At 37.5% G+C, this 129,939-nt stretch overlaps 5 protein-coding genes and 1 long non-coding RNA gene across 9 annotated transcripts; 3 read left to right on the plus strand and 3 right to left on the minus strand.

The window, feature by feature from the left end:
- Positions 1-1,108: 1,108 nt before the first annotated feature.
- LOC106137588 (oxysterol-binding protein-related protein 3) lies at positions 1,109-65,738 on the minus strand. 4 transcript variants are annotated; one of them, XM_060951435.1, is made up of 24 exons: positions 65,483-65,738; positions 43,259-43,351; positions 40,872-41,028; positions 39,406-39,535; positions 38,413-38,633; positions 37,085-37,182; positions 31,747-31,836; positions 30,388-30,509; positions 28,939-29,073; positions 28,190-28,271; positions 21,406-21,575; positions 20,333-20,453; positions 18,879-18,967; positions 17,969-18,085; positions 17,032-17,122; positions 16,103-16,311; positions 15,408-15,620; positions 14,602-14,772; positions 13,068-13,181; positions 12,437-12,587; positions 11,504-11,618; positions 10,175-10,297; positions 8,628-8,745; positions 1,109-8,099 (listed from the first exon to the last, which is right to left on the minus strand). In XM_060951435.1, exons 2-23 carry the CDS (start codon positions 43,311-43,313, stop codon positions 8,643-8,645), a joined length of 2,877 nt encoding a protein of 958 aa, XP_060807418.1. In that variant the 5' UTR covers positions 43,314-43,351; positions 65,483-65,738; the 3' UTR covers positions 1,109-8,099; positions 8,628-8,642. The 4 variants fall into 4 exon arrangements, with proteins under 4 accessions (XP_060807418.1, XP_060807416.1, XP_060807415.1 ...); XM_060951433.1 differs by lacking the exon at positions 65,483-65,738 and adding an exon at positions 44,126-44,569 and having other exon boundaries at positions 18,879-18,955; XM_060951432.1 differs by lacking the exon at positions 65,483-65,738 and adding an exon at positions 44,126-44,569.
- LOC132903356 (uncharacterized) lies at positions 32,757-36,474 on the minus strand. The gene has a single exon (XM_060951431.1). The coding sequence runs from the start codon at positions 36,427-36,429 to the stop codon at positions 32,836-32,838; it is 3,594 nt and encodes a 1,197-aa protein (XP_060807414.1). The 5' UTR covers positions 36,430-36,474; the 3' UTR covers positions 32,757-32,835.
- Positions 65,739-66,226: 488 nt separating the features above from the next.
- Positions 66,227-72,215, minus strand: LOC106137570 (lipase member H-B-like). The gene is made up of 4 exons (XM_013338415.2): positions 72,104-72,215; positions 68,731-68,878; positions 67,631-67,771; positions 66,227-66,908 (listed from the first exon to the last, which is right to left on the minus strand). Exons 1-4 carry the CDS (start codon positions 72,213-72,215, stop codon positions 66,227-66,229), a joined length of 1,083 nt encoding a protein of 360 aa, XP_013193869.2.
- Positions 72,216-80,708: 8,493 nt separating this feature from the next.
- Positions 80,709-92,482, plus strand: LOC106137569 (cathepsin L-like proteinase). Its single transcript, XM_060951292.1, has 13 exons — positions 80,709-80,790; positions 81,933-82,038; positions 82,555-82,657; positions 83,240-83,351; positions 84,240-84,366; positions 84,998-85,110; positions 85,672-85,765; positions 86,124-86,201; positions 87,114-87,340; positions 87,787-87,913; positions 89,310-89,415; positions 90,599-90,783; positions 91,689-92,482. Exons 1-13 carry the CDS (start codon positions 80,718-80,720, stop codon positions 91,867-91,869), a joined length of 1,632 nt encoding a protein of 543 aa, XP_060807275.1. The 5' UTR covers positions 80,709-80,717; the 3' UTR covers positions 91,870-92,482.
- Positions 92,483-95,691: 3,209 nt separating this feature from the next.
- LOC132903279 (uncharacterized) lies at positions 95,692-97,319 on the plus strand. Its single transcript, XR_009657364.1, has 3 exons — positions 95,692-95,759; positions 96,573-96,684; positions 97,199-97,319. It is a non-coding gene; the product is annotated as an uncharacterized LOC132903279 (long non-coding RNA).
- A 649-nt stretch (positions 97,320-97,968) lies between these two features.
- On the plus strand, positions 97,969-104,633 carry LOC106137576 (procathepsin L). Its single transcript, XM_060951419.1, has 8 exons — positions 97,969-98,047; positions 98,793-98,886; positions 99,892-99,969; positions 100,338-100,567; positions 101,479-101,605; positions 102,579-102,684; positions 103,723-103,907; positions 104,453-104,633. Exons 1-8 carry the CDS (start codon positions 97,969-97,971, stop codon positions 104,631-104,633), a joined length of 1,080 nt encoding a protein of 359 aa, XP_060807402.1.
- The last annotated feature ends 25,306 nt before the right edge of the window (positions 104,634-129,939 follow it).

Here is a 129,939-nt window from a genome sequence, read left to right on the forward strand (position 1 = left end):
AACTCCTACATCTTTTTAAACGGTTCAACCGATTTTGATCAAACATGTCTGAGAACACTCGCACGAAAATCACCTTAAATAAAAAAAAAAAAAAACTAAATTGAAATCGTTTCATTCGTTTGTGAGCAATGATGACATAAACAGATAAACACATCAAACTTATAACACACCTCTTTTTCCGTCAAGGGTTTAATTTTTTATTTTATAAAGTACAATTATTTTAAGTAGCAAAAGTATTTAATTCTACGTACATAAATTTAGTGCAGTGTGGGTACCAGCACCAATAAAAAAAAGAATAGGATCACTCCCTCTCATTCCCATGGATATCGTAAAAGGTAACTATGGGATAAGCTTATAAACTTGAGATTCTTTTTTTAGGCGATGGGCTAGCAAAATATAGCCTAGCCTGAAAAACAAGCTACCATTGCCACGCGGCGGATGTAGACGTGATTATATTATAATCACGTCTACATCCGCCGCGGGGCAGACAGAGCCAACTGTCTGTAAGACCACGCTTAGCTGTTTGGCTTAATAATAGAAAAATACATTATACAGGGTGACTTTTAATTCAACTGCATAAATTTAACGGTTAAGTGTACTCATCTAATGGAAACTTAAAAACTTTAAAAGAAAATTATCGGTTCATATTTCAGAAAGTACGAAAAAAATAAAAGTATCATCATCAAATCCACGATCCTAAATACGTCATATCACCCCGGCCGGCGGAAAAGCGACACGTAAGATTCCGAGGTCAACGACACAATTCATTCAGCTGAGCGATCTCGACAACTCTGTACTTTATTACTTGATCTTGATACTAGAAAAATAATTTATTTTTCAGACATTTATTTACATGTTTAGTTTTAATTTCTTTTTGTAGTATTGGTATGTATTAAAGCGTGTGACGTAGTTTTTGAGGGTTTTGTTAATGTGAAAATGATGACGTTTTATTTAAATAAAAATAGGCTCAAACGGCTCAGAAGCATGGGTATAGTCTATGTTTAAAAGGATGCAGTTGTTTTAAATGTCACCCTGTATATATACCATTTATCGAGTACTAGTAGACTAAAGACTCAGGGAGTAGCAGGTTCGTGAATAAAACAACGTGTTTAATGTATGTAATATATTTTCATTTAATAATTTCTCATTAATAGCTAATTCATAAAGGACAAAATCAAAATAGGTAACAAAATGTTGACACTAGCACGGTAATTTTGCTTTAGTATTCATTTAAAATTACCAAATAATCATCCAAGCTATAAACAAATACTAGCTTTTACCCGGAGGTTCGCTTGCGTAATTTTAGCGCAAACCTACAAAAGAGTACATGTTTTTCGCAAATTCCAGTATAGTTTGTAACGGGATGAATAGTACTGTATACGTCCTTCTATAGACTCTTAAAAATTATACCCGTTTAAACTTCAAAATTACAAGTTTTTTCAGTAGATAACGCGCGAAGAGACAATAAACAAACATTCGCATTTATAACAAGTATTTAAATATTTTTATTAAAGGCTGAAACACACTAGCTTTTATTGTCTATAGTAAAGTCCTCGTGCATGAAATATGGCTATTTTACACCAGGTAAAAAAAAATATAAAAATGCACGTATCTTATAGATTTTGTAAAAAATAAAAGAAAAACATCGATCATTATTCATAAAAGTGCAATATGGATTTTATAATTCAATTTAAAAAATCCTCTTTTTTAATCTGTTCTTCAAAAGTCGAAAACGCTATCCGCCATGTTGGGTACTGACGTGACGTCATACTTTTAGTAAACAAATATCGAATCGAAAACATATGATGATGTCAGGCTCTGTTTATTTTGAAATTTTAAAATTTCTATCACGTTTTTGGGTTTTTACTCTTTAATAATTTAATAGAATCATGGAAGACGGTTTTGTGAAAGCAGACAATATAAATCTACCGAGGATTAATACGTTGATGGTTTCTCATTTTAATATCACTTGGCAGTGGAATCCACAATTTTTCTGGTGTTTTTATACTTGTATTCTTGCATTCAGGAACAAGACACCAACAATATATATTGTAATTCATTATTACAAAAATCTTTTTACTTTAGTCTTACGTAGAGCCGTATTGTTTACTAAAAGTATGACGTCACGAGTCAAAACAGCATGGCGGATGGCGTTTTCGCGCGAAAATACAAAATCATAAATAATAAATCGTTTTTAGAGCACTTTTCGGCTTCAAAAAATTTTAATAAAAATTCTATAGGTATAACACAGTCTCAGGATTGATTTAAAACAGTTTTCAAAAAAGAGTGTAATAGCCTATTAATCGCATTTAATAATTTGTATTGCATTCATCACATATATCAGTTAATTATTAATATTTTCAACAAATCATTCAATTGTTTTGTTTTAAGGATGTTCGATAAGACTTGATGATAGCAACTATATCCAAGCCAAAATTGATTTTGTGTGATTCAGCCTTTTTTTCGTGTGACATAAAAATTGGCGGGAACTTAGTCACATGCCTTGACATTTTTTTTGCATCAGCAGAAATTAATTTTAATTACCATTACTTTATAATAATGCGTCTATTTAAATGGCTGGATGTAAGTATATCGATAATTGAGACTCCACTAATACTTTCTATACAATTACAATTTATTGTAAATTAAAAAACACGGCAAAAATTTCTTAATATTTTTTTCCAAAATAAAAATTACTATCGGAACAGAAACATATTTTATAATGTTCTTTCAACTATCATCGGAAAAATAACATTAAAGGCACTTATTTTGGAAAATTGTACGCACATATAGAACATGTAAGTAGGTAAATTCTTAGGTAAAATCAAGCAAATAAAATAATACTAACTACATTTGCAATTAATTAGTCGTGATTTCTTTTTGTGACAGAATCGATTTAGGCTTTATTTGCTACAATGAAAAGTATAAGTACATTTGAAATACCGGAGTAGAATTGATTTGGAATCAGGAATTGTACTTACATACTTAAATAAAAATATAGTTATTTACGGCCATCCACTAAATGTCAAATACAATTTATATTGCTTATTTAATTAGTAACAGTTTTTTTAACATCATAAAACAATTTATTGTCAATAATTTTTTCAATGTGACCAGAACATTTACTTGTTAAAAGACATAAACAACCGTTTGACCCGTAATGTACAAATAAAAAATGAGCAAAAAAGATGAACTAAATGATTTATTGAACGTTTTAAATCGAAATGATAAGTATTAGTATTTTTTTTAAAAAACGTAGGTACGTACAGAAAGTACCTAATTAAAAAAAAAAAACTAATACCTCTAAGCGTGTGTAACGTAAAGTTCCGCTGTTAAGGTTTTTCAAATTTATTTTTCCAAAGAAAACAAAAACGTTCAAATTATTTCAACAATTCCCTATATACAAATATCTAAACATATATTTACTATCACGATCTAGCAACAACATCCACGAACATTATACATAAAGATATCTTAAGATAAGCATTAGTTGAAATTGTCTAGAAGCGAGATTTGGGCTTTTTATTTTTAAAACAACTTGAGGCCTCCTAAAATACCGTATTTTATGCAAGTCATAAACTCTGAAGCACTATGTATTAGACAAAAGATATTATAAAATTGAATTTATAAAAATACTGTTAGTTCCATCCCAAGGCCATGCTTGAAATATAGCATTGCCTAAATAAACAAGTTTCAGAGAATTAACTAAAAAAAATACACATACAAAAAATTTACAAAAGTTTGAAGTAACACGACAAAGGGTTCTAAGGTTGTAACACAACAGCACCATTGGGAAGAAAAAACAAATTTAAAATACAAAGTTCGTTTTTTTTTTAAATTCAAATAACGAACACAATTAGTCGCGAACAGAAGGGTCCCATATTTATTTATGGCATATAATTGCTTCGCATAAATTTTCTTACGTAACATATCATTACGTAAAATTATGAGTATGTAAAGTGAAATTATGCGAAACGATAATTATGCCAATTAACTTTACGGGACCCAATATGGACCGCGAACAAAAGCGATCTCATTATTCAATTCTTTACACTACATTTTCTCAACTGGAAATATTCATTCGAATAAAAAACAAAATCTAGCAAAAAATTACCACTTTGACGCTGCTAAATTTGTCAGTAGGACATTTTGGGTGGTCTAGTGGTGGCATTTTTTTTTATTGAGTATTGTTCGCGGATTCCCAAGCAAGTAGAATTCTACGAGAAACATTCTACTTTGTGTAGTTGTTTTAAGATTGAATTTTACATAATAAGGCTTAAATAATTTCGGAAAAGGCGTCCAACTGCCCGCCATCTGGTAACCTTGATGTGAACTATACAGTTGCTCTTCACTAATCGCTTACTCGACAAGCTTACAAACACAGCAATACAAAATCACCATTGTGAACAATTTAACGTTTGAAATAAAACATAAAAATCTTATTAATAAACACCGCCACATCTCATTAACAATATAAATTTAATTATTGTGCTATTATTTAACAATTTGTGTGCCAATTAGTTTGCCAATTCATTCCCTACATGTAATTGACGAGAATGCACTTAAAATAAGTAGATAAGTCGAAAAAACAAAAAGTCAAAATATACATGAAAACGTTTAAAAAATGTTAGTTCATTTTGCCTTTAGCATTACCAATACTGTTATTCCTAAAAATTATTATAAACGTAAGGTCATTTTTAAGAGTTAATAAGGAGGTATTGAGAAAGCCTGTATATTTAAAGAAAACAGAAAACTTTGTAAATATACAATTACATATTGTAATGTGATATAAGCTTCTTACTTCGCCTCTTTCTCAGAAGGGTAGGCAACCCTTCTGAGAAAGAGGCGTGATTTTATGTATGTAAATGAATATATGCGGGACAAACGGAGACAGGAGAAGAAAGTGTGGTTCCATTATATTCTGTCTGAAATCAAGCGAACTAGTATACACGTCTTAATCATTGTTCTACTTATGAACCATATTTGTAATGGGCTAAAATCGAAATTTGCTTGGCAAGAAATACATAATATATATTTTTTTAAATAAACAATACGTCATTTTACATACGAATATGGAAACATTTCACAGCCACAACTCTTTCTTTACAATTTTACACAACATAACTATATATTATCTTACGCTAATAATATATATTTGTAGGTATATTAACCCACAATACCTACAAAAAAAAACTGCTCACCAAATTTAATATTTCTGATATATATTCACTATAGCTTATTATTTTGGGGTGTGAACGCAAGTTAATTTAAAAATAAAGTGTCTCAATCTTTTGTAGCGAATGTAAAACTTACGGGATTTTCAGGATATGTAAATTCATTTCTGAAAATCTCAAAAAAAAAAAATATTATCATTTCTTAAGCCGTGAGGCACTTTATACCTATATGAAAAACTCAAGACACCAAGGCGTGCAGCGTCTATTGACCATGCGTGTACACCATCAAAATGTTATATTCAAACACGTTTTATTACATTCAGTACTTAGAAGATAGCACCCCAAAACAAAAAAAAAGACACTATAGCATACTTACTACTCACTACACGTTTCAGTAAATAAAACTATATTATCAATTGAACAAGATACAATTTCGTTCGACAATACCCGGTTAAGAAGTACAAACCGAATTTACACTCTATGTAGCAAAATGTAAAGTTGAATTTGTAAAATCTGGACATCTATGTCCAGACGCATCCGTGTCTACACGCATCTTCCACTTCGTCTGCGTATTGGAAATTAAACCGTAAAGAATATGACATAAAGATTGCTATTTAAATGTCGAGTCGTTATGTCATCTCGGCCATTTTGTTTTAGATAATTTTGTCTATTCCTTGTACTTACGTCAATAAAGTTGTATAGACAAAATCCCATTATAATTGATTTCATATAAGTGAATCAGGTTTGTACTTAAAAGGTAACTTAAAATCATGTGAAAGTAGAATTTTATTTCATTCTTCTGCGTATTGGAAAATTAACCGTAAAATATATAACATAAGCCTGACATTTCCATGTCGAGTCGTAATTTATTCACCGTTTAACCGTTACCAAATAAATCTTTCCAATTGTCCGCAACATTAAAATATAACAAACCTAGAAATAACCATTTTCTGTACAGAGAAAACAAATTTTCACGCAGCACTCAGTCACGTACACCAATAAGAAAGAGACAGAGCTTATTTTTTCTGCCTATTTGAAAGGGATGGAAAAAAAATACGATCCAATTAAGACCTCCTTTTGAAATCGGTTTTAAATAGTAATTTTTTAATCGTGTTATTTTTTTGCTTTGCTTTTATAGGTTTTCAGGTCAGTTATATTTCCATGGCTATAATTTGTTATCTCTGGATAAAAAGTTACTCACATTTTACTCAGTTCTACTTAATTTACCCAATCTCCTTATTAATTTGTACTGTTAATGGCAAGGAAGATAAATTTCAAAGTAATTCAAAAATAATATCAGGGTAATTGATTTTAAAACTTTCGCGTTGCATTATACTATTTACAAATAATACAGGTATTAAACGCGCACGTAACGTACCTTTATTTAATCTTGGACGTTTAGAATCATTTTACAATGATCCGCGGTCACCGAGCGACTGAAAACTATTAGGGTTTTTAGTAAATAAAGGTACGTTACATGCGCGTTTAATACCTGTATCATTTATAAATAATACTATCAATTTCCCTTGGGCAATTTTCGAAACCTACCCTTCATTAGCTAAGGTGAGAAACTAATTTCTCACCTAAGCTAATCAAAAACTCGTCAGAAACTAAGGTGAGAAATTCTTTTCTCACCTTATTTTTAAACGATTCTTTTTTTACAAGATAACAATACAAGCTTGATTTAAAATAACTTACATCATGAAATAAAATTGTTAATCTTTACAAGTAGCATATGATGTGGAACATCTCAAATATAACAACAAAAAAGACGTCGACCGCCATCTCATCATCTTTCCGTTCATTCCCGCAAAATGGCTCGCTTCAATTAAAATATTACACGCTACGTGAAAAAAAAAAAAACCAACTTCCTATTAGTCTCCAGCTTCCGCAGCAGTTTTATCGCGCGACACAGATAAGCTATGTTTTAAGAGTAACTGAGTAACTGATAAAAAATCTTCGCGCGTACCTTGCTGTTTTAGTTGGCTTCCCTTTCACTACCACTCTTGTACTCGTGCGCACACTTTGAACGTTTAACCTGCGAGAAACTACTAACTATCATTCCCTCAATTCTTAACAAATCAAATACGTTTTCATGCCGTTGTAAAGTTGAATTTGCACGCTTAAAACATTTAACAACATGAGGAATCATGGAGGAAAGCTTTTACTGAAAATTCACTTCTATTACTGCGTTGGTATGTTTACAATCGTATGGTTTACCATCGTTTAGTACAACACTTCATAATACGGTTTAAATTATGAATATAATCATGATTAGTACAAAAATTTCCTACTAACGCCATTTCCGATCACGTCTACAAATTGTCGATTGCATTTTTTTTTACTAGCTGTGCCCGCGACTTCGTCCGCGTGGAATAGTTATTTTGGGCATCATTAAAGCCCGCAAGGATGAATAATTTTCCCCGGTTTTTTTTTCACATTCTCCATTATTTCTTCGCTCCTATATAGTTGCAGCGTGATGTTATATAGCCTAAAGCCTTCCTCGATAAATGTTCTATTCAACGCAAAAAGAATTTTTCACTTCAAACCAAAAGTTCCTGGGATTAGCGCGTTCAAACAAACAAACAAACAAACTCTTCAGCTTTATAATATAAAGTATAAATGAAAAATTTCTTCATAAGTTTTGCTACAATTTATATTGTTGTTCTGTCTTCCACTCAAGGTTACACTATTTTATCGATCATTTGCCTATTACCAGGGGAATTACATTTTTTTTTAAATAAATTAATTACAGTTTCAGTTCCTCGCAGGTTAAACGTTCAAAGTGTGCGCACGAGTATTTCGAGACGACCAGATATAATATTTATTGAATACTATGTTTGTATGTATGTATGTACGAATAAAGCTCTAGAAGCGGGAAGCGGTACACAACCTCTAGCAGAGCACCTCGCACTGCGGTATATGCTGAAAAAGAAAATATAATTAATTAATGAATAAATAATAATTAAGTATGTATTTTTCTAGTGTAGTAGTTTGTTGTAGTGCCGTGTGGTTCCCGGCACCAATACGAAAAAGAATAGGACCACTCCATCTCTATCCCTTGGATGTCGTAAAAGGCGACTAAGGTATAGTCTTACAAACATTGGATTCATCATTTAGGCGATTAGCTAGCAACCTGTCGCTATTCGAATCTCAATTCTATCATTAAACCGAACAGCTGAACGTGACCTATCAGTCTTTTTCCAAACTCTTGGCTCTGTCAACCCCGCAAGGGATACAGACGTGACGTATATGTATTAGTGTACGCAGTTTGTACCTACATTCAACAAACTCATTGGCTCTGTCTACCCCGCAAGGGATACTTGCACATTGAGCGTTGCACATTGAACAATTCATCGAGACTGTTGGCTCTGTCCACCCCGCAAGGGATACTTGCACATTGAACAATTTATCGAGACTGTTGGCTCTGTCTACCCCGCAAGGGATACTCACGATGAGCAGACGCGGTCACCATATCCGCGGCGCGCTCAGCCCGGGGAATCCTGCCTCGCGGGCTTTCCAATATTCCCCCGTGAAAACCCACATCTCCTCGCCGCCTTCGTCCGATTTGCTGAAACAAGTTTTTAAAGTTATAATAACATACTAGCGACCCGCCCCGGCTTCGCACGGGTGCAAAATTATAAATGTTATTATACATAAAAACCTTCCTCTTGAATCACTCTACCTGTTACAAAAAACCGCATCAAAATCCGTTGCGTAATTTTAAAGATTTAAGCATACAGACAAACAGACTAAAATAGCGACTTTGTTTTATACTATGTAGTGATACTCGTAAACATATGAAACAAGTTTTTAAAGTTATTACTATAATTATATACATATATTGAGGGACAATGGCGAATAAGGGATAGGCTTATAAACAAATATGAAGATGTCACATACATATTAAGGGACAAAGGCGATTAAGGGATGGGCTTATGAAAAAATATAAAGATATAACTACAAACATATAAAGGGACAAAGGCGACCAAGGAATAGACTTGGGATTCTTCTTTCAGGTGATCGATTGATTAAAAGAATAATCCCAAGTTTATAAGCCAATCCCTTATTCGCCTTTTACGACATCCGTGGCAAAGAGATTGAGTAGTCCTATTCTTTTTTCTATCGGTGCCGGGAACCACACGGCGCATATACAAGACTAGCTAGGCCCACGACTCCGTCCGCGTTAATAGTTATTTTTGGCATCATTGAAGCCCTCAAGGATAAATAATTTACCCCGTTTTTTTTTTTCACAATTTCCATTATTTCTTCGCTCCCAATAGTTTCAGCGTAATGTAACACAGTCTAAAGCCTTCCTCGATAAATGGACTATTCAACGCAAAAAGATTTTTTTCATTCGAACCAGTAGTTCCTGAGATTAGCGCGTCCAAACAAACAAACTCTTCAGCTTTATAATATTATAGTACAGATAATATATAATTCCATCTATCAGAACCAATAATATTAGTATACATAAGATAATTCTTTATTCCACCAAAAGTACCCGAAACCGCCGAGCTTGCATGAGGAGAGTTATGAATGTGGATGAAGCGAAGGAAGTATGCAGAGATCGCGGCAAGTGGAAAGACGTAGTCTCTGCCTACCCCTCCGGGAAAGAGGCGTGATTTTATGTATGTATGTATGTTCCGTGCCGTATATGTATGCATGTATGTATGTATGTATGTATGCATGTATGTATGCATATATGTATGTATGCATGTATGCATGTATGTATGTATGTATGCATGCATGTATGTATGCATGTATGTATGCATGCATGTATGTATACATGCATGTATGTATGTATGTATGTATGCATGCATGCATGCATGTATGTATGTATGTATGTATGTATGTATGTATGTATGTATGCATGCATGTATGTATGTATGTATGCATGTATGTATGTATGTATGTATGCATGTATGTATGTATGTATGTATGCATGTATGTATGTATTTTTATTATATTTATTATTTATTATGTATGTATGCATCTACCAGAACCAAGCCGGCTGATGGTCGGCCGCGTCCCGCCTCCTGTCCCTCTGCGCCTGCTCCAGCTGGTGCTTCAGCCTCTCCGCGGACTCCACGTCGCCCAGCTCCAGGGCGCGCTGGTCCGGCCTGGGGGGGGGGATTCATTTTATAAGAGTTTTTTTCCTAGTACAGACTCCAGTCTCTCACATAGATCATTATAAATAAATAAATAATAAATATATACGGGACAAATTACACAGATCGAGTTAGCCTCGAAGTAAGTTCGAGACTTGTGTTACGAGATACTAACTCAACGATGCTATATTTTATAATAAATACTTATATAGATAAACATCCAAGACCCAGGCCGATCAGAAAAAGTTCTTTTCTCATCACGCCCTGGCCGGGATTCGAACCCGGGGCCTCCGGTGTCACAGACAAGCGCACTACCGCTGCGCCACATAGATCATTATTTTGTAACTGCATGGTTCATCTTGTGGCGAAATCTATACGCCACAAGTCACAAGAACAAAAAAAATAAAAATTACGCGACGCTATCAATCAGAAACAGCGAAAAACCTGAATCGCGCAAGCAAAGATTTCACGGATTGGAGCTATACATATACAATCTCCGACACAACATCGTCTGTCGCGCGGTTCCCCAGGCATCACACCCAGCCTGGCGGAAGATCTTCCCTTTGGTGGCGGTCGAGCCGAAACATCGCTCCCGCTACAATCTTACTCTTATTTTTCAACTGTGTAATTCCATGTGAGCGAGAGGAAAAATAAAGATTTTTCAAAAGACTTTTATTTTATACTAGCGACCCGCCCCGGCTTCGCACGGGTGCAAAATTATAAATGTTATTATACATAAAAACCTTCCTCTTGAATCACTCTACCTGTTACAAAAAACCGCATCAAAATCCGTTGCGTAATTTTAAAGATTTAAGCAAACAGACTAAAATAGCGACTTTGTTTTATACTATGTAGTGAAGAGACGCGTCGAGTGACACTTTTGTCGAGTAATAAGTACCGAATTTTAATAGGCTCAAGTTTACTCTTGCCGGGAACCGCAAGGCTAAATACCACCTACATTAGTGCCGTGTGGTTCCCGGCACCAAAACAAAAACAATAGGACCACTCCATCTCTTTCTCATGGATGTCGTAAAAAGCGACCAAGGGATAGGCTTATAAAATTGCGATCCTTTTTTTAGGCGATAGGGCTAGCAACCTGTCACTATTTGGATCTCAATTCCATCATCAAGCCGAGCAGCAGCAGTTGGCTCTGTCTACCCCGTAAGGGATATAGACGTGACTGTATGTATGTATGTATTAATGTCTATATATGCATACCGAAGTCTCGTGTCGGTATAGGGCAACACTTCTTTCATTCCCGGCTCCATCTCGTTCAGCTCCATCGCGAACCGAGTGAACCCGTAGTACAATTCGTGTTCCGGTGGCATCGCTCCTGGAAATTATACATGAAAATTATCAATAATAATATATAATTAGTAATATCCTACTACTATTATAAAGGCGAAAGTTTGTATGGATGTATGGATGTTTGTTACTCTTTCACGCAAAAACTACTGAACCGATTACCATGAAATTTGGTATGTAGGTAGCTGAAGACCCAGAATAACACATAGGCTACTTTTTATCCCAGAGTTCCCGCGGGATTGATAGGGTTTCCATGCGGACGAAGTCGCGGGCGGCCTCTAGTATTTAATAATAAATAGTGCAGTACCTAATTAATAAAACACAACTGTTAACAATACAAGTATTACAAGAATCAAAAAACAAGTAAGAGTGTGTATAATCCTTAAGCAACTAAAGTATATCAGTGTGTTTACTAACATAGTGTAAGTACCAACTACTAACTTTTCTATGGATTTTGTTGTCTGAAAATAAGAGATTTTTATTTTATTTATTTAGTGTGTTATAAGATTAGCTTATATGCGGACAATTGACAATTTAACACGTTCAAGTAATTTTTCGGTAAGGTGATAAATAAATAAATATATACGGGACAAATTACACAGATTGAGTTAGCCTCGTAGTAAGTTCGACACTTGTGTTACGAGATACTAACTCAACGATACTATATTTTTATAATAAATACTTAAATAAATAAACATACAAGACCCAGGCCAATCAGAGAAAGTTCGTTTCTCATCATGCCCTGGCCGGGATTCGAACCCGGGACCTCCGGTGTCACAGGCAAGCGCCACAGAGGCCATCTGGTGATCAGGTGATGGTGATGCTGATGTGATATGGAGCACTGACCAGGCCTCCAGAGACACCTGTTGGCGGGCGGGTCGCCGGCCAGCAGCGCCTCGGACCAGCGGCCCTGCAGCCGCAGCCGGCCCCCCGCGCCCCCCGCCGCGCCCCCCACCGCGCCGCGCACCTCGTGCCGGCTGGCCGACCACGAGCTGGCCTGGGGGGGCATACATACACACATATCTATACTAGTATAATAGAGCTGAAAAGTTTGTTTGTTTGTTTGAAGGCGCTAATCTCAGGAGCTACTGGTTCGAATTGAAAAATTATTTTTGTGTCGAATAGACCATTTATCGAGGAAGGCTTTTGGCTATATAACATCACGCTGCAACTATAAGGAGCGAAGTAATAATGGAAAATGTAAAAAAAACGGGGAAAATATATATACTAGTTATCCCCGGCAAACGTTGTTTTACCATATTAATAACTTTTGAGTAATATCTAGTTAAAAATATGTTAAGGGTAGACAACCCTTATCACTGAGGGGTATTAAAAATAGATGTTGGCCGATTTTAAGAATATAATTGAATACAATGATTTATTTTCACAATTGGATACAAGGTATCATATCGATACTTTACTAATTCATAATGAATACACATACAGATAAGAAATAAATAATGTTATACATGCTCACCTTAATAAAGTTGAGTTTGCACGTGATATCTGTGCCGTGGCAGGTGATGTGCATGTCGCCGTACTGGTCCACCCAGCGTTGTCCGCCGAACAGGTTGTGTACGCAGGTTGTCACCTAAAACATTCATCTTCTATATAAATATGTGTCTAATCCCGCGAGAGATATATGTGCAACTATATATATATACTTTGACGGCCTCTTTGGCGCAGCGGTAGTGCGCTTGGCTGTCACACCGGAGGTCCCGGGTTCGAATCCCGGTCAGGGCATGATGAGAAAAGATCTTTTTCTGATTGGCCTGGGTCTTGGATGTTTATTTATATAAGTATTTATTATAAAATATAGTATCGTTGAGTTGGTATCTCGTAACACAAGTCTCGAACTTACTTAGAGGCTAACTCAATCTGTGTAATTTGTCCCGTATATATTTATTTATATTTATACTATATGTACAGTCTTTGAGATTTCGTGATCAGTGTGGTGACTGTGTGAGTGAATGTTTTTCGTTTTTATATATATATTATATATTATATAGTCGCACATATATCCCTCGCGGGGTTAGACAGAGCCAACAGTCTTGAAAAGACTGTTAGGCCACGTTCAGCTGTTTGGCTCAATGATAGAATTAAGATTCAAATAGTGACAGGTTGTTAATCCATCGCCTCAAAAGAGGAACACACGGACAGACAGTGGCTACTTATACACAGACAGACAGACAAACAAACCTTGTTCCAGCTGTAGCGCTCTCCAGTGGAAGCCAGCTATACCTGGACCACGATATACACTCCTATTCTTCTAGCACAAGCCTTGACGCCTTTACGCGACCTGACGCCAGTTTTGGCCACCAACACACAGACAGACAGACAAACAAACCTTGTTCTAGCTGTAGCGGTCTCCAGTGGAAGCCAGCTATACCTGGACCCTGATATACACTCATCTTCTACCAGCACAAGCCTTGACGCCAGTTTTGGCCACTAACACACAGACAGACGGACAAACAAACCTCGTTTCAGCTGTAGCGGTCTCCAGTGGAAGCCAGCTATACCTGGACCCTGATATACACTCATCTTCTACCAACACAAGCCTTGACGCCAGTTTTGGCCACCAACACACAGACAGACAGACAAACAAACCTTGTTCCAGCTGTAGTGGTCTCCAGTGGAAGCCAGCTATATCTGGACCCTGATATACACTCATCTTCTACCAGCACTAGTCTTGACGCCAGTTTTGGTCACTAACACACAGACAGACAAACAAACCTTGTTCCAGCTGTAGCGGTCTCTAGTGGAAGCCAGCTATACCTGGACCCTGATATACACTCAGCTTCTACCAACACAAGCCTTGACGCCAGTTTTGGCCACCAACGCATAGACAGACAGACAAACAAACCTTGTTCCAGCTGTAGCGGTCCCCAGTGGAAGCCAGCTATACCTGGACCCTGATATACACTCAGCTTCTACCAGCACAAGCCTTGATGCCTTTAGGCGACCTGACGCCAGTTTTGGCTACCAACACACAGACAAACAGACAAGCAAACCTTGTTCCAGCTGTAGTGGTCCCCGGTGGAAGCCAGCCGCACGTGGACCCTGCCCGCGGGCTGGAACTCCATGGACTTGCCCCAGAACTTGGTCTTGATGCGCGCCTCCTGCCAGAATTTCCAGCGCGAGGACTCCGCGTGACACGCCGAGATCGGCGGGTGGTGTGACACCTGAATGACAATTATAGTTTTTTTTTTTGATCGACATACATACTCGATATAGTCACGTCTATTACCCTTGCGGGGTAGGCAGAGTTAGACAGGGGTAGAGAGTTGAGTGACGTCACCTAGAAAGGCAAAGGATAGTGTTATGCGGTCCCTTGCGGAGTAGACAGAGCCAATAGTCTTGTAAAGAAAGAAAGGCCACGTTCAACTGTATAGTTTTAAGATGGAATTGAGATTCAAATAGTGACAGGTTGCTAGTTCACCCCCAAAGGAAAGAATCCCAAGTATTTTAAGCCTATCCCTTAGTCGCCTTTTACGACACCTGCCAATGTAGATGGGCGAAAATATATTTTTGTATTAAAAAATCAAATCAAAAATATCTTTATTGTTCTTAACATTTTACAGATTACCTTTGTTTTTATATTGAGGGTACTGACCATATTATAAATAAGTAAGATTGTGAGAGACAGCAAAGTAAAATGAACAGAGCCTGTATCTCAGGATGTATGTTTGTAAAGCAATAACTTTCGAAACGTTGGTCTGATTTTCATAAAATTTAAAACATGTGTAGTTTCTTTACATATAAATTGATAAGTAGTTTTCGAGGTATTCACAATTTTTTAGCATTGAACAACACACACCTGCTCAGCAATGAACCTGAAGCCCTTATCATCCCTGACGCACTCGTAAGTCTCCCCCAACAGCGGGTTGAACGGCTTGGAAGCGGCCCGATGCGCGGACGATGCGTACGCGCTGACCGCAAACGCCGCTATTAACGCCATACGCTCTATGCTGTTGGTGCATTCGGCCGCTGAATCCAGGAGTTCAGAGTATTCCAGCTCTTCGCAGAGGCGCTGGAAAGGAGAGAGATCTATTACATACATATAATCAAGTCTATATCCCTTGCGGGGTAGACAGAGTCAACATTCTTGAAAATGCTGATAGGCCACGTTCAGCTGTTTGGCTTAATGATAGAATTGAGATTAATATAAAGTGACAGGTGCTAGCCCGTCGCCTAAAAGAAGAATCCCAAGTTTATAAGCCTATTCCTTAGTCGACTTTTACCACACCCATGGGAAAGAGATGGAGTGGTCCTATACTTGTACCGAATGTAATAACTAGGGATCTAACATATAACCCTGAGGAACACCAAACTTTTGCCTTACCACTTATTTGAGGACTCTTTATAGAGTCAGATATAAGAGATTTGTCTATTTTATGTTCCCATTTATTTCCATGAAAATCAAATTTATAACTGTAAAGAAAAAAAAATATAACAGCAGACCTAACATAAAACCCTGAGGAACACCAAGCAGTTTTCATACTATTTACTCACCTGCAGCATATTCAAAGGCTCATTAATAGTCACAGGCATGGAGACTTGACTTAGATCTTTGCCAATGTTCTTGTATAGTAGATTCCACAAACTAGGTCCCCCAGGAGTGGGTCTGGTGCAAGGCAGCCTTGTCCGACGCGACCACGCGCCGTTGGACTCTGAAATCCCGTTCTGGTTGAGACGTAGCGTCGGTTGTTCCACGGAGGGCACTGAAATTAAAAGGTAATTACGTAATAGATATATTATTAAATGTGTGAAGATATCACATTATGGAAATACTATTATAATAAAAATTTTGAACAAACATATTTTCAGCCGAATGGTTTTCTGCACCAATAGAAACAAGAATAGGCCAACTCCCATCTCTTTCCCACGGACGTCGTAAAAGGCGACTAAGCGATAGCTTTATAAACTTGATATACTCCTTTTAGGCGATGGGCTAGCAACCTGTCACTATTTGAATCTCAATTCTATCATTATGGTTAACAGCTGCACATGGCCTCTTGGTCTTTCCGAGAGAGCTCTGTTTAACCCGCATAGGATATAGACGTCATTATATGTATGTATGTAAATTTTTCATTTAATCACACATCTTCCATAAACTTTAGGTATTTCTTGTTTTTATATATAGTTCCCAAAGAAAAATATAGAAATAAAAGGTGGTTTATGAGTGTATCGACGCACAGACGATATTGACTGAACCGATTTATCTAATTTCCCAATGACGTTGGCAACGAAGCCTCGAGCAAAATCCAGTCATGTAAATATAGGTAAAATAGTGGCAGTCAATCATCAAAACATACATGCATAAAATCATGCCTTTTAGCCGGAGGGCTAGGCATAGACCACATCTTACCACTTGCCACGATCTCTGCATAATTCTAATAATGAAAATAGTCATCATATACAATGTACAAACTCATGCGCACCATCAGAATTATCGGAGCTCCCGGACCCTTCTTCGCTGCTCAGGGAACCGGCTTCTGACGAGGAGTCGCCGTCCAGTTCAATGACGCCGGCCTGGTTACAATAAAAAAATTAACTAATTAATCTTCTTATATTTCTATCTTTGTCACTCCAAGATCATAATTTTATATTCGTCCTGCTCGCATCGCCGTTTTTATCGCAAGAAAAACCATCGTTGTCCCGTATCAAGTCATAATAAAAAGCGAAAGAAGTATTAATTTAATCTATAAGCATAAACAAATAAGCCATAATATAGCATACGGTATTAGGTATGGCACCATTTTTAAGAATAACGATTTATCGCAAAGCAGTTGACACATTACTATTTGAAGCATAATGTGCCTAATCTAACCTCGCGTAAAAGTTAATTACAACACATATACCCGTATGCCAAAAATGTATTATGCCTCGGACCTATTCACATTCATAACTCTCTTCATGCACGCTCGCCGGTCTCAGGTACTCTTTGGCCTGACCCAAAACGTCGCCAATTCGATCAAGATACGTTATGTTATGCCAAAACTGATATATCAAAGAACAATAGGACGAAATAAATTATGCAATAAAAAGTGGCCAGATCTGGTTCTTTATATGACATAATGTCATATGGTCACGTCTATATCCCTTGCGGGGTAGACAGAGCCAACAGTCTTGAAAAGACTGAATGGCCACGTTCAGCTATTTGGCTTAAAGATAGAATTGAGATTCAAATAGTGACAGGTTGCTAGCACATCGCCTAGAAAAGAATCCCAAGTTTTTAAGCCTATCCCTTAGTCGCCTTTTACGACATCCATGGGAAAGAGATGGAGTGGTCCTATTCTTTTTTGTATTGGTGCCGGGAACCACACGGCACTTTGGTTCTTTATATGACATAATGTCATATGACAATGATTGGCATACCTCATCAGTTGGTATGATGGTCCCCGCCTGCTCCTCATGCTCTTCAGCATCGAAGAACTCCGAAGCTGACACGCACGAGGAGCTGTAGCTGAGCGATTGTTGGAACTGACGTACTACCTGTTGGCAAAATTGAACATATCACAACCCATAATAGTAGAGATTTGACAGTTTAAAAAATATATATATATGTCACTATAATAAATAAACTATTACTATTACTACTACTATATATATGTATACGTATTTATAATACCGACTATTTTGACAGTTTAAAAAAAATATATAATATAAGTCACTATCTATATGTATTCATATTTATAATACCGTCTATATCCCTTGCGTGGTAAACAGAGCCAACAGTCTTGAAAAGACTAAAAGGCCACGTACAGTTGTATGGCTTTATGATGGAATTGAGATTCAAATAGTGACAGGTTGCTAGCCCATCGCTTAAAAAAAGAATCCATAGTTTATCAGAATACCCCTAGTCGCCTTTTAAGCTATCTACGGGAAAGAGATACCAACGCTAATTTTCAACCGTCGCAATTTGAAGGGTAAGGTTTTATGTGGTCTAGAGGTGCAGTTAGGAGAATTTGCCGAAACGCACATGTGAATCAATTTCAATACATATATAAATTTGGATGAAATCATTCGACAATCATCGGAGATCCCAGGTTCGAATCCCGGCCAGGGCATAATGAGAAAAGAACTTTTTCTGATTGGCTATTTCTAAATGGCTATTGATTGATATATTACAAAGTAGTATCGTTGAGTTAGTATCTCGTAACACAAGTCTCGAACTTACTTCGAAGCTAACACAATCAGTGTAATTTGTCCCGTACATAATACTTATTTATTTATTTACCTAAAACGATCTCTTCTGAGAAGTAAAACACAAAATATATATACATACCGAGTCATTCCTCTCCACAGTGGATATCTCGGCCAGATCTGACGCGTCGTGAATACGGGAGAGACGCGACCGTAATTCTGAGGACAAGACTTCACCGGTCATTATTGACGTTCGCTGCCAGTTGTATCGAAGTTATGTACCTACATTAGTTTGTATACTAACCGACGCTGTTTCTGTGAGGTAGAACGACGTAAGGAAACCTGCACGTTCAGGCAACTGGATGTGTAACAATGATCGATTTGACGTTGACGTTGTTAAAGAAAATGCTGCAGTGCAGTTTGTTACCGCTTCTTCTGCACTGACGCCTTGGAAGCGGCGGTAAATTTAGTTTTTAAGTAATTTATTTGACGTCAACCAATGATGTGAAAAAAGTTTTGACAATTATTAAGCGATATGAAGTATCCTATAATAATAAATAAAAATTTTGAATTAGAATTAGAATTTAATACGGTTTAGGTTCCCCTGCAAAGGTTGCGGAGGTCAGACGGAAGTTTAGTTATCAAATCAACCGGCTTCGTCTTCCTGGCTTTAGTCCCAGTTGGATCTTCATCAACCTGGAGAGGAGCCCGGGGTGTGCCTTTGACCATGGACCCTGAATTGGGTGAGTCAGGTTTTTACACGAAGCGACTCCCGTCTGACCTCCGCAACCTTTGCATGGGAACCTTACTCGTATTGGATCGTTCATGATAACACATCCAGTTGCCTGAATGTGCCTTTGAAATATCATCAATAGGCTGCTGAGCAAAATTAAGAAGAGAGTTAGACTAAGTTTGGTCCGATACCTACATACATAAAATCACGCCTCTTTCCCGGAGGGGTAGGCAGAGACTACCTCTTTCCACTTGCAACGATCTCTGCATACTTCCTTCGCTTTATCCACATTCATAGCTCTCTTCATGCAAGCGCGGCGGTTTCGGGTACTTTTGACCTGACCCTTTACCTTTGGTCCGATAACGGCATTCTTTTACAATATGTACCCTTAATGAAAGCAGACGTATTTATAAATAATACAGGTTTTAAACGCGCACGTAATGTACCTGCATTTCATCTCAGACGTTTCGAATCACGTTACAATGATCCGTGATCACCGAGCGACTGAAAACAAGCGGGTTACTGCTCCGTCCGCGCGGCAGAATGTTCTTCTACCGCCAAATTGTTAACACGCCAACTACCCTCACAATACAAAACAACAGATTCTTTATTCTGGAGCGCAATCGGTAATGCAAGAAGTGGTCATAAACACCTAGAGGTCAGCAGACAGCAGGTAGTCTCTGCCTACCCCTCCGGGAAAGAGGCGCGATTTTATTTTATGTATGTAGGTCAGCAGACATGCCTTATGTCAAAGGTACGTTACGTGCGCGTTTAATACCTGTATTATTTATAAATATAAAGTACACCGCAACGCGAAAGTTAAAAATCAGTTAAAAAACAACGTATAAAACAGTACTAGTTACCCGAGTTCTGTTGCAACGCGGACGTGAGGTTAGTTCTGAGCGCCGCCACCACCGCCCCAGGCGGCGCTGCGGGGCTGTCCGCAGCCTCCATGGCGGCACGAAGGCGCCCTCTTTCGCATACCTGACAAAATAAATACCGTGAGAACACTTTGGTTTTTCGAACAGCCTATGTGGCGTGGCAGTAGTGCGTTTGTAACACCGAGACGGGTTCGAATCCCGGCCAGGGTATGATGAGTAACGATCTTTTCTCTGATAAGCCAGGGTCTTGGATGTCTATCTATACAAGTATTTATCAAAAACATATAAATATTTTAGGGAATTTTGAGAGAAAATAAACAGTCGGTAAAATTATCAGTATGAAATTTACAATAGGAAATACAAAAACTAGCGCCATCTATGTATGTTTGAAACAAACACGAAGAATGTCACGGTAGCTATTGGAAATCTTAATTAAATATTACAAATTAAGTGTTGTAGGTCTATAAAAGTAGTTCAGGCAAACAGTTATTAACCATAAACTAACGAAGTGACGTCTTCTCTGTGGGTGGTCAGGGAGGCAATGAGGTCACACATAGAACTTACCAAAGTAAACACAATAATCTTCAAGTTATCTACTAAGTCTTTATCCTGCACTGTAGTTTTCACTCAATTTGTTGGTCAGGGGTCAGGCTGGTCAGAGAAACTGGGACCGTGGTCACAGAGGTAATGAAGTCACAAAGAGAACTTACTAAAATAAATAACTTACCAAAGTAGACACGATAGTCTTCAAGTTGGCTACTAAATCTTTAGCCAGCACTGTGAAGTCTTCCCTCAGTTGGTGGTCAGGGGTCAGGCTGGTCAGAGAAACTGGGACCGTGGTCACAGAGGTAATGAAGTCACAAAGAGAACTTACTAAAATAAATAACTTACCAAAGTAGACACGATAGTCTTCAAGTTGGCTACTAAATCTTTAGCCAGCACTGTGAAGTCTTCCCTCAGTTGGTGGTCAGGGGTCAGGCTGGTCAGAGAAACTGGGACCGTGGTCACAGAGGTAATGAAGTCACAAAGAGAACTTACTAAAATAAATAACTTACCAAAGTAGACACGATAGTCTTCAAGTTAGCTACTAAATCTTTTGCCAGCACTGTGAAGTCTTCCCTCAGTTGGTGGTCAGGGGTCAGGCTGGTCAGGGAAGCAGGACCCGTGGCGCCGGTGGTCAGGGCCTCTGCTCCAGGCAGAGATTGGGGACGAGCGGCGGCGCATGCTGTAAATGTTGCCATATTTAAAAATACAATTTTTAATAAAGAATTTTATTGTCATTAAAAGTTTTAATGATAATAACGATAAGTTTGATTGATAAGTGATAAATAAGTATTTATGACGATTAAATTGCTTATTTTTTTAAATTACACATCTAATGATATGAATACGGCTATTAGAGAATTTCTCTGAACCGTTTTTTTTATTTATTGATATTAGACTAGAACATAATAGAATAGATGAATACTAGAAACATTAAATATATAAACATAAATTTACTCTAAATATATCTACCTAAACATTAATACTACCTATTAAGCTGTTACTTTCAAATTTCAAAAATTTATGTGTATCGTTAGGCCCATAGCACACGGCGTATTTTAAACGCGCAGAAGACGCGCAGGAGACGCGCGTATAAGCACTTCAAACGCGATTCGGACGCAACTTTAGAACCTAAGCACACGGGGCGATCGTGAAACGCGCCTCTACTGCACGTATACGCGCACCCCCTTCCCCCTCTGCCTCACTCCGCTCCTTTTTACGCGCCGCGTTTGAAACGCTTCAAACGCGCGTAAACGCGCTTCATATGCGCGTTTGTATCATCGATGCAAACGCAACAATCGGCGTATACGGTGCCGAAAACACGCGTTCGTAATAAGCGCGTCGCCTGCGCGTTTAAAATACGCCGTGTGCTATGGGCCTTAAAAATTGAACATAATGCTCCATCTTAAAGAGTGGATCTTGCATACAGCCACGGTAAAGTAAACTTTTTATGATACAGAGTTCTTGGTAAAGTTGTGCCGTGTGGTTCCTGGCACCAACATAAAAAAGAATAGGACCACTCCATCTCTTTCCCATGGATGTCGTAAGAGGATACTTAGCAATAGGTTTATTAACTTGCGATTCTTCTTTAAGTCGATGGGCTAGCAACCTGTCACTATTTGAATCTCAATTCTATCACTAAGCCTAACAGCTCAACTATCACTTTCAAGAATGCTCTGTCGACCCCGCAAGGGATATAGACGTGATTATGCGAATGAATGTCCTTGGTAAAACCATAGTTACAAACATACATACATAAAATCACGCCTCTTTCCCGGAGGGGTAGGCAGTGTTTTCATTTTTCCACTTGCCACGATCCCTGCATACTCATTTCGCTTCATCCACATTCATAAGTCTCTTCATGACATCTCGTCGGTTTCGGGTACTCAAAGATCCAGTGCCGTGTAGTTTCCGGCACCATTAGAAAAGAAAGAATAGAACCACTCTATCTCTTTCCCATGGATGTCGTAAAAGGCGACTAAGGGATAGGTTTATGAACTTGGGATTCTTCTTTTAGGCGACAGACTAGCAACCTGTCACTATTTTAATCTCAATTCTATCATTAAGCCAAACGGCTAAACGTGGCCTGTCAGTCTTTTCAAGATTGTTGGCTCTGTCTACCCCGCAAGGGATATGGACGTGATTATATGTATATATAAAAGATCCACTAATAAAATTCGACATATCTAAATGTGTATGGCCGTGTTTTACCAACAATTAACCCTTGTTTTATAAAAATAAAAATTGTGAACAACTGCAAATCATGCTTATGTGGTGAATAACATCAAAGAGTATAGGTATATGATAGTGTTAAAGAAAGCAGTTTTCTGCGTGTATCTGTAAATTAACAAGAATTTTCAAAAGTGCGAGGTAATTTTATACAGTTTTAAGCCCTCATACTGATGCGAGTATTTAAATAAATTAAATAAATTTTTATCAATGTACAATGTGTAATGTGTCTCTTTTGGGCAACAGATTAATTGATTATTGAAAAATTTTATCAAAACGGTGCCGAGTGGTTCCGGGCACCAATATAAAAAATAATAAGATCACTCCATCTCTTTCCCATGGATGACGTTAAAGGCGACTTAGGGTTACAAACTTGGGATTATTTCAAAATGGGCTAGCAACCTGTCACTATTTGAATCACAATTCTATCATTAAGCCTAACAGCTGAACGTGGTCCGTCAGTCTTTCAAGAATGCTTGCTCTGTCTTCACCGCAAGGGATATAGACGTGATTATATGAACGAATATAACAAAATGTTATCAATGTAGGGTGTCATCGTTGTTTTCGGTTTTTGCCTGACTGTGAAGGAACCCTGGGCTCGCCTTAGACCATGATTCAGAGACTACCCGTCTTCATCAGTCAGGTTAGTCGTTGGTTTCGGTTTTTGCCTGTCTGTGAAGGAACCCTGGGCTCGCCTAAGATCCAGATGATCTAGAGACAGGTAAGTCAGGTTAGTCACATGATATTGTAATATCTCACAAAATAAGTTGGTATTTAGATGGATTTAATATAATTGCTCAGCTAAAAATATATAACATTTCTACGTACAAAAAATCTACATGTTAATACAATTCCTCTAGAAATAAGTAGTGCCCTTGTATTAAATTTCTCTTTAGTCAAAGTTCTATTCTTCCTTTTTCCTTGATGTACATAAATATATAAATAAATAAAAAAAATACAACTACATAATTGTTTTCATTACATTGACCAACATCTCATACAAATACTTGTACATCGTACGAATAATATTCGTATTTACCTTTGCACCTTTCAGGAACACAAATACAACATACATATAGTCACGTCTATACTCTTGCGGGGAGGACAGAGTCAACAGTCTTGAAAAGACCAAAAGCCCACGTTCAGCTGTCAGACAGTGATGGAACTGAGATTTTAAATAGTGACAGGTCGCTAGCCCATCGCCAACAAGATAAATCCAAATTTTATAAGCATATCCTTTAGTCGTCTTTTACGACATCCACGGGTAAGATACATAATTATGAAAAATAGAAAGAGACAGACAATAACTCACTTCTTGAATACTCTTCACATTCCCTCAACGTTTTCGATATGTACCGGCACACGATTTTTGCTATCGTCAATAGGAAACCTCCACTATCACTTGACATGTTCACAGATAATCAATTTAACTTTTAATTCAAAAATATATTAACAGAATTCTTAACCTTTTGTATTTTGCTTATCGAAAACAAAAACAAAAATAAAACGAATTCAGATTACACAGATCCATTAACGGACAAAGTATAAAATAACTGCTGAAAATTAAAATTAAAATAGTTTAATTTTTCTTAAGAAACGAATATTTCACTTCACTAAATAACTTTCCATATTAGTAAGACGAATTTAAAAAATCACTTAAATTATACTGAAAATATTAACACTTCTATTTAATGACTAGGTAGCAAGTGACACTGTCAATCTTTTCCGTACAAAACAAATGATACTTTAGCCAAAACTGCATCACCGTTCTACTCGATATGGATATGTTCTAACGAAATAATCAATTCACTGCGCTAACGCAAGTATTGAATATGAATTAATTAGGTAACTCTTTCAAGGTAGAATATATTTTGTGCGAAATAAGACCTTCGCTTGATATTAATAAAGATCATATATTGATATTTAAATTTCTTTTACAGTCATCTATTGAAACAATGGTACAGACAATTGTTTTTTTTAGTGATTAAATTTCAGCCGTATTACTTTATAGATAAATCACATTTTTCTTTGTAGTGCGTTTGGATGAAGTTCAGAGTTATCTTAGATACTCTTATCATAGATAAGATAGATGAAGGTCGTATGATGTCTTATTCGCAATAAAAAGATAATCTACATCATTTACGAAGTTCGCGGGAATTCGCTAAGTTAAGTTTTTGTAACCTTTCTTTTTTTTTAAAGTAAAATTATATTCTTACACTCATCCTTTATAAAAATGTAATGATTTATGTATATTTTCATCTCGTAGTTTTTTAAACTCGTTATTTAGGCAGGTTATCTATGTATCGACTTGCTAATTGGTGTTTGTATCGATCTTTTATACGATAAAAGTTGTAATTAGGCAGTATTAGAAAAAATAAAACAAATTTAACAACAAGAAAATAACCAAGAGCTTAAAACAATTATGTACCTTTTTATAAATGAGTGTAAATCAATGAAAAAAGGTGCCTAGTAAAACAAAAATATTAACATAGCGAATTGCTGTTTCAGTAAATCCATAATTCGCTTCAGAATAATACTCTACACCAAATAAGTGTCTTATGCATACTATATTTCCTTGTCTTGTGTAATAAACATGTTTTGGGTAAATGTTGCAAAAAATGTGTACATTGCCATCATCAAAATGCAAAATAAATCGATTTTCAAATAACTACAAAACGCTGAAATATAAAATAGAAACACAGTCTCAAATGTCATGAAAATGCCAGTCTAAATTTGCGAAATTGTGACCATACCCTACAATGGTTCATGTCTGCAAGCACGTGTAATGACGCACGCACAAACAAGCACGCATATATTTTATATACGCATGTAAAAAAAGTATAGCATACCAAACATTTGGGTAATGAATTCGAGACTTGAAAATACTTTCGAGTTCATAAAAAAATGTCGAAATGGTTTCTACTATTAACAGTAACTAAATTCCAGTGTTGCCATATTTCAAGTATAAAAATATCTAAGCATGTTACAATACTATACTATCGTATTACCGTATAGAGCCAGTCAGTAAAAAAATCATACTGGAAATTACGTGGCAAAGACTAAGAGCGTCTGTGGGACACCAACTTTATTTGGTCTTTCTTGTTTATCCAATAAGAAGCCATTTTGATTGTTTTGTCAGGACGTTTAATAATTATTGTATCCTGCGTTCAGTTGTCTGAACAACGACCGGTGGTTGGGGGTAGTTAAGTTATTAAAGCTGTAATTTCTGAAACTGTGATATGCTTGATAAAATAATATATTTAGGTACTTCACCTTTTACGACATCCACAATTTTTTTTTTCTGTTTCATAAACCACACGGCTTAAGATAATACCGATAGCATATTATTGAACTGTGTGAATACTTATTTACAAGACATGATAGTGTTTGAAAAAGGGGGAAAAAGAGGGGAAAAAACGAAAATAAAATCCGTCTTACGAACTAAAGCAGAGGCCAGAAATGTCGAAAGAAACGCTGGAAGGGAAACGAGAATAGTCATTAGATGTCTTTTCTTTTTTTTTATATGTGAGAGGTGTAGCAAAAGAATTATATCAAAATAATTTTCATAGGACATTGTAATTTTTTACCAATATTTGTATATAAAAAAAAACAAGTATTGAAAAAGATTCTACTACGTTTCAATTAATAAAGAATGAAAATGGGAAATGTTAAAGAAATTACCTCTCGATATTTTATAATGGTTTTGGAGTAGCTTAGTAAATTAGCTTTTTAGCTCTACATTAATCTTTTTACATTTTCAAAAGCATTGAAATGTACGAATCTACCATATTAGCCATCCATGCCTTTGTTTTTTTTTTAAATCGTGCATTTTTAATCTGTGTGACGCGCCACCGCTTCAGTGTTGCCATGCATCCACAACTTACCAATTTCGTAGAATCCTTTGAAAAGACATAATTTTCAAAATTCTTTTATTTACATTTCAACACAAATTAAAAAGGCCGAGTGTACAAAAACATATATGTTTGGAACAATTATTAAATACATGATTAGTGTATAAAGTACCTATGTACGTTAGGCATTTTCTTGATATGGCCGTATTGTCGTATTTTTTCGTGTTACAACACTGGACTGTTACTTGGGACGCGGATTTCAGGAGTGTGTTCTTTATTACTAGAAGAAAATCAAAAAAGTATATAGTCACAATATAAGCACTATTTTCTTTGTCGCCAGTATTTTTTTTATACGGTGATTTAATATCTTCGTGCTAGTAATAAATAAAAATTAAATTGATACAAGTATGGAGCCGCTGGTTTTGAAATTGGAAACTTGCTCAAATTAAAGGTATTTTGCTAAAACTTGGCTAAAAAAACTTGGTATCACATTGGGGTAATAAAAATTCTCGATTTTATAAAGAAAATAATGTACTTTTATCGTGACATTTCTAAATTTTTCTACTTATATAATGCGATAACTACACATCCGCCTTTCACTCGAGAGTTGATCAAGAGATAGCAATTTCACAATCGATAAGATTATAATATTTTGTTCAAAATTAGTAGGTAAATGTAAGGAGTCTTTTTCGGGATCATAATATTTTGGTAATATTATTTAATGTTATTTAATAAATAAATCTGTTCTTTATTAGTACAAAAACGTAATTTAGTGTACAGGGCTGTATACTTAAATATTTAAATACATAAGATAACGCTTCAAAATTTTACCAAAAGTTATTATTTGATAAAATTTTATTGATAAATTGTAATTAGTTTCCAATTTAATTTTTGTTTAAAGTTTCAGTTCTGACTATCATATATATGTTGTTGACTGTACACATACAGGGTGTACTACAATACACCGCCAACCACACAGGACTAATAAGCTTACATCAAAAATAACAACTTCTGTTTTATGTCTTTTGACAAAAAATTAATAATTCAAAAAATTATAAACATTTTACGTTCAATATTTCCCTTTCAAATTTATGTCCAATTGCTATATCTCAATCTTTATATAATTATCTTTAAGCTAACATTTTCACGTCTAAAAACATCACTAAACAATAAATACTAAAATGCGCCTTACAACTACTTCAATAAGGTATCTTACCGATTGGCAATGAGGCTGCTGAATTTGGTACTGAAGAGGCGCCGCCGCCGGGGGACGGAGGGGCGGTTAACGCCGAGAGAGCCTGAAAATAAAATCTTAAGTTAATACAAGCTCGTTTTGGTCTTAGTATTCTTGGAAGTTACTGCGGAATGTAAATTGAACCAAAATGGCGGCGTACCATTTGCGAAGTGGACGGGTCGATGTGTTGCGAGGTGAGTTCCACTCAGGCGCATTTGCTGTTAGATTTCTTGTTACGGAGACAAAAGCTACAAGGTTGGGCGACTGTAAAATATATAACTTGGACCAAAATGGCGGCGTACCATTTGCGAAGTGGACGGGTCGATGTGTTGCGAGGTGAGTTCCACTCAGGCGCATTTGCTGTTAGATTTCTTGTTACGGAGACAAAAGCTACAAGGTTGGGCGACTGTAAAATATATAACTTGGACCAAAATGGCGGCGTACCATTTGCGAAGTGGACGGGTCAATGTGTTGCGAGGTGAGTTCCACTCAGGCGCATTTGCTATGAGATTTCTTCTTGCGGAGACAAAAAGCTAGAAGGTTTGGGCGACTGTGAAATATATAACTTGGACCAAAATGGCGGCGTACCATTTGCGAAGTGGACGGGTCGATGTGTTGCGAGGTGAGTTCCACTCAGGCGCATTTGCTATGAGATTTCTTCTTGCGGAGACAAAAAGCTAGAAGGTTGGGCGACTGTTAAATATATAACTTGGACCAAAATGGCGGCGTACCATTTGCGAAGTGGACGGGTCGATGTGTTGCGAGGAGAGTTCCACTGAGGCGCATTTGCTGTTGGATTTCTTCTTGCGCAGGCCGAACTTACGACGATCTTTCTTCACGTTCGGCGAGGCGCCCTCTAGCGACACCTGGCGAGAAACACGTGTGTTTTTTTACGAACTAATAGTAAAGAAGAAAATTAAAACCGGCCAAGTGCGAGTCGGATTTGCGCACGAAAGTTTCCGCATCATCACCTTTGTTAGACTTAAATGTTTTTTTTTATATTCACGTTTCTACCTGATTATTAAAAAAACGACCAAGAATTGCTAAAAATAATACCATTATTGCATGGGTGCCCCTTTATTGGTTCCTTTTTTGATATTTAATTACTTAATATACAAGTTAATATTCTGTGCAAAATTTTAAGCGTGTACTTTAACATGTTTATCGCCTGGGGGACCCACCTTTTTCAAATTTCCAGATTTACTTAGAATTAGAAATTAACGCTATCCTATTAAAACTAGGGTAAATTTTAACCACCTATTTGACCCCTTAAGAAGTTTAAATTTCAAAAAATCATTTCTTATCTGAGCATTACGTTACGTAATATAAAGCTGATGTCCAAATTGCAAGTTTGCAGCTTCTAGACGTTGATGACTCATCATCACCCTTATATTTTATGAATTATGAATAAATATATTTTTTTAAGGGATATAAGTTACAATTTTACAATTACAAGTTACAAGTACAATTACAATAAAATACATTTTACCAAAAACCACTGCTACAAAATATGTAGAAATAATTAACAGTTCAATTATTATTTACATGATTGAATAAAAACTACGGTAATCTTTCAAGTTCAATACCTTCAGTAATGTCTTGGTCGTAAACTTGATGTTATGAAAATAAACATATATATATTTATATTTTATAAATATTATAGTACATCCACTTCCACTTTACTATAAATCTTAACCTGAAATAAAAATTAAACGCATCTCAGTTTTGGCTACAGTTGAATGTGGCCTATCAGTGTTTTCAATACTGTTGCTGTCTACCCCGCTAGACATGCGCTTCGGAAGCGGTAGTAGTTACAATATAGATTTAAGTGATGTGACATCAATAAGTGATACATTGTATCCAATTTTGAAAATGAATCTATTCTATTGTATATTGTATTGGTGCCGTGTGGTTCCCGGCACCAATACAAAAAAGAATAGGACCACTCCATCTCTTTCCCATGAATGTCGCAAAAGGTGACTACGGGATAGGCTTACAAACTTGAGATCCTTTTTTAAGGCGATGAGCTAGCAACCTGTCACTATTTGAATCTCAATTCTATCAACAAGCCAAACAGCTGAACGTGGCCATTCAGTCTTTTCAAGACAGTTGGCTCTGTCCACCCCGCAAGGGATATAGACGTGACCATATGTACGTGTACGCTATACAATTCCACTCACGTCCGTGTCGTGGTGAACCTGTTGCTGCAACTCCAGTGTGTCGAGCAGCCGCTGCAACTGTTGCACGGACAGTTGCGCCTGGCCGAGTTCGCGCGAGGCGTTCTCCAGTGGACCGCCCGATTCTGAAAGTATAATTGGTGAATATATCTTCTTTCTTTCTTTATATATATATAAAATTCTCGTGTCACAATGTTTGTCTCCGTACTCCTCAGAAACGGCTTTACCGATTTTAACCAAATTTTGCATGCATATTCAGTAGGTCTGAGAATCGGCTAACATCTATTTTCATACCCCTAAGTGTTAAGGGTTGTCCACACTTAACATTTTTTTAACTAGAAATTCCTTTAAAATTATTTATATGGCAAAACAGGGTTTGCCGGGACAGCTAGTATATATATATATATATATATAATAATACTATTCCTGTTTTTTCCTTTAGTCGATTGTTCACAGCTGAGCGTCGTGATGTCTCCATCTAGTTAACGGTCTGTTTTTCCATCCGCAGCGATCTTTTGCTATTTGTAATCTATATTAATATTATAAAGCTGAAGAGTTTGTTTGTTTGAACGTGCTAATCTCAGGAGCTACTGGTTCGAATTGAAAAAATATTTTTGCGTAGACCATTTATCGAGGAAGGCTTTAAGCTATATAACATCACGCTGAAACTATAAGGAGCGCAGAAATAATGGAAAATGTGAAAAAAAAAATCCTTGACCGCTTCAATAATGCCCAAAGTAACCATTCCAAGATGACGAAGTCGCGGGCACAGCTAGTTAAAGATTATTTTCCAAAACACGTCATCATACATTCAAATGTATTTCCATGAAAAACATTTCCATGCAGTAGTAGTATAAACCATGCAAACAAAGTACTTAGTATTTATAAATACTACAGGTATTAAACGCGCACGTAACGTACCATTATTTTATCTCGGACGTTACGGATCATGTTACAATGATCCGCAGTCACCTAGCGTTTGTCGTTTAGTACCTGTATTATTTATAAATAGTATAACGCAACGCGAACGTTTAAAATTAGTCAAAGTACTTACATCAAGTCACAGGAACTTAACAAATACTTCATACGCTGTAGAGTCTAAGCTGAAGGGTAAAAAAACAGTCAAATCACCGTCAGTTTGACTGTTTTTTCAAATTTGTCCTAATTAGTTCATATTTCTTAGTTTGGCCAAAAAAATACATATATTACAAAAAATTAATTTAAAATCATATTTTTCATCCGCCATGTTAGACTATTTATTATCTGTGCTCTGACGTCAAAGTATTAAAAATACAAACATTTAACTTGACATTAATTCATTACGCTCTGTATTGAGTAAAAATAAGCAATCCAATACTATACCTATGATCCATCCGGCCAATCTGCCACCAGGGGTGCCGGTCACGAATCCTGCCTGGGGTCCCCTCAGCGGCGCGGTCGGACTAACAAGGCCTACCAAACAAACAAACCGACTAACTACCACACTAAGTATGGACTCTGCGAAACTATATGGCAACTAAAATGTCTCATGGAATTTTAATGGGATTAGACTTTATTTTTTTATTTGAGTGACGGTAAGCAATGTGTGGTCTATGGTCCTCCTAGAGTAAGTGGTGGAGTACGCAAGCTAAAAAACATTGTTATTTAACTTTATTATTTAAGTTGTTTGTATAAAACAGAGAAATCCATATGTCAACATATTATCACTTTGTCCATTTTGAGGAATTTAAGGATAAAAAAGCAAGTAAGAGAAATAAATTTTTTAAAATTATTTCAACTTGTAGTAAATATAGTACCGTTTATTCAAGAAATATTGCGAATTTTGATAAAATTTTGTCAAAAAGTTGCTTTAATTTTTTTTTAATTAACCTTTGAAATTTCGAAGAGCCCATTATAAAATCGAAATCGTAGTACAGTACACAAACCGAAAGAGTTAGGAGTCGAAGAATATAGAAAAAGAGTAAATACTCGTATTAACCAGTTTCAAGAAAGAAGGTAGTTTTTTTAATGGAAAAAAGTTTTACACACATTAAAAACTCATGCACATATAACAGATAATTATACATTACAAGTTGATTGTAACAATACTACTAATAATCAAAATTCTACTTTACTTAAATTATAGACGCTACATAAGTAACCTACAATAATATTACTAGAAATAAATTAATCTACAAGAGATAATGACTATGAGAGTGTAAGTCTTTACTATCTTATGCCATAAAATGATTCTATCAAAAAACATTTTAATATACTTACTTTTTAAGGGGGTACCTTAAAAAGTAAGTATATTAAAATGTTTTTTACAATAATCTACTATACTAACAAAGATTGTATAGTCTATTAAGAAGTAATCTAGATATAGTGGATATCCTACAAATTATCGATACAAGTTAACGGCCAAAATTAATCATACATTTTTTACTGTTTTTACTAAATAAAATAATAATGCTAACCAGATGTAAGAGACGGTTCACTTCTGCATTTGTACAACAACTTAATTTCACTCCTCCAATGCCTTATCTCTGAAGAATCGCTCATACTATCAATTTCATTCTTATTCGTGTAAACTTGAAACACATGATAATCTGTCTGAAAGTTCTGATCGGTTTGCGAAGGCGTAGTAATTTTGAATGAAGGTGATAGCAAACGTATTTCTTTGATCAAATCGTGTTTAGTAGCTTTTCTTTCCTTTTTAGATTTCTTAGGGACAGAAACTTCTGGATTCGCGAGTTTGTTCGGTTTGCGTAGTTCATAATCATTGTTCAAAATACATTTGATCACTGTACTTATGGCACAGTCTTTAGTGTTTATCTCACTGTACCAATTTTGACGCGAAGTTGCGTGTTCAGCAGTGGCAAACTGCTCTCTACTAGAACCATCATTATAACGGATTGTTTGAGACGAACTATAGGAATGGTAAACGTCTCTTTTAGGAGACGAAGCTTCGTTGAGAGACTGTATTTCAAGTATAAACGCTTCAGTCATTATTTCTTCGTTTTGTTTGTGAACTTTAGTGATATCATTTACTTTTTTATCATCGATAATTTCAACACTATCGGTATTGGTTTCTGTTGTATTCTTCGCGTTGACTATATTACTAGTGTTGGTGCCCATTACAACCGTTTCATCCTTGATTTTGCCAGTGCTCATCGCAGCTATAACATTTTCATTTATCGTATTACTAGTATTGGTTTCTGCTATAACTTTTTCTGTTGAAATATCACTAGTACTCGTAGCTATATGCGTTTTGCTTCTAAAATCTTTTGTAGAAATACAGGTTTCAATATCGTTAGGTTTATTATTATTATTCTCGTTATATATTTTCCCTAATAAGCTTAGTCCTTGAATATTTACACAATTTTTAACAACCTTCTCATGTTTCTTCTTTAGCTTTATGTACAGACTATTAATATCTTTGAATAGTCCTGGTAAATCTTTAGCAAGGAATGTCAAATTCTCTAATAGTAAAAGTATGAATTTCTCGTCAATAATTTTGGGCGCAGGATTTTCGAAAACACCGTACTCGTCGGGGTACTTCGATTTTTGTTTAGTGGACGAATTCGTTCGAGAATTAAGTACAAGTCCGTGACACTCTTTCAGTCTTACTCTTTTCTTCACTTGCGTCAGGTTGGGTGCTATTTTATTCTTTTGGAATGACATGATATAACATGACTGAGGATCTTCATTTTTCTCTTGGTGTGTAGAATGTTGGTAGTACTTGCTACTTTTGAATGATAGATCAAGAGAATGCTCGCTCTCATGGACAATTTTACAATAAGCCTTTGAACCAATTTCGCAGCTACTTAAATAAGGTTTTAAGTCATTTATATTTTGCTCAGCATTAATATCGAGGATATTACGTTTACAATTTCGTTTCTTGGCATCGAAAATCTTACTGGACGAATTACTAGATAGCTTTATCCAAGGTTTCGATTCGATTTGTGTAGTCTTAAGTGCGTCATCAGAAAACTTCAAATTTAAATGTGCTGCCCTTTGAGTTTCTCCGTGGTTCATTGGCTTTTCTTTTAATTTAATAGTTATAGACATAATGCCCTTTAAGTCTGGGTCACTGAACATCGAGATGTGCTCCAAGTCGTATTTAGATAAATCGATAACCACCGAGTTACTAGCGAAATCTTCGCGTACTAAATTCTTTCCAGGATACTCTTTAACAGATCTGCCTAGTTCATCTTTAATTTTATTTTGTGTTTTTGATTTATTAGCACTGTTCTTTTGACCACGATCAATATTTATTTTAGAGAATAATGTTGTTACTTTATCAAGTATATCTTTCAGATACTGTTGCCCTGGGTCAATAACTTTGTTCTTGTCTTTGGCAATATCTAAACTTTTATTTTCAGTTATAATGCTTTTAGACAATTTCTTTTGAACGGCGTCTGTCATAACTTCACATTCTATTTGAACTGGTTTCCCCACAGTATCACCCGAAGGAGAAGTGCTGTTTTCAGTTGCACTTTTACTAGGGTCGTCAAGTACACCTAGATATGCGTTCAAAAATTCTTTGGCAATGGCAGGTGGCATCTTCGTGTCACTAATGAGATTGTCAATAGTTTCTTGTATTTTAGGTATTTCAGCGGACGAACTCGACTCATTGTTATTACCAGTGTTGTATATGTTGGTTGTTTTAGATAAAGTTCCAATATTATTCAATAGCGTTTTGGTAATTTTAACATCTTTTTCTTTGCTATTAACACTACGTATATTGTCGCACACATAAACAGTATTCTTTAACATTCTCTCTAATTCTTGTACTCTGCGTTCTTTTTCAAAGCTCTCTGTATCCCGTCTCGGACTGTGTAAAGGTGGTTTAATTTTTTCTTTCTTTACTTTCGGCGGTTTACCGACAAGTTTGCTAGCATCACTACTTTTTCTATAAGACTGAGGCGGTTTAAAACCGTACGCGTTGAGGTGATACTGCGTTCCTCTTGACTGAAGGCTTACTCGAATACTGGATATGATTTTATCAACTGTATAACTACTGTTGGCCTCAGGGCCAATAGACTTTGTACCTTTAGTTACATTCTGAAAAGCTCCACTTGTATTGTTCTTTAACCAAAATTCTAACAAACATCTGAATAACTTTTTGACCGGATGGACATCAGTATTATGTAATTTGACTTCATAAAGTTCTTCGACGATTTTATTTACATAAGTTTTGACGTAGTCGGGGCTACTTGAAGAATTTGGGTTATGATTTTCGAAAATAGATAGTAATATTCTCTCTGCAATTTTACTATACTCAGAAGCACTCATTATGTCTTGAATACATTTATTTTTAAATTCTTTACTTCCCAAAACGACACCGATGGATACATTTTTACTAACTACCGACTCGTGTGTATGAGAACGTTTATCAGATTTGGAAAAATTGTCATCAATTTTACAAATTTTCTCATCTGCTTTGGAACTTTTAACGGCGGTTACTCTTCCCAGCAACATACATTTACTGAAAGGCTTTTGCAATTTGGGTTCCTCAAAAATATTTTTGTACTTCACCAAATTGGTTGATTTTCTGCTTCTCTTTAAGTATTCGAATTCTCTAAAACCTTTCTTTCGTGCGAAAAAGAAATATGCCGCTGTTGGTTCAACATTATTTCTTCTGAATAAAGACGAGTTTCCTTCGAATGTGTTATCTTTGATTTTGCGCAATAAATCCAAGTTTGTTTTTTGATCACTTGAAAGTTCAGTTATAGTACAAATCGATTTAGAATTTGGGGTACTATTAGCAGTTTCTTCTATATAATTATTAGATATTCTTATATTTTCTTTTGTACTAGTATCATGTATACTAAAGTCTTTATTACAACTTCGGTCTGTTATGACGTCAGAATTATTTGAACTATAATCTGTTAATTTTAAAAATAAACTCTGCTTCATTTCACATTTTATATCTTCATCATTACAATTTTCTGAAACGTTATTCTTTTCTGTTTTCGCGTCAGATGTATTACAACTTATGGCGTTACACTGCTGGATAAAGGACTTAGTATTTTCTATAGTTTTTTGATCGCCAAATATCATTTTATTATTTGCAATAGAATTCTTAGAGTCCACATTATTTATTTGTGCTTCTTGTGGTTCAGTGAATGATTTAAACTTCACAAGTTCTTCATTCGAACTGGATTCCGAAGTCATGCTCATTTCAGAGGAACCTTTGAATGACGAGTGAATGTAAGAAGATGAACTGGTTTCACAAATAAAAAAATGATTTTTGTATTCTAACATGGCACAAGCAAAAATTAAAATTCTATTTGAGGTAACATTTGTCGAGATAGTTTTAATATAAAATGCATCGCATCGTGGCACTAATATCAAGCTAAATCTAACTTTGTTATGTAAGTAGTGGGGTTCCACACACTTTTTTATACTAAATGGGCATAGACAAAGAAACAAAATGGTGGATATTTAGCTGAATGTATGTAAAATACACCTTTTAGGATTGTCAGGCTATTAAGGTCCTAAGTTCAATGCAGTTAAAAGCTTTGAAATTAAAAGTCAAACTAGCGCCTAATATTGGCGGGTGAAATAAAAAAAACCCTTCACGAAGACAAAGATATTAACGTACCTATACAAGTCTGAATACACTAGCGCAACGCGACCGTTGCGCCCGCAATGCATTTTCGTGCAACGTAAAATCGGGTCGCGTCGTGTCTTCATACTTTAAAAATGGACTTACGTGATGAAGTGTCTGTCGCCGGGAGGTCTTCTAGAGGTGCGTGTATCTTAGGAACGGACTCCCGAGCGCCAAAGGTGAGCAGATGTTGGCGGTATAATCTGAAAATTAGGAAACAAAATGGCAATTTCTTTTCGTAACTCAGCGGTAGGCAGGGCTGTCAAATCTGCCACGAGTAATTGTAACATGATTCGAAACGGCTGGCTATCATCTATACTAATATTATAAAGCTGAAGAGTTTGTTTTGTTTGTTTGTTTGTTTGTTTGTTTAAACGCGCTAATCTCAGAAACTACTGAAGCGATTTGAATAATTCTTTCACTGTTAGATAGTCTATTTATCGAGGAAGGCTATAGGCTACATTTTATCCCGGATTTCCTACGGGAAACGTCAACAATGCAGGTCAAAGTTGAATGAGTCGGCCATCTGCGAGCTTTCCACGCGAACGCTGCGCAAACCAATAAAGATATAGTAAAACAATGTACTAAAGATGTGAAGTACTCATTTTTTGCCACAAAAAAGTCCGCGAGAGCATATATCTACCTCTTAAGGTTTACTTACAATTACCACTTTTATGTTCATTTTTTAAGGTTTTTTTTTCATTATAAACATAAGTTATTTTGAAACCAATTTTCTTTAATTCAGTATTAGTCCTTATCCAAATAAATATGTTTATTACTTTCGGCTTTTCATGTAGACTAAAATTGCCATTTACAGTATATAAATCAGACGAACAGGTTTTGAGATATAGTCGTTATAAGCAATTTGCAGCGAAATATTTAATACGGCGAACCAGCGTTCTTTCTAATACGCGTGACCGCATCTTTCGATCGCCCTGCTCTATCCTACTTCCTACATATAGATAGGTATCATTCTACTTATAATACTTCCTTTGTATGTAGCAGTGAAAACTACATTCAAATTGAACCCGTGGTTTTGGAGATACATGCTAACATTCATTTATGTAAACAATTGTATACTGCTGCGCATCCTGGTGATTTGTAACCGTAACATCTATCTAACAACATGCACCAATAAAATCTAAATCCAGTAGTGAAAACCGCATTAAAATCGGACCAGTAGTTTTGGAGATATATGCTAACATTGGTTTACACAAACAAACACACAAACGTACAACCTTTCACCCTAAACGCATATCTCCGTTCGGTCGCGGGTAATGATGTGGGCCAAGTCGTCGCCAAGTCGCATAACAATTAGCAGCTATAATTGATAAAGCCGAGGAGGATGTTTGCAAAAATAAATATGATGCTCAAAATAACTATTCCACGCGGACGAAGTCGCGGGCACAGCTAGTAAAGATTAAAGAGCTCACCGATGCGCCTTGAGAACGTTGAGCCACGTGCGGAACACATCAGGCGTCTTCGCTCTAAGGTGGTATATGAACTCGTCGGCGTCAATGTCGATCCTTCGCCGCCTCGCTTTCGCCGAAATGACCGACAGGCCGACATCCACGGAGCCGTGCAGGCGGCCGCGGGCGACATCTGTCGGCGAACGGGCGTAGACTAGGATACCGCCGTCGACGACGAAGTAACGCTGGAGAAAACATTACATAGTACAGTAAAATTGACATTTATATGTAGGTAATAACCTTCTTTAGGTACGTATACCATAGCAACGGTTGTCATGGTCTGTTTATTTCTCTCCTCTGTTCTCCTTCTTTCTTCTGTAGTGAGATTTATTTTTTTTTCATTTCACGTTTTTACGGGGAGCCGGGAACTGGCCATGATCTCTTATGGGTTAGGTTCCCTTGCAAAAGTTGCGAGGTAAAAACCTTACATACACGAGAACAGACAAAGGCGCAAGGCCACCTCACAGAGGTGAGGATGTGACCTGGACTAAAGCCAGGAGAAAAATACATGTTCATACAGTGGGCCAGGAGATAGCTGTGATTGTTGTATGGAATGTGATGGCCAAGGGTATCTTCAGGAGGTAGGCAGGTATCTTCTGAGCTGTGTGTACAAAAACGACCCTTTTAGGGTTTTCTTTATACATTAATTCTCAAGCAGGTTGACTAAGCAGATATACAAGGAGAGTGTGGAGGGAAAGGTCGGAGTGGGAAGACCTAGACGAACGTATCTTGATCAAATTAAGGGCGTCCTGGTAAAGGGTCAGGTCAAAAGTACCCGAAACCGCCGAGCTTGTATGAAGAGAGTTATGAATGTGGATGAAGCGAAGGAAGTATGCAGAGATCGTGGCAAGTGGAAAGAGGTAGTCTCTGCCTACCCCTCCGGGAAAGAGGCGTGATTTTATGTATGTATGTATAGAATAGATTTATTTTAATATGTATGTATGTATTAATTCTCACCTTGTGCCACCCCTTGAGCGGCCATTTGCGCTTCTTATGCAGGTACCCGTTGAAGACGTCCGGCCGCTTCTCAAACCGCTGGCCATCCTTCAGACCCTCGAGGACCTCCCACTCACTGCCGCGGCGACGGCTGGAAGAAAATATCATGAGATTTGTTTGTTTGTTTGTAAATACCTACTTTAATGTACATTTCAATTTTTTAGTAGTACCTACATAATAAGTCATTAAAAAAATAAAAATGCACAATGGCAGACTTGTCCCTATGTAGGATTTCTTCCAGTCAACCAGGTAATTCAATTATTATTTACACGCTGCAACTTTTAGGAGCGAAGAAATAATGGAAAATGTGAAAAAACGGGGAAAATTATTCACACTTGAGGGCTTCAATGATGCCCAAAATAACTATTCCACCCGGACGAAGTCGCGGGTACAGCTAGTAAATAAATAAAAAATAGACATAGCCGCCTCTAAAAGTCGTGCATACAATAACCACGCCTATTTCCGGAGACCTTACTAATGGTCACAATTCCTGTCTATTTATTTTACTTTTCTACATTCACCAATCTTTTCAAACAAGCTTGTCGATTTTGAGTCAGGTCAGCCTTCTAAGCTCGCGACTTAATCTATACTAATATTATAAAGCTGAAGAGTTTGTTTGTTTGAACGCGCAAATCTCAGGAACCTGGTTCGATGTGAAAAATCTTTTTGTGTTAAATAGATCATTTATCGAGGAAGGTTTTAGGCTATATTACATTACGCTGCAACTATTAGGAGTGAAGAAATAATGGAAAATGTGAAAAAAAAAACGGGCAAAATTATTCACCCTTGAGGGCTTTAATGATACCCAAAATAACTATTCCACGCGGACAGAGTTGCGGGCACAGCTAGTAAATAAATAAAAAATAGCCGCCTCTAAAAGTCGTGCATACAATAACCCCGCCTATCTATTTATTTAACTTTTCTACATTCACCAATGTTTATGCTGAAATGTTTGAACTGGAAAAATGAAACTGGTATTTGTGGTTATGAAATTCAATATAGGTATATTTGCACTGATTATCACAATTATTGGTTAGATAAAATGAACTAAGACAGTATTTAATTCTTAAAAACATGCACTCATTAAACTTGTTTTGTTTAGACGTCAAAAAAAATTCGAATTTTTTTCACTAACATTCCATCAAAACAAAAAATAAAGTATTGTTTTTATAACTGGCCAGCACTTGGCTAGCAACAAACAAATAGTAACACAAAGAGGTTGAATGTTTGAAAATGAAATTCATAGAAGTTTGAACACCAATCTTTTCAAGCAAGCTTGTCGATTTTGAGTCAGGTCAGCCTTCCAACCTTGCGACTTAAGTAATCTTTAATATTTCGGAAGCTGCAGGAGACGACAGACAGCGGCGGTGATGGCGACTCCTGACATGTCCGTTCATCAGAACGCCCCCTCCATCTCAATAACTCACCTCCTAGACTTCCCGGACCTAGTGGGGGGCGGCGGTAGTCTGACCGCGCGGTCGCCGCTGTCGGCGGACAGCGACGCGGTCTCGCCCGAGCAGTCCGAGTCGGATGGAGCCCTGCGGAGGACGGAGGCGCGCCCGGCGGCACCGCGGCGTCTCTCCCCTGAAAACAAATATACGAAAACTTGTAGAGATGTCAAGTTATCGAACCATGGAGGTATTAATTGGTACCAATAAGTACATTATTACTACTACATAATAAGTAGGTACAATAATATTGAAGTAATAAAATGGTAGCTGGTAGCATACAATAGGTACTCGTTATAATATTACTGGCTTTTACCCGAGATTCGCCCGCGCGAATTTAGCGCCATCTACAAAAAAATGCCGTGTGTTTCCCGGCACCAATAGAAAAAAGAATAGGACCACTCCATCTCTTTCCCATAGATGTCGTAAAAGATGACTAAGGGATATGCTTGTAAACTGTCACTATTTTAATCTCAATTCTATCTTTAAGCCAAACAGCTGAATGTGGCCTATCGGTGTTTTCGAGACTGCCGGCTCTGTCTATTCCGGAGGGGTAGGCAGAGACTACCTCCTTCCACTTGCCACGATCTCTGCATACTTCCTTCGCTTCATCGGTTTCGGGTACTTTTGACCCGACCCTTTACCAGGACGTCCATAATTTGATCAAGATACGTTACGTGATTAAACATATGTATGTTTAAAAATCGCAATTAAAGTTAAATTGTCGGAGGAGAATCGTAATTTCGCGCCAGCCCTTAGATACGCCATTTTGAATTTGTATAAAACAACGTCAGCAACAATCCCGTAGTGTGTGTTTTAGTTTTCTGCATTACTTTATTGGCTGATGGCACGATGCCAGTCGCCATAATGCACGAGCCAAAACCTGAAGGAAGTACTTTCTGGGTCATGTGAATACGCAAGACAATTAAATGTTAATAAAAAAATATCTTTATTTAAAATATACAGGGTGACATTTAAAACAGCTGCATCCTTTTAAATATAGACATGGGTATACCATGCTTCTGAGCTGTTTGAGCCTATTTTTATTTAAATTAAACGTCATCATTTTCACATTTAAAAAACCCTCAAAAACTACGTCACACGCTTTATTAAAGACCAATACTACAAAAACAAATTAAAACTAAAGATGTAAATAAATGTCTGAAAAATAAATTATTTTTCTAGTATCAAGATCAAGTAAAGTACAGAGTTGTCGAGATCGCTCATTTAGGATCGTGGATTTTGATACTTTTATTTTTTTTCATACTTTCTGAAATATGAACCGATATTTTTCTTTATGTATATGTTTAATTCCGACACCTCAAGAGGTATATATGTTCACAGAAACTGTATCTAAATAGATTAGACTTAAGACCTAAATTGTGACCATATTCAAGGAATAAATGATTATGATTATTTCGCTTTGATCATTTCCTCAACGAATTTTTTTCTAGAACATTGACACAAACGACTATGAAAGGAAGGAAGAAAAATTTCGTCGATTTCTTGTACATACATACATATAATCACGCCTATATCCCTTGCGGGGTACACAGAGTCAACAGTCTTAAAAAGACTGATAGGCCACGTTCAGCTGTTTGGCTTAATGATAGAATTGAGATTCAAATAGTGACAGGTCGCTAGCCTGTCGCCTAAAAGAAGAATCCCAAGTTTATAAGGCCATCCCTTAGTCGCCTTTTACGACATCCATGGGAAAGGGATGGAGTGGTCCTATTCTTTTTTCTATTGGTGCCGGGAACCACACGGCATTTTTTGTAGATGGCGCTAAATTCGCGCGGGCGAATCTTCGGGTAAAAGCCAGTAATATTATAACGAGTACCTATTATTATGCTACCAGCTACCATTTTATTACACCAATTATTGTACTTATTATGTAGTCACGAACATAGGTCATGTTATTTATTACCAGACTAAACTACTATATATAATTACATTGCAATGCCGTGTGGTTCTCGGCACCGAATACAAAAAAGAATAGGACCACTCCGTCTGTTTGTAGTATATCAGTACGGGATTCTCCATTTCGATGGGCTAGCAACCTGTCACTATTTGAATCTCTATTCTATCATTAAGCCAAATCACTGAAAGTGGCCATTCACAGTCTTGAAGACGGAATGGCCATATAATATATATATATATATATATATATATATATATATATATATATATATATACATGGCCATTCAGTCTTTTCACGCCACGTTCAGCTATACATACATATAATCACGTCTTTATCCCTTGCGGGATAGACAGAGCCAACAGTCTTGAAAAGACTGAATGGCCATATATATACATATATATATACACATATATGTATATGAGATATCTATGCTGATGATACTCACGCTTACTGTCCAGCCGCGTCTCAGTGGCAGCGTGCTTCAGCCCGCCCTGGCTCATGGCGCCGCTACACGCGCTCAGCACCCATCTTATATCAACTGGAATAAAACAAACACGCAATAAGAACAACGCTGGATTGAAGAGCCACTTCGAAGATTTAATACAAAATAGAGTAACAGTGGAAAATTCGAGGGCTTGTACTGAACAGGGCGCCCCGCTGAAAATTGACGGGCTGTGTTAGAATCGAATATTTGTTTATAAATAATTGACTCTCAATTCTTTCATCAAGCCAAAAAGCTGAGTGTGGCCTTTCGGTATTCTCAAGACTGTCGGCTCTGTCCACCCCGCAAGGGATATAGACGTGACTATATGTTAAGTTACGTTATGTTTAAATAATTAAAATGAATAATAATAATCTATTGAACATTTTACACAAAATTATAAAATATTACCTATATAGTCAATTTATAATTATGTAGTTAGAAATAAATGTAAACATAATGTCACAAAATAAAATCACAACAAATAAATAATTTTAAATAACAGCGGTTCGCATGATAAAATATTAGGAGATTACTAAATAAGATATATGTATAAAGTTTTATGTCAACTGGTTAAACTTTTGCTATATTTACCTACTCAAGACAAACAATTTCTATATATTCCTTTGATACATTACTTGGCTGGCAAGTAAGTAAATGAATGCTTTATTGTTCACTAAAGGAGTACATTACAAATATAAAACAGTAGTACGAAGGCTGGCTTATCCCTAAGTGGGATCTCTTCCAGCCAACCTGACAATAAGAGGATCACATACTAAATTGAATCAAGGTATTGTGGTACTTGGTATTGATAATAGTTATTTAACGTACCTATATTAGCCACCCTAAAAGAGTTTTTCATCTTCATAGTAGGAGAGAGATTACGCGTATTTTGCATTTATATAAATAAATTTATAAAAAATCCATAATCAAAATCCCATGACCAATATTGTTATATTTTTAGCTTGACACTGGTCTGCTGCAGAAGTAAATTTTTATTTTCCAGCTCAAAAATAAACTACAGGCAAAAAAAACACGGAATCACTGGATATATGTGCAAAACGATACAGTAATATTTATTATATTACCTATGTATTTTCATACACTTTTCACTTATGTAAATTTAAATTATATTCACAAATAATAAGGTTGATTATTAAAAAATATTACAGATCCGTGGTTTTTTTTGATTGGCACAATTTTTATGTAACACCAAATTGACATAAATATATATATTTTCCACTTCCTTATAGAACTAAAGATCATCGTGCACTGATAATGTGAATCATAATGCGATATATATTTTTTTATCGTATCTCACATACATAGATAATGTTTTACAAGACTGCGCGAAAAAAGTAGTCTAAGTAAATTTTAAATTGACGCATCAATAAAATTCTTCATCTTATGCGACCATGTAGTGTAGGTAGTACTTTTAGAAATAAATCCTAAATTATAAATCAAATTATATGTAAAAAATATTTACTTTGTCAAATGTAAGTAAATTGGGTTAAAATCATTGGCAATGAAGAAATTACGCAACATGCAAGTAGGTATAATAAAAAATAATTCACCGCTTTATTACCAATAAGGATGTCGTAAACGGCGACTAAGGAATAGGCTTATAAACTTGGGATTCTTCTCTTAGGCGATAGGCTAGCAAGCTTGTGATTCAAATAGTGACAGGTTGCTAGCCCGTCGCCTTAAAGAAGAATCCCAAGTTTATAAGCCCATTCCTGAAAAGGAAAGAGATAGAGTGGTCCTATTCTTTTTTTTTCTATTGGTGCCGGGAAACACACGGCACTCATTCACTCATTCAGTAAAACTGCAGCCTTATAGAAAAAAAAACCAAATAATGAGTTAAAAGGTAAAATGACCTTGCCCCGAGTAGGTACCCCAGTTTCGTTCGCCGGCCCCGGCGGCTGATATGATGCAACTTAAAATTATCTCGACGTTGCCAACTTTAACATAAAAAAAAATCACGCCTCTTTCCCGGAGGGGTAGGCAGAGACTACCTCTTTCCACTTGCCACGATCTCTGCATACTTCTTTCGCTTCGTCCACATTCATAACTCTCTTCATACAGGCTCGGCGGTTTCGAGTACTTTTGACCTGACCCTTTACCAGGACGTCCTTAATTTGATCAAGATACGTTCGTCTAGGTCTTCCCACTCCGACCTTTCCCTCCACACTCTCCTTGTATATCTGCTTAGTCAACCTGCTTTCATTCATCCTCTCCACATGACCGAACCATCTTAACATACCCTTTTCTATTCCTGTAACTACATCTTCTTTCACATCACAACATTCCCTTATCACGCTGTTCCTTATCCTGTCACTCAATTTCACACCCATCATACTCCTTAACGCTCTCATTTCCACTGCATTTATTCTGCTTTCATGCTTCTTTTGCCATACCCAACTTTCACTCCCATACATTAATGTCGGGACCAACACGCCCCTGTGCACAGCCAGTCGAGCCTTTTTGGATAGTTTCTGACTGCTCATAAAGGCATGCAAAGCTCCATTCACCATGTTCCCCGCGTTCACTCTCCTTTCAATATCACTATCATACTTGCCATCTGATGTAAACTTTGATCCTAGATATACAAACTCTTTCACTTGCTCCACTTTTTCTCCTCCAATCAAAATATTACATGCTGTCATTTCTTTCTCCATTTCAAAAACCAGTGTTTTAGTTTTACTTACGTTCACTTTCATTCCTTTCTCTTTTAAAGCTTCATGCATACAGTTTACCATCTCCTGTAACTCCTCCGCTGATGACGCCAGTATAACCTGATCGTCGGCATAGAGCAGACATTTGACGAGTAACTCATTCATCCTTAATCCACTTTTAGACTCTTTCAAATCTGTCAAACAGCTATCCATAAATAGGTTGAACAGCCACGGTGACGCAACACATCCTTGCCTAACGCCTTTCTCAATCTTAAACCACTCAGTGTGCGCTCCGTTTATCCTGACACAAGCACTCGAATCCTCATATAAGGATTTCAGTGCTCGTATTAAGAGACTGCTCACCCCATGCATAGAAAGTGCTGACCACAATTCATTCCTCTCAACTCTGTCATAGGCCTTTTCCAGATCTACGAATGTGCAATAGACTTTTTGACTCTTGGCCAAAAACTTTTCGGCTATGCACCGCAAGGAAAAGACCTGATCAGTACATCCCATTCCCTTTCGAAATCCCGCTTGAGCATCCCATATTTTGTCATCAGTTTCATTCCTGACTCTATTAATCAATACCTTAGCATACAATTTGCCGACGACGCTAAGCAGGCTTATACCACGATAATTTTTGCAGTCCAGCTGTGACCCTTTTCCTTTGTAAAGTGGCACGATAACAGCCTTACACCAATCTTTTGGTACTCGGCCGCTTCTCCAACACAAATTGAAAAGGCAGTACAACTGACTAGCTACTACGCCTTTTCCTGCTTTAAGCATCTCGACCGACACTCTATCACACCCAGCAGCCTTTCCCGCTTTCATACTCTTAAGTGCTTCCACAATTTCGAACATTTCAATTTCGCCTTCCATCTCATTCTCTTTTTCTTCGCTATAGCAGAAATCTTTCTTATTTCCTTCCTTTTTTTCAAATAAACTTTCAAAATAGTCCTTCCATATATTTAGTACACATTCTTCTCCTTTCACAACGCTACCATCCTGGCATCTGATCCTAGTCAGCTCTCTGGTTATAGTATTTCCTCGGGCTGACCTTACGGATTTCCAGAATACTTTCAGATTTGACTGAAATTCTTCTGATAGCCTTTTATCAAAATCCTCTTTATACTCTTCTTTCTTTCTAATCACAGCTTTCTTAACCAAATCTTTCATTTTCTTATATTCCTTACGTGCTTCATTCACATCTTCATCTATAACCTCTTGCATTCTTAAGTTAGCTTTTGCTGCTAACAAATCCAGCCATGCTTTCTTCTTTAATCGCACAAGTTCTTGCACATCTTTACTCATCCACGCATTTTTGTGATTTTTTCCTTTCCTTCTTCTACTTACACCACACACTTCAACAGCTACTTTCACAATTCTTTCTTTAAATTTTGAAATTTTTCTTTGGTGAGAGCTTTAGTTAACAAATCAGCATACTGATTATTGCTAGGTACATAATGCAAATCAATAATATTTTCATTAAATTTATCCTTTATGAAATGATATTTTGTTTCTATGTGTTTACACCTTTTATGAAAATTTACATTTTTGATCACACTAATGGCACTTTGGTTATCTATATTAATACAAACTGATTGTTGATCATATTCACCAAGATCACACAGAAGCTGTTTGACCCACATTGCCTCTTTGGTGGCAGCACAGGCTGCCATGAACTCCGCCTCAGTTGTTGACAGTGCAACTGTATGCTGCCGCTGGCTGGACCATGTCACAGCGGCTCCATTTTTAATGAAAACATATCCAGTGGTTGAACGTCTTGTTGTTAAGTCATTAGCATAATCAGCATCACTGTATGCAATCAATTTGGGAGATTCAGATGAACTATAGCATATGCCTAGGTCTCTACTGTTGCTAAGGTATTTAAAAATCTTCTTCACAGCATTCCAATGGGCGTCAGTATAGCAATTAAAGAATCGACTTACCAGGCTCACAGCAAACATTATATCTGGTCTACATATTATAGCAGCATACATCAAGGATCCCACGGCCTCTCTGTATGGTGTATTCCTGTCTGGTTCCTGGTCGCTTTGCTCAAGCTTTGAGTGCGGGTCAACTGGAACACTGTTGGAGTTAGCATTTTCCATGTTAAATCTTTTAAGAAGTTGTGTAATATATTTTGTTTGATGTATAAACACAAAGTCCTTCGATCTTTCTATTTCCATACCAACAAAATTTTTTGGTTTACATACTTTCACATCAAAAATCATTTTTAGATCTTTTACAACAGCTTCAATAACATCTCCTGATTTTGAAAACAGGAGTCCGTCGTCAACATACATACAGAAATAGCATTTTTGACCTTTAATATTAGCTATATACACACATTGATCTGCTGAGCTGTTACTAAAACCAAATTTATTTAGCACTGAATTGAATTTCCTGTTCCAGCACCGTGGTGCCTGTTTAAGGCCATACAGGGATTTTACTAATCTGCACACCATATTAGGTGCACAACTTAGGCCTTCAGGGGGTTTCATATATAATTCTTCTTCTAGTTCCCCATATAGAAATGCTGTTTTTATGTCAAGTTGAAGCATTTCATAATTATTTTTAGCAGCTAAAGACAATAATAAACGTATTGAGTCATACCTTACCGTTGGAGAGAATGTTTCCTTAAAATCTTTACCTTTTACTTGAGCAAACCCTTTTGCACATAATCTGGATTTGAAGCGTGGACCCGTTGGCTCATTCTTTACTCTGAACACCCACTTGCAGCCGATGACTTTGGCGTGTGGTGGTTTGTTAACCAATGTCCATGTTCCATTCTTTTCATGTGCCTCTAGTTCTTCTTTTATAGACATTTTCCAGTTATCAGCATCTGTGGAGTTAATTGCTTCTTCATAGGTAACAGGTATTTCATCTGGCAGTAGGTATTCATCACAGCAGAGGTATGTTCTTTCAGTTGTTTTATCTTTATTTCTAGGTCTTAAACACATTTTCTCCTTAGGAGTTTTATCAGCAGTTGTTTTCTCAGGTAAGTAATCACTGTCAGAATCTGATTTACTTTTTACAGTGTTATATGAATTATCAGAATCACTATTTTCTTCAATACTGTCATTTAATTCATTCTCTTTCTCTTTTTCAGATAGTTCCAGTGCAGCATAATCTCTTTTCACCGAGGATTCAAGAAACACAGCATCACGACTTTTTACAATCTTTTTACAGTTTAAGTTTGTGAACCTATATCCCTTCGTGTTTTCACAATAACCTATAAAAATCATTTTCTGTGCTTTAGGGTCCCACTTTTTTCGTTTTTCTTTTGGTAAGTGGACCATGGCTTCACATCCAAACACTTTTAAATTAGACACATTTGGTTTCTGACCATTCCATACTTCCTCAGGTGTTCGGAAGGCTAATGACTTTATTGGAGAGCGATTTGACAGGTAAGCAGCTGTTTTTATGGCCTCAGCCCAATAGAGTTTAGGTAATTTGGCATTTAAAAGCATACACTTGGCTTTTTCTATTAATGTTCTGTTAAGCCTTTCCGCAGCACCATTCTGCTCAGGTGTGTATGGAGTCGTGGTTTGATGGATAATTCCATTTGATTTCAAATAGTCAGAAAAAGGTTTGTTAACATATTCCAGCCCATTATCAGAACGCAGAACCTTAATCTTACATTCAGACTGTTTCTCAACTTCTAATTGGAATTCTTTAAACTTTTCATACACTTCACTCTTACTATGCAGAGTATAAACAAAAACTTTCTTTGAGTGGTCATCCAGAAATGTTAAAAAATATTTAGCTCCACCTAGTGATGCAGTTTCCATCGGGCCACAGAGATCGGTGTGCACCAGTTCTAAATGTTGTGTAGAATGTGACACTTGACTTTTAAATGGTAGTCTTGACTGCTTACCTTCTTGGCAAGTAATGCATGTTAAATTACTGTTTTTGTTTGATAATTTAATTCCTTCAGTGCACTCAGTCATTTTCTTTAGGCTTTGGAAATTTAAGTGGGCCATTCTTTGATGCCATAAAAAGTTATCATCTTGTTTGACATCAGACATGCATGCATAACTTGTTGTTATGTTAAGTCGGTACATGTTATTAATTTTTCTTGCTGTTGCTACAACATTGTTGTGTTTATTCATAATAATACATCCATCAGAATTAAAGCTTACTTTGCCACCATTTTCAGTAATCTGATATACAGAGATTAAGTTCACTGCCAATTCTGGTACATGCAGGACATTTTGAAACAGAATCCTATTAGACTGACCTTGACCATCTAAAGTTTCAATACTAATTTCACCAGTACTTTTCACAGCTAAAGTCTTGTTGTTAGCCACTTTTATGTTCTGAATTGATGGTGATTTAATATTTTTAAGTAAACGGTGATCTCCTGTCATGTGCATTGTAGCTCCGGAGTCTATGTACCATGCAGAACTATCATTATCAGAAGCAGCGAGGAATGCAGCAGCATATGAACTACTTGAATTTGATGTATTCTTTGATTTCGGATTAGATTTGCATTGCGGACTCTTGTGTCCATATTTATTGCACTGATAGCATCTTGGACCTTTAGTAAACTTCTTTTTCACATTCTGGTAATTTTGAACATTATTCCTTGTGACAAAAGCAGAGTTATTGTTATCAGTTTTCACTTCTTGAAGTAACTTTGACTTAATGGAGTCTGCACTAATCTTCATTCCTGAGCTCTCAATAGCTAGAATCATCGGCTTATAAGTCTCTGGTAGACCGGAGAGCAGCAGTGTCCCAAGCCATTCATCATCTACCTTGAAGCCGATATTTCTTAATTTATGTGCCGTAGACATAATTTTGGTCACATACTCTTCTATATTATGGCTGCCTGAAAGTGTGGTGGTGCAGAGATCACGCAGCAGACCTACTCTGCGTGTAAGCCCCGAATCGTCGAAAGCACGTGTCAGGTTATCCCATACTTCCTTTGCAGTTGTGGCTTCCTGGATATGCACATAATTTACTGGATCGACAAGTAAAATAATTTTCGTTTTCGCTTTTAAGTCTCTCTTTGGATCACCGCAGGTTGATTTCTCAACACAATCCCATAGTTCCTCATGTTGTAGGTACGTCTTTACTGCGAATTGCCATGTGGCATAATTGTCCCGACCAGTCAATTTCTCGATTAGTGCAAGTGGGCTATTTCCAGACATTTTATTTAAGAAAATAAAAACCGGCCACGTTTTCACTTTGTAGGTAGGTTAGGTTGGATTATTTTTACTGACACTACTTTTGCAACTTTGCACAATATTTTATTGTAAGGGCTTAACTGGGCTTATAACCTGTTAGTTTAATTATATGAAACCACTTTAAATGTAATATTGTAATATTATTAAATGATTTAAAATAAGAGCACACTTATGCAGCCACACAGTATAGCGTTTATTTTAGGAGGGAAGAAAAGATACAAATGACATTGACACATAGTCACCATAATGGAAGGCGCCAAAATTTAAATATTCAACAGCTTTCTTAACCAAATCTTTCATTTTCTTATATTCCTTACGTGCTTCATTCACATCTTCATCTATAACCTCTTGCATTCTTAAGTTAGCTTTTGCTGCTAACAAATCCAGCCATGCTTTCTTCTTTAATCGCACAAGTTCTTGCACATCTTTACTCATCCACGCATTTTTGTGATTTTTTCCTTTCCTTCTTCTACTTACACCACACACTTCAACAGCTACTTTCACAATTCTTTCTTTAAATTCCTTCCATCCATCTTCAATATCGCTCATTTCCTCTAAATCTTCAAATTCATCCTTCAGTCTATTAATATACTTCTTACCTACATCCATATCTTGCAAATTTTCTACTTTTACTCTTTCCAAAGCGCTGGTTTGCTCCCTTACCCTGTGCCGCCAGCGATTGAAGATACCCCTTATCCGGGATATCACCAGTAAATGGTCCGAGTCAATGCCAGCACCGCGATATGCACGGGTATCCAGCACTTTGTTCTTCAATCTTTCATCTACAATCACAAAGTCTATCATACTTTTTAAAATACCTTCCACTCTTGTGTAGGTGTGGATCTCTTTATGTTGAAACATTGAGTTCGACACAAAAAGATCCCACTCTAGACAAATTTCTAATACACTTCTTCCATTATCATTCACCTTTTCGTCACCAAACGCACCAAGCACCTTTTCATATCCATCACGCTTTACACCCACCCATCCATTAAAATCACCTAACATAATAATCTTCTCATTTGGCTTGGTAACTTTCAATACTTCTCTTACACTATTCCAGAACTCCTCGTTTTCGCTTTTTGCTGATGTTGTACCCCTCGAACCCACATCCCAAGGTGCATAAACACCTAGAACGAAGATCCGAGTGATTCCAACTTTCAGCCTAATCCATAGAAGACGAGGGCTGACACACTCATACTCATTCACGCACTCAGCCATTCGTGCAGAAAGAATTAGACCGACCCTTTGACAGCCTCGGCTGGTACTGGAAATTCCAGACCAATACGCCGTGTAAGGGCCGTGCTGCGTCGCGTCGCATCCTTTCCGCTTCGTTTCATTCACGCACAACACATCCAAACGTCTTTCATCCATCATCTGGCATACTTCCTCAATCTTATCCTTCATTCCTCCTCTTACATTCATCGTCGCAAAGCGGCTTTCAGCAGACCGCATACCGCTCCCGCCGGGAACGAGACGTGATGGGGTGCGGACACCATCGCCGCCATCTAGGTGCTCTTTCAAAAAATTTGCATCCATGCGATTCCCACGAGACGCTAGGGAAAAATTTTGTCCGCCCCAGCAGAGCCCCGCATGCCAGGGTAAGGCTAGCCATTACCTGGGGGTCGCCCAACCCCATGGCGGAAGTGGCACGCTCGAGACTAGGCTCGCCCCTAGCCATGCATCCATCGGCGCGGCAGACCTTAGATTGGCAGGGATTTACATTAAAGAGGAATCCCAAGTCTATCCCTTAGTCGGCTCTTACGACATCCGTGGGAAAGAGATGGAGTGGTCCTATTCTTTTGTAATGGTGCCGGGAACCACACGGCCAACTTTAACTTATTACATTTTTAACGTTAAACTCAGCGAAGGGTTAAGTGAGTACATTATGTACATAAATAACGTCTTTCACGTTCCATTATAGCTACTATTTATAAATCTATACTAATATTATAAAGCTGAAGAGTTTGTTTGTTTGAACGCGCTAATCTGAGGAACTACTGGTTCGAATTGAAAAATACTTTTTGCGTTGAATAGACCATTTATCGAGGAAGGCTTTAGGCTATATAACATCACGCTGCAATTATAAGGAGCAAAGAAATAATAGAATATGTGAAAAAAACGGGGAAAATTATTCATCCTTAGGCTTCAATGATGCTCAAAATAACTATTCCACGCGGGCAAATCTAGTCTTATATATAAAATTCTCGTGACACAATGTTCGTTCCTGTACTCCTCCGAAACGGCTTGACCCGACTCTCATGAAATTTTGTGAACATATTGAGTCTCTTGAGGTCTTCTTGCCATCATCATCTTGAGGTCTGAGAATCGGTCAACATCTTTTTTTCGTACCCCTTAGTGATAAGGGTTGTCCACACTTAAAAAATATTTATATGGCAAAATAACGTTTGCCGGGACAGCCAGTAATCTTCTATAATATAAAAAATTAATCGCAAAATGTGGTGGTAAGCGTATATAATTCAATAACGCCTGAAACAATTTTGCATATTTTTTTTTAATGTTCGTTAGTATTTAAGGATGGTCTATGTATACGACGAGAAAAATTCGAATAATTGCCGGAAGAACCCTAAAACCAGACCTTTATTTTCCCCATACAAACGTTTTCTAACTAAAACGTAGAGTTAATTTGAGCTGTATTGCTTTTGTATAAAGTCCACGGTTTTGCGCCGATTAAAAACTAGGTAAGTAGTTTTTGACAGAACGAAGTCTGTCGGGTCCGCTGGTACATGTATATTAAACGAGTCACCGAGCGACTGACGGGATCATTGTAACATGATTCGAAACGTCCGAGATAAAATAAAGGTACGTTACGTGCGCGTTTAATACATAGGTACATACATACACAAAATCACGCCTCTTTCCCGGAGGCGTAGGCAGAAACTACATCTTTCCACTTGCCACGATCTCTGCATACATCTTTCGCTTTATCCATATTTATAACTCTCTTCATGCAAGCTCGGCGCGTTTAATTTCTGCATTATTTATTATTAGAATAAATAAGTCTTTTTCCTAGAGGGGTAGGCAGGGGACTACATCAATCTTGCCATGATTCCTGCATAGTTCTTTTGTTTTATACTTTCACCAATCTAATCTGGGTAGAGTATGTACGTATTAAGCATTTTTCTTTATCATACATACATACATAGAATCTATATCCCTTGCAGGGTAGGCATAGCCAACAGTCTTAAAAAGACTGATAGGCCACGTTCAGCTGTTTGTCTTTAAGATAGAATTGAGTATCAAATGGTGACAGGTTGCTAGCCTGCGGCCTAAAAGAAGAAACCCAAGTTTATAAGCATATCCCTTAGACGCCTTTTACGACATCCATGGGTAAGAGATGAAGTGGTCCTATTCTTTTTTTATATTGGTGCTAGGCACCACACGGCATTTTTCTTTATAATTGCGACAAAACACACTGCGCGCCATATAAATGTTTAATTAATGAGATTTATATTGCTCAAATTATGTAAGCATGTACTATAGTAGAACCGCCTAAATGAGTCCTCGCCCGCGGAGTACAGGGGCGCGGGGGTATGACGACGAAGGGGAACGAAAGAGGTGCGGGCGGCGGTCGAGCGTAGCGTGTAATACAAGGGGCGAAATGTTACTGGACATTTCTTGAGATATGTGACGTCATAGTGGTTAGCGGCAAACAGGTGAAGATTTTTATTAAAAAAATAATAATGGCTATACAAAATTTGAATGAAACAACTGTAAACTATACAACGTGTTCCTTTTGTTATCCCATAACTCCATGGTATCAACGAGACCACGTACATGAATTAAATAGCATAAGCATTTTTCGATTATTGTTATTTTCAAATTTTTATTTTTCATACAAAACAATTCGATAAAAATGTGATTTTATGATATATAGGTATGATATGTAGGTAAAAAAAAGGTAATAAAGTTATGTATGTAATATTTATTTATGCAAAATTTATCAAAATTATAAATCAATCACTTATGTCCATAATATCACTATCACTGGAACTTGATTCTTCACTTTCACAACAGCCATCATCAGAATCATCAGAATCGTCTTGCACATTAATAATAAAATCAACAACTTCATCTAGGACTCCATCATGTTTGCAATATTCGTCTTCGATTTTAATCACGTGTTTAACACAATTCTCCCATTTCTCTTTGGGATATTCAGCAAATAATCTCTCTAATATTTCTTTTTTCTGGTCCAAATTAGAGTCGATACTTTTTTGTGCTAATTGTCCTTTGATATCACCCCAGACCAACTCAATTGGGTTCAGGTCTGGGTGATATGGAGGCAAACGCAATACTTCGTGTCCGTTTCTTTTCAATACCTCGTCAATTTTGTAAATATCTTCTGTGAAATTACTTTTAATTAATTTATATAAGTCATCCTTTCTAAGTTTTTCATCAAAAGGCACGTTATGTCGTCGTAGCCATTCTTGCATAGTTGGCTTGGTAGAAGCCATAGTTGGCTTTTTCTCTTCTCGAACCGAATGATAAGCTGCGTTGTCCATTACTATGACAGAATTTTGCGGTATATTAGGCATGAGCTTTTCATTTATCCATTTACTGAAATTTGCGAAATTCATAGAATCGTGATAATCACCTGTTTTACATTTGGATTTGAATATCACAAGGGCTCCGTCTACAAATCCAATTTGACCTCCACAATGTACGATGATCAAACGGTCCCCTTTACCAATATGAGATAGAACGCCAAGTTCATCCTTTGATTGCCAACATTTTGAAACGTTATGAGACGCGTTTACATAAGTTTCGTCAAGGTATAAAATATGTCTTCCTTCTCTACGATATTTTTTAATAGTATTTAGGTATTTCCACCTCCACGATGTGATATTTGGCTGTTCGATAAGGAGTTTCCTTTTAGATCCGCATTTCTTAAATTTAAAACCTAGATCATGTAATAATAGCCTTAAATATTCCCTGCCGCAGTGTAATATATTCTCTTCTCTAAGTACAGCGTTCAAAGTTTTCAGAGTAGGTATTTTTTTGAAAATTGTGTAAAACTGAGTGACTTTTCTTCTTACCACTCCTTTTGTGAAATCGTCTATTTCCACTCTTTTTCTACGAACCTGTTTTGGTTTTCTCGGTGATTTAAATCTCTCGTTGTCATTTAATGCTTTCCCTTGTTGTACAATTCTAGATACAGTCTTTTCTGATAGTCCAGTAACTTCTGCTACAGTTTTATTTAAAGGTATATCTTGTTTATATTCATCAGAATTTGGGTCGAGTTTCTTTTTTCTAAAATATTCATATACGTTAAACGCCATTTGTTTGCACTGACTATTAATTCTATGTCCGAAAATATTTCGACTCATCTTGAGAATGTAATCTCATGTATAATTTTCACAAGGCGTATAGTACCTGTTATGGGTTACAAAATCAACGATACATAATTTTATAATAGACACACAAAGATTAAAAGGTTGAGAATGATTTAGAAGATGGACGATTTACGAATTACCATAATTTCCTTGGATATTATCGCCGTGTCGTGAGGTTTTGAATTGACAGGAGGTGTGGTGTATGTTGAATGTAAAAAATTTAGGATAGTGATTCCTAAAAACAATTTTTATACTATAGCCCAAGACTTCAGAAAGGGACCATTTGAAAATGGGACAGGTTGTGAAAATGGGACAGCTTGTGCTACACATTGATGATAGTTTTTCATTGTTTTTAAAACAAACATAAAACTAATACAGTTAATACGTTTCCGAGTTAACCGGCGAGAGACAGGCATATGACGTCACAGCGGCAAATGATTTTATTGGGTAACCCTAATTGTGATTAATTGGCTGCGTAAAGATTAGACCGCCGCCGTAGTTTTGCGATTCTACACATATGATCACGCCTATATCCCTAGCGGGGTAGACAGAGCCAGCAGTCTTGTAAAGACTGATAGGCCACGCTCAGCTGTTTGGCTTAGTGATAGAATTGAGATTCAAATAGTGACAGGTTGCTAGCCCATCGCCTAAAAGAGGAATTCCAAGTTTATAAGCCTATCCCTTAGTCGCCTTTTACGACATCCGTGGGAAAGAGATGGAGTGGTCCTATTTTTTTTGTAACGGTGCCGGGAACCACACGGCACACTATAGATTATCCTTCACACATGATCCTGCGATAAGTTGGAGTAGCAAACTGTCACTATATGAATTACAATTCCATCATTATGCCATACAGCTGAACGTGGCCTTTCAGTCTCTTCTAGACTGTTGGCTCTGACTTCCAAGAACATGTGGCATAATGTAAATGTTAATTTGAAACTCACGAAACAAGTGAAACTCACTCGACCGAAGTATTCATCCACATGACAGATTACTACGCAAAGATTACTGTCAAGGATTACCAGTTTCCAATCGGGCTGTAATCATGTGACATTAACTGTGTGTCTGTCTGGTATTGTACTGAGGTTTGCTGCAATACGCGATTACGAGTATCTTTAAACAACGCAAATGAATCTGTACTGACGTAGGAAGAATAAGTAGGTAGTTATATTTGCTTAAGGAATAGGCTTAGAAACTTGGGATTTCTTTTATAGGATATAGGCTCGCAACCTCTCACTATTTTAATGACAGTTCTATCATTGTGATCTAGGGTGCACTAAGGGAGGATTTCCCGAAAATTCCCGCGGGAACAGGAATTATGGTGACTTTTCGTTTAACACGGGCGTCTAGGCCTCTAGTCCAATATGCACCCAATAATCTTACCCCGCAAGGGATTTAGACGTAATTATATGAATGTACTCATGTATCAACTAGCTGTGCCCGCAACTTCGTCCGCGTGGAATAGTTATTTTGGGCAACATTGAAGCTCTTAAGAAAGTATAATTTACCCTGTTTTTTAAGAAAATATTCAAAATATTTAGGAAGCGAGTATCATGATTCATAGCACATTTGCCATTATTTCTTCGCTCCCAATAGTTGCAGCGTGATGTTATATAGCTTAAAGCCTTCCTCGGTAAATTTTTCAATTCGAACCAGTAGTTCTGGAGATTAGTGCGTTCAAACAAACAAACTCTTCACCTTTATAATTTTAGTATAGATCCTAAGCTAAGAATTGCAAACTGCAGACCTGAGAAATCGATTGTTCAGATAGTTTTGTACAGTTTTCGCTGACCTAAATTGGGGCGTGCCAAATGAAACTGGCTTCTTGGTATTTTGCGGGAAATTATGTGAATTTTATTATGCTAACAGTATGTTAAGCATAGTTATTTAAATCCGATATAGGCTTATAGAGTTTATAGAATTACAGATTTAAACCATAGAAGTATTCCCTTTACTGTATTATACATACATATAACTATGTCTATATTCCTTGTGAAGACACCCGATTGGCCACGTTCAGGTGTTTGGATTAATGAAGGAATTGAGATTCAAATAGTGATAGGTTGCTAAGCCCATCGCTTAAAAGAATAATCCCAAGTTTATAAGCCTATCCCTTAGTACCTTACCTATACCTTAGTTTACTATTTCTGTCACGTATACTCTTGAACACTACAAGAAGATAGGAATACTTATCTAGTTTTAAAAACACGCGTAATAGTGTACAATAAAATGCTTCATCTATTTCTATAAAATATTGACTGACTAACTGACTAACTGTCTGACAATAAACGAATAGCCAGGTTTCATGTGGTCTAGATATAATACATAAAAAAGATTTACCGGAATAGCGTGGGAAGGAAAATTAACGGGATTTTACCATTCACCCTGAGTAAATGGTAAAATCCCGTTAATTTTCCTTACTCTAGTTTCTAATTCGAAAACGAACAACATAACAAAAAATAAAACATAAATTTAATTAGAAATTGTTACCACGTTATGCAAAATGCATTGATTTGGCACTCAATCTATAAGCAATAGTATAAAAAATACGGCAGCCATTTGTATTATTAAAAATGACGTAAATTAATCTTGGCATGACACCAAAGATCGACTAATAAATGCTAATAATAAAAATAAAAATAAAAATTTGAAGATTTAGAGGAAATGAGCGATATTGAAGATGGATGGAAGGAATTTAAAGAAAGAATTGTGAAAGTAGCTGTTGAAGTGTGTGGTGTAAGTAGAAGAAGGAAAGGAAAAAATCACAAAAATGCGTGGATGAGTAAAGATGTGCAAGAACTTGTGCGATTAAAGAAGAAAGCATGGCTGGATTTGTTAGCAGCAAAAGCTAACTTAAGAATGCAAGAGGTTATAGATGAAGATGTGAATGAAGCACGTAAGGAATATAAGAAAATGAAAGATTTGGTTAAGAAAGCTGTGATTAGAAAGAAAGAAGAGTATAAAGAGGATTTTGATAAAAGGCTATCAGAAGACTTTCAGTCAAATCTGAAAGTATTCTGGAAATCCGTAAGGTCAGCCCGAGGAAATACTATAACCAGAGAGCTGACTAGGATCAGATGCCAGGATGGTAGCGTTGTGAAAGGAGAAGAATGTGTACTAAAGATATGGAAGGACTATTTTGAAAGTTTATTTGAAAAAAAGGAAGGAAATAAGAAAGATTTCTGCTATAGCGAAGAAAAAGAGAATGAGATGGAAGGCGAAATTGAAATGTTCGAAATTGTGGAAGCACTTAAGAGTATGAAAGCGGGAAAGGCTGCTGGGTGTGATAGAGTGTCGGTCGAGATGCTTAAAGCAGGAAAAGGCGTAGTAGCTAGTCAGTTGTACTGCCTTTTCAATTTGTGTTGGAGAAGCGGCCGAGTACCAAAAGATTGGTGTAAGGCTGTTATCGTGCCACTTTACAAAGGAAAAGGGTCACAGCTGGACTGCAAAAATTATCGTGGTATAAGCCTGCTTAGCGTCGTCGGCAAATTGTATGCTAAGGTATTGATTAATAGAGTCAGGAATGAAACTGATGACAAAATATGGGATGCTCAAGCGGGATTTCGAAAGGGAATGGGATGTACTGATCAGGTCTTTTCCTTGCGGTGCATAGCCGAAAAGTTTTTGGCCAAGAGTCAAAAAGTCTATTGCACATTCGTAGATCTGGAAAAGGCCTATGACAGAGTTGAGAGGAATGAATTGTGGTCAGCACTTTCTATGCATGGGGTGAGCAGTCTCTTAATACGAGCACTGAAATCCTTATATGAGGATTCGAGTGCTTGTGTCAGGATAAACGGAGCGCACACTGAGTGGTTTAAGATTGAGAAAGGCGTTAGGCAAGGATGTGTTGCGTCACCGTGGCTGTTCAACCTATTTATGGATAGCTGTTTGACAGATTTGAAAGAGTCTAAAAGTGGATTAAGGATGAATGAGTTACTCGTCAAATGTCTGCTCTATGCCGACGATCAGGTTATACTGGCGTCATCAGCGGAGGAGTTACAGGAGATGGTAAACTGTATGCATGAAGCTTTAAAAGAGAAAGGAATGAAAGTGAACGTAAGTAAAACTAAAACACTGGTTTTTGAAATGGAGAAAGAAATGACAGCATGTAATATTTTGATTGGAGGAGAAAAAGTGGAGCAAGTGAAAGAGTTTGTATATCTAGGATCAAAGTTTACATCAGATGGCAAGTATGATAGTGATATTGAAAGGAGAGTGAACGCGGGGAACATGGTGAATGGAGCTTTGCATGCCTTTATGAGCAGTCAGAAACTATCCAAAAAGGCTCGACTGGCTGTGCACAGGGGCGTGTTGGTCCCGACATTAATGTATGGGAGTGAAAGTTGGGTATGGCAAAAGAAGCATGAAAGCAGAATAAATGCAGTGGAAATGAGAGCGTTAAGGAGTATGATGGGTGTGAAATTGAGTGACAGGATAAGGAACAGCGTGATAAGGGAATGTTGTGATGTGAAAGAAGATGTAGTTACAGGAATAGAAAAGGGTATGTTAAGATGGTTCGGTGATGTGGAGAGGATGAATGAAAGCAGGTTGACTAAGCAGATATACAAGGAGAGTGTGGAGGGAAAGGTCGGAGTGGGAAGACCTAGACGAACGTATCTTGATCAAATTAAGGACGTCCTGGTAAAGGGTCAGGTCAAAAGTACCCGAAACCGCCGAGCTTGTATGAAGAGAGTTATGAATGTGGACGAAGCGAAAGAAGTATGCAGAGATCGTGGCAAGTGGAAAGAGGTAGTCTCTGCCTACCCCTCCGGGAAAGAGGCGTGATTTTATGTATGTATGTATGTATGTAATAATAAAAATTAAGACTAGCTATACCCCGCGGCTTGATTTCCGGTTCTCGTTTTTGGAATGTGCAAGGCGACTTCATAAGCGTAAATATTTTTCCAAATCATCTTAATATATAGAGAGCAATGATTGACAGCTAAACGTGGCCGTTCGGTGTTTTCGAGACTGTTGGCTCCGTCTACCCCGCAAGGGATATTGACGTGATTGTATGTATAAATAGGCAAATTTCAGCCTCTAGGAGTCAGTCTTGTTTACATTCTCTACACTACGGAAAATAGGCCGGGGAATACTTTTATGATCATGATCCCGGACTGGGTGACCTCCGCAACCTTTGCGGCCAGGGGAAGCTAATCCATATTGAATCATGGTATGTCAGTGTAAAATATCTGGTGAACTAGGAACAAATGAGTTATTACGGTCTGATCACCCAACGGATTCACTCTTCAGTATTATTAGTTTTGTCCGATCTTGCCTAGACGAACGTATATTGATCAAATTAACGACGTCCTGACAAAAAGTCTGGTCAAGAGTACCCGAAACCGCCGAGCTTGCATGAAGAGAGTTATGAATGTGGATGAAGCGAAGGAAATAAGTATGCAGAGATCGTGGCGAGTGGAAAGAAGTAGTCTCTGCCTACCCCTCCGGGAAAAAGGCGTGATTTTATGTATGTATGTATGTATTCCGGTCTGATCTACAAAATTTGATACCCGAGTGGATACGTTTTATTTAAATTACTAGCCGTCCCGGTTTCGGGTACTCTTGACCTGAGCCTTTACCACGACGTCCTTTATTTGATCCAGATACGTTCGTCTAGGCCTTTCCACTTAGACCGAAATAACCCGAAAATACCTAATATTGTTCTACTCATCACGTTTGTCATACACGCTAACCTCTCTACTAAGTATTGTGTCTTCATTAGACACATCTTAATTCAAACAATACAACAAATACATACGACTTAGTGATCTAAGCAAGCATGATGTCACCTACAACTTAATTGCTGCCCTCGCCTTGAGAGAAAAATATAATTTGTACAGAAGTCATAACTCATAAAGTGTGCTTTGTCAGGAAAAATCCCGACTAATATTATAAATTCGAGAGTATGTTTGTTTATTTGTTTGTTACCTCTTCCCCCGCTATCTTCTGTATACTGTACTGTATATGTATACATAGCTATATATATATATATATATATTCTGGAGAAGGAAAAAGGGTTTAGGGAGTACCTTTCATCCCGGTTATATCGTTCCCGTGGGATTTGTGATTAACCGGTATTATTTGGTAGGTGGCGCTTTAAAAAATAAACACGTATGACGCCTCTTTCCCCGCACAGGAGAAATACTACTTTTCACCTGCCACAACCCCTGGATTTTGTTTCATTTAAATTCATCAATCTTTAAGTACCTCCCTGATTTGCTCAACATTCTTTCGCGTGAAAATGTCGCGTAAAAAAGACTACATACTTAAAGTCACGTAAATATCCCTTGCCGGGTAGACAGAGCCAATGTTCTTGCAAATACTGATACGCCACGTTCAGCTGTTTAGCTTAATGATAGAATTGAGATTTATATAGTGACAAACAGTTTACTAAGAGATTTAATCGAGGATTGATGCTTCAGATAATCAGATGGCATGTATCTGCTCGAGAGCATATGTTATGTAAGTGATATTACATGCCAAGTTTCATCTGGCAAGTGCAAGAAAGCGAATTTTCTGAAATCCTAGGGGAACAGGAAAAATTGGTTTTGTGTGTGGGATGGCACCACAGAGGCTATAAAATCATATATAGTGTAACTAGACCATCCATTAGCGCGCCAACTAAGAGTACCTAAATAAACCAGTTTTCGATTGAGACCACCAGCAGTTAAGTACTGTTAAAAAGTATGAATTACATAACTGATTATATTTTTTAATTGCAGGTTGACTAAGCAGATATACAAGGAGAGTGTTTAGGGAAAGGTCGGAGTGAGAAGGCCTATACGAACGTATCTTGATCAAACTAAGGACGTCCTGGTAAAGGGTCAGATCAAAAGTACCCGAAACCGCCGAGCATGCATGAAGAGAGTTATGAATGTGGATGAAGCAAAGAAAGTATGCAGAGATCGTGGCAAGTGGAAAAATGTAGTCTCTGCCTACCCCATCGAAAGAGGCGTGATTTTATGTATTTTATGATTGTATGTATAATTATATAATTCAAAATTTAGAAATTGTTTTTTGAATAAAACACAATTTTTAAAAACTATTTAAGAAGGCTTGGGTTATTCTCTTGTATTCTAACTATTTTGTGTGAGGAGTGAGTAGGTAACTATAGAAATTCATACTATGACGCAAGAATGCCGATATTTGATTGATACCGAGACCAACCCAGATACTTTATTTACCTTATAATAACACAAATTATATGAACCAGATGTGATTGCGAAAATCGTTCAGTTGGTGAACTTAAAATTATTGTGACTTATTTTGTGAAGGAAAACAATTGTGAGGAAACCTGCACATTTAGGCAATTGGATTTAGGTTTAGGCATCATTCAATATGAGTAGGTTCCCCTGCAAAGGTTTGCTGTGATCAGACAGGAGTCTATTTATGTAAAAACCTGAATTACCCAATACAAGCGTAGCCCAGATTCCTTTCCAAAGATATAAATACATATAATCATGTCTTTATCTCTTGCAGGGTAGACAGAGCCAACTGTCTTGAAAAGACTAATAGGCCACATTCAGAGATGTTTCTTTCCAGAGACATAAAGGTATAACAGGGAAAGAAAATCACTTGCAGTTGCTGGTTTGATTATAACTAATAATAAAAATGTGAAAGTAACTTCAGGTGTGCCGCTTAATTATAGGATTGTAATTCAAATACTGACAGGTTGCTAAAGATAACAACAGGTATCTAAAAATGTATATACAATTCTTAACAGGTTACGTTTTTATATTTCAGACTAGCTTTAACCCACTGCTTCCCCATGCTAATTTTGCGCAACTTACACATGTGAATTTAGCGCTACCTACTAAAAGAATACAGGTTTTTGGCAAATCCCATGTGTACTTTACTTTTTACTGAGATGAAAAGTCCTTCTCCAGACTTTTAATTACATTACAAAATGTGCAAAATTTCAAGAAGATTGGTCCAGATGATGATGAAGTGGTTATCAACAAACAAACTTACTATCGCATTAATAATATTAGTTGGTACTATTGTTCCACACACACACACAATTTCAAGGATAGAGACACTGTCAGGAAATGAGTAATTGTATGTTTATCAGATAAAGTGATAGGTATACACATTTAGTTGTAACGACATACATTATTTATATGCTATATTAATTTAAGTTAATTTCTAATTTAAGAAAGAAAATGATATATGGTCCGGATTTAAATGTACATATGTAAAATCATGTTTATCTACATCCCTAGAGGGGTAAATAGACAGAGCCAATAGTCTTTACAAAACTAAGAGGCCATGTTCAGCTGTTTGGCTTTAGTTTGAATCAAGATTCAAATAGTAACAGGAGACTAGCCCATCATCTACTAGAGGAAACCCAATTTATCCCTTAGTCTCCTCTTACGGCATCCATGGGAATGATTTGGAGTGGTTCTATTCTAAAGTGCCCGCTTCATGCAATGCTGAGAATAATTTAGAATTATGAGGCAAAAGTTATGTCAAATAGAGGATAAAACTATATTTTGGGTTGGTTTTAAGAGACTACTATAAGTTAACTGACCCAAAATGAGTAAGATAAAAGGAAATAAGCATTTATTTCTTCGAGATCTGTAACAAATGTATACACATCTGTTCTATGAAAACGTGTGTACAACTCAAGTGTTTAAATTCTATATTCATTACGAGTACATCAAAATATTACCAATGCCAAGTTGCCAAGCAAAAAATAGCGTTCTACGGCTTCATGTATTTATATCGGAAACTCCTACCTATAAACATAATATGAGGCTATACATGGGCAACAAGTTTAGAATAATAATTACTTTGAAAAAACATTACATTGTGTTGATTTGAAAATATTGGGTAAATAATCGGGGGCGTAGTAACGCGAAACTATAGCGAATTTTGCAACAAAAATTATTCTCTACAAGTTCTCCGCTTAAATCACAAAACCAATAGTGTTTAACAACAATAATAATAACGTATACTTACGTAATAAATTCTAAACATCAATCAGATCACAAACATCACAGGAAATTAATTGATTTCAATATCCCACTGCAATTTTCCGCATTAATTTTGCACCAAGAAAATACACGATTAAAATTTTTATTGGGCCATTTAACTCGGTTTGCGTGTCACAAAATAGTTGAACATTTCATTTGAAACGTAAATGGAATTATTTAGAAAGAAACGCGCGAGTGAGAAACACCATTTTGAGCGATTGAAGAAAATTTGTCAAGGATTTTTCCCCTTCTTGTCAGCATGCAGGCTTGCGTCATTGCGACATTTTTGACATTTATTTCGTGGTGTTGCCGTTATACAAAACGTCGAAAATAGGTCATTGGGATATACTCTTCGAAATCCTTATATGTAATACTAAAAGTCATAAAAGGCCTTTTTTTTAAACTAACTGTGGTTCCTACTCATTTAGTCAGTCATAAACAGGATAATAAAAGCCTTACTGGATATGGATCCTAGTTAAGAATTGACGCGGTGTTGGTGTAACTTTGCCGATCAATTTGTTAGATCACTGTTCTGCTTCTCGTGTATTACTTAAAAAGTGACAAAGCGCAACATTTCTTCTCTCTAGTTAGTCTTTATTTGAGTGACGGAGGTCAGACAAAACGTTTGATTTGAATAGACTAGCGGAACTTGCGCAAAAGACGAATGTTTATTCAAAAATAAAACAATTAAGTGGAGTTTAAACTATTTTATTACAAAGACTTTGAACTATTACGTATATACCTCAGTCTCGTTACCATCATTTACATCAGTAATTCTTCTCCAGGCCGCGTATTCTTCCTTCAAGCCGTTTTCCCCCAAATAATACGGGTAATCCAAACTAGTAGCCAAATAAAACACGCCGTGGTTGCTTTTATTCACATTAGGACCCAACAAATTTGTCTCCAACTTCGTATTATTATAACAGTTCGAATCCCTAGCTTGCTGAATGCTTTGGCATTTGATTGCGATAAAACTTTTCGGGTTATTTAAAGCGGAAACCCAAATTGGCAACACTCTGAAATGACTACAAGTTGCTGCACACGGTAGAGTCAGCAAATCAGTTGGCTGGAATTCTCCGCCGTTGACATAAAAATCTACATGCCCCATTTTTACAGCCATTCCAAAACCGTCGATATTTGTATGGATCACTTCTACGAATTCTGCGTCTGTGTGGTCCAGCCTATCGTTTGGGGGTAGATGTCTGAAGCATGGCCCGGAAGGTTCTAGAGCTGTGATTTTCGTGATAGTTTTTCCAGTGATTTGCTTGAAGTTTTTGGCGATGTAGCTGACGGTGTGGCAGCCTAGGCTGAAGCCTGTGAGCTCCAGTTTACTCGGGTCTAGTCCCTGGCGGGTCAGCTTGGCAAGAATTTCGGCGACATGTTTGCCTACAGGCCGCATCAGGCGCGCTGCTCTGTAATGTATAAGATGAAATATTTAAAACTTTAGTAAATTTATACCAACAACAACATATCAATCAATTCTTTCATTATAAAGACTAATAAAACGTACAGCCGACTATTGGGCAAAGAGAGTTGAAATTAGGTATTAAATCTATTTAACAATAAGAGTATAAATATTTGTCACACTCGCTCGTGTTCCAATATTACTTCAACATATCATTTATATCGACGGCAGGCATACATCAGGCCTTTCTCTTGCAGGGGCAAGCAGAGACTACATTATTTCACTAGCCCTAGTGTAACGCAACAAAATGAGAGCTTTACGAAGTATGTGTGGTGTTAGTTTAAAAGATTGGAAAGAGTGAAAGAGGATTTGGTGACCGAAACTGAAAAGACTATGTTGAGATGGTTTGGACATGTCTAGAGAATGGATGAGGACAGACTAACGAAAGGAATTTATAAGGCAGAACTAACTGTAAAAGGGTCAAACTTACAAGGACCAAATTTCGAATGTCTTGAAAAAGGGAGATGTTAGGAGTACCCTTAATCGTCGAATACGCTTGAAAAGAGTAATGAGTGTGGAGGAAGCGGGAGAGGTCTGAAAGGATCGTAGCAAGTGGAATTCCACAGTCGTAGTCTAACGCCCAAACATTACTTTCTGGACCAACACGCCTGTTTTCTTCTGACCGTACTTACAAATAATAGTAGACGAGCTTCTCCTGACTGTACTTACAAATAATAATGGACGGTGGCGAATCTCTGATTGTCCACGAGGATCACATTGTATCCCTTGCCCTCGTACTCGTTCGCGAGCATCGAGGAGATGGGGAAGTTCGTGCTGTCCAGATAACCCAGGGCTATGAGCATCGTTTTCCTGGAAATAAACATACATACATACATATGTTCACGTCTATATCCCTTGCGGGGTAGACAGAGCCAACAGTCTTGAAAGGACTGAATGACCACGTTCAGCTATTTGGCTTAATGATAGAATTGAGATTCAAATAGTGACAGGTTGCTAGCCCATCGCCTAAAAAAGAATCCCAAGTTTATAAGCCTATCCCTTAGTCGCCTTTTACGACATCCATGGGAAAGAGATGGAGTGGTCCTATTCTTTTTTGTATTGGTGCCGGGAACCACACGGCACTGGAATTAAAAAAAATATATATTCCAGTAAAATAATGTAGGTGGACCATCCGCGCAAACTATAGCTGTTTCGCTTTTTATTATGACGACGAAACGGGACAGCGATAGGTTTTTCGCGCGATAAAAATGGCGTCGCGCGCGCCATGCTATTGATTAGGTAATAATATTTGTCAATATAATTGTGTTTAATAAAGTTTATTTTGACGAATTGGGTACAAGACAAGTTATAATTATAATGGTTAGACATAGAATTCGGAATAATAATAGGACAATTTAGGTTTATTTTTTTTAATTTGACTACTCAAACAACCACAAATTTCCGAAAAAGCAGATTCTATAAAAGTAAAAAAAAAATACCGACTTTTTACCGCCACTTATATGTGTAAAATATCTTGCCTTCTTATTTAATACATACATACATATGGTCACGTCTATTTACCTTACGGGGTAGACAGAGCCAAAAGTCTTGAAAAGACTGAATGGCCACGTTCAGCTATTTGGCTTATAGAATTTAGATTCAACTAGTGACAGGTGACATAAAAAAGAATACCAAGTTGGTAAGCCTATCCGTTAGTCGCCTCTTACGACATCCATGGGAAAGAGATGGAGTGGTCCTATTCTTTTTTGTATTGGTGCCGGGAACCACACGGCACTTATTTAATAAGTAACTAAAATCAAGTAACTGACCTTTTAAAGTCCATCCTCGGATCCTGGGCTATCTTCTGCGCGGTCCAGTAAGTGTATCTTCGTCTGGTCCTGTTCTTCCCCTGAACCACAAACTGGAGGTACTTCAGCTGACTGCTGGGGATCCGGGCCGGCTTCGTGGAGCCTGGACCTGGAATTATTGAATCTATTTTTAACCGATTTCGAAGGTGCTATAAATATAACTGACTAGTTTTTGCGCGGAGTTCGTTCTAGTGAGAATTATCTGAAAAAAAATATGCTATTCCTAAATTTTATCTGTGTTGTTTACCAAATTTCATCAAAATCGATTTAGTAGATCGTTTTTGAATTTATTTGTTACAAAAAAAAAAAAAAATTCACCTTATTACTAGTGACATGCATTTTCAAAAAAAAGACACAAAATTAAAAAAAAAACAAATTATATTACTGATACAGTCAAGATAAAATCCGAAGACCTCATACGGATATCGAACACCATAATTTTAAGGGAAAGGTACATTATTTCTTCCTTAGAAAGCAAACGACGGAATGATTCATCATCCTTTACTCATGTGAATAATATTTATGTACATTTATCTAATTTTATTTATTAATGTCTACTTATAAATATAACAGAAGTGTGTATTTTTCTTACTCTTAAATGTAGGTATACCGGATTATTTATCTGTTTGCTATTTTGTGCCGTGTGGTTCCCGGCACCAATACAAAAAAGAATAGGATCACTCCATCTCTTACCCATGGATGTCGTAATAGGCGACTAAGGGATAGGCTGAGAGGCTAAGTTTGTAAACTTGGGATTCTTTTGTAGGCGATGGGCTAGTAACCTGTCACTATTTGGATCTCAATTCTATCATTACCTAAGCCAAATAGCTGAACGTGGCCGATCAGTCATTTCAAGACTGTTGTTTCTGTCTACCCCACAAGGGATATAGACGTGACTATATGTTGCTATTTTCTAAAGGTTGGCTGGTAAAGAATGCATTGTACCTTTGTGGCTCAATAAAGTTTTAAATAAATAGTCAAGCATGCATGAGAAAGACTAGCCTATTGTTCTTTCAGTTATATCTTTGCTGTTCAAGTAAAATTATACATTTAATGTTATTAAATGTAATCGTATGGAGCGTGAGAGGTGTCATTAATACACACAGATACAATAATAATTCAATCTTGTGGATAAAGTTTTTAACTACGTATTACATTATACAATACAATGCTAATGACAAAAGCACTATCTTATTATCAAAAATACCAGTGTTAGGAGTTGTTACTCGATTAGCCAATTTTTATATTAATTAAAAGTTAAGTAAGTAAGCAAGTAAATGCTTTATTGTTCACTAAATGAGTACATTACAAATATAAAACAGTAGTATAAAGGCGGGCTTATCCCTAAGTGATCTCTTCCAGCCAACCTGACAATAAGAGGATCGCATACAAATTTGAAGCAAGGGTGAACAACGGTTCATTTAAGAATTCAGTTTTATTTTTAAATTTAATATCGGGAACATGTTTTTCTTTTTCATGACTTTATAAAACTAAGGCGTACCTTTTAAGAATTAAAACACTCAGGTGCTTTAAGACTTATTTTGGTGCTAGGTGTCCAAAGTGAAATAAACCCACTTGGAGCAATTGCAGGTGGTTGGGTGACTTAAGTCGACCACGAATTTTATGAAAAACACTTTATGAAAGTCACTAAGGACGAGGGGTAGCCTACAGATGATAAATCATACTGCCTAAAAGCTGAAGCCTTACTTACCTGAAAGCATTTATGTCTTTTCAACTCAAAAAACTCCTAAGAAAGAGGTCAGGTCAAGAGTAAGTACGCAAAACCGACGAACAGAGTTATGAATGTGGATGAAGCGAAAGATGTATGCAGAGATCGTGGCACGTGGAAAGATGTAGTCCCTGCCTACCCCTCCGGGTAAAGGCGTGATTTTTTTGTATGTATAACATTCAGCTCAACGTGGCTCAGTATTTTCAAGACTGTTGGCTCTGTCTACCCCGCAAAGGATATAGATATGATTATATGTAATGAGTGATGCTTTTGTATTTCCAAAGCGCTAACTTCCTCGTTGTACACGACTACAATTTTCTGACCAATAATGCGTAATGTATTATTTACAAGTTACCCAATATCCTGGACCGATAGTAATATGCCGTTTTTATCGCGCGAAAAACTATCGCTGTCCCGTTTCGCATCATAATAAAAAGCGAAACAAACGATAAAAAACGACGTCATGAGTGCCACGGGGGAAACGCATTATCTTACCGTCTTCCGTGCATTATGCAAGAAAAGTACAAACTATGTGTGACAAATTTGAATTTGGAACGTAAGTTGAACTAAAATGGCGGTCCGGACATAAGCTTCAGACTGCGTCATCGTGCCGCTTTGAATAGAATAGAATAGATTTATTTTCAAAATTGGATACAAGGTATCACTTTTTGACATCACATCACTTAAATCTAATGAAGCGGTGGAACAAACTACACTGCAGCATTTACACCGGACGTCAATTTACAAATATAGATCTCTTGAATCTAAATCGTGGACGAATGCACATTGTCTACATTACAAAAACATGAATGAATATAAAACTAAAGTAATAAGGTATTGTCCACATTACTAAAACATTGTTATTTTGTATACCAAATATACGCACAGTTAAAAACTGGACTGTGTACTTAAATTACTTTCACCTAAAAATAAGAACAAGGTGAATCAAGTCTACCACTTTTTACATTATCCTGCAGGCGTAAGTCCCGGTTGCATTTTCATCTCTCGAGAGAGCAGTCAAGTGCCTATGAAATGATCTTGGATTGAGCAAGTCAGGATTTAACACGAAGTGCCGTGTGGTTTTATAGGACCACTCCATCTATTTACCATGGATGTCGTGAGAGGCGACTAAGGGAATAGGCGCACATTCACCCAATGCAAGCTTCTGGTAGGGGGAAAAAAGCTGTGCCGGCTGTTTCTCTTCTCAAAAGGCTTATAAACTTGGGTTTCTCATGTTTTTAGGCAAGTGAATGTAGATACATAAAGGATACATACATACATACGTATGGTCACGTCTATATCCCATGCGGGGTAGACAGAGCCAACAGTCTTGAAGACTAAATGGCCACGTTCAGCTATTAGATTATAAAGGATTATGGTCGAGAACGCACCATTTAAGATATATGATCGGCTCCTCTTCAGTTTGTTTCTGGTGGCTTTGAGAGAGGTTAGAATATTACCAGAATAATGACAGGAGGAAGAAAAGGAGAGGTTCTTCTCCAATTAGAACGAATGTAGAGAGAACTGAGAATTTCTTCAGCGGGGTTGTCCAGGAATTATAGTTAGATCATATGTTTTTAAGCTAAAAAATACTAAAACACATACATACTGACATTAGTCCTTTGGGATATCCTTCCTCACTTCTGTGGTCCCAACTTCCAGCGTGGCTTAATATTGAAAAAGCCAGAAATATCACTATCACTTCTTTAGTAGACATTTTCAAATAACCTATTAAAAAAATTGTCCCAGTAGGTAAATGGTTTACATAGAATACATAATTTAAAATCACTTAAATGGACATAATATGTTATGGCCCGTAACAAATAAATAATTCCAAATTTAAATTAAAGCGCGTGTTTTTTAAATTCTTGTTTTTATTTAGCAACCATAGACTTAAATATCTGGTAGTTAGTTCACGGCAAGGCAGCTAGGCAAAGACTGTTGCCGGCATTCGAGGTTACGATGGGGCAGCCTCTTGCAAAACGAGACATAATCTGCACCTATTAGTCAAAGGACACTGTTATTTTAAACATTATACAGTTTAAGTGGTTATAAAATTATTTTTCATCTTAATTGCTTACAAATTAACTATACCTAATGTTTGTAGATCAGTTTTATTCGCCGATTTAGGAAAAAAAAATTAACTGACATTTTTCTTTTTCTGATATCTACAAATGTTTCGATTTTTGTCATTGAAAGAAATTAACTGATGCAGATTAAATTGACCAATTTGGAGTATTTAAATGAAAGATGGATTAGAATCAATTTTTTTTATTTAAAATCTAAAGGCACCGCGTACTGGCAGTCGTCACACTCCACCTCTTTGGTCTTACATATTTTTCCTTTACATACATATTCGCCTTTACGTGGGTATTCCGAAGGTTTGTCCAGTGTTACCCATGGTTTATGGAGTTTGTCAAGTATGGATTGCTCCAATATTTGACGCGGTGGATCCTTAGTCGCGATGAGATTGAATGAAGCGATGAGCAGGGAGATTATTACCTAGAAAAAGACGTTACTCTTCAAATACACATAGACGTCTCTACGCCTTAAGGGTAGACAGAGCTAACAGTAATAATATCCGGGTATGAAAATCCGAAGACCACAGCTGGATGCCTTTAGTTAAGACTATAAGTATATTCATCGATTATTATATCGATGAACTTATTAATTGACAGGCAGTGATTTGTAGTAATTCTCTCTCTTACTTCATCTTTGCGTGTTCCCAGTGGCACTCTCCGCCACAATGCTTCGGGACTGGGGTCAGCTTTCCGACATTTTGTCTTCATTATATTTTCTAGGTAGTGTCTGCAATGGTGTTGCTTAAGAAACCTAGTAGTAGTAAAAATTTGACAAGATAACTGGTTTTCACACATAGCGACTGACTTCTAACCTTCCTTACCTGTGTCTAGACTTGGTCTTATTTCTATATAATATAGAATCAAGCCTTAATTGGTTTATTGCTCTTGTTAAGCTTATCTTCCAAAGTCACCTTCTACGACGTCTTGTGAAAGACGTGAAAAGTATTCCCTCACTGTTGAAAGCCGAAGAAAAAGTAATTAGTAGTGATATTGGTCACTCAGTCAAAAACGAATAGACAACGTCAATGCCTTAGGTAAATTAATTACTATTTCTTACAGTTCAAAGGACGATTACTCATAAATTCCAACCTCGACAATTTTACACTAAAAAAAAAAACAAAAATAAGTTGACATTGACACACATATGATATTTCGCGCGTGTCGCCCGGCAAACTTGTTTGTTTGTAACGGTTTTTCGTTGTTTTAATGCCCTCTACGTTAAAATATAACCTATCGGTATTAATTTTACTTGATTTATCCTACACTAGCCAGTGGTTTCGCCTTCGTGGAAGGTATCCCAGGTGCTTCTCCATACTACACACTGTCTTGTAATCTTTTAGTTTTATCGAGATTAAATGAAAGTTAAAAAAAATACTTATAACAAAGCTATAAAATTTTTCAAGGATTGGAATTTTTTGCTTATTCCTAGTTTTTTGGGCTTAAATAATTATAATATTTTTATATATGTTATTAAATTTAATAGGTAGATATCTATGTATATTAAAATAGAGTCCAAGTCCTATAAACCTTGACTTGAAACGAGATATAATTTACTATATTTCAAGGCAAATACTTATTAATAAAATAAAATGTAAGAATTTGTTAAGATTCCGGAATTGATTTCCGGAAGAAGATTGACTGTTTGACCTTTTTTTAAATAATTATTCTATCCATATCCATCCATTCAAGTCACACAGAATTGTTTTATGGCGGACGAAGTCGCGGCTGACTACTAAGTAGTGAGTACCTAAGTATCATGTAAAATTCATACATATTTACGTAACAACTCATACATACATGTATATCATAATTTCATATTTTACGGGGTAGACAGGGCCATCACTGAAAGGCCAAGTTTGGTTAGAAGGCATAATAATGCAAATTGACATACAAGTATGTTGTTGGTTGCAAGTCCATAGATATATTTGAAAGCGGCAGTAAACTTAGTTTAAAGTTATTTTATTTGACGTCAACCAATGTTGTGAAACATAAACATATGACAATTATTGAGTGATATTGAAGTGTCCCGTACCTAATCTATACTAATATTACTCGTATAAAGCTAAAGAGTTTGTTTGTTTGAACGCGCTAATATCAGGAACTTCTGGTTCGAATTGAAAAATTCTTTTTGCGCTGAACAGACCATTTATCGAGGAAGGCTTTAGGCTATACAACATCACGCTGCAACTATAAGGAGAAAAGAAATAATGGAATATGTGAAAAAAAATGGAGAAAATTATTCATCCTTGAGGGCTTCAATTATGCCCAAAGTAACTATTCCACGCGGACGAAATCGCGGGCACAGCTAGTAATGAATAAAAGTATTGATTTTAAATCTCAAAGAGAGAGAACTATATCAAATGAGGAATCCCAATTATCATTTCCCTTCCAGCATAGAAGTCAGTTCCTTAGTCGCTATTGTCAGCATTCTCTGGAATAAGATGGAGTGATTCCCTTTTAAAATGTCGGAAGCCACACGAGATTTTCACCAGGAAAACTCTGCCTTCTCTTTTAGTTTTTAAATTGACAATCAATCAAAATTTTTATTCATTATTATAGGATACTTCATATCGCTTAATAATTGTTAAAACGTATGGTTTAACAACATTGGTTGACGTCAAATAAATTACTTAAAACTAAGCTTACTGCCGCTTCCAAGGCGTCAGTGCAGAAGAAGCGGTAACAAACTGCACTGCAGCATTTTCTTCAACAACGTCAACTCATATCAATTAAACTTAGAATAGAATGTGACATAACCTCTTGCCGTTCCAATCATAATATTGCTATACCCTACCGTGTTAATGTTGTATCAATTATTAAAACAGTGACTATTGTAGTAATTAGAATTGAAATGTACAAAATGATATGCAATACATACATACATACATAAAATAACGCCTCTTTCCAAGACGGGTAGGCGGAGACTACCTCTTTCCACTTGCCACGATCTCTGCATACTTCCTTCGCTTCATCCACATGATACGCAATAAATTAATTGAAATTGAAATTAGCCAAATGAGAAGATTATTATGTTAGGTGATTTTAATGGATGGGTGGGTGTAAAGCGTGATGGATATGAAAAGGTGCTTGGTGCGTTTGGTGACGAAAAGGTGAATGATAATGGAAGAAGTGTATTAGAAATTTGTCTAGAGTGGGATCTTTTTGTGTCGAACTCAATGTTTCAACATAAAGAGATCCACACCTACACAAGAGTGGAAGGTATTTTAAAAAGTATGATAGACTTTGTGATTGTAGATGAAAGATTGAAGAACAAAGTGCTGGATACCCGTGCATATCGCGGTGCTGGCATTGACTCGGACCATTTACTGGTGATATCCCGGATAAGGGGTATCTTCAATCGCTGGCGGCACAGGGTAAGGGAGCAAACCAGCGCTTTGGAAAGAGTAAAAGTAGAAAATTTGCAAGATATGGATGTAGGTAAGAAGTATATTAATAGACTGAAGGATGAATTTGAAGATTTAGAGGAAATGAGCGATATTGAAGATGGATGGAAGGAATTTAAAGAAAGAATTGTGAAAGTAGCTGTTGAAGTGTGTGGTGTAAGTAGAAGAAGGAAAGGAAAAAATCACAAAAATGCGTGGATGAGTAAAGATGTGCAAGAACTTGTGCGATTAAAGAAGAAAGCATGGCTGGATTTGTTAGCAGCAAAAGCTAACTTAAGAATGCAAGAGGTTATAGATGAAGATGTGAATGAAGCACGTAAGGAATATAAGAAAATGAAAGATTTGGTTAAGAAAGCTGTGATTAGAAAGAAAGAAGAGTATAAAGAGGATTTTGATAAAAGGCTATCAGAAGACTTTCAGTCAAATCTGAAAGTATTCTGGAAATCCGTAAGGTCAGCCCGAGGAAATACTATAACCAGAGAGCTGACTAGGATCAGATGCCAGGATGGTAGCGTTGTGAAAGGAGAAGAATGTGTACTAAAGATATGGAAGGACTATTTTGAAAGTTTATTTGAAAAAAAGGAAGGAAATAAGAAAGATTTCTGCTATAGCGAAGAAAAAGAGAATGAGATGGAAGGCGAAATTGAAATGTTCGAAATTGTGGAAGCACTTAAGAGTATGAAAGCGGGAAAGGCTGCTGGGTATGATAGAGTGTCAGTCGAGATGCTTAAAGCAGGAAAAGGCGTAGTAGCTAGTCAGTTGTACTGCCTTTTCAATTTGTGTTGGAGAAGCGGCCGAGTACCAAAAGATTGGTGTAAGGCTGTTATCGTGCCACTTTACAAAGGAAAAGGGTCACAGCTGGACTGCAAAAATTATCGTGGTATAAGCCTGCTTAGCGTCGTCGGCAAATTGTATGCTAAGGTATTGATTAATAGAGTCAGGAATGAAACTGATGACAAAATATGGGATGCTCAAGCGGGATTTCGAAAGGGAATGGGATGTACTGATCAGGTCTTTTCCTTGCGGTGCATAGCCGAAAAGTTTTTGGCCAAGAGTCAAAAAGTCTATTGCACATTCGTAGATCTGGAAAAGGCCTATGACAGAGTTGAGAGGAATGAATTGTGGTCAGCACTTTCTATGCATGGGGTGAGCAGTCTCTTAATACGAGCACTGAAATCCTTATATGAGGATTCGAGTGCTTGTGTCAGGATAAACGGAGCGCACACTGAGTGGTTTAAGATTGAGAAAGGCGTTAGGCAAGGATGTGTTGCGTCACCGTGGCTGTTCAACCTATTTATGGATAGCTGTTTGACAGATTTGCAAGAGTCTAAAAGTGGATTAAGGATGAATGAGTTACTCGTCAAATGTCTGCTCTATGCCGACGATCAGGTTATACTGGCGTCATCAGCGGAGGAGTTACAGGAGATGGTAAACTGTATGCATGAAGCTTTAAAAGAGAAAGGAATGAAAGTGAACGTAAGTAAAACTAAAACACTGGTTTTTGAAATGGAGAAAGAAATGACAGCATGTAATATTTTGATTGGAGGAGAAAAAGTGGAGCAAGTGAAAGAGTTTGTATATCTAGGATCAAAGTTTACATCAGATGGCAAGTATGATAGTGATATTGAAAGGAGAGTGAACGCGGGGAACATGGTGAATGGAGCTTTGCATGCCTTTATGAGCAGTCAGAAACTATCCAAAAAGGCTCGACTGGCTGTGCACAGGGGCGTGTTGGTCCCGACATTAATGTATGGGAGTGAAAGTTGGGTATGGCAAAAGAAGCATGAAAGCAGAATAAATGCAGTGGAAATGAGAGTGTTAAGGAGTATGATGGGTGTGAAATTGAGTGACAGGATAAGGAACAGCGTGATAAGGGAATGTTGTGATGTGAAAGAAGATGTAGTTACAGGAATAGAAAAGGGTATGTTAAGATGGTTCGGTCATGTGGAGAGGATGAATGAAAGCAGGTTGACTAAGCAGATATACAAGGAGAGTGTGGAGGGAAAGGTCGGAGTGGGAAGACCTAGACGAACGTATCTTGATCAAATTAAGGACGTCCTGGTAAAGGGTCAGGTCAAAAGTACCCGAAACCGCCGAGCTTGTATGAAGAGAGTTATGAATGTGGACGAAGCGAAAGAAGTATGCAGAGATCGTGGCAAGTGGAAAGAGGTAGTCTCTGCCTACCCCTCCGGGAAAGAGGCGTGATTTTATGTATGTATGTATGTATGAAATTAGCAAACCTATCTTGTTAGGTCAAGTCACGAAGTTTCCATTTTCACACGAGACAAAACAGTAGGTACTTAGACAATAGATGGGATAGCCTAGCTTGTTAAAAGAATTACCTTTTGTCTGCGCCACACAATCTTAACATTATTATATTAGTATCTTATTTATCTACATATACAAAAAATCACGTCTGTATCCCTTGCGAAGACAGAGCCAACAGCCTTGAAAAGACTGGAAGGCCACGTTCAGCTGTATGGCTTAATGATAGAATTGATATTCAAATAGTGAGATTGCTAGCCCGTCGGCTAAAAGAAGAATCCCAAGTTTATAAACCTATCCCCTATCCCCTATATCCCAAGTTTATAAAGTCGCCTTTTACAACATCCATGCGAACGAGATGGAGTGGTCCTGATAAATAAAATAAAATAAATAAATATCTGTGCCTAACAATCTCAAATGATTTAGCAATAACATATTATGCGCTTATAATATATGGAATCATAGTTCCATATATTATACAATCTTTTGACCGCCGAAAATAAAACTATCAAAGTAATTAATACATACATACATTTAGTCACGTCTATATCCCCTGCGTACAGAGCCAACAGTCTTGAAAAGACTGAAAGGTCACGTTCAGCTGTTTGGCTTTATGATAGATTTGAGATTCTAATAGTGGCATCCCAAGTTTATAAGCCTATCTTTTAGCCGCATTTTACGACATCCATGTTAAAGATATGGAGTGTGAGTGTGAATCTCAATTCCATCTTTAAGCCATACAGCTGAACGTGACCTTAAAGTCTGTCCGAGGCTGTTGGTTCTGCCTACCCCGCGAGGGAATAAACGTGATTAAGTATGTATGTATGTAAATAGTTAACTCACCCAAATTTGCATGTTGCTTGCCGTTTGCAGAATCTACAGATTGTTTAGCTACAAACGCTTAAATACATTAATTTTTACCGTAAGTGACACAAATTTAACGTAAACACGATTCATAAACTCGCTGTTGCCCGCGAATTCATATACTTAAGTTTTCTTATATACGTACATACCTAAATATATATGGTGACGTCTATATCCCTTGTGGAGTAGACAGAGCCAACAGTCTTGAACAGACTGATAGGCTACGCTCAGCTATTTGGTTTAATGATAGAATTGAGATTCAAATAGAAATAAAGTTTTCTTAAATAATGGAGGTTTTGAAATCATTAACAGCTGAACGTGCAATTTCAGTGTTATCGGGACTGTTGGCTCTGCCTACCCCGTGGGGAGTGGGGACGTGATTGTATAATGTGTATGTTTGTGTGTGTATGAAATTCAATATCCACCAGCTATTAATATTACTTCGAGGCTCACTCAATCTGTGTAATTTGTTCCGTACTATATGTCCATATCTATCTATCTCAATATTGAAGGAAATTGAAGCAAAGCATTACTTAAATAATTGTTGAGATGGATTGAGATGTTAAACTGAATATATTCTTTTGATTATTAATTTATTCAAGCCTTCAACCTTAAAAATATTGACGTGCCCGCGACCTCCCAGTTTCAAGGCCATTTAACCGCGCAGGCAGTTAAAATTTATGTTAATGGTTAAATACGTAGTTAAATTAAAAAATAATGAGTGAATATTGATAAAAGGACGTTTAAAATTAATGGATTTAATGAGATTAACTTGTTATAGAGTGACTAAGTCCGGCTTATTAGTTTTCCTAAAACATAAGGGTATTTACAAACTATATGTTCTGGAAGGTCTAGATGAACTTTAATAATAAATCAGGATAATCCTGGCGAAAGGTCAGGTCAAGAGTATTTGCAATTAACGAGCACTCATTTGAGTTATGAATGTGGATGAAGCGAAATAAGTAACTATGCACAGATCGTGGCAAATGGAAAGATGTAGTAGGTATCTGTCTACTTTTTCGGGTAATTGGCGTCGTGATTTTACGTATGTATTGTATGTACATATTTTTTTACAATAATTTCCTAGTTTTTACAACCATACATACATATAATCACGTCTTTATCCCTTGCCGGGTAGACAGAGCCAACAGTCTTAAAAGTATAGTTTTTACCGGGCGGAAAAGTATCCATGTCCTTCTCCAGACTCTTATAATTACATATACATATATACCTACGCAAAATTCCAACAAGTTTGGTTCAGAAGATAACGCGTGTAGAGACAACAAACAAACAAATAAACTAACTGCATTGATAAAATAAGTTTGGATTAGTAAAAGTTAATTTAATATGTAAAGAATTTTGTTACACGAGTGTGCGGATCACAAGAATTATTTATTTGGCAAGGCAATGAGGCAAGAAATTGTAGGTAGCATCTTATAAATGATTTGTCTCTCAACTTGGCGTTCACTCATAACATTTGATTTGTTCATTTAAGTAAGTAAGTAAAATATTCACAACAGCTTCGTGTGCGGATAGCCTAATTGATTCCCTATAAATATTGATAACATCCCTGTTCCGACATTTGCGCGGGAAATTGCGCGCAAAATGGGTTTTACTTGGAATTGTTTGATATTAAATTTATTGCTTTTCAACTTTTCATGTACATATGTTATAATAGGTAAGTATTTTTTTAGTATACTACGTTTCATATACTTAGCAGACAAATAGGCCGATTTTAGCATGTTTTAATAACATACTAGCTGTGCCCGCGACTTCGTCCGCGCGGAATAGTTATTTTGGGCATCATTGAAGCTCTCATGGATGAATAATTTTCCCCGTTTTTTTACATTTTCCATTATTTCTTCGCTCCTAAAAGATGCAGCGTGATGTTTTATAGCCTTCCTCGATAAATGGTCTATTCAACATAAAAATATTTTTTCAATTCGAACCAGAAGTTCCTGAGATTAGCGCGTTCAAACAAACAAACTCTTCAGCTTTATAATATTGGTAAAGATTATTTATAGACCAGCTGTGTACCTACTAGGTAATCCTAACTAGACCATCGTAGTACATACATACATAAAATCACGCCTCTTTCCCGGAGGGGTAGGCAGAGACTACCTCTTTCCACTTGCCACGATCTCTGCATACATACTTCCTTCGCTTCATCCACATTCATAACTCTCTTCATACCACTCGACCATCGTAGTATTTGAAAAAAAAAATTTTTTATCATAATAACAGGTGTTTAACGCGCATGTAACGTACCTTTATTTAATCTCGGACGTTTCGAATCATGCTACAATGATCCGTGGTCACCGAGCGACTGTAAACTAGCTGATATATACATGCATACATACATATAATCACGTCTATATCCCTTGCGGGGTATACAGAGCCAACAGTCTTGTAAAGACTGATAGGCCACGTTCAGCTATTTGATCATGATTCGAAACGTCCGAGGTAAAATAAAGGTACCTACGTTAAATGCGCGTTTAATACCTGTAGTATTTAATTTTATATGTAAATAGTTGCAACGCGTAAGTTTAAAAACAAATTATTTTATTGATGCCATAGGTACTTTAGAATCGGACTCCATATCTTGCCATGGATATCGTTAAAGACGATTGAGGGATAGGCTAACAAATTTGGAATTCTTCTTGTAAGCGATGGGCTAGCAACCTGTCACTATAACAATTTTAATTCCATTAATTTAAGCCAATCAGCTTGACGTGGCATTTAAGTATTTTCAAAACTTGGCTCTGTTAACCCCGTAATGGATATAGACGTTACTATATGTTTGTATTTTGTTGTAAACAGGTGATTACGATGAGACAGCTCCTGACATCATCTGGCCCAGTGAATACTATTTTAGAGGACAAACAATTGATACTCATACGGGCATTGTTCATCCCTATAGGATGTGGTAAGTATACAATACAATACATACATATAATCACGTCTATATCTCTTGCAGGTTAGACAGAGCCAACAGTCTTAAAAATACTGATAGGCCACGTTCAGCTATTTGGCTTAATGATAGAATTGAGATTCAAATAGTGACGGGTTACTAGCCCATCGCCTAAAATAAGAATTCCAAGTTTAAAAGCATATCCCTTAGTCGCCTCTTACGACATTCACGGGAAATGAGACGGAGTGTTCCTATTCTTGTTTATATTGGTGCCGGGAACCACACGGCACTCAGTCACATCCATTTCAGTTAGGTCTAAAGGTGCGACTGGCAGAGAATGCCTTGTGGCATAAAGTCCACCTGTTGTACATTTTACGTGCATAAAGTTTATTTATTTATTTAAACTTCATTGCACAAAATACAAATGTATAGCACAAATGCCGGACTTAATGCTGGAAGCATTATCTACCCAGTCAACCATTTTAAATAAAGTTTAAATAAATAAATAAGTTCATTCCTTTTGTGGTACAGGTATAGTGCGGAATACAATCGCTCTCGGTATGAACTTTATGGTGGGGAAATAGACAAGTATTACGTCGCTGATTCCGAGGAAGAAACGGGAGGCGTTTATCGTGTAAGTCACCCTTCTTCCTCTCCTCACGTCTTGCAGAAAAGTCAAGTCAAAAGTAACTTAAAGCGACGAACTTAAGATGAAAGATGTAGTCTCTGCCTCGCCTTCCGCAATTTAAACGTATACAATACATATCATGAGAGTGACTGACAGTTTTGAGCATAATTCTCGAATTTTTCTTTCACCATCTCTTTCCCATGGATGTCGTAAAAGGCGATTAAGGGATAGGCTAGCAACCTCTTATTATTTGAATCTCAATTCCATCACTAAGCCAAGCAGCTGAACGTGGCCTATCAAGTCTTTTCAAGACTGTTGGCTCTGTTTCATATAGGAATTTGTGATTATTTAGGATATTTATAATAAATAAAACACATTCGAGCTTCGCTTGCATGATGACGCAATGCCAAACTGATTTATTGTCTTCTATGGCCGTTACAAAACTGTTAGTCTATCTCTCTTGACAATGACATTGACACTAATATGACACAGGCTCTGTCTACCCCGCAAGGGCTAAAGACGTGATTATATGTATGTACGTATGTGTGTATGATAAAAAAACAAATTGTCTTGTTTCGTTTGTTTCAGATACTAACAGTGACAACGGAAGACTTAGAAAACGTGGTAAGATGCATGTTCGAGCGATCGTACGAGGAACAGATGGACTTCTTGCCTGACACGGACTCCATGAACAATACAGGTAAGTTAACGTTTAGGACAAAATTCCCTAAACTTTTTTGTGTCTAAGACTCCTTGCCATGTTTTTCCGTGTTGGGTAGACCCCCTTATTACCTGGATATTGATTTCCTGTATCCTACAACAACAAACGGCCTCTGTGTGACATAACCTGATATAAATTATTTTGATTGATTGATTTGATTGATAAACCCAATCCCGCCAGGACAGACATGCCAAAAATTTTTTCACATTTTTTATAATCTATGTGTGCCTGTTCATACATATAGTCACATCTATATACCTTGCGGGGTAGACAGAGCGAACAGACTTGAAAAGACTGACAGTCCACCTTCAGCTATTTGGCTTAATGATAGAATTGAGATTCAAATAGTGATAGGTTGCTAACCCATCGCCTAAAAACAATCCCATGTTTATAAGCCTATCCCTTAGTCGCCTTTTACGACATCCATGGGAAAGAAACGCAGCGCCGTTTTTATCGCGAAAAACACTAGGTATAGGTACTCGCTATTCGCCATTCTGACGTGAAAAGGGAATGGGATAATTTTTCGCACGATATAACGGCTTCGCGCGTGCCAACTTCATCATTCACACGTCAAAATACATTTGTTTTTTGTTTGTTATATTTTTAATTTTTATTGCACGGTAACTCAAATATTACTAACTTAATTAATTACATAGTCCTGGTAAAGGGTCAGGTCAAAAGTACCCGAAACCGCCGAGCTTGCATGAAGAGAGTTATGAATGTAGATGAAGCGAAGGAAGTATGCAGAGATCGTGGCAAGTGGAAAGAGGTAGTCTCTGCCTAACACCTCCGGGAAAGAGGCGTGATTTTATGTATGTATGTATGTATGTATAACTCAAACAAAATAAGGTACAATTCTTGTTTAAGACTCCTACGACTTCAACGGGAGAGTTGTCAACGAGTGGAAGAGGGAGATAGAAGAGGAGGGGGAGTATCGTCTGGAGGACACTCTTCTTGTGTACCGCACAGAGTACGGGGTCGATGTGCCTATCTCGTAAGTTCACTTTATGTATGAGCTTTAGAAAACATACATACATATAATCACGTCTATATCCCTTGCGGGGAAGACAGAGCCAACAGTCTTAAAAAGACTGATAGGCCACGTTCAGCTTTAAGATAGAACTGAGATTCAAATAGTGACAGTTTGCTAGCCCATCGCCTAAAAGAAGAATTTCAAGTTAATAAACTTATTCCTTAGTAATTTATTACATTAAAAACTGTAGCGGGATAGTTTGAGAAAGCTCGTCCGCCAGGGAACCGTGCGACAGACCATGTAGTATTTATGCTCCAATACATAGATAGCGCGATTTAGACTCTTCACTGCCATTGGCTGAGCGCGGCACCTTCTTCGCTGCGATTGGCTGATGGCGTGTGTGATGTCGCCACTTAACCTTTATTGTAATACTAGCGACCCGCCCCGGCTTCGCACGGGTGCAAAATTATAACTGTTATTATACATAAAAACCTTCCTCTTGAATCACTCTACCTGTTACAAAAAACCGCATCAAAATCCGTTGCGTAATTTTAAAGATTTAAGCATACAGACAAACAGACTAAAATAGCGACTTTGTTTTATACTATGTAGTGATCTTGGCAATAGAATTAAATCAGTAATTCTTTTACAGATTTGAACAAAAGAAGTACGATTTAGAAGCAGGAAGATTGCTGGATCACACTATCACTGAATATTATGACTTTAAGCCGTCAGTTTGTTATGATGATTTGCAGATCAGCGAAGGTAAGTTAGTATGTCAAGTATAGTAGTCTAGCTACCTCTATTTTTTTTAATAGCTAGCTTGACTAGGTTATTAAATAATTTTCACTTCAACATACACACATCATAATATAATCATCGTTTCTCCCTTATGGAGTACACAGATTCCACAATCTCAAAAAGACTGGAACTGGAAGACACTTTCAGCTGTATGTTTCAATGATGGAATTGAGATAATGACTGGTTGCTAACCCATCGCCTACAAAAAATCCTACTAATATTATAAATGCGAAAGTTTGTGTGTATGTCAGGATGTCAGTATGGATGTTTGTTACTCTTTCACGCAAAAACTACTGACGCAATTACGATGAAATTTGGTATGTAGGTAGCTGAAGACCCAGAATAACATATAGGCTACTTTTTATCCCATAGTTCCCGCGGGCGGCCTCTAGTATCCTATATATTGATTGACTTTAACAATTTGCATAGGAAGGGAAGCTGCTGGTGCACATTATATTATTTCCTCGCTATCTGATGAGCATGCAAGCTTCGCTGCAAAGTATTTTCTACATTTGTTTTTTACAGAATATAACTGCGAAGTAGTAGACTTTGGTAAAACTGTAAATATGGACTTTCTGCATCCATCTTCGATGTCAGACTTGGATGTTGCTTTTGATGCGTAAGTCTTGAATAATATATTAATTAATTTAAAACTCTATTGAACGTATCTTGAACAAATTAAGGACGTCTTGGCAATGGGTCAGCTCAAGAGTACCCGAAACCGCTTAGCTTTTATGAAGAGAGTTATGAGTGTGGATGCCGCGAAGGAAGTGTGCAGAGATCGTGGCAAGTGAAAATATATAGTCTCTGCCTACCCCTCCGGGAAAGAGGCGTGATTTTACGTATGTATGTATGTCTATGGTATTTTTTTTAATTTTCACGCCATGGAAACAATTGGGAGCAAAAACTAACCAAACTAAAAATTATGATTCTCATTATAATGAGAACCATAATTTTAAGCATTATATTTGTTTTAGGTACAAAATAAAACATAATAAAGTGTACAAAAATGGGGAGAGTGAGTTAAGGAAGATTATATTTCACAAAAACTGGAGGTAAGAAAGCTTTACCATTATACCAAACAGCTGTACGTGGCCTTTCCGTCTTTTCAAGACTATTGGCTCTATCTACCCTGCATCTAGATGTGATTATATGTAGGTATGTATGTTTATATTAACTGACTTTTACAATCTACGCAGAAAGTGAAGCAACGGGCATAAACTATGTTTTCTATGTTACCAGACTAGTATGGAAGTTTCTTTTGGCAAATTAAACAGATTGAGTTGGCCTCGAAGTAAGTTCGAAACTTGTGTTACGAGATACCAACTGAAAATGAACTGAACTAAAATGTACGAAAGTTTGTTCAAGATGAATAACAACATACATACATACATACATATGGTCACGTCTATATCCCTTGCGGGGTAGACAGAGCCAACAGTCTTGAAAAGACTGAATGGCCACGTTCAGCTATTTGGCTTAACGATAGAATTGAAATTCTGCTAGTGACAGGTTGCTAGCCCATCGCCTAAAAAAGAATCCCAAGTTTGTAAGCCTATCCCTTAGTCGCCTTTTACGACATCCATGGGAAAGAGATGGAGTGGTCCTATTCTTTTTTGTATTGGTGCCGGGAGCCACACGGCACATGAATAACAATTATATTGAAAAAAGATGTTGTTAGGGACGCGCTCACTAAGTATTTAATTAGTTAAAAAAAAATATAGGTTGCCACCTCATCGCCTAAAATAAGAATTCCAAGTCGACCTTTTACTTCGAATCCCGGCCAGGGCATGATCATAAAATAACTTTTTCTGATTGGCCTGGGTCTTGAATGTTTATCTATATTTCTAAGTATTTATTATAAAATATAGTATCGTTGAGTTGGTATCTCGTAACACAAGTCTCGTACTTACTTCGAGGCTAACTCAATCTGTGTAATTTGTCCCGTATATTTATTTACTTCACAGATTAGTTCAAGATCACAATCGCCAAAACCTGAGGTATAAACTAGCAATAAACAAGTTTGCAGATCGTACTGACGATGAGTTGAGATTCTTGACTGGAACTAGACCTTCGGACCCTCACAGCAAGGGCACTCACACTTTCCATAGTCTGGAGGAAGTGGATCGGTTCGCAGATGAGTTGCCAGATGAGTTCGATCTCAGGCTGAAAGGCGCTTTGAGACCTATAAAAGGTGATTGCCATAATTTGATGTTATTGAGCTGCTACTTTATATTTATTATGCCGTGTGGTTCCCGGCAACAATAAAAAAAAGAACAGGACCACTCCAGCTCGTTCCCATGGATGTCGTAAAAGGCGACTAAGGGATAGGATTATAAACTTTGGATTCTTCTTTTAGGCGTTGGTCTAGCAACCTGTCACTATTTGAATCTCAATTTTCATTAAGCCAAACAGCTGAACGTGGCCTATCAGTACTTTCAAGACTGTAGGCTCTGTTTACCCCGCAAGGGATATAGACGTGATTATATGTATGTATGTTAACGCCCTTCTTCCCTCTTCACGTCATTTTTACGTGTTTCTTTTTGTATGATCCACATTCACCAATATTGTAGGTTTAGATAGTTCTATTGAGACTCGTCATTTCACAATTGTTTCTCTAAATATCTGTTTGCTGAACAGCGCAAGGTGAATGCGGTTCATGTTGGGCGTTCACGTCGACAGCCACTGTTGAAGGAGCCATGTCCTACGGCTTGGGAGGCAGGAGTGTGGATCTCAGCGAGCAATCTGTTGTCGACTGCTCTTGGGGGTAAGACCACATCTGTTTACGTCTTTATATCATCTAATCTAGCCTTTTGCTAAGCCGAGCAGTCAAATGCGTCTTTATATCATCGAAACTAGTCCTTACTAAGCCAAGCAGTCAAATGCGTCTTTATATCATCGAATCTAGCCTTTACTAAGCCGAGCAGTCAAATGCGTCTTTCTATCATCGAATCCTTTACTAAGCCGAGCAGTCAAATGCGTCTTTATATCACCGCATCTAGCCTTTACTAAGCCGAGCAGTCAAATGCGTATTTATATCACCGCATCTAGCCTTTACTAAGCCGAGCAGTCAAATGCGTCTTTCTATCATCGAATCCTTTACAAAGCCGAGCAGTCAAATGCGTCTTTATATCACCGCATCTAGCCTTTACTAAGCCGAGCAGTCAAATGCGTCTTTATATCATCGAATCTAGCCTTTTTGCTAAGCCGAGCAGTCAAATGCGTCTTTATATCATCGAAACTAGTCCTTACTAAGCCAAGCAGTCAAATGCGTCTTTATATCATCGAATCTAGCCTTTACTAAGCCGAGCAGTCAAATGCGTCTTTCTATCATCGAATCCTTTACTAAGCCGAGCAGTCAAATGCGTCTTTATATCACCGCATCTAGCCTTTACTAAGCCGAGCAGTCAAATGCGTCTTTCTATCATCGAATCCTTTACAAAGCCGAGCAGTCAAATGCGTCTTTATATCACCGCATCTAGCCTTTACTAAGCCGAGCAGTCAAATGCGTCTTTATATCATCGAATCTAGCCTTTTTACTAAACCGAGCAGTCAAATGCGTCTTTATTGATATAAAGATTCGATGATTCGAATCTAGCCTTTATTAAGCTGAGCAGTCAAATGCGGTTCTTGTGAACACCAACATCAACCACCACCTGGGATGTGTTGATCTCAAATTGTTTATTTATAATTGAAGTGCGTTTGACCTCAATCTGGCTGATGGTAAGCAATATGAGGCCTAAGATACAACGTGTAAGCTTAAATAATGTCTAATCACTTATTTTTGGATGAGATGCAGGTATTGGGAGATAAAATTTTAATACATACATATGCATACATATGGCCACGTCTACATTCCTTGTGGGGTAGACAGAGCCAACAGTCTTAAGACTGATAGGCCACGTTCAGCTATTTGGCTTAATGATAGAATTGAAATTCAAATATTGACAGGTTGTTAGCCCATCGCCTAAAAAAAAGAATCCCAATTTTGTAAGCCTATCCCTTGGTCTCCTTTTACGACATCCACGGGAAAGAGATGGAGTGGTCCTATTCTTTTTCGTTTTGGTGCCAGGAACCACACAGCTACAATAAAATTTTAATGGTTGAAATAATTTTTAAAGTTATCCCTTACTTAATAAATCTAGCAGGTTTTTGGGTTTCAGGTATAACAATTATGGATGCATGGGTGGTACGCTAAATGACGTGTTCAAATATATCCTGGACCATGGAATACCAGCAGACATTGAGTACGGAGAGTATAAAGAATCTGTAAGTCACAAATACATTTAGATATTGGTTTTGTCCAGTGCACCAACCTCATGTCATTTCTCTCTCCCGTTTAGTCCAGGTTACATCCTCACTTCTCTGGAGTATCGTGTCTGGAGTGGTCTTTGCTGAGCACCTTTGTTGGATGCCTACTAAATTACAAAATCAGAACAAATTCCAGAAAGATGGATAATTTCTTCCTATGTTGTATATAATGGCATGCTCTCAAGTACACACTTTTCAGCTCTGGATCCAGTAAAGACACAAAACGAAGTCATTAAAGTATTAAGTAGAATTTCTACAAAAAGTCCTCGCGTGGAGACGCGGAAAGCGCAGCGTAGGACGGCCCCTCGCGAGAGGGACCTAAGGTCTATAGTTCTCCCCATAATCTTCATATTAAAAATTTACTAACTGTCCCGGCAAAAGTTGTTTTGCCTAAATAAATGAATAATAAATATTTTATAAGTAATTTCTAGTTAAAAGAAATGTTAATGTGCCGTGTGGTTCCCGGCACCAATACAAAAAAGAATAGGACCACTCCATCTCTTTCCCATGGATGTCGTAAAAGGCGACTAAGGGATAGGCTTACAAACTTGGGATTCTTTTTTAGGCGATAGGCTAGCAACCTGTCACTATTGGAATCTCAATTTTATCATTAAGCCAAATAGCTGAACGTGGCCATTCAGTCTTTTCAAGACTGTTGGCTCTGTCTACCCCGCAAGGGATATAGACGTGACCATATGTAAGAAATGTTAAGTGTGAACAATCTCTATCACTAAGGGGTAGATGTTAGCCGATTCTCAGACCTACTCAATATGCTCACAAAATTTCATGAGAATCATTCAAGCCGTTTCGGAGGATTACGGGAACGAACATTGTGACACGAGAATTTGATATAATAAGATAAAGTGGTCCGTCATCACTCGAGAAACTCTTAGAACATGGAAATCATTATACATTGTATCTAGGGTGCCGTGTGGTTCCCGGCACTAATAGAAAAAATAATAGGACCACTCCATCTCTCTCCCATGGATGTCGTAAAAGGCGACTAAGGGGTAGGCTTATATACTTGGGATTCTTCTTTTAGGCGATGGGTTAGCAACCTGTCACTATTTGAATCTCCATTCTATCGTTAAGCCAAACAGCTGAACATGATGATATGTATATGTATGTATGTTGTTTATAGGAGGGAACCTGCCACGTCCAAAACCTGACGTCAGTCTTCAAGATCCGAGGGTTCGGGAAGGTGAACCGCAACAGCGTGGACTCTGTCAAGCTGGCTCTGATCAAGTACGGCCCCGTAGCTGTCAGCGTCATGGCTACATCCAACATGAAGCTGTATTCCAGCGGCGTCTTCTATGACGAAGAGTGGTAAGAAGAATATATATGTATACTAGAGGCCGCCCGCGACTTCGTCCGCATGGAAACCCTATCAATCCCGCGGGAACTCTGGGATAAAAAGTAGCCTATGTGTTATTCTGGGTCTTCAGCTACCTACATACCAAATTTCATGGTAATCGGTTCAGTAGTTTTTGCGTGAAAGAGTAACAAACATCCATACATCCATACAAACTTTCGCCTTTATAATAGTAGTATAGGATACGGGACAAATTACACAGATTGAGTTAGCCTCGAAGTAAATTCGAAACTTGTGTTGCGAGATACTAACTCAACGATACTATATTTTATAATAAATACTTATATACATAGATAAACATCCAAGACCCAGGCCAATCAGAGAAAGTTCGTTTCTCATCATGCCCTGGCCGGGATTCGAACCCGGGACCTCCGGTGACACAGACAAGCGCACTACCGCTGCGCCACAGAGGCCGTCTTTCTTTTGATATGGTCTTCGAGTCTTTGTTTGTGAGCAATATCTATCGTTAGTTGTATTTATTTATTTATTTTATTTACTTCTATATTTATGTACGTCTAGGAAAAAAATACAATTAAAAATTAGAATAAATAGAAACTTTGTACAAGGGCACGAGATACATACATACATACATATAATCACGTCTATATCTCTTGCGGAGTAAACAGAGCCTTTGGCTGTTTCTTTTCAGCTGTTTGGCTTAATAATAGAATTGAGATTTAGTGACAGGTTGCTAGCTTGCCTAAATTTGGTATTCTTCTTACCAAATTTATTAGTCTATCCCTTAGTCGCCTTTTACGACATTAATGGAAAAGAGATAGAGTGGTCCTTTTTCTTTTTTATTGCCGGGAACCAAACGGCACTTTTTTATAAATGTTAATAAAAACCGCATTTGCTCCAGTGAAACCGGCATGGCTAACCACGGCATGGTCATAGTGGGTTATGGGGTCAGAAACGAAGACTCGTACTGGATCGTGAGGAACTCCTGGGGCGAGGAGTGGGGAGAGGACGGTTACATCCTAATGTATGCCAAAGATAATAATTGTTTCATTCTCGACGAACCTTATTATGTTATTGTTTAAAATTAAACGACAATTATTGTTGAAATAATTAAGTTGTTAAGCTAAGTAATAAATAAAACAGTCCTGTCCTTTTTATTCCCACGCTAATTCTAAAAGGTAGCCTGAAAGATATTGCATAAAAGCAAAGGCCGCCTTTTTCGTAACTGCTATTTAAATTAATCAGAAAATTCGCAATGTATAAAAGGAACTTTTACCAGAAGAATTATGTCGAAACCTCCTTAAAATCTGTAGTAAGGTTTGAAAGGTTTTTGTTCAGAAACAGACTAAATATCACATACTATGCATTGATTGATACAATTGATGTTACAACATTACTATTAGGATGTGATAATTAAGATCATCTTGTTAAAAATCATGCTTTTATAATTACTTCACCATAAACATAATGGGTACTGTTTGGTCTACTATATTGTTTAGTCTTTTTATAATCTGTATTTTTGACTGTTTGTGCCACAATAAATGAAAAAAAATAATGTCTTAAATCTGATTATTTAGATGTCAAAGTTCAGATGATGGTTATTGATATAGATTATGAAGACATTGATGATATGGATTTGTATAATTAGGCCTTAGATTTATAAAGGTATACCTAAGTTATATAAATGTTAATAAATTTCACGTGCTATTGATCTGTTTGGTTTTATTTCTCTGTTTTTGCTAAATAGATAGATTTTTATATACGCCAACGTGCGGACAAAGTCGTTTGCACGACAAAGATTTAGAGCTGCGCGCTCGCAGCCTATACGCGTTGCGCACGCGGTGCTACCCACATTAGGAAAAACATATATAAAATGGAGGGAAAGGTCGGAGTGGGAAGACCTAGACGAACGTATCTTGATCAAATTAAGGACGTCCTGGTAAAGGGTCAGGTCAAAAGTACCCGAAACCGCCGAGCTTGCATGAAGAGAGTTCTGTTATGAATGTGGATGAAGCGAAGGAAGTATGCAAAGATCGTGGCAAGTGGAAAGAGGTAGTCTCTGCCTACCCCTCCGGGAAAGAGGCGTGTTTTTATGTATGTATGTATAAAATGGTGAGTTATGGATAGCCTGCATTCGGATCATATCCGCACGCGGGCTGCATAATAGGAAAGGGGTATTATCCAAAATAATTATATTCGTCTTCTTTATGGCGGACCCTGGGCCCCGAAACACTTCTGTGGAGGGTGCAACCGGGAACACGCGTAATGAGAGAGATATAAAGTCCGAAACAAGGATAATACATTATGCCGTGTGGTTCCCGGCACCAATACAAAAAAGAATAGGACCACTCCATCTCTTTCCCATGGATGTAGTAAAAGGCAACTAAGGGATAGGCTTACAAACTTGGGATTCTTTTTAGGTGATGGGCTAGCAACCTGTCACTAGTTGCATCTCAATTCCATCGTTAAGCCAAACAGCTGAACGTGGCCATTCAGTCTTTTCAAGACTGTTGGCTCTGCCTACCCCGCAAGGGATATAGACGTGACCATATGTATGTATGTATAATACATTATCATCATCCACACAAAGGTTCTCCGCTTAACCCAATGGTAGACTGTTAGATAATGCCATTAGCATTAAGTCCGCCTATTGTAGGTACTTCACAAATTGTAATTGTTACAATAAAGAATAAATAAATATATTCAAAACATGCACACACACATTCACATCTTTATTCTTTACGGTGTAAACAGAGACAAAAGTCGACAAGACTCGTAGACCACGACGGCCTCTGTGGCGCAGCGGTAGTACGCTTGTCTGTGTCACCGGAGGTCCCGGGTTCGAATCCCGGCCAGGGCATAATGAGAAAAGAACTTTTACTGATTGGGTCTTGGATGTTGATCTAAAGAAGTATTTATTATAAAATATAGTATCTAATATTATAAATGCGAAACTTTGTAAGTATGTCAGTATGGATGTTTGCTACTCTTTAACGCAAAAACTACTGAACCGATTACGATGAAAGTTGGTATGTAGGTAGCAAGACCCAGAATAACGGGATTGATAGGGTTTCCATGCGGAAGAAGTCGCGGGCGGCCTCTAGTGTATTATAAAAAAATCATAGAAATTGGAAGTATACTATATACATATAATCACGTCCATATCTCTTGCGGGGTAGACAGCGCCAACATTCTTGAAAACACTGACAGCCCACGTTCAGCTGTTTGGCTTAATGATAGAATTGAGATTCAAATAGTGACAGGTTGCTAGTCTATCGCCTAGAAAAGAATCCCAAGTTTGTAAGCCTTAGTCGCCTTTTACGACATCCATGGCCATTCAGTCTTTTCAAGACTGTTGGCTCTGTCTAGCCCACAAGGGATATAGACGTGACCATATGTATGTATGCATGGTACTACTTAGACTTACGTATTAACTGGATCTTATGAAAATAAAGCCGCGGGGAACGGCTAGTTCTAAAATTTACTAAGTAACAACAAATTGGAGGGCAGAAATGTTAAATGAAATCTAATTAACTAACTAATGAACTGAAAATGATTCGGCAACTGATAACACGACCTATTTATAGCGTTTTCCAAAATAAACAATGTACTTATTTAAAATTTATCACCATGGAATATTTTACGTTTTGTTTCATTTTGATTTTTGTTACCATAATAGGTGCGAATGGAGCTTATATTTCAAGTAAGTAACTTAACTGTGCCGTGTGGTTCCCGGCACCAATAGAAAAAAGAATAGGACCACTCCATCTCTTTCTCATGGATGTCGTAAATGGCGACCAAGGGATATGCTCATAAACTTGGGACTCCTCATTTATGGGCGATGGCGCTAGCAACCTGTCACTATTTGAATTTCAATTCTATCGTTAAGCCAAATAGCTGAATGTGGCCATTCAGTCTTTTCAAGACTGTTGGCTCTGTCTACCCCGCAAGGGATATAGACGTGACCATATGTATGTATGTATGTATGTATTCTATTATTAAGCCGAACAGCTGAACGATTGTTTTAATATGTTTTAAAAGGAATGCATTATTGCAATATTTATTTGTTTTTTTTAGGTGCTGAAGATCTCACTTCAGGTCCAAATTGGCCACCTGTATATTATTTCAAAGGCGAAATAGTCGACGTATTCAATTCATTTACAGAGTCTTTCGAAATTTGGTAAGTTCTAATTGAATACTTAAAATCACGTCAATATCCCTTGCGGAGTAGACAGAGCCAACATTAAGGATAGAATTGAGATTCAAACAGTGACAGGTTACAATAAGAATCCCAAGTGTATAAATAGCCTTTACTTATATTGTCGGCAGCAAATCATTAAAGTTACATTAAACTACGCATAGCATGGTACGTAATAAAATTTGTTTTTGTAATTAATTTTAAGTTTATATTATTTTGCGTCGTACATAGTCACTTCTATATCCCAAGCGGGGTAGACAGAGCCAACAGTCTTGCAAAGTCTGATAGGCCACGGCTATGCTCTTTAGCTTAATGATAGAATTGAGATTCCAATAGTGACAGGTTGCTAGTCCATCGCCCAAAAGAAGTTTATAAGCCCATCCCTTAGTCGCCTTTTAAGACATGTTTTGTGTTTGCCGTGTGGTTCCCGGCACCAATACAAAAAAAGAATAGGACCACTCCATCTCTTTCCCATGGATGTCGTAAAAGGCGACTAGGGGATGGGGTCACAAACTTGATATTCTTTTTTCGGCGATGGGTTAGCAACTTTTCACTATTTGAATCTCAATTATATCATTAAGCCAAATAGCTGAACGTGGCCATTCAGTCTTTTCAAGACTGTTGGCTCTGTCTACCCCGCAAGGGATATAGACGTGACCATATGTATGTATGTTTTGTCGTAGGTACGTTAAATCAATGCGGAGGTCTCGTATAGATTTGTACGATGGTTCAATAAGGAAATACTATTGTTCTGATGATGACGAAATTGTAACGGTATGTATATCTAACATTAATTTGTTTTCATTAATTGACGGCCTCTGTGGCGCAGCGGTAGTACGCTTGTCTTTGACACCGGAGGTCCCGGGTTCGAATACCGGCCAGGGCATAATGAGAAAAGAACTTTTTCTGATTGGCCTGGGTCAAGACCCAGATATCTTTATCTATATAAACATATATTACAAAATATAATATCGTTGAGTTAGTATCTCGTAACACAAGTCACGAACTTACTTCGAGGCTAACTCAATCTGTGTAATTTGACCCGTATATACCTATATGTTTAGTCTTTAAAATTTTTCGTTCTTCCTCCTGGCTTTAGTCCCGGTTGTATCCTCACCTCTCTGGAGAGGAGCCCGGGGTATGCCTTTGACCATGGATCCTGGATTGGGTGAGTCAGGTTTTTATACGGAGCGACACCCCATCTAATCCGTGTTGGATCGATCATCAGAGAAATGTTTCATAATTACATACATATACTGACGTTTATAGGTATACCTTGCGGGGTAGACAGAGCTAATAGTCTTGAAAAGACTGATAGGCCAGGTTCAGCTTTGGCTTAATGATAGAATTGAGATTCACACAGTGACAGGTTGACCGCCCGCCGCCTAAAAGAAGAAAGCCAAGTTTATAAGCCTATTCCTTAGTCACCTTTTACCACATCCATGGAAAAGAGATTGAATGACCCTATTCTTTTATTTGTTGGTACCGAGAACCACACGGCACATATAAACTTTTATTTAAAAAAAGTCAAATTTTACTTTATGTTTAATGTTTATAACTAACTCACATTTTATTAAAATCTTGCAGATGTTTCCGAAAACTGATGATTCAGAAGACGTGATCATTTCGTGTGATTATAGGACAAGTCATTTAAATCCTTATAATATTTTGCCTGAAGGACTTAATTTGACTTTAACTGGTAAATAAATTGTGTACCTATATAAAAACAATATGCCATGTGGTTCCCGGCACCAATACAAAAAAGAATAGGACCACTCCATCTCTTTCCCATGGATGTTATAAAAGGAGACTAAGGGATAGGCTTACAAACTTGGGATTCTTTTTTAAGCGATGGGCTAGCAACCTGTCACTATTTGAATCTGTCACAATCTGTCACACATACATACATATGGTGACGTATATATTCCTTGTGGGGTAGACAGAGCCAACAGTCTTGAAAAGACTGATAGGCCACGCTCAGCTATTTGGCTTAATGATAGAATTGAGATCCAAATAGTGACAGATTACTAGCAAATCGCCAAAAAAAGAATACCAAGTTTGTAAGCCTATCCCTTAGTCGCCTTTTACGACATACATGAGAAAGAGACGGAGAGGGCCTATTCTTTTTTGCACAGGTGCCGGGAACCACACGGAACATAGTTATAAAAGAAATTATAGTTAATTTGATATGTAATTAATTGTTATTTTATAAGGAACCGGGTCTCATAACGGTAACGAAACTAATATATGGAATGCTGTGAGTACGAAAAAACAAACTAATTTCCACCTTACTGCTATAACAATAAAACATGGAGTCTTCGATGTGCCAATCAGGTAAGACCAAACGTTCCATTACTCTATTGAAGCACTTACATACATACATATAGTCACGTCTATATCCCTTGCGGGGTAGACAGAGCCAGCCTTGTAAACACTGAAAGGCCACGTTCAGCTGTTTGTCTAAATGATAGGTTGCTAGCCCATCGCCTTTTATAAAAAATCTTATATTCATAAGCCTTTCCCTTAGTCGCCTTTTACGATATCCGTGGGAAAGGGAAAACTAACTGCTATAACACTAAAACATGGAGTCTTCGATGTGCCCATCAGGTAAGACCAAACGTTCCATTACTCCCTTAAAGCACCTACATACATACATATAATCACGTATACCCCGTTGCGGGGTAAACAGAGCTTAACAGTCTTGAAAACACTGATAGGTCACGTTCAGCTGTTTGGCTTAATGACAGAATTGAGATCCAAATAGTGACAGGTTGCTAGCCCATCGCCTTAATGAAGAATCCCAAGAGTATAAGTCTATCCCTTAGTCGCCTTTTACGACGTCCATGGGAAAGAGAAGGAGTGGTCCTTTCTTTTTTGTGTGTTTGACTTATGTTATGTTTTAGTTCTGCAAAACAATAATTTTGTAAATTTTGTTTAATAAATTTTTAGCCTAGAAACAGTGAAGTATAATATGCAAAACGGAATGACTGTGGGTCATTTGAAACATATATTCATCGCTTACAACTTGACCGTGCTAAAAAGGAACCTCTATGTAGAAGATGGTATGTATTAATTCGCTATCTATATCAACGTACATATACCCACGTCTATATCCCATGCGGAGTATACAGAGCCAACAGTCTCGAAAAGAGTGAAGGGTCACGTTCAGCTGTATGGCTTTATAATGGAATTGAGATTCAAATAGTGACAGGTTGCTAGTCCATTGCCTGCAAGAGGAATCCCAAACTTATAAGCCTTTTTCTTAATTTTTTCACTTGCAAATGATCCCTGCAGACTTCTTTCGCTTCATCCACATTCATAACTATCTTCACGCAAGCTTGTCGGTACGACATCCAAGAGATGAGAAAGAGATGGATGTGGTTCTATTCTTTTTTTCTACTGGTGCTGGGAACCACACGGCACGTGTGTACACGTACCAAAATTTCTATTCACTCTCTTGGGCAGATGAAATTAAGGTCTCACTTTTAAAAAGGTGATAAGCTTGTCAATAATGCTTTGAAGAATGGTTGTTTTAACGTCCATCCACCTCTTGATACAAATTTGATTTGCCTTGCTAATTTTAAGGACGTCCTGGTCAAGGGTCAGGTCAAGAGTACCCGCAACCGCCGAGCTTGCATGAAGAGAGTTATGAATGTGGATGAAGCGAAGGAAGTATGCAGAGATCGTGGTAAGTGGAAAGAGGTAGTCTCTGCCTAACCCTCCGGGAAAGAGGCGTGATTTTATGTATGTGTGTATGTATACTAATTTTAATGCATCAGTTTTTCTTGTATTTTAGACAGGTGCGATGAAACGCGACACGCCATACTGAAGATACGATTGAAGATGGATTACAGCATTTAAAACCTTATATTCCTCAGGATGTAGAAATTGCATTTAACAGGTTTTTATTCATATTTATATTTTATATCTTTTGCAGTTAACGCACCACCCTTACATTACGAGTGAGCGAGTGAGCTAGTGAGTGAGTGAGTGAATGAGTGAATGAGTTGAATGAGCGAATGAGTGAATGATTGAATGAGTAAAGACATGGTCAGACGTCTGTTCCTTACGTAGTCTGCCGTCTTTCGCAAAACATGGCCGTACCAGCGAAGGCTCTCCTGCATTTGTCTGCTATGTCACGAACGTGAAGGCTTCCGCGGAGATGGGAGTATTTTTTTTAGTTATTTTTTTTGACAGATTACACAGATTGAGTTAGCCTCGAAGTAAGTTCGAGACTTGTGTTACGGGATACTAACTCAATGATGCTATATTTTATAATAAATAGGTACTTATATAGATAAACATCCAATACCCAGGCCAATCAGAAAAAGTTTGTTTCTCATCATGCCCTGACCGGGATTCGAACCCAGCACCTCCGGTGTCACAGACAAGCGCACTACCGCTGCGCCATAGAGGCCGTCAGAATTCCTCACGCGTCCATCTGTGATACTCCACACATCCAGCGCAGCATGATGAACGTGCCCATTCAGTCTCTTCAAGACTGTTGGCTCTGTCTACCCCGCAAGGGATATAGACGTGACCATATATATGTATGTATGTATGTTGATTCCCGTGACACGCAGGTTTGGCTTTGCTGACGGCATTTCGTGATCGCCCCACATAATATCATTCTGTCCTTCAGAATTGTGATTCCCAATAGTCAGTATGTTTATTTATTTACTAATTTATGTACACAGAAAACATCGAGACTGATAAACACAAGAAACAAAATTACAAAGGTTCTGCTTATTTCAAGAGAAATCTCTTCCAGCAGACCCGAGATAGGAGACATGATGGAAAGGGTGACAGGCGTGTACTCCACTCACACAACTAATAATAGACATACGTAAACAAATACAAAAATATATAAATATATGTTATTAAGAAAAATGAAATAACTTTTCAGGTACAAAGTTTACCACAAGAAAGCTTATGACACCGACGAACACGAGATTCGTCAAGATATATTTGAAACGAATTGGAGGTACGTTCTTATACCCTTTTTTGGGTGGTAGTATTTGTAAGGCACTTTAGAACAGTATTAATAAAATATCTCCCTTATAAATGTAAAGTGCCGTGTGGTTCCCGGCACAAATATGTATAAAAAAAGAAATGGGCCACTCCATCTCTTATCCATGGATGTTATAAAAAGCGACTAAAGGATACGCTTATAAACTTGAAATTCTTCTTTTAGGCGATGGGCTAGCAACCTGTCACTATTTAAATCTCAATTCGGCCACCATTAACGCGGCCTTTCAGTATTTTGAAGACAGTGGGCTCTGTCTATTCCGCTAAGAATATAGACGTTTAGAATAAGAATTATATGTTTGTATATATTTAACAACTTTACAGACGCGTAGCATCTCACAACCGAAAGAACTTGGGGTACAAATTGGAACTTAACCAGTATGCAGATTGGTCTGAACTGGAGTTGAAGGCACTTAGAGGAGCCTTACCTTCGAAGGTCAACGATCCTGGAACTCATCCATTTCCCCACAATGTGGAGGAGATTGACAGACTTGTGGAGGGAATTCCTGAAGAATATGATTTGAGAATGGAAGGGGATTTACCAGTCATTAAGAGTAAGTTCATTCCGTTCTTCGTCTTCACGTTGTTAATTTGGTATATTTTAGAGAATAAGAGAGATCCTAATGGGGGGAAGGGAACCTTTGACCATGATTTTAGATAGGGTAAGTCAGGTTTTACACGAAGCGACCCTTACATGAACTCCGCAACCTTTGCAGGAGAACCTAACCCATATTGGTTTACGGTTACACATCCAGTTGCCTGAATGTGCAGGTGTCCTAATGACGTTTTTCCCTACCTGTAAGAGCATCGGTTAGCACTCAAACTAATGTACAGAACTACAGGAATTTCTATCTATGCCTCCACGCGCATCACACATTATAATCGGGCATCTCACAGATTCAACTACCGTGTAATATTTAATCCTGAATCTAGAAAGTTATGTAGTTTTGAATACTAACCGATGCTCTTACGGCGAGGAAAAACAACGCGAAGAAACCTGCACATTCAGGCAACTGGATGTCTAACTATGATCTATCCAATACGGGTTAGGTTTACCTGCAAAGGTTGATCAGGTCAGATAGGAGTCGCTTCGTGTAAAAACCTGACTCGCCCAATCCAGGGTCCATGGTCAAAGACATGACCTGGGTTCCTCTCCAGAGTGAGATTTTATCCTGAACTAGCTGTGCCCGCGACTTCGACCGCGTGGAATAGTTATTTTGGGCGTCATTGAAGCCCACAAGGCTGAATAATTTTCCCCGTATTTTTCCACATTTTCCATTATTTTTTCGCTCCTAATAGTTGCAGCGTGATGTTATATAGCCTCAAGCCTTCCTCGATAAATGGTCTATTCGACACAAAAATAATTTTTCAATTCGAACCAGTAGTTCGTGAGATTAGCTCGTTCAAACAAACAAACAAACTCTTCAGCTTTATAATATTAGTATAGATCTGGTTTGCTCCACAGACCAGCTTGCGTGTGGGTCATGCTGGGCTTTCGCTACCGTTGCGACGGTGGAGGCGGCCGTCATCAGGAAACTCGGAGGTGTCCAATTAGACCTGAGCGAACAGTCCATGGTGGACTGCGCTTGGCCGTAAGTCAATATTATAAAGTTTACCAGGGTTGATATGCAGAGATCGTGGCAAGTGGAAAGAGGTAGTCTCTGCCTACCCCTCCGGGAAAGAGGCGTGATTTTATGTATGTATGTATGTATGTTACCAGGGTTGTGACATTATATGTATATATGTGCCGTGTGGTTCCCGGCACTATTACAAAAAAGAATAGGACCACTCCATCTCTTTTTTTATTTATTTATTTATTACTCAATAATCATAATGAACTTAAAAACAATATTCCGCAAAACTATTTTCACAGTTTGACTGCGGTCAGTCTCATTTAAGCTTACATACTTCTATAGAATTTGAGAAGAGTTTCCCATGGATGTCGTAAAAGGCGACTAAGGGATAGGCTTATAAACTTGGGATTCTCCTGAATGGGGCGATGGGCTAGCAACCCGTCACTATTTGAATCTCAATTCTATCATTAAGCCGAACAGCTGAACTTGGCCTATCAGTCTTTTCAAGACTGTTGGCTCTGTCTACCCCGTAAGGGATAAAGACGTGATCATATGTATTTTTTTTTTGGGCAATAAAGCTAATTTGTATTGTATTGTAGGTATTGTTCCCGGCACCAATAATAAAAATAATAGGACCACTCCATCTATTTCCTAAGATTGTCGTTAAAGGCGACTAAGGGTTAGGCTAATAAACTTACTAATTCCTCTTTTAGGGCTAGCAACCTGTCACTATTTGAATAATTGTGAATAATACCCAATAGTAGTACTAAGTTACAAGTTGGTAGCCCATCGCCTGAAATTAGTTAATAGGCTTATAATCCCAAGTTTATAAGCCTATTAACTAAGCCCTTAGTTGCCTTTTACGACATTCATGAGAAAGAGATGGAGTGGTCCTATTCTTTTTTTGTTTATTGGTGCCAGGAACCACACGGCATTGTAAACGTATACTTAATTATATTTTATAAGTATGTATGAACTGGTATAATTCCAGATACGGACTTATGGGCTGCAATGGCGGATTTGTAGACAAGGCGTATAAATATGTAAAAGAACACGGAATACCAACCGAGGCGGAGTATGGCGGATACCTGCACGAGGTAGGTACCCAACAACCATACTTAGCATAAATCTTCGACTAATTTTCTGTTAATTTATATATATACTAGCGACCCGCCCCGGCTTCGCACGGGTGCAAAATTATAAATGTTATTATACATAAAAACCTTCCTCTTGAATCACTCTACCTGTGACAAAAACCGCATCAAAATCCGTTGCGTAATTTTAAATATTTAAGCATACAGACAAACAGACTAAAATAGCGACTTTGTTTTATACTATGTAGTGATGAGTGCCGTGTGGTTTCTGGCACTTCAGAATAGAACCGCACCATATTTTTCCCATGGATGCCGTAAAAGTCACTAAGGGATAGGCTTGTGAACTTGGGATTCCTCTTGTACGCGCTGGGCTCGCGACCTGTCACTATTTAAGTTCCACGGAAATATATGGACTGTAACTTTTCTCTGACAACCACTTGGCTTACGACCGGTGTGAAGATGTGAAGACGAGAGGGGTTATTCTGCCCTGGTATAACTAAAATGCCGTTATCTGCCAAATCCTTGTTTTAAGTAAAACGTCAAAAACTGCGGTAAAAATTTAAACTGATGCCTTTCATCAATGAGAACGCCTATTTATGACTTAAAGGTACCAAAAAGTCGTATATACAGATCGAAAGAGATTTTTTTTTCTTATTTTACTGGTAAAAAAGGTGTAAATCCTGATGTCAGATAACGGCATTTTAGTTATACCACCGCAGTTTTGCGAGTTTCACTCGATCAAACGCGTCGAGCAAGTAAACGCGACTTTGTATGTGTTTTGATCAGCGCCATCTAGCGGTAACGCGATGGCACTAATGCAATTCCATACAGATTCGTGATTATTTGCTTTTTTTTCGAATAGAATATTTATTTGCTTGATTAGGGCTTATAAAAAGTGTAAAACAAAACATATTTCCCGGTCAGCCATTAATTATGACATCCTGACCATACTCACAAACTTTCGCATTTATAATATTAGTAGGATATGCAATACAATGCAATGCAATCTGAATCCCTGCTTACAATGTTTACCGTTTTCAGGACGGCTACTGTCACACAAGAAACATGTCGATTATGCACCAAATCCAAGGCTACACTTTGGTTACCCCACGCAGTGTCAATGCCCTTAAGTACGCAGTTTACACGTACGGCCCGGTAGAGGTCACTATCCACGCCAGTGACGTCATGATCCTGTATTCCAGTGGAGTATTTTATGATGTGTCGTGGTAAGGAAATGTTTTCTTTTCTAAATCTACTGTCTTCTGGTTTTAGTTCCGTTCCGATCGCATCTTCAAAACTCTGGAGCGCGGGGTATGCCCTTGACCATGGTAAGGAATGGCTTTAGTCCTAATGGCATCTTCAACACTCTGGAAAGAAGCCCATGGGAATGCCCTTGACCACGGATTGGGTGAGTCGGGTTTTTACACGGAGCGACTACCTCCGCAACCTTTGCAGGGGAACCTAACCCGTATCGGATCGGTCATGGTTACACATCCATTTGTCTATATCCCTTGCGGGGTAGACAGAGCCGACAGTCTTGAAAAAACTGACAGGCCACGTTCAGCTTTTTGGCTTTAAGATAGAATTGATATTCAAATAGTGACAGGTCGCTAGTCCATCGCCTAAAAGAAGAATCCCAAGTTTATAAGCCTAACTAACGATTTTTAATAATTAAACTTACAGTGATCGTGGCAAGTGGAAAGAGGTAGTCTCTGCCTACCCCTCCGGGAAAGAAGCGTGATTTTATGTATGTATGTATGTAAACTTACAGTGAAGGGCAACGCCTTAACCACGCAGTTGTGGTGGTCGGCTACGGTTCCCGTGATGGGGAACCCTATTGGATTGTGAGGAACTCCTGGGGGGAGACCTGGGGCGAGGACGGGTACGTGCTGATGTCCGCCAGGGACAACAACTGCCTTTTACTGGACTCTCCGTACTATCCTGTCGTTTAAATTTCAATAAAGTTTATAAGAAATATAAATGTGTATGACAGAAACTTGCCTTATTATTTAGACAGTTTTATTTAGTTTTATTTTTTATTCAATAAGACCTAGATGAACGTATCTTGATCAAATTAAGGACGTCCTTGTAAAGGGTCAGGTCAAAAGTACCCGAAACCGCCGAGCTTGCATGAAGAGAGTTATGAATGTGGATGAAGCGAAGGAAGTATGCAGAGAACGTGGCAAGTGGAAAGAGGTAGACTCTGCCTACCCCTCCGGGAAAGAGGCGTGATTTTATGTATGTATGTATTATTTATTTATAGTGAACACCCACCTTTTTATTCAGGGGGCTAAATAACTGATTTTCTAGAATCCATAGAAGTTTCACACAGTATGTAATTTTTCTCGCAAAATACTAAATAGTGCCATCTACAGGAATTTTCCAACACTATTTCGTAAACAAATTTATTCTAAGCGCTATCTATCGGAATTTTCTTTAATCTTGTTAATTAAGGGTCATGAAGTACAAGAACATTCTATTTATCTGAAAGAGCCATCTCTTGTAATTTTCCAGCACTACCATATTATTTGAGGCGCGAACAATCAAAATTTTCTTAAAACTTTCCCTATGAGAGGAATTATAAATTTTGAATCTTATAATAGTGACAGGTCGCTAGCGCATCGTCTTCTAAAAGAATCCCAGGTGTATAAGCCTTATCCATAGTCATCTTTTACGACATCTGTGTACCAATTTTACCTATAATACCTATGTTACTTGTAGCTAGAAGTGAGATAGTAGACCGCAATGCAATTTGGATTGGCAGAATGTCTATCCGGTAAACTAGCCTGTCATGCGGTGCAGATGTCACCGGGATGTGCGAGATGGTAGATACGGTACTAATTTCACACACACACATAAAATCACGTCTATATCCCTTGCGGGGTAGACAGAGCCAACAGTCTTGAAAAGACTGAATGGCCACATTCAGCTATTAAGCTTAATGATAGAATTGAGATTCAAATAGTGACAGGTTGCTGGCCCATCGCCTAAAAAAGAATCCCAAGTTTGTAAGCCTATCCCTTAGTCGCCTTTCACGACATCCATGGGAAACAGATGTTCAGTGGTCCTATTCTTTTTTGTATTGGTGCCGGGAACCACACGGCCAAACCAAACATGTGTTCAATATACCTTATCCAATAAAATTTAACTCTATGTTGATAGAATGTTACAACAAAATATACCTACAAGTCGATACGGGACTGTAACTGAAATTCGTCCGTTGGTACATCCTCAGATAAATTTAGATGGCTGCTGTGGGGCCGATACATACACATAATCACGTCTATATCCCTTGCGGGGTAGACAGAGTCTACAGTCTTGAAAGACTAAATGACCACGTTCAGCTATTTGGCTTAATGATAGAATTGAGATTCATATAGTGACAGGTTGCTAGCCCATCGCCTAAAAAAATATCAAGTTTATAAGCCTATTCCTTAGTCGCCTTTTACGAAAACCATGGGAACAAGATGGAGTGTTCCTATTCTTTATTTTTTATTGGTACCGGGAACCACACGACACTCTAAATTCTGTGGGGCCGATTGCTTCAATATTTCTCTGTCTACTGTCATAACGTATACGTACGTATTGAATTCTCAGCTCTTCCTATAAAATAAAATGGAACACTCTTATCTTTATTGTACCTATTTATTTTTCTTTTTACTTTAAAACAGGATCACTCCACTCTTTTCCATGGATATCTCAAAAGGCGATTAAGGGAAAACGCGCAAACAAATAGATACAAAATAGCAAAGAAGTGTTATGTTAATCATGTTTAGAATATTTTTTACGAATTAAGTGCTACCTTCACGCGCGAATTTAGCGCCACCTACAAAAAAATATAGGTTTTTCGATAATTCCACGAGAACTTTAATTTTAACCGGGATGAAATATATATGTAAAAATGTCCTCCTCCAGAATCCTGGTTATAGAAAGGCGAAATTTCAAGAAGTTGATAACGTGTGTAGAAACAACAAACAAACAAAAAAACTTTCTAATATTATTTATAATATTAGTTGGGATTTGTTCAGGCCCTAGGTCAGTTTCCGATAGACGTCTAAAGATGTCCATAGCAGTCAAAGGGTCTTAATAAATAATAAAAGTTAGTATTTTTCTTAGGCTTATAAACTTGGGATTCTTCTTTTAGGCGATGGCCTAGCAACCTGTCACTATTTGAATCTCAATTCCATCTTAAAACCAAACAGCTGAACGTGGCCTATTAGTCTTTACAAGACTGTTGGCTCTGTCTACCCCGCAAGGGATGTAGATGTGATTATATGTATATGTATGTATGTATTTTTCTCAGAAAATTCTTTTTTTCAAACATAAAATAGCTCATACGTCTATCAAATTAGATTCAGAATGAGACACATTAAGCAAACGAAACTTTTTATTTCACAGAAATTTTCTAGTATTTTCGAAAATAAAATTTGAAGCAGTAACTAACTACGTAACCTCATACATAAAATACACAAATTTCTCACCATAACGAGGCGTGAGTAATCCGAACATGAATACTTTTTAATAATTTCCGTACAGCGGTCATCTGCCGGCCGCTTTTGCACCTTCATTTCATAAAGCGATTCCCATTTCCCAACACATCCCCCTTCCCATTTTCCCTGGCAAGAGGGGAGCCAGACCGCGTTTGCCACGCGCCGAGGCCGCACGCGTGTACCGCGAAAATGTCATTCGATTTTTAAATTGTTCATTGTGGTTGGTCGAAGAATGTCGAAATACAACGTCCTATTGGTCATTTTTTTCGCGGTGACGCTGGTTGTCGGTGAGTTTTCCTTTTTTAATGTCAGATTTTCCCGATTTTCCGGCCAGTGTTTCTGACACGCAATTCGATGAAAACAATTTTCTATTTTATCTGTTTTGCATTCGGATATTATTATGATGGTTTTTATTTATTTATGTAAATTAAATAATTTTAGGTCTGTGGATGTTATTAATGTTTAATGACAGAATTAATTATACATTTTTTAATCTGTTATACATTTTGAATTTCATACCTATTAACTTATTAATTCATTTAAGGCAGTTTAGGCCTATGTCAATATTATCATAGGACAAGGATTTTGAAAATTGTAACTTATCTATGTAACATCAGAAGAGATATAGGGGTTAATATTTAAGTCTATGAATTAGGGTTTATTAATATTCATTACATAGAATAAGCAATGAATTAATTAATAAACGTATCAATTTATACAGAAAAAAAGGATTTATTCACATTTTCATATTCAACAAAACAAAAACATAAATAAATGAAGACAAAACAAAAAAAAATAATAGTCACCTACCCATTTTAAACTATTTCCATACAAATTTTCATCTTTCAACTAAAAAAAAACAGTGATGTTGATAAAAATATATTCATTACTGAGGAGTTAATTGAAAAACATTATTTTGAATTAATTAAGTTGGCCTTTGTTTATATATAAGTACATTTTAGGTATATATTTTCCAAGAAGCGTACCATTTACCTAAGCTTGGGAACCTTATTTAAATGACGGCGTGAAGGCGGTACAGACAGCCGAATAAATTTCACTGACACAGCAGGGTAGCTATTTTAATATTACAAAATGCAGAGATGCAGAAGGTAAATATAAATATATATATAAGTATATACGGGACAAATTACACTAATTGAGTTAGCCTCGAAGTAAGTTCGAGACTTTTGTTGCGAGATACTTACTCAACGATACTATATTTTATAATAAATACTTATATAGATAAACATCCAAGACCCAGGCCAATCAGAAAAAGTTCTTTTCTCATCATGCCCTGGCCAGGATTCGAACCCGGGACCTCCGGTGTCACAGACAAGCGCACTACCGCTGCGCCACAGAGGCCGTAATGATATCAATGTTAGCGTTGGTGGTCGAGCGGTTAAGATGCCCGAATGAATTGTGATGCGCAAGATAACAGGTTCAAATTCTACGTCGTCGGCCAGGTACTTACCAATAATTCTCTTTTGAGAGTTGTTAATTAGTTTAAAATGAATAGGACCTCTCCATCTCATTCGTTCATCGTAAAAGTTGACTAAGAGAAAGTCTAAATCTCTTGCTGGGTAGACAAAGCCAGCCTTTATAGACTGACAGGTCACGTTCAGCTGTTAGGCTTAATGATAGAATTGAGATTCAAATAGTGACAGCCCATCGCCTAAAAATAAAATCCGAAATTGAAAAGCCTATCCCTTAGCCACCTTTTACGATAATTATACGTCAATTTTTCCGCAATTCAACCATGATCTGATCCAAAAATATGGAGTGGTCCCATTATAAAGTGTCGGGAACCGCACGGCACTATAACTTTAATATATACTAATATTATAAAGCTGAAGAGTTTGTTTGTTTGAACGCGCTATTCTCAGGAACTTCTGGTTCGAATTGAAAAATTCTTATTGCGTTGAATAGACCATTTATCGAGGAAGGCTTTAGGCTACATAACATTATGCTGCAACTATTACGAGCAAAATAATGGAAAATGTGAAAAAAACAGGGAACATTATTGAGGGCTTGAACGCGGACGAAGTTGCGGGCGCAGCTAGTAAAATAATAAGCGTGATCAAACGAACTTACAAGTGAATTTTCAACAGTATTATATGAATCACTTTGTCAAATAAAGTGACGAATTATTAAGAATGGGATTTATATTGGTTTTAAGAAAGTGTCACTTCTAAGCACACTTTATTTTGTCAGTTCTAATGTTACTTGAAAGTCACAATGTTTTCATGCAAATTACTCTGGGTTATGTTTTGGGAGGGTTTCAATTTAAATTTATATATACATAGGTACTTATTTTCTTTGTCTTAACCCGGTCACTTACTGCTTATAAATTATACGAATTTTATTTTAATTAAAATAAAATTTTATTTTTAATTTTATATTTAATTCATTTATCCATTCATAAAATCACGTCTCTATCGTCTATTACTTTTCTTTTAATAAATAAATAAATATATACGGGACAAATTACACAGATTGAGTTAGCCTCGAAGTAAGTTCGAGACTTGTGTTACGAGATACTAACTCAACGATACTATATTTTGTAATAAATACTTATATAGATAAACATCCAAGACCCAGGCCAATCAGAAAAAGTTTTTTTCTCATTATGCCCTGGCCGGGATTCGAACCCGGGACCCCCGGTGTCACAGACAAGCGTATTACCGCTGTGCCATAGAGGCCGTCAAATTAATTAAATATAACGCGTTCGTGGCAGCAGGCAAAAGCTAGTTACAAATAACTCCATCGCTTATCCCAAGAAGGGTACTCCTGAACATAACATTGGAAGGCCTATTGTAAGTACAACACAATAGATCAAATGCTAGTCATTGCCAAGAATGTACAAGGGAAAATTCACCAAACATTTATACCTACCCACTGAAAAGGAAAATATTTCCTTTTGATATGTTATTTTGGAAGATAGTTTCAATGAAAATAACTTGAAGAGAGATATTGCAAGTAAGAATACCTACTTGCATATCAAATTAAAATATATATATCCAACATTAAATTTACGATTCTTCTTTTAGGCGATGGGCTAGCAACTTGTCACTATTTGAATCTCAATTCTATCTTAATGCCAAATAGCTGAATGTGGCCTATCAGTCTTTTCAAGACTGTTCGCTCTGTCTACCCGGCAAGGGATATAGACGTGATTATATGTATGTATTAAATTTATGATAATAATATTTTTTCTTAATAACCCACCCATGAGGAACCTCCTGGCACCAATATAAAAAAGAATAGGACCACTCCATCTCGTTCCCGTGGATGTCGTTAAAGATTACTAAGGGAAAAACTTATAAACTTGCCTTCTTCTTTTAAGCGATGGGCTAGCACCTTGTCACTTTTGAATCTCAATAATTCTATCATTGAGCCTTACAGCTAAACTGACAGAACTACAGTACAGACTGGCCTATCAGTCTTAAGACTACTGGCTCTGTCAACCCCTCGCTAGTCGCTAATCCTACTATCCTACTATCCTATCCTACTATATACTATTATAAAGGCGAAAGTTTGTATAGATGTATGGATGTTTGTTACTCTTTCACGCAAAAACTACTGAACCGATTACCATGAAATTTGGTATGTCGGTAGCTGAAGACCCAGAATAACACATAGGCTACTTTTTATCCCAGAGTTCCCGCGGGATTGATAGGGTTTCCATGCGGACGAAGTCGCGGGCGGCCTCTAGTAATACCATAAATAAAATGACATCGAAAAATAAATACTTATCTGTGTTTGTAGGTGAAATGTTACCGCCAAAACCATTTATGTGACAAGTTGATGAATAGCAGCTTTTAACAATGATCTCCTTTACAAAGCATTACGGGTTTCGGATGTAGATTTACTTATTTATTTATTTTTTTGCAAATAATTGCCATCTTATGCTTTGTATTTTATTTACCTACTGCCTACCCCTCCGGGAAAGAGGCGTGATTTTATGTATGTCTATCGGTAGGTAATGTCAATGTGAAGTTGATTTAAATTTCCTATTTCATATAAAAATCATACATTTAATCACGTCTTAATCTGCTATGTGGTTCTCAGCACTTATGAATAGGACCACTCCGTATCTTTCCCATGGATGTCGTTAAAGACGACTAAGGGAATGACTAATAAACTTTGCATTCTTCTTGAAGGCGGTGGCCTAGCAACCTGTCACTATTTGAATCTCAATTCCATCATTAAGCCATGCAGCTGAACGTTGCCTTTCAGTCTTTTCGTGACTGTTCTATGTCTATTATGTGTCTGTCTGTATGTTTTGTTCTTCTATAAAAAGAGGTTATCATACGGACAAATGACAAAGTAGGAAAGTGGTAACTTGTACCAACTTAACTTTTAATCTAACTATTTTAATCACACAAACGAAATTGATTAATGGATCAGTTAAATTGGAGCTTTTAAATTTTGACAAATTGTAGCAAAAAGCGTCAGTCACGGCCCATCGGGCGCTGGCAAAATGAGCTCTTGTCATATTTTAGTAAAGGTGTATATCTATTGGGTTCTTTATCCTCATATTATATAGAAGAAAATGCGGCAGTGCAGTTTGTTACCGCTCCTTCTGCACTGACGCCTTGGAAGCGGCAGCAAACTTAGTTTTAAGCAATTTATTTGACGTCAACCAATGTTGTTAAACCATATGTTTTGAAAATTATTAAGCGATATATAGTATCCTATAGTAATGAATAAAAATTTTGAATTTGAATTTGAATCTATTTGGAAAACATAAAGTTATATATCTTGTACATAATCTCATTTAGTTACTTCAGACCAGAGTTCCCCATACTTTTTTGTGTCGTAGACCCCTTTGCCATGTTTTTCCGTGTTGGGTAGACCCCCTAATTACCTGATATTGATTTCCTGGATCCTACTTACACAATTTTATAAACATATATGATATTTTTTTTACTTCATAGGTACTTTTATAAATAATGTAGGTATATGTTTTGATATTATAAGATAGTATACATACATACATAAAATCACGCCTCCTTCCCGGAGGGGTGGCAGAGACTACCTCTTTCCACTTGCCACGATCTCTGCATATTTCCTTCGCTTCATCCACATTCATAACTTCAGTGTATGTATTGAGATACACTTTCGTGGACCTCATTTCCATTGCATGGACTCCCAAATTTTTTTTTGTTGACCTATACCCTTTGCAGGTTTCGATAGACCCCTAGGGGTCGATATAGACCACTTTGGGAATCACTGCTTTAGACGAATTTACGAATAAGTGTAACGTAATGCAAAAAAATTATATGTTCAATACTAACATACATACATATGGTCACGTCTATATCCCTTGCGGGGTAGACAGAGCCAATAGTCTTGAAAAGACTGAATGGCCACGTTCAGCTATTTGGCTTAATGATAAAATTGAGATTCAAATAGTGACAGGTTGCTAACCCAACGCCTAAAAAAGAATCCCAAGTTTGTAAGCCTATCCCTTAGTCGCCTTTTACGACATCCATGGGAAAGAGATGGAGTGGTCCTATTCTTTTTTGTATTGGTGCCGGGAACCACACGGCATTCAATACTAACGTATGTATAAATACAAGGCACTGATATACAGTGGAGTAAAACCTTTAAACTTCAAACGCTGACTCGTCTCTTCTGCGGGCTGATGCGGGAAATTGGCAAAGTTGATTGGGCGACCTAAACTTTTTACAGCGTACTGAGAAATCACTTGACCTTCCCGTATTGACTTATGTACTTATATTTTATGGATAAACTCGTAAGGTATATTTTGATGAAGGTAGATTTGTAATAGAAAATGGTATGTTGAGATGGTTCGGTCATGTGGAGAGGATGAATGAAAACAGGTTGACTAAGCAGATATACAAGGAGAGTGTGGAGGGAAAGGTCGGAGTGGGAAGACCTAGACGAACGTATCTCGATCAAATTAAGGATGTCCTGGTAAAGGGCCAGGTCAAAAGTACCCGAAACCGCCGAGCTTGCATGAAGAGAGTTATGCATGTGGATGAAGCGAAGGAAGTATGCAGAGATCGTGGCAAGTGGAAAAAGGTAGTCTCTGCCTACCCCTCCGGGAAAGGGACGTGATATTATGTATGTATGTATGTAGATTTGTATTTTGTACAATAAAGTTTTAAAAGAGGTAGTCAGTCTCTGCCTACCCCTCCGGGAAAGAGGCGTGATTTCATGTAGGTATGTAGGTAAGTTTTGAAAAATAAATACATATATAGATATGTTTGGCCGCAATTTTCTCGCGTTTCGTTGAACTGATTTCGATGCGGATTTAAGGAAAGTGTTTGTTAAATTCAACCGATTTCAAAAAAGGAGTATATACGGTTGGAGACGGTTCTTTTTTTTTTATAAGTCTTTTTACAAAAGTTACATTTTATGCCCTGAAAAAGTAACTTGGTATTTTTTTGAGACTGTGTTTAACGGTAGGTAAGCTTGAGAGAAAGGTCAGGTCAAGATTACCTGAAACTGACGAGCTTGTATGAATACATACATATATAATCAACCAGCAACCTAGCAACCTGTCACTATTTGAATCTCAATTCTATCATTAAGCCAAATAGCTGAACGTGGCCATTCAGTCTTTTCAAGACTGTTGGTTCTGTCTACCCCGCAAGGGATATAGACGTGACCATATGTATGTATGTATGACAGACCGGAGAGGCAGACAGCGCGGAGGCTTAGTAATAGGGTTCCGTATATACCTTATAGGCTTGGAACCCTAAAAATAAAGAGGCTTTATAAGATTCCCCGGGCTCTTTTATCGGCCATTTTGTTTCTTGCGTCTACATATTGGCGTACACTCGTTATAGGCGTCCTAAGTGCCATCTGTAGGATCGACCGTTGTTTTTTTATTACCGGGATAAGTCTGGATAGCTTTGAGAGCGTCAGTCGGCGAATGGGTAAGGTGGCTGGTTAAATGCGTGGTGCGCAGAAAGGCACAGGTTCGAATCCCACGGCCAATGACTATTTTCGAAGTTATGTACATTAGTTAGAGTACTAACCCATGCTCTTACGGTGAGGAAAAACATCATGACGAAACCTTCACATTAAGGCAACTAGAACGTGGCCTATCAGTCTTTTTAAGACTGTCAGCTCTGTTTACCCCGCAAGGGACATACACGTGATTGAATGAATGCAAGGTGTAAGAAATCAATCTAACTCCCATGAATTTTTTTTCCCATATTTTCACATAAAACATATTTTGTTTACAAATTTTTGGAAGGTTTTAATGTCTTTTACATACATACATACATATAATCACGTCTATATCCCTTGCGGGGTAGACAGAGCCAACAGTCCTGAGCGGACTGATATGCCACGTTCAGCTATTTGGCTTTAAGATACAATTGAGATTCGAATAGTGACAAGTTGCTAGCCTATCGCCTAAAAAAAGAATCTCAATTTTGTAAGCCTATCCCTTAGTCGCCTTTTACGACATCCATGGGAAAGATGGAGTGGTCCTATTCTTTTTTGGTTTGACCCCAATCTGTCTGGTGGTAAGCGAGATGAGGCCTAAGATGGTGCATGCAAGCTCAAATAGTGCCTGTTCACTCTTGCCTTGACTTGTCACTTTACTTGTAGATATTGTTAATGGTTTTCATGAATTTCTTTACTACTCTCTATGGTTATTTTGACGTCCACCAAGCACCGCTCGGTCAACCAGGTACTACGGGTAATTCATATATAAAACTTCCTCTTCTAGAGTGATCTATCTATTAAAATAAATGAATAAAAAATGCACCTGTTACTTTTTATGAGTGCCGTGTGGTTCCCGGCACCAATAAATAAAAACGAATAGGACCACTCCATCTCGTTCCCACGGATGTCTTAAAAGGCGACTAAAGGATAGGTTTTTTACTCGAGATTCTTCTTTTAGGCGATGAGCTAGCAACCTGTCACTTTTTTAATGATAATTTTATCATTAAGCCAAACAGCTGAACGTGGCCTATCAGCCTTTTTGAGGTTGTTGGCTCTGTTAACCCCGCAAGGGATATAGACGTGATTATATGTATGTATGTTACTTTTGATGAAATGGCGGGTAAAGTCAGTTCTACTTATTTATATAACCTCTTTATTCTATTCCTTTATTTTCAAAGGATTTTGCTGCTTACAGCAACCCAGACCAATGCAATATAATCTCACAGTTTTATTGCGAATTATAGTAAGAGCCTGCTTCATATGGGTTTCAGTTTGAAAACCTATTTTAGGAAATAGGATATTCAGCAGTGTACCGAGGTGAATGATAATGGAAGAAGTGTATTAGAAATTTGTCTAGAGTGGGATCTTTTTGTGTCGAACTCAATGTTTCAACATAAAGAGATCCACACCTATACAAGAGTGGAAGGTATTTTAAAAAGTATGATAGACTTTGTGATTGTAGATGAAAGATTGAAGAACAAAGTGCTGGATACCCGTGCATATCGCGGTGCTGGCATTGACTCGGACCATTTACTGGTGATATCCCGGATAAGGGGTATCTTCAATCGCTGGCGGCACAGGGTAAGGGAGCAAACCAGCGCTTTGGAAAGAGTGAAAGTAGAAAATTTGCAAGATATGGATGTAGGTAAGAAGTATATTAATAGATTGAAGGATGAAATCGAAGATTTAGATGAGAGGAGCAATATTGAAGATGGATGGAAGGAATTTAAAGAAAGAATTGTGAAAGTAGCTGTTGAAGTGTGTGGTGTAAGTAGAAGAAGGAAAGGGAAAAATCACAAAAATGCGTGGATGAGTAAAGATGTGCAAGAACTTGTGCGATTAAAGAAGAAAGCATGGCTGGATTTGTTAGCAGCAAAAGCTAACTTAAGAATGCAAGAGGTTATAGATGAGGATGTGAATGAAGCACGTAAGGAATATAAAAAAATGAAAGATTTGGTTAAGAAAGCTGTGATTAGAAAGAAAGAAGAGTATAAAGAGGATTTTGATAAAAGGCTATCAGAAGACTTTCAGTCAAATCTGAAAGTATTCTGGAAATCCGTAAGGTCAGCCCGAGGAAAAACTATAACCAGAGAGCTGACTAGGATCAGATGCCAGGATGGTAGCGTTGTGAAAGGAGAAGAATGTGTGCTAAAGATATGGAAGGACTAATTTGAGAGTTTATTTGAAAAAAAGGAAGAAAATAAGAAAGAGTTCTGCTATAGCGAAGAAAAAGAGAATGAGGTGGAAGGCGAAATTGAAATGTTTGAAATTGTGGAAGCACTTAAGAGTATGAAAGCGGGTAAGGCTGCCGGGTATGATAGAGTGTCGGTCGAGATGCTTAAAGCAGGAAAAGGCGTCGTAGCTAGACAGTTGTACTGCCTTTTCAATTTGTGTTGGAGAAGCGGCCGAGTACCAAAAGATTGGTGTAAGGCTGTTATCGTGCCACTTTACAAAGGAAAAGGGTCACAACTGGACTGCAAAAATTATCGTGGTATAAGCCTGCTTAGCGTCGTCGGCAAATTGTATGCTAAGGTATTGATTAATAGAGTCAGGAATGAAACTGATGACAAAATATGGGATGCTCAAGCGGGATTTCGAAAGGGAATGGGATGTACTGATCAGGTCTTTTCTTTGCGGTGCATAGCCGAAAAGTTTTTGGCCAAGAGTCAAAAAGTCTATTGCACTTTCGTGGATTTGGAAAAGGCCTATGACAGAGTTGAGAGGAATGAATTGTGGTCAGCACTTTCTATGCATGGGGTGAGCAGTCTCTTGATACGAGCACTGAAATCCTTATATGAGGATTCGAGTGCTTGTGTCAGGATAAACGGAGCGCACACTGAGTGGTTTAAGATTGAGAAAGGTGTTAGGCAGGGATGTGTTGCGTCACCGTGGCTGTTCAACCTATTTATGGATAGTTGTTTGACAGATTTGAAAGAGTCTGAAAGTGGATTAAGGATGAATGAATTACTCGTCAAATGTCTGCTCTATGCCGACGATCAGGTTATACTGGCGTCATCAGCGGAGGAGTTACAGGAGATGGTAAACTGTATGCATGAAGCTTTAAAAGAGAAAGGAATGAAAGTGAACGTAAATAAAACTAAAACACTGGTTTTTGAAATGGAGAAAGAAATGACAGCATGTAATATTTTGATTGGAGGAGAAAAAGTTGAGCAAGTGAAAGAGTTTGTATATCTAGGATCAAAGTTTACATCAGATGGCAAGTGTGATAGTGATATTGAAAGGAGAGTGAACGCGGGGAACATGGTGAATGGAGCTTTGCATGCCTTTATGAGCAGTCAGAAACTATCCAAAAAGGCTCGACTGGCTGTGCACAGGGGCGTGTTGGTCCCGACATTAATGTATGGGAGTGAAAGTTGGGTATGGCAAAAGAAGCACGAAAGCAGAATAAATGCAGTGGAAATGAGAGCGTTAAGGAGTATGTTGGGTGTGAAATTGAGTGACCGGATAAGGAACAGCGTGATAAGGGAGTGTTGTGATGTGAAAGAAGATGTAGTTACAGGAATAGAAAAGGGTATGTTGAGATGGTTCGGTCATGTGGAGAGGATGAATGAAAACAGGTTGACTAAGCAGATATACAAGGAGAGTGTGGAGGGAAAGGTCGGGGTGGGAAGACCTAGACGAACATATCTTGATCAAATTAAGGATGTCCTGGTGAAGGGTCAGGTCAAAAGTGCCCGAAACCGCCGAGCTTGCATGAGGAGAGTTATGAATGTGGATGAAGCAAAGGAAGTATGCAGGGATCGTGGCAAGTGGAAAGAGGTAGTCTCTGCCTACCCCTCCGGGAAAGAGGCGTGAGTTTATGTATGTATGTATGTACCGAGGTAAAGCTTAAAATAGTGCTTTGCATGGCTATCTGAGCTTGCGCATATAAAAGAGGATTAACTATGGAGTTACTATGCTGAAATAAGTTTTTTATATTTTAGTTTGCATTTCATACATACATACATAAAATCACGCCTCTTTCCCGAAGGGGTAGGCAGAGACTACCTGATTCCACTTGCCACGATCTCTGCACACTTCCTTCGCTTCATCCACATTCATAACTCTCTTCTGCAAGCTCGGCGGTTTCGGGTACTTTTGACCTGACCCTTTACCAGGACGTCCATTGCATACAAACGGTCTCTGTGGCGCAGCGGTAGTACGCTTGTCTGTGACACCGGAGGTCCCGGGTTCGAATCCCGGCCAGGGCGCGATGAGAAAAGAACTTTTTCTGATTGGCCTGATTATTATTATACATACATACATATATGGAGACGTCTATATCCCTTGCGGGGTAGACAGAGCCAACAGTCTTGAAAATACTGAATGGCCACGTTCAGCTGTTTGGCTTAATGATAGAATTGAGATTCAAATAGTGACCGGTTGCTAGCCCATCGCCTAAAAAAGAATCCCAAGTTTGTAAGCCTATCCCTTAGTCGCCTTTTACGACATCCATGGGAAATAGATGGTATGGTCCTATTATTTTTTGTATTGGTGCCGGGTACCACACAGAAATTGCATTTACTACAATTATTTCAATTAAGCTATGTAAATTGAAATCCATTTATAAACTTTTATAGCTATAAAGCTTATTCGAGTGAGCTTTTCTCAAAGTTCGAATCACTAAAAGTGGACCCAATTAGTGGTTTAACTGAACGGGTGAAGTTGTACAAGTATTAATGAAATTGACATGGTTTTAAGTAAGTTTTTTGGTTTTAAGTAAGGAGGCCTGTGTGGCGCAGAGGTAGTGCGCTTGTCTGTGATACCGGGGGGTCCCGGCTTCAATACCCGGGCAGGGCATGATGAGAAACGAACTTTCTCTGATTGGCCTGGGTCTTGGATGTTTATCTAATATCCTAAGTATTTATTATAAAATATAGTATCGTTGAGTTAGTATCTCGTAACACAAGTCTCGAACTTACTTCGAGGCTTACTCAAACTGTGTAATTGTCCCGTATATATTTATTTTCGACGGCGATGCATTGAAATAAATAAATACATACATAAATCACGTCTATATCCCTTGCGGGGTAGACAGAACCAACAGTCTTAAAAAGACTGATAGGCCACGTTCAGCTGTTTGGCTTAATGATAGAATTGTGATTCAAATAGTGACAGATTGCTAGCTGTCGCTTAAAAAAAGAATCCCAAGATAGGCTTACACATGGATGTCGTAAAAGGCGACTAAGCACGACACACATTTACGACATCCATGGGAAAAAGATGGAGTGGTCCTATTCTTTTTATAATGGTGCCGGGAACCACACGGCACCGAAATAAGGGTAGTTATTCACGTAACACAATGCATCAGACTGCTGCACCGCTTCCCATATCCGGATTCCAGCAAAGATTAATGTTCACTTTGTGAATAGCAGTACGAGACTTATCGTGTTGACTGATTTAATGTTACCATGCAAATTAGTATGATAGGTTGGACTTTAATTTTTGTATGTCTGGATTTGTCTTTTCTTTTGTATTATGGACCTATCAGTAGCCTGAAATAAATTGGTTTTAATTTATTTTATTTTTTATATTTTTAAAAGGGTAGTAATTAAATTTCGTTTAAATATTGGCTATGTCTATCCCGCAAGGGGTATAGACGTAACTTTATGTATGTATGTAAGTTAAAAAATACCAATTGCATATTTTTATACTAACTATACTTATGCGGAATAAAAACCATCGTATCTTTCTGCCGCTTAAAAAAACTATCCCTTAAAAATTCAAAAAAATTCAAAAATTCAAAATTTTTTATTCATTATTATAGGATATTATTATATCGCTTAATAATTGTCGTAACTTGGTTGACGTCAAATATATTACTTAAAAACTAAGTTTACTGCCGCTTCCAAGGCGTCAGTGCAGAAGAAGCGGTAACAAACTGCACTGCAGCATTTTCTTTAACAACGTCAACTTCACAATATTAAATTATACTTAGAATATAATGTGGACGGGAGAATACATTGTTCACGGGAGATTTATATATTTATGAGATTTAATATTGAAAAAGGAAAAATATATATATATATATATATATTATGGATTGCCTTACTACTTACTTAATTAACTACATACTCGTATACACAAACAAAGTCGTATCCAAATTCTAGTGCATGCAAATACGGTCGAATTTAAAACCTCCTTTTCTGTAGTCGGTTAAACAAGATAGAAAACAGAACAAACAATCCGGCACCCAATTTGTCAGTGACACTGAATAAATATTGCGTTCGCTGCGGCCGTCCATCACTCGCCTCATATACTGCAGTGAAACGCTATTCGGTACTGCTGCACCAAACGTTGTTTGATATTTGGCGTCTGCGCTATACCTCGATAAAGTACATACATACATACATATGGTCACGTCTTTATCCCTTGCGGGGTAGACAGAGCCAACAGTCTTGAAAAGACTGAATGGCCACGTTAAGCTATTTGGCTTAATGACAGAATTGAGATTCAAATAGTGACAGGTTGCTAGCCCAGATGGAGTGGTCCTATTCTTTTTTGTAATGGTGCCGAGAACCACACGGCACCTCGATAAAGTAGTAATAAATAAATAATCTATACTAATATTATAAAGCTGTTTGTTTGTTTGCTTGAACGCGCTGATCTCAGGAACTACTGGTTCGAATTGAAAAATGCATTTTGCGTTGAATAGACAATTTATCGAGGCAGGCTTTAGGCTATTTTACATCACGTTGCAACTATAAGGAGCAAAGAAATAATGGAAATGGAAACAAAATCCTCTCAATCAATACCATTGTTCATGTAAAACGAATTAACAAAATGGCGGATTGGGAAGTTCCGCTAGTGGCCGGCAGTTTGTCATATTTGAACGTTGAAATATGGCATGGTGCCCGAAATAAAATGGATGATGACGTATTGCTGAATGGCAGCCGATTTAGAGAAAAAAACACTATGTGTGACAGGCGACTTTCTTCTTCCTCCTGGCTGTAGTCCGGTTGCATCCTCACCACTCTGGAGAGGAGCCCGGGGTAAGCTCTTGACCATAGATCCTGGATTGGCTGAGTCAGGTTTTTACACGGAGCGAGTCCCATCTGACCTCCGCAACCTTTGCAGGGAAACCTAACCCGTATTGGATCTATCATGGTCACACATCTAGTTGTCTGAATGTGCAGTTTTTACGCGGTTTATTCAAACAGGCAGAGACAAGGTCATAACGTTTGCTTACATATTTCAATTCATTTATATTCATCAATATTTTGATACAAATTCGACAATTCGGCGGCTACTCTTTCTTTATATAATACATTTGAATTCGTTTGACCTCAATCTACCTGGTGGTAAACAAGAAGAGAATTGCCAAATTGTATGTATCGGGAAAGAGATATGCGGGGAGGGAATTCCAATCACAGCGGTTCGCATGATAAGAATCAATAGTTCTATTCAATCAAGAATCAATAAGAATGCTTATTAATTATTCTGTACCTACTTTCAAAATTCTTGACCTAAGAAGAACTTTTGACCTCTCTAAATTACATCTAAAGCCTCAATAACGCACAGCCCGACACGGACTTGGCCAGTTTTTCAAACAACGTGATGTTGCCTGAGAAATAAATTAACAAAATTTTAATGTAACAATCGTTCGAGTTTTCACAATGAGATTAAAAGAGATTATAATAATAAGTGGAGAATAAAATAAAGTGAAAACAAAGTTTCACCGTGTGGTTCCCGGCACCAATAGAAAAAAGAATACCACTCCATCTCTTTCCCATTGAGATCTTAAAAGGCGACTATGGGATAGGTTTATAAACTTGGGATTCTCCTTTTAGGCGATGGGCTAGCAACCTGTCACTATTTGAATCTCAATTATATTTATTAAGTGCAACAGCTGACGTAGAGTCAAGAGTGTTGGCTCTGTCTTACCTGTGAAACGTGATTATATGTACCTATGTAAAACAAAGATTCGTTTATTAGTTTGTATGTTTGAAGCGGATAATCTCTGAAAATAAGGAACCGATTAAAAAAATCTTTTCATAATTAAATCAACCGCTCATATCACTCGATCAGAAATCGATCGATATGATCGATCATCGCTCGATCAGAGATAAAAAACAATCGCTTCAGCTATTACAGCATTAAAATTAATAAGCGCGCATTATATCTTAACATTTGTATATCATAACCGTGTCGGAAGGCAAAGACAAATGTACCTTGATCAAATCGGAGATGTTCTAGCAAAAGGTCTAGTCAAGAGTACCCGAAACCTACGAGCTTGCATGAAGAGAGTTATGAATGTGGATGAAGCGAAAGCAGTATGCAGGGATCGTGGCGAGTGGAAAGATGTGGTCTGCCTACATCTCCGGGAAAAAGGCGTGATTTTATGTATGTAATATCTAAACCATATTAAGCCGCGATTTTAACAAAAACTTTACTTTTCTGTACATAGAATATTTTGCAATTTGGGACTTTGCCAAGAATACAAAGCCTTTCATAAATTGTAGCTACTTTCAGTACCAGAGACTATTTTCTTTAACAAATCGGTTATTTTAGTTCATTTCAGCTCGCAATGAATTTAAATTTGTTTGTGGTCAGATGAAATGGAAAAATATGTATATTTTTTCTGTATTTTGCTATAAGATTGTCCGGTAATAAATCAGGAACGATTTACACACTTTCAAGTGTATTATTTAAATACATAAATATATTTAGTCACGTCTATGTCCCTTACGAGGTAGATAGAGCCAACAGTCTTGAGAAAATTGAAAGACCACGCTCACTAGTGATTGCTTAATTATGAGATTGATTCAACAAAATCACTCTTACATCCTTGTCAATTTAATATCTTTGTGCAGACCGAACTGTGCAAGATTAATTTGGCAGACACTGTATAACCGGATGGCCGGCTAACGAGCCGGGTAATCGGCCAGAAAATGCACCGGATAACAACCGGAGGGATGCGCTGGCGAACGCCCAAGAATTCCGGGCATAAATCGAAACTAAATTCATCCGGGTCTGAATCGGGTGGACGTGACTTACACTTGGACGGCCTCTGTGGCGCAGCGGTAGTACGCTTGTCTGTGACACCGGAGGTCCCGGGTTCGAATCCCGGCCAGGGCATGATGGGAAAATAACTTTTTTTGATTGGCCTGGGTCTTGGATGTTTGTCTATATAAGTATTTATTATAAAATATAGTATCGTTGAGTTAGTATCTCGTAACACAAGTCTCGAACTTACTTCGAGGCTAACTCAATCAGTGTAATTTGTCCCGTACATATTTATTTATTTAGTTATCTATATACATACAAACATACATATGGTCACGTCTATATCTGATCTGATGACTGATCGGTCACGTTCAGCTATTTGGCTTGATGATAGAATTCAGAATGATATAGTGACAGGTTGCTAGCTCATCGCCTAAAAGAAGAATCCCAAGCTTATACGCCTATCCCTTAGCCGCATTTTGCGTCATCCATGGTAAAGAGACGGAGTAGTCCTATTCTTTTTTTTTATTAGTGCCGCGAACCACACGGACAGCAGTAATTTGCGATGACAGTTAAATTAAAAAATTCGCAGTAAACCATAAAAAAAGCACGTAAAAGTTGCAAGCTACGAGATTTTCAGTCCGACAACGGAATGGAATGCAAAAATCTGTTATTCACGGCACGTAACGTATCACAAATAAATAGGAAACAAAGGGGTGACTCCCACTTTAGCGTCGATGGTCGAATAAGTAATGTGCCCGGTTAAAATGCGTGATGCGCAGAAAGGCACAGGTTCAAATCCCACCACGGCTATGTACTAATGACTGTTTTCAAAGTTATTTATTTATTCTTTATTGTAACAATTACAATTTGTAAAGTACAATAGACGGACTTAATGCTAATAGCATTATCTAACAGTCTACCATTGGGTTAAGCAGAAAACCTTTGTGTGTGTGATAATAAAAGTAAGTAGTTATGTACATAAGTTTGAATACTAACCGATGTTCTTGCGGTGAGGGAAAAAATTGTGAGGAAACCTGCACATTCAGGCAACTGGATGTGTAACCATGGATCCAATACGGGTTAGGTTTACCTGCATAGGTTGCGGAAGTCAGATGGAAGTCGCTTCGTGTGAAAACCTGACTCACCCAATCTAGGATCCATGGTCAAAGGCACACCCCGGGCTCCTCTCCAGAGTGGTGAGGATGCAACCGGGACTAAAGTCAGGAGGAAGAAGAAAGATTTGACTTACACAGCTAGATTTGTTTTATTCTTTTATACATACATATAGTCACGTCTATATCCCTTTCGGGGTGGACAAAGCCTGTGTTACGTACGTATGTATATATTATTTTTATTTTTATTTATATGTATTTTTTGAAGAAAATTTTAGGAGCTATATTACATGTTCGTGCCACTTCACAATAAGACCACTTAATTTTCTTCCCACATAAGTATGTTGTAATAGGCGACTAGGGGAATAATAACAAGTTTTATCGTCTACGTTCCCACATCAACTACTTACATAACTACCTTTGTTTTGGTCCAAATAGTAGTCATTATTTTAGAGTTTAGGATTTTTTACTCCATAGTTCTCTGGCAAATCCTCAGCTTGTGACAAGGATAATGACCTAGGCATAGATTTTATAATATACTAGCTGTGTTCACGACTTCGTCCGCGTGAAAAAGTTATTTTGGGCATCACTGAAGCCCTCAAGGATGAATAATTCTCCCCGTGTTTTTCACATATTCCATCATTTCTTCGCTCCTTATAGTTGTAATGTGATGTTATAAAGCCTTCCTCGATGAATGGTCTATTCAACGCAAAAATAATTTTTCAATTCAAACCAGTAGTTCATGATATTAGAGCGTTCAAACAAACAAATCAATCAGCTTTATAATATTAGTAAAGATTTATTTTGTGATTTTTATAGTGTTAATTCTGTATCCTCGTTTTTTGTGCGTTGTCCACTAGAGCGGATTTGGAAAAAAACATGTTTTAAGGCTTCAAAGAATAAAACGAGTTTCGAACACATTGTGTTAGTCTAGGAATCTTCTTTTTCCTGGCTATAGTTCCGGTTGCATCCTCACCACTCTGGAGGGGAGCCCGGGGTAAGCCCTTAACCATGCGCTTTGGAAGCGGTAGTAGTTATAATTAGATTTAAGTGATGTGACGTCAATAAGGGATACCTTGTATCCAATTTTGAAAATAAATCTATTCTATTCTATTCTACCATAGATCCTGGATTGGGTGAGTCAGGTTTTTATACGAAGCGACTCTTATCAGACCTTCGCAACCTTCACAGGTAAACCCGTCTTGGATCCATGGTTACATCTCGAGTTGCCTGAATGTGCAGGTTTCCTTACGCTGTGTTCCCTCATCGTATGATTTTTGCTAGTCTTGCCACCGAATTGTGCTGGTCTAGAAATATACCAAAGTCACAGGTTTAGGCGATGGGTTAGCAACCTGTCCCGTATAAGAAACTCCCAAACCACAGCTGTCATTCAAGACTGTTGGCTCTGTCTACCCCGTAAGGGATAAAGACGGGATTTTACGTATGTATGTCAAAATATATACGGGACAAATTACATAGATTGAGTTAGTCTCGAATTAAGTCCGACACTTGTGTTACGAGATACTAACTCAACGATACTATATTTTATAATAAATACTTATATAGATAAACATCCAAGACCCAGGCCAATTAAAGAAAGTTCGTTTCTCATCATACAGTCAAATCATATAGTGTCACAGACAAACATACTACCGTTGGCCGTCAATAACCTGAATAACCTGAATGGAAAGGTTTCCTCAAATTCCTTCCTTTTCCTCCAAGCGACTAGCTCCGTCATTTCACACATTATAGTTCCCGAAAAACTTAAATCTCTCAGCTTAATTTAACTCCACTACAAAGCTGACAATGCAATTTGCGCTAAACAAATTAAATTACACATGTAATGGCTTACAGTGTAGAGCAAGTCCCCTGGTCCCCAAGTGTACAAGTTGGCACACAGCGCCCATCACAGGAACTATTCGTACATACATACATATAGTCACGTCTATATCCCTTGCGGGGTAGACAGGGCCAGCAGTCTTGTAAAGACTGATAGGCCACGTTCAGCTATTTGGCTTTAAGATAGTTGCTAGCCCATCGCCTAAAAGAAGAATCCCAAGTTTATAAGTTTGCCCCTTAGTCGCCTTTTACGACATCCGTGGGAGAGAGATGGAGTAGTCCGATTCTTATTTCTATTGGTGCCAGGAACCACACGGCGTAACTATTCGTAAACGATGTTTATTGAAATAGTTGCTAGACGTGTACACGACATGTATCAAAACACGTCAGAACAAACTATGTACTAACTATCCACACACGTACATACAAATAGTCACGTCTATATCCCTTGCGGGGTAGACAGAGGCAATAGTCTTGAAAATACTGATAGGCCACGTTCAGCTATTTGGCTTTAAGATAGAATTGAGATTCAAATAGTGACAGGTTGCTAGCCCATCGCCTAAAAGAAGAATCCCAAGTTTGCTCCTTATTTTAAGAGGGCGTAGGTTTAGCTAACACGAGATCAAGCCAGTAGCCGCTAGAGGGTAGCGACAATGAATGATTGATGAATTTTATTTTATATTTATTTTTTTTCAATTTTTTTTTTTTTTACTTATATTTTAATTTGACAAATTCGTTATTATTCTTATTTGACATTGAAATATTGACAAAATGATCATAATTAGACAGAGCCTTTATACGCTGCTTATTTAAAACTAGCTGTGCACGCGACTCTGTCAGCGTGGAATTTGAAGCCCTCAAGAGTGAATATTTTTTCCCCGTTTTTTTTTCACATTTTCCATTATTTCTTCGCTCCTAATAGATGCATCGTGATGTAATATAGCCTAAAGCCTTCCTCGATAAATGGGCTATTCAACACAAAAATAATTTTTCAATTCGAACCAGTAAAGTAGTTCCTGAGATTAGTGCGTTCAAACAAACAAACTCTTCAGCTATATAATATTAGTATAGATATATGTATATAATTATTATTCCGACGCCTTAAGAGTTAGAATATGTGTGCACAAAAACTGTACCTAAATAATTGAGACCTTTATTGTAACCATATTCAAGGAATAAATTATTATGATTTATGAGCTTACTTAGACTTTATTTGGTGAGCGCTTTAGTTGTACAAAGGCGAAGGCCTACTGCGTTTTTTAGGGCTCCCCAGCCGTGAAGAGGGGGAGACCGAAGCAGTACGACGTCGCTCAGGATTTCCGAAATTTCCAGACAAATAATACATCTTTAGACTCCGAAGCTTTTGTTTCTAAATAATGCTTACATTAGCATTGCTTAGTCGTCCGTTCTGCGAAAACAATTCGCAGGCACTTGCGAATTCAAATCATGGCGTTTCATTGTTCTATTAAGAGTATAAGAGATTATTAACGGTTATAATTAAGTGCCGTGTGGTTCCCGACACAATTAAAAAAAAAAATAGGACCACTCCATCTCGTTCCCATGGATGTCGTAATAGGCGAATAAGGGATAGGCTTATAAACTTCTTTAATGCGATGGGCTGGCAACCTGACGGCCGCTGTGGCGCAGCGGTTATACGCTTGTCTGTGACACCGGAGGTCCCGGGTTCGAATCCCGGTCAGGGCATGATGAGAAACGAACTTTCTCTGATTGGTCTGGGTATTGGATGTTTATATATATAAGTATTTATTATAAAGTATAGTATCGTTGAGTTAGTAACTCATAACACAAGTTACGAACTTACTTCGAAGCTAACACAATCTGTGTAATTTGTCCTGTAGGTATATATGTATTTATTTATTTAAAAAAAAAAATAATTTAAAATAGTGCAATAAAGAGTTATATCTATCTATGGTTCTGTTACAATGGCAGCTTATTCATTCAACTATTCCAATCACAAGTGATATTATAAATGAAAAAGTAAGTTTATTTGTTTATTACCTCTTTACGGGTTATGAAGGAAGGAAGTATGCAGAGATCGTGGCAAGTAGAAAGAGGTAGTCTCTGCCTACCCCTCCGGGAAAGAGGCGTGATTTTATGTATGTATGTATGTTACGGGTTATCTACTGAACGTTCTTAAAAAAAACCTATATATTGTAATTAATAGCCTGGAGAAGCACAGGGAATTTTTTCCTCTAGTAAAACCTATAATTCTCGGGGGATTTGCGAAAAAACACGTATTCTTTTGTCGGTGGCGCTAAAATCGCGCAGGCGAAGCTGCGGGGGTAAATTATTACCGTTAAAAAAACTCATACCGAAAAATCCACAACTTATCCGTTCACATTTTTCTCAATTTTCCAACTGCATTTGGATGAATAAAAACCTCTTTTAAAGCAACGAACTAAATTATATTTTACACCGGGACGCAAAACGAAATAAACAATGGCTTACAATGAAAAAGATTTAAGGTCTTTCTCACACTGGCACTACAAATTTGTTATAATAATCGAAGGGGGTGTACAACATCTTTTTTTGTGTATTGGTGCCGTGCGGTTCCCGGCACTACTACACAATAAAAGATATTGTACACTCTCTTTTATTTTTAATAAGGAATAGGCACTGTCCCTTAATCGCCTTTTACCATTCCATATCTCTCCCATGGATGTCGTAAAAGGCGACTAAGAGATAGGCTAATACACTAAGGATTCTCGTGGGCGATGGGCTAGCAACCTGTCACTATTTGAATCTCAATGATATTTTTAGATATAAGTGTTCTGAACAGAATTTATATATTAAGATGATGCTACAATCTAAACAGCTGGGTTTTAAAGATTTGAAATCTGACTAAATTCTATAAGGCCTATGATCATCTAATGATCCGTAGTCACCGAGCGTCCGATAAAATTAAGGTTCCTAAGTTGCGTGCGCGTTTAATACCTGTAGTATTTATAAATCTATACTAATATTATAAAGTAGAAGTTTGTTTGTTTGTTTGATTGCTCTTATCTCAGGAACTACTGGTTCGAATTGAAAAAATCTATATTGCATTGAATAGACCATTTATCGAGAAATAGTGGAATATGTGAAAAAGCGGGAAAATTATGCATCCTTGAAGGAATGATGCCCAAAATAACTATTCCACGCGGACGAAGCCGCGGGCACAGCTAGTAGTAAAATACAGCGCGTAAGTTTAAAATCAGTTGATTACCTTAATTCCAGTGGAGCGGTAATATATAACAAACGCCGGCACAGGTAATCAAGTTTCACATAATAACAAATGCTGCTCTCGTAACAAGACACACGCGACGCCGCCATTTTGATCGCGCCAAAATCTATCGCCGTCCCTTTTCACGTCAAAATGTAAATCGAAAAAGCGATAGTTATTCGCGCGATAGAACGAGCGACGCGCGTGCCGTGTTAATAGGTGTGTTCCCCTAAAATTAATGAAAACAGATTACAGACAGTTCATATGCCGAGAGATTAATAGTTATCCATTTATTTTCATAGCCGAAACCGCACAAACTAATGTGTAACGAAATACACACTGATGAACAAACGGTTCTGCGGTTCCCGTGTATATTAATATAACATTATATACTTATACTAGCTGTGCCCGCGACTTCGTCCGCGTGGAATTGATAGTTATTATGCCCGTATAATAATATTTTTTCACATTTTCCATTATTTCTTCGCTCCTAATAGTTGCAGCGTGATGTTATATAGCCTAAAGCCATTCTCGATAAATGATCTATTCAACGCGAATTTCAATTCGAATCAGTAGCTCCTGAGATTAGCGCGTTCAAACAAACAAACAAACTCTTCAGCTTTATAATATTAGTATAGATAAACATATAATCACCCTTGCAGGGTAGACAGAGCCGACACTCACCAAAAAAATTATAGGCCACGTTCAGCTGTTTGGC

The sequence above is a fragment of the Amyelois transitella genome, chromosome 24 (genome assembly GCF_032362555.1).
Source record: "Amyelois transitella isolate CPQ chromosome 24, ilAmyTran1.1, whole genome shotgun sequence".
Classification (NCBI taxonomy): Eukaryota; Metazoa; Arthropoda; class Insecta; order Lepidoptera; family Pyralidae; genus Amyelois; species Amyelois transitella.

Excerpts from the sequence above, each read along its gene's own strand:
- LOC106137570 (XM_013338415.2), bottom strand. The coding sequence starts at position 72,215 with ATGTCTACTAAAGAAGTGATAGTGATATTTCTGGCTTTTTCAATATTA. Across the intron at positions 68,879-72,103 it reads CAAAGGACTAATGTCAGTAT|GTCCAGGCTCCACGAAGCCG; the intron begins GTATGTGTTTTA and ends CAATAATTCCAG. Across the intron at positions 66,909-67,630 it reads GCCACCGTCCATTATTATTT|AGCAGCGCGCCTGATGCGGC; the intron begins GTAAGTACAGTC and ends TATACATTACAG.
- LOC106137569 (XM_060951292.1), top strand. The coding sequence starts at position 80,718 with ATGGGTTTTACTTGGAATTGTTTGATATTAAATTTATTGCTTTTCAAC. Across the intron at positions 85,111-85,671 it reads TGATTTGCAGATCAGCGAAG|AATATAACTGCGAAGTAGTA; the intron begins GTAAGTTAGTAT and ends TGTTTTTTACAG. Across the intron at positions 85,766-86,123 it reads TTGGATGTTGCTTTTGATGC|GTACAAAATAAAACATAATA; the intron begins GTAAGTCTTGAA and ends TATTTGTTTTAG.
- LOC106137588 (XM_060951432.1), bottom strand. The coding sequence starts at position 44,192 with ATGCAAAATACGCGTAATCTCTCTCCTACTATGAAGATGAAAAACTCT. Across the intron at positions 29,074-30,387 it reads AGGTTCACCACGACACGGAC|GTGTCGCTAGAGGGCGCCTC; the intron begins GTGAGTGGAATT and ends GTTTCTCGCCAG. Across the intron at positions 14,773-15,407 it reads TCAGGTTCATTGCTGAGCAG|GTGTCACACCACCCGCCGAT; the intron begins GTGTGTGTTGTT and ends ATTGTCATTCAG.
- LOC106137576 (XM_060951419.1), top strand. The coding sequence starts at position 97,969 with ATGACTGTGGGTCATTTGAAACATATATTCATCGCTTACAACTTGACC. Across the intron at positions 98,887-99,891 it reads GTAGAAATTGCATTTAACAG|GTACAAAGTTTACCACAAGA; the intron begins GTTTTTATTCAT and ends ATAACTTTTCAG. Across the intron at positions 102,685-103,722 it reads ATGGCGGATACCTGCACGAG|GACGGCTACTGTCACACAAG; the intron begins GTAGGTACCCAA and ends TACCGTTTTCAG.
- LOC132903356 (XM_060951431.1), bottom strand. The coding sequence starts at position 36,429 with ATGATATTTGGCGATCAAAAAACTATAGAAAATACTAAGTCCTTTATC.